The sequence below is a fragment of the Anguilla anguilla genome, chromosome 1 (assembly GCF_013347855.1).
Source record: "Anguilla anguilla isolate fAngAng1 chromosome 1, fAngAng1.pri, whole genome shotgun sequence".
Lineage (NCBI taxonomy): Eukaryota > Metazoa > Chordata > Actinopteri > Anguilliformes > Anguillidae > Anguilla > Anguilla anguilla.
In genome coordinates this window covers 28880789-29024967 of record NC_049201.1, presented here as the reverse complement: position 1 = coordinate 29024967, position 144179 = coordinate 28880789, and the positions used below count along the sequence as shown (strand labels likewise).

Genomic DNA, 144179 nt, shown 5'->3' with positions numbered 1-144179 from the left:
CCACACTCCTTTTGCTCACCCTCCCAAAGGTCAATAATGTCAATACTGTAAATGAGGTAATTTTGCTGGGGGAAAAAAATAAACATCCGCAGGAGCCCGGTTCCAATTTTCCCAAACTTTACATGCGTGCCGGACAATTGCGGCCAGGCGTCAAGCTGTCATGCTCAGGTGGCAGGAAGAGAAGATTACACTCGGAGCCAGCCAATTAGATTTATTAAAATGTGGGGCTGGCCAGAGAATAAACAAGCGGCCCGCTGTCAGGTCCGGTTGTAAATCGTGGGCTCGTCGACAGAGGATTAGTGCCGCTTAACCCTTTCTTTCCCGGTGAACAAACAGCTACTGGACACTGGAAACCAGCGTCTTTGAAGGAGCCATTGCGTTTCTCACTGTTGCATCCATTTCATATGAAAACAGGAGTACCCTTACAGCTTGATTGTTACCCTGTTCCTTTTTAAATTTGACATTATCTTCACATTTCACTGCTCACTGGACAGTAGTCTTGCATATGAAGTTTGAAGGGAGTATGTGTGATAGGCTTTCTTTCATTTAGCAGCTGTTGAAATTGTTGTGTGGTCCACTCTACAGTGCTGACTCTGCGGTTATGTAGATATTGAAGTATGGGCGAGAATGAGCACGGGACCTCTGACCCAATCAATGAAAAGCCAGCAGCTTATGAAAAGTACACAAAGAGACACTTCAAACGGTACGGTTCGAAAGTCCGGTCAAATTTCACATTGAGTAGAGCCAATACCTGTGTAATTAGGTGTGCCTCAAGGGTAGCACGTTGCTTTACTACTTTTAGTGGTGAATGTTATGACAGTTTTATGTAATTTCACCGAAGCTGACATCATCTGTTATGCCATCTTGGGACAACTGTTATGTCATGTGTATGACAGTGTTATGTCAGCTTTATGTCGGTAGGTTCAATTAAAGTGTTACTTCAACTATTGGGTCTGTCCACATTGCTACTTGCACCGTACTTACAACTGTATCTGTACTGTACTCATAAATACATCTGTGGCTGCATTCTCTGCTGCAGTCAACACTGACAGTCACAAGTCTTGCTGTTGACTTTTCCCCCACATGATATTCAAACTTCAGCATTTGTATGTTAAAAGTAAAGTCACTTTATAGAATAATAACTATTATGTACAGTACTGTGGAGAAGTCAGAGACCGCCCTTTGATTTATTCAGTTTCCCACTCAATTCAGCCACTGACTGCAATTTTTTTCAGTGTCAGACAATAATGTAGGAAACATACATTGAACTTAAAAGAAAAAAGAAAAGCCTCTACTACTACACATTATATAAAATCTCAATACTTTCTTTTCTGCACCCTACTACCTCTTTTAGTGTTCTATCCTTCCTGTCAACACACAAAACAGAAGTCACAGCTGTGTACTCCCAACAAAAGTTGTAACCAAAATTGTCAATGAAGTTATGTTAGAACCCTTTGCCTTCAAATGTGACTCTAACATTCAAACTACCTGAGCTGCTTTGCAGATTTCATCATCATGTGCATTCAAAATGCCTAAGGGAGATATTTCTTATGATATGATAATTCAACAGCATAAGAAAGGTGAAGGTCAAAGGAAAATAAGTGAAAAAATAGTAGTTTCCAAAAGAGTTCAAAAGACTGTTGCAAGATACAAAGAAAATGATACTAACAACCGTGGAAGAAATGTTAGACAACCGAAATTATCATGACAAAGAAAGCAATTATATTTTATCTTTGAGACATAAAAAATGAAGCTCAACTCTTGCTTCAGGTCTGAAGAAATCCAGAAGGTGTTTCTGTCAATCCATCCACAGTGAGAAGACAACTCAATGCTATTGGTCAGATAGTATGAGTAACTGTCAATAAGCCACTACTGAGGAAAGTAAATTTGGAAAAGAGAAGAAACTTTGCATGTGTAAATGAAAACCGAACACCTGAGATGAAGAAAAAGGTTTTATGGACTGATGAGTCTAAATTTGAGATTTTCAGAAGAATGAGAAGGCTATTGTGTTTGCCACCAAAGCCATGAAGACTCCGGGAACCATGTCCTACAACCATCAGTCATGCATTATGGAGGATCTGTGCAAGTTTGCGGTTATGTAACAACATCTGGAGTCAGTGACTTGGTTTCGATCAAAGTTATCATGAATGCTGATAAACACAAGCAAATCATAACATATCAGGCAATACCTTCTGGACAATGTTTGATCGGGAGCAAATTCAGTCTACAGCAGGATAATGGCCCCAAGCACACTGCTAAGCAGATCAAGCTGCTGTTGCCAGAACAATGGACTGGCCACCCCAGACTCCAGACCTCATTGAATGTGTGTGGGATTACTTGGATCGAGAGAAGCATAAAATGCAACCAACTACTAAAACTGAACTTCGGATTTGTGTTTAAAAAATTTCCCTGTAGATTGTTTTTAAAAACTCGAAGCAGGTCTCCCGACAAGAATGGAAGCTGTAATAAAGGCAAAGAACGGACACACTAAATACTGAAAGAATTGATATAGTACATAGTTGTGGGCGTTTTTGTATGATTTTATGTTAATATATGATTTCAGACACTGAAAAATAAGTTTTTTTCCACTGGAAATTGAAGAAAGAATGGTCTGACTTTTGCACTTTTACTGTATAACAATTGTTCCCTAGTTACACTGTAACTATCTCTGTAGTTACAGTGTATTTAAAGTTGAAAATGGAGCTGAAACTACAGGAAAGTGCCTGATGGATACATCCAGTGTTCATATATCCATCAGGTACTGATGACATGGTGTGTATCCTGCTAAAATATTACCCTGGGGTTCAATCCTGAATCTTTCAATGTCTACCGTATATATAGACATGTATATGTCACCCCAATTAGACACTCGTCTGACATGATAATTGTGAAGTCTTTTTCCGGAGAACAGCCTGAAGCTGCCGACTGACACATCGGCACCACGCAGCGCTCTGAGTTTACTTTATATCAGTAGCCCAGTTCTGGGCTCCCTAGCGGCTCGCCCGGTGAAGACACTCACGATGAGCACAGGCTGAGGCAAAAAAAGAGTTCCACCGCAGAGCCGGAGAACCGCGTCTTTCGGCTCGTGTTCGTGGACCACTATCTGTGCGGTCGCAGGAACCTGGTTCACTTCTGTTTTTCTCACAGAACATCTGCAAAACCCTGTCAGCCTGCAAATTTGGAAAAGGGGTAGAGAGACCATGGACAGGAGAGTTGCGCTCAGCTGAAATGCAGACGGTTTTCCTGGGTGGTGGGGGGGAAGGGGGCGGGGGGGGTCGCTCAGACACAGCTCAGCAAGTAGACCTCTGACACCACCTGGGAAATAAACATCTGAAACACACGGGCATAAGGAGGGGGGGGGGGTGGATTTTATTGAAGACTTAATCAAGGGGAGGGTTTTTTTTTACTTTTTTCGAGCCGGGCACAATTTAGATTTGGATTGGATTCTGTCTGACACAGGGGTTATCAATGTTCCTCACATGAGGGAATAAAATTGGATGTTTGTTGTCCACATTCCCAGTCAGATCCATCTCTGGCGGGGCAGCCCGCACTTGCCCTAGCATGCTAGTACTAAGGGACAACGATTGGGCCTTCCAAGAAAAGTGAGGAAGTACACAGATATGCTACGACATGTAGTTTATCTGTGTGCTAGCCCCATCGTGTTAGTGTGTTCAATGAAGGAAATCATTATATCAATCAATAAAATCAATCAATAGAGTCATGTGATATTAGACGAAAACATATGACATATCGCTCTTAGCAAGAGATCACTGAATGCTTCAAAGGTCGCATTTTAAGAAAACATTCCAAGTAACTAAATTGAGTAGTAGTAATGTGAGAAGATTGTTAGAATAAGAAATGCATGAAACAAATTTCAGTTACAATGAAACTTTAAAAGCAAGAGTTTATGAACAGTTTACCATGTAAAGTAGGGTTTCAAACTCCATGCCTGGAGGGTCACAGTGTCTGCAAAGCTGGGCAAAGCATACCAAGAAACAGTTTGGCCACGGACAGGTAAGCCAGCTCTGTGCACGTCAAAAATTATTATATTACTAAGTTTATATGTTCATAGATGTCAAAAGGCACTCCCAATAACACACATACATGTTCCATCATAGAAATAGTTGGTTTGGAATGCTTATTGGGTATGAATGAATTCAGAATGCACAAATGCGCAGTGAGCATGCTAGCACAGTCACATAGACATCAAAAGACGGAAAAACAGAATGAATTATGGACTTACAAACAACAAAATCAATACACAGAGCACATATTACATGCTTTACATATGAATTCCCCCCCTCCAAAGGGGTGCGTGTCTTCATAAACATGTCCGATGTAAGAAACAAGACGCACCTGTGCTGATTATCAATCACCCTCAGCAGTGCGTTCTTGTAGATGAGGCTGGGGCGGCCTCAGGATTCAGTCCTGGGGGGTGCCAATACACCAAGAAAAATATTCCCACTCAGGAGTCCCTAATCTGATTATTTCCCAACGCAAGTGAAAGGAAGAGTAATCGGATAATTAACTTCTGTGGAGAACAGGTCCAGATATATCAGCTCGAAGGCTTTTGCAAATGTACCGGTAGGATTTATCGATACAGCACTGATACCGCCCAGTGGGCACTCTGCTCTTTGTTACCGTATGACAGTCAGAGCACGGCAAAACTATGGTTAACTGCTAACGGTCTAAAACAACACATTTATGAACTACGCGCACAACTTTGTTCAAAGCATTTCAAAGTAAAGTGCCTAAAATATGGACCAAACATGCTTGAAACAAAATGAACTTCATCATTTAACGGGTCTGATGAGCTTCCACCCCACGTTTTTCAAGTTGCCCAGGGGAAGACATTATGTATTGGTCATGGCCTCGGCTGCGCAATCTATAAATTGATTCCATAAATGGAAATGAGATAAAGGAATGGGTAACTTGAAATCAGAAAGCAGTGTGAAAGAGTAAATACAAGTATAGTTTTCATTGATTTTGAGAATTTGAGAATTGTGCCACATGGCACGTTTGTTTTATTAGGGCCTGGTGTGGCTTGCTATTGTGCTAGCAAGAAAAAGGTAGCACGCATTGGAATTTTAGCCCTTTTTCTTGGGTTGACTTGTCATTACATTGGTACGTGCACAGATAAAAACAAGAAAGAATGTTCTGGAAAAGGCCATGGACGATTCATAAAATTTGTCTTAATGCAAATAATATTGGTTGCAAAATATGTCATTTTAATATGATCTGTTAACATCTGAACAACTGTTGAGAGAACATCTTTTGGTTTTTCATTAGCTTAAAGTAAGCACTGGAAAAACCTGCTGCTGATTAACGTGCAATGTTCAGTTTGGCAAAAGAAACATTTGGAGTTTGCTTTGAAGTGGACAAAGCTGTGAATATTGCGTCAAAGGCTTCCTCGTTTGATATCAGGAGCTTTTTTTTCAGACCTCGATTTTTTAATGAGCGCAAAGATTTTAATTTCATTTATGATCCAGCCAACATATCCCCATGCCAAATACAATTCCAATGAGTCTTTTATGGAAAAGCCAGGATATTAAATATTGTTGGAATGTGGTAGCGAGTGCAAGAGCCAGGTGTATATCTCCCTATAATTAGGCCTGAATTGAGTTAAACCTGAGTATAAAAAAATAGTGTCACGGTAGGTTAATGTTTTTTTGCCGACATCAATATACTCAAGTCAAGCTGCCTGCCAGCCCTGTCTCTGAATTGCGTTAAGTGGTACCAAATGCATCAGTTTATGATCAGGTGTAAATCATTGCCTTTCAATTTATCCTCTGACATCAAAGGCGTTTTTTGGAGCACGTCGATCCTCGCAGTGGCGTCCAAATAAGAGACACATTTTCTTCCCGAGTGCATGTGTTCACGAGGACGTGGCTCCAAGCCGCCTAATGAATTTGAAGGGGTCACCATGCGTCATGCTTTGGATCACCTTGAGATGTCCAAACACCGAGCCGCGTTACACAGCTCACCTGCTTTCGGTCCCGAGGAACAGGTGGAGAGTTCAGCCGGTCTGTTTTCTTGTTTTTAAAATCGGCCTGGTAACACTTTAGAATACCGTTACATGAATTAACACAAACTTGCTTTAATTTACAGGAACAAATCACTTGCTAATGTATTTACAAACCATTAGCAACGATAATGTGCATTATGTAAACCATAAATGTGAATTAGTTAGACCCTCACAGCTCAAAACAGCAGGGGAAAATAAGATGATCAGCTCATTAATTTCTGCATTATCGAAACATTAAAGCAATCAAAATATGTTCCTGTGCATTATAATCATTATATACAGGATTAAAATGGCTTCCTTAATGAAGATTACTTTAGTTTATACAAATGGAAGTACTTTTTTAATGATTTGTTTATGTCAATGTTCATGTTAATTAAGAAAAATGGCCTGTATTTTTCTGCCTTACAAAGGTGTTTATATTCTAATATTTCTTTTTTGTTTGTTAGCCCACTGCTAAAACCTTGCATAACATTGTGGCCCAGCACATTATATACAATACAGCATAACCATTTGGTTCAGCTCAACAACACTACACAAATTATATTTGATTTTTTAATATTTTTCATGTTGACAGCAGGGGACTCATTGTCTCTGCTAGTTTGAACCAGTCAGACATGCCATTTGATGGGGTTTAATAAAGTGTTAATCGTCTGAATAATTACGATGCTGGAGCCAAAGTTGTTTTAATCGGTCTCTGGATGCAATTATTGCCTTCGTTCATGTATTATACATCGATGTTTAATAGCGAGGCCCCCACTAATAATGACAATAATGACAGTGACAATACAATTAAAATGGAGGCTAAGTGGAATTCAATATAGAAAGCAGACTGAAATCATGCAGCAAGTCTGTAACCAAGTCGTGCTATGTCTGTAAAATCAATTTGCATGCTTATTATGCCAGATAATTACTTTAAGGTGGCATTAAAGTCTATGTTATAATCATCGTGTCTTCTTAGAAAAGCCACTTAAACCTGTCTCCCCAACACCCCCACCACCCCCACCACCCCCCCAACTGAGCCATCACCACCATCCTCTACAGATTATGAGATCCGTCAACAAATAAAAACATTTGGAAAAAGAGCTTCCGCTGCAAGCTCTATCCATAGCCTATTGTTGTGGAAGCATTTGCAGTTGTGTACGGTGATGAAGACCACCAACTGTTTCCGTCGGATTCTGCTAGTGACAATGAATACCGTCAGCCCAGTCACGATTATGAGTGACTAACGCATGGGTAGACAAAATGTCTAGTGTCTGTGGCTGCTTACTGCATGAAAAAAAGTAAGTCTTACTATCCTACATGCTCTACAAACATTGTCCATTTTACAATTCTGAGAGAAATGTGGTCTTCCTCAAGTGCAGTGCTGACAAGAACACCTAGTTTAAACACTGAAGTATTACACTCTCTCGACACAGAACTACTCAGCTCACACTCTAATCCAAATTTAGCAAAGTCAGGGATATGTTCACTGCATGCATATCATGTGATTGGAGTTTTCTTTCCGGGTTCCTACAAACATGTTCAAAGAACCAATGGTATCATGGATTCTCTTAAGAAATGGTTTCATGAAGTGCAACAAGATGCAGCCAAGTAATGAAACATACACAAGTTCTGATGCAACAAACAAGAAAAAAAAAACCTGAACATTCATGAAAGAAGCCAAACCCAGGAAGCCTTGTAAAGACAATGACTAACATTCACAGCTGGGATCTCAAGGACCTCAGAATGATCTTTGCTCCCTATATAGTTTGCCAAATACTTTTAAAAGACTGCACTGCAGTGCTATAACAGCAGCCAGAAATACTGAGGATGCAGGTAATTGCCTCTACAGTGAATACACAGCACTAGCAGTAAATTGCTCAATATAAAATTCCCAGAATACTAAAGCTGTAAATCTGACCGCAGCTGTCATTAGTTGTTTAGAAAATGGACAGAACAACTACCCTTTTGGGAAAATACTGGTATTTACCTCGGATCTTTAATGCTAGCCCAATCTGAAAGTGTATCAAGGTGATTGAAAGGCTCTTTCTGGTGATTTGACAGTTTGTCCAGCACCAAGTGTTATTGGCTAAATACATTGAATAAGTGGCCTGATAAATAAAGTTCACACATCTGAATGGGGCTGCCATACAAAAAATGAATATAGTCAGGTGTGTGAGCGAAACAAAAAATTCTATTCAGTATTGGACATCTATAAACATTAACTGGTTTAGTTTGACTGCATGTGCTGGGAAGTTTGATTTACTGCAGGATTCACTTGTGCAGTACTTTAAAAGGGAAGCACACGGTAATGGATCCTGTATGATAAAATTGCAGGGGTGCAGGTAATATTCACTAAAATTAAAAAATCTCCCAAATTCATTAAGTATCTCAGTTTCTCAACTAGAGTTCTGCTGCTTCTCATATGAATGTTCAACGCAATGCTGAAATAAAACTAGTCTGTACAACACCCATTGCCTCTATTGATAGGTACTGCATAGTCCTGTCCAGATTGCTTACACAGACTTCAAACAGACACTCCACACTGCAAAATGTTAATTCGACTTTAACAGAGTTCATATTAGTCCAACAGGAACCATGTGTACACTGTAAGTTAATTTAACAGGCAACATTTTACTGTACACTAACTTGGACATATTTATATTATTATACATTACATCTGCTCCTTTCCAGAGAAGGAGCAGATGTAACGTATGCTTTTTCAGAGCAACAAAAAACCGTCCATCATTGCTGCCACTCAATGGCGAACATGCGCCATGCACTGTTCCCGAGTGCAAGGCAAGGACATCACATACGTTGCTCACCCTAGGTCCTGGCTGGTGTTGCTTTAAGGAAGTCTTCAGCTGCATAGACTAAATCAAAACATCCACAGCAAGTCACCTTGAGAATTGCAAGGTTGATGCCTGCTCACATAAGGCAAACACAAAAACAAGCATGTAGCAGGATCCCGTCATCATTATGCAAAAGGGATATCAAACGTAAGATCTGGAAATGTTCTTGTGGTATTAGATTAATTATCAATAAACTGTGTACAGGTATTAAGTTATTCATGCAATATAGTCTCATAATGCAGTGTGCTATGGTGGAGGAGACAACTCATCATCTGTCCTAATTAAGTGCAAGTGTTTTTTTTACAGTGTACCAAGTCAGTTTTTGTCATGACTGAAATTGCAGACTGTTTGTGGAGAAAACAGTGAACACAAGCACTTAATTGTGAGTCAATGTATGACGGTTTATTGAATCTACCTGTTTCAGCACAGACCCTAAGAAGTACCAATGATTGGTCGAAACATTGGAATTCAATGTTAAGTTGTCAAACCAGGTTTCACTGAGGTGTGCGGTGCGAGACGTGCAGTGCCTCACACGAAAGGAAGAATGATACTCCTGAATGATCAAAAGTGCTAATTCTATTTTTTCCTCTGCATTATTGAAGAGGAAATAAATGAAACATTCATGAGATCATGGGCCGCTTTAATATTCATAGAAATTAACTTTATATTAGTGAAACGTGTCAGATGCACGACAGTGTAGAGGCCAAGTTGTGTTGATTAAATTTCATTGTTTGATTTATTTGGAGTGGGGGGTGGGGAGAATGAGGAAAAACCATGGAAAACTTGGGACACCCATAATATAATTGTGTGTATCTGTATCTATGTACAGTGCAGTATCTATCTATCTATATACGCACACACACATGCACACGCACGCGCGCACACACACCTAAATGAAGTCAGTACTACATCCAAGGCTTAAAATACACACATTTATATCAAGACCATCTTCTGAGCTTCTGAGATAATGACTTGAAAGAAGGAACAAATTGTTATATTATTTATCTGCTTCGCAGACACCATTACCCTGGGTGACTTATACCCCTTTTCCACTAACGCGAACCTAGTTCTGGTGCTGGGCTGGTGCTAGTGCCGGTTAGCAGTTGGTTCAACTTGTGAACCTTCTAAGAACCAGTTTGCTTTTCCACAGGCTAGAGAGCCACGTCATTACGTCACTGTATACGTCTGTATACGTCTCCGCTTTCCCAGCAACATCGTTACCTATTAAAATGTATGTCCTGTAAAAATAAACTGTCTAATTGTAAAAAACCAACTTCATACATATACATGTAGCTGTATTATTACAGCCTTATTTACTATATCAACTTTAAGACAAGCAACACGCTCGGAATTATCTCATGGCGACCCATTAAATCCAATGGCGCAGACGTTGCTTCATAATTTCAAACTGCTTTCCTAACGGCTATTTTGCATCCTGCGACTTTGGTTACAACCGTGAGTATGTACGGATTCCTAGACGTGCTGATAGCGACCAGGCTTTCTCATATTAACCTCAAATACGCAAGACAGGAAACTTAAACAGTATGCCAGCAAATTTATGTCAAGTTCCATTCATTTATATGGGGTGGTCGATACACGTCCCCTTAGCAACCAAAAGCTAGCGCTGGACCACCTCTGATCTATTTGCTGGCACAGAAAAAAATTGCGAAAGTACTGAAAAAATAACCACTGGAGGATAACAAGGACATTTTATCCTACATAACCAGGTACAGGTTGTTACGATATTTCGCCTATTTCGTATAGTTGCAAATAAGTTTACGTTTTCCTGTCTGCTGAAAGAAGGTGGTCAAAAATAGGTGCTCTACCTGGCGGTCACAAAGTTTTAGTTGGTCTTGGTCGGTCACGATAATCCCGCCCCCAGCCCCTGACGTAAGCGGTTCTCGGTTCTAGACCGGCCAAGTGTTGGTGCCGCTTAGGAACCAGTTTTCCTGGCCGAGAGCCGGTTCTTTTGCTGTCGAAAAGCAAATAACTGGTTCGCGATTAGGCACCGGCTCCAAACCAGCCCTCGAAATGCCTTGGTGGAAAAGGGGCATTACATAGCCAACATTTTTACATACCGTCCATTTATACAGCTAGGCACTCAAGGACGCCATTGCCAAGTTCAAGGAAAGGGTGATTGTGTGCCATCTAAGGTTTGGTCCCACAATATTCTAGATACAGTGGAAGTATCTGACCCACCATAGTACTCCTAATTGAGGGTTTATGTTATAATCACTGTTGTACATTTTAATGCCTTTCATTGTAAGACATCAGCTATGAAAATCTGATGATGCTTTTAATCAGGTGCATCCAAACGTAGCTTTTTTGGCTTATGGCTTCAGTGGTAACTTCTCACCCAATGGAGAACACAGTTCAAACCAAAGCAATTTCAAAGCATACAAAAACTTGTACCCAAAACCACCTGATCTTGATTATGCATATTTAGGGAAACTCTACACACAATGCCATGAATTACATTACATTACATTACATTACAGGCATTTAGCAGACGCTCTTATCCAGAGCGACTTACACAACTTTTACTTAGCACTTTACATTGTATCCATTTATACAGCTGGATATATACTGAAGAAATGCAGGTTAAGTACCTTGTTCAAGGGTACAACGGCAGTGTCCTTACCCGGGATTCGAACCTGCGACCTTTCGGTTACAAGCGCAGTTCCTTACCCACTGTGCCACACTCCGAATGAATTTCATTCTCAATCTCTAATCAGATTTTGACTCACCAGATGAGGGGAAACTTTGAGACAGTAATAAATAAGCTAACTGTCAGGTAGAAAATATAACCAGCAGTATTACTGTTCTTGAGGGGCATATTTGAGTAACCCATATAATGTTTAACAAAAAATGCTCTGTGATGCCGTCTCTGTGCACAGGCCAGCATGGTCCTGAAATTGTTCGTTTTTGTCTTTACTCTGTAATTATTAATACTGGAGATGACTTCCTGTCATGCTTTCAATAATAGCCTATCAATATTTTTGTGTATGCAATAAAACAGCGATTCACAGGGCACATAAATGCTTCAACAGCATTAAATTACATTTTGATCGCAAATGATTGATTGAGTGATCAATAAATTGACTGGGTTGTATTTGTTGATGTTTCTATGGTTTTCAACGTGGGTAGCAACCCTCCTATTGGTCTATAGTGTATCCACCCAATAGTGATTTTGATTGGCATGTGGGTCCTAAATCACATTCATGCTTGCCTTGAAAAAAAGGAGTCCCTACAAAATTGAATGCCCCGCCATGCAGACGTGCGCTAATTAAATATGCAGCGCAGATGAAGGCGGAGAGAGAAAAGAAAAAAGACCAAACGCTTGAAAATGGGCCTCTGTGTTTCTGCTCGGTGGCTAATTTTGCTCTGGCTTAGGGGCAACCTTCTTTCATTATTTTCTTGTTAGGCGACGACTCCCTGGTGGACTGGAAGACGGCCCCTCGCTGCTCCTCGAAACAGACACCCGTAGAGGGGCGCGGGCCACCGTCTTACCTGGCCAATAGAACTAATTAACCACGGCTTCCTGTTGCCGACCCCCACCCCCATCCTCCACCACTTCCCATCCCCTGCAGGGCATGCTGGGATGCGTGAAGCATCCTAAAACCGCTTCATATAAAGGGAGAGGGTGTGGAACTAGTGGCACACTTTCTAACGTTAAAAATCTTGCAATAAATGTTTTACAATTAAATAATTAAGGATGCCATATTTATTCAAAACAGTTAATGAACTGTTTTACAGTGTAACAGAGCATCTTTGCAAACGCAGACAGACCAGAATGCCTGATTTTTCCTCTCCAATAATCAATAAACTCACATTTTCTCTTTCTGTGGCTGTGGTCGGCCATGTCAGAGTCACTGAGAGTCGCACCGAATGAGTGCCTGACTCACATTCACATAAGATTTTCAAAACCAGGCCTAGACTAGTAGTTAAAATGGACCTGCTCGATCAGTGAAATGCAATCACTTACTGAAGTGGTGCCGGCAGGATTCTCTCCCAAGGTACGCACCTGTTTGCGGAGTACGAGCCGCACATACCTCGGCAGCCTCAAGGTTTTTATCAAATAAAAAATACAAGTTTCAGACTTGAAAGACACAAAAAATGTAACAGAATTTGAAGGCCCAGACATCTTCATTTAATTGTTAACTCTTCTATTTCGAACAATTTCACATTATCTGACTTATTGGTCAATGGCTTGCCATATACTATGGCTTTCCCGCCTTTGTTCACTTTGTTTTCCCCTGTAGCACTGCAGCATCCAGCTTTTGTGAGCAAACATAGTACAGCATCAGTGAGCAGCACCTACGCAACCCTAGTGGCCCACTACTCAGTTCTTCATCCGATGAAATATTTAAACAAATCTTAATGTGTGCCCTCATACCATAGACCTCTCATGAAAAGCCAATGGACTGACAATCCAGAGCACTATAGCTGGGTAACAGCATGTCAGCTAATCGCTAATGAATGTTTCTTGTCAATTGTTTATATTAGCCTCGCTCGCAAACCATACTGTGATGCCATGTATAATTTAATTCAGTTTGTTGGAAGGCAGCTATGTAGTTAATATCGCATTGAACATAACCTCGTGGTTCTTCTTTAGTCAGTAGTTCCTTAGAACAGTGGATCCCATCCTTGGTCCTGGGGCCCCACTGTATATGCTGGTCTTCTTTTGTTGACATTTGCTTTGTATTTGAATTCTTCATTATCAACCAAATGGTTAGTTTTTGTGGCCATGTGTCCACACTCTCACCAGTTAGGAGTCTATTGATTCACCATTCACCTTAAAACATTTTACCACTATTTTTATGTATTTGTTTGTGATATATCACAATACGCACAATGGCCACATGGTGCTTTTATTCTTCATGGCATGCATAGCTATTTCTAGCATAATGTGGCTTAAACCACAAGAAGAGCAATTAAGAATAATTGACAGCTTGTTAAAATTCAGGTATTGCAATTGTGATTGGGACAAAACCCAGGATGCACAGGGGTGGGGATGTGGGGGTGGGGTTGGGCGCAGAACTGAAGTTGGAACCTTAGAGAGCTTAGAGAGCACATGGCTGCTGCACAGTTCATGCTGATTTAATTCTCACAGCTCACAAACTGTACCCCCCCCCCCCCCCCCAAAAAAAAAAAAAAACTTCATAACTATACACAGGGGTTATGCCCTTGGGCATAGTTCATTAAATGACTGCAGTGTATTTATAAACTGTTCCTACCAGAATGCTATGGCAACAGACTAATGTAAAATAAACTGTGACCTCACCATTATAAGCATGACATGATTTGGGCTCACCATATCCATCACTATTTTTTTTTCTTTGATTTTTTCAGCCGCTGGAGTTACTTCTTTGCCACCTACGCGGTTATAACATCCGGTAGTCCATCTGTGAGGAACTAATGTAGCAGGGACCTCTGCTGACTTCGACCCACCCACCCTACCCCTGGCAAGACAAGACCAATTACTTTCATTCAAGGATGTCATGGCCAAGGCTGAGACTTAAACCTGTAACTATAGGGTCTGACCTATGATTGTGATGAGCCAGAATTTTTTTCTTGCTTTTTTTCAATTCTTGTGCTCTCCACAAATGGAAAAATTCACAAAAACAAAAAATAAATTCAAAGAAATGCAGTATAGATATTACATTTTGGAATATAGTAGACACTCTTACCTAGAGCAACTTAAATAGATAACATTTTTTTTTTACATGCAATCCACTTATACAGCTGGGTATTTTACTGAAGGCATTCAGATTAAATATGTTGCTCAAGGGTGCACCAGCAGCAGCAAAACTGGCAATCCAACCTGCAACCTTTGAGTTACAGACGCAGTCCCTAACCATTATTAGCATTATAGTGCAATGCAGACCTCTTATCCAGAGTGACTTACGATGTAGACCAAATCCCAGACTGATTTTCAGGGTTCGATTCCCATCCAAGCCAGTCACTTAACCTGAATTGTAATTTGGAATGCAAAGATACATAAATCAGTTGTGTGTGTCTTCGAAGTCACCGAAGAAATCTGCCACACTTAAAGTCTGTATACAGATATGCCAGTGAACTGATATGCCTGCATTTTTCAGTTTTATTTAATATACTTTAAAAATATTAAAACAGTGCTCATACACTGCAGACAGTTAAATAATCTGTCCACATTTTTTTTTGCAGTACAATTAAACTAAGCTGTATGTTTTTATGCAAAGAAACGGATAGCATTTCTGTCATTGACAGAGCGTACTCATCAGACTCAGAAATATCATGGTACTGCATTTAGAAATAGTGAAGACCTGAATGAGGTTCAGTTCCTGAGGGGGGGAAAAAAACAGAACAAACACGATGCTATCGTGAAACATTCATTAATATTTATGTTTTTTATTTCGCTTCACAACTTAATCACCGAAGGCAATTCTCATCGCGTATAGAAAATGGTTTATCGATAAACAGAGCTCGCACCAACTCCCAAGGCAACCTTAAGCTCCGCGCCGAGCCGATATAGCTACGGGGCTCTCTGTTTATGTGTTGTGTCTGCTGTCTGCTTTCCTAAGCCGTTATTAAAAGGGTCGTTAATTGCACCTAATTGAAAACAAACATAAATCTACAGGATGCGAAGTGAAGTCAGCTCCGCCTGGCAGGGTGTAACTTAAAGCGCCCCGCGCGAGGCAAAGCAGGCAGCACGCTGGCTCTGTTTATTTAATAATTTAATTTAATGATTTATTTATATTGCACCTTACACACAGATATGCACCCTGAAGCGCTTATTAATACGTAAAATGTGATCAAGCCATTAACACATAAAACGAATGCAGCATCGTTAGAATCTCATACAGGAAAGCAATATTATATAGCGGCGCATTCAAAAAAATCCAGACATTTAACACCGCACATTGTATTACTTACTTGGAATGACAGACGGAGCAATCTGCACGACAATGCAGTCTGCACAGGTTTTTCACCAATATTGGACTTTTAGGCTGATGCCTGAAGAGCAGATATCAGTGGTTTATCTGATAATCATCATTGCACATGTATGCCATAGCTCATCTGCATGTGTTTCACAGTATTTGTCCTAAAAAGCAATTTGATTAAAAATTAATCTGACCCAAAACATTTAGTTGGACATGCAGTATCAAGCATATTGGAGCAGGTGGAAGTGTTCATTTGTTTAAAATGAATTTTACATGAATTGAAAATCATCTCTCTCTCTCTCTCTCCCTCTCTCTCTACAGTTAAGCCCAAAATTATTCATACCCATGCCAATTTTGAGTTATACTGAATTTTTATTTGACAAATAGGTTTCTTCTGGCTGGAAATGGCCTAAGAAGGTGAAAAAAGACAGTAAGATATTGTATTAGAGATATTAATGAAATATATATATATATTTTTTTTTTTTTTAACATTTTGACAAAATATTCCATGTCCAAAATTATTCATATCCTTTCTCAGTAATCAATGGCAAAGCCTTTATTTGCCATCACAGCAGTCAAACGGCCAACAAGCTTTTTGCACATCTCCACTGGGATTTTGGACCACTCCTCTTTTGCAAAGATCTCCAGGTCCTGGAGGTTGGAAGGCTCCTTGAGGTTCCCTCCACAGATTCTCGATGGGATTCAGGTCTGGACTCTGGCTGGGCCACTCCAAAACGTTGATATTGTTTTCCGTTAACCATTTCTTGACCACTTTGGCTGTATGTTTTGGATCATTGTCTTGTTGGAAGGTCCAGTGCTGCCCCAAGGCCAAGTTTTTCTGCAGACTGCCTGATGTTTTCCTCCAGAATCTTAATTGTAGTCCTCTTCTTATGATGCCATTTGCTTGGTTGACTGGCCCATTGGTTGAAGAACACCCCCAAAACTTTACATTCCCACCACCATACTTGACCGTGGGGATGGTGTTCTTGGGGTTGAATGCTTCGCCTTTCTTTCGCCAAACGAAAGCCATGTCCCTGTGTCCAAACAACTCTATTTTGTCTCGTCCGACCACAAACCAAAAGCTTTCTTCTTTGTCCAGGTGTGCTTTTGCGAAGGCTAGGCGAGTGTGCCTGTCTCGGAGAAGTGGAGTCCTCCTTAGTCAGTGTCCATGGAGGAAAGGCTTGTGCAGTGTCTGCTGGAATGTCTGCCTTGAGATGTTGGTACTAGAATTGCTCAGATTCTTCAGGATGGCCATGGTGGTGATCCTTGGATTCTTATTAGCCTCTCGTACTACCATTCTTGCCAGCGCAGGGATCACTTTTGGCTTCCTACCACGCCCTTTGAGATTTTTCACAGTGTGGAACTCCTTGTACTTTTTGATGATGTATTGCAGTGGTCACTGGCACTTGAAAACACTTGGATATGGCTTTGTAGCCTTTCCCCTTCTTGTGAGCAGCCACAATGCGCAACTGGAGGTCCTCACTAAGTTATTTGGTTTTAATGAAAGCAATTTAAAACATTGCACACCTATTTCAGGGCATCATAATGTTTGGGACAAATGGCTTCACAGGTGTTTCAGGTGTGTTCAATTGCTTCCTTAGTACAAGTATAATAGCTTGCAGTATCTAGTTTTGATTCTAGCCTTGTTTGCCTTTGGAGTCTGTTATTGGCATTTGTCACCATGAAGATCAGAGTTGTGCCAATAAAATTCAAGGAAGCCATTATGAGGCTGAGCAATAAGGGAAAAAGTAATCCTTAGGCTGATCAAAATCAAATGTTTGGAACATTATTAAAAAGAAAGGGAGCACTGGTGAGCTCAGAAATCAAAAAGGGCCTGGTAGGCCAAGGATGACCTCTACAGTTGATGACAGACGAATTTGCACCATAATAAAAAAATTTCCCAAACACCTGTTCGACAGATCCAAAACACTCTTCAGGAGATAAGTTGTGTCAGTGACTACTGTCCACAGAAGCCTTCATGAACAGAATGACAGTGGCTACACTGCAAGATGCAAACCACTAGTTAGCCACAAACACAGCATGTCCAGGTTACAGTTTGCTAAGAAGCACCTAAAAGATCCTGTAGAGTTCTGGAAAAAGGTCTTGTGGACATATGAGACCAAGATTCACTTGTATCATTGTGTTGGCCAGAACAAAGTGTGAAGGCCAAAAGGAACTGCCCAAGATCCAAAGCACTCCCCGTCATCTGCAAAACATGGAGGTGGGAGGCTGTTATGGTCTGGGTATGTATGGCTTGCACAGATACGGGCTCACTTGTCCTCATGGATTATGTAACTGCTGATAGCAGCACCAGAACAAATTCTGAAGTGCACAGAAGCATCTTATGAAATATCTGATCTTCACAAATGCATCCAAATTAATTGACCTGAGGTATAAAAAGTTATATCATTTCTGCATAGTGAAACCAGTGTATAAAAAATACCCTTCCATAAAAGCTGAGAATGACAATGTGCACCTTAACAACATGTGAATCGTTTGATTACAAATCTAAAATTGTGGAGTACAGAGCAAAATCAGGAAAAAAAAAATGTTTTTGTCCCAAACATTATGGAGCTCACTGTGTACATATATATACTGAACAAAAATATAAACGCAACACATCAATTTCAAAGATTTTATTGTGTTCAAAGGTAATAAACGTAAATCAGTCAACTGGAATAGATTCATAGGTATCTTGTGTGACCACCATTTGCCTCATGCAACGCAGCACATCTCCATTGCATTGAATTGATCAAATTGTTGATTGTAGCCTGTGGAATATTGTCCCACTCCTCTTCAACAGTGGTACGAAGTTGTTGGATATTAGTGGGAACTGGAACACGCCGTCGTATGCGCCGGTCCAGAGCATCCCAAACATGCTCAATGGGTGACATGTCTGGTGAGTTTGCAGGCCATGGAAGAAGTGGCCATCGAAGGTGAGCTCTTGCCCACTCACGTCTATTTTGTGACGCCAAACTGCAAACAAATCAAGACCTCGGTGAGGACGTTAAGCACAAAGATGAGCTTCCCTGAGGTGATTTCTCACAGTTTGTGCAGAAATTCTACAGTTGTGTAAACCAACTGTTTCATCAGCTGTCCGTGTGGCTGGCCTCAGACGATCCCGCAGGTGAAGAAGTCAGATGTGGCAGTCCTGGGTTGGCATGGTCACACGTGGTCTGCAGTTGTGAGGCCTGTTGGACGAACTTCCAAAATCTCTGAAACAACGTTGGAGGTGGCTTATGGTGGAGAAATGAACACCCATTACTCTGGCAACAGCTCTACAGGACATTCCTGCAGTCAGCATGCCAACTGCATGATCTCTTAACTCTTGAGGCATCTGTGACATGGTGTTGAACAACAAAAAACTCAACATTTTAGGATGGCCTTTTATTGACCCCATCATATGGAACACCTGTGTAGGGATCATGGCTTTTACTCAGCATCTTGATATGCCACACCTGTGCAGGAGATGGATTATCTTGACAAAGGAGAAATGCTACCTAACAGTGATATAAACAAATCTGTGGGGAACATTTCAGAGAAATAAGATCTTTGTGAACAAATCTTTGAGGTAGTATTTAAACGCATTAAAAATGGCTACAAAAATAAACATCCCATCATGCTCTGCGGCATGTATAAAAATGCTTAACAGGCCCAGTTGACCTCGATTTTAGATCAAGATGGCAAGAGGAAAAGATGTAAGTGACTTTGAAAGAGGGTTCATAATTGGGGCACGGATGGCAGGAGCTTCAGTAACAAAGACTGCTCAACTAGCTAGTGTTTCAATAGGAACAGTGACTAAAGTGATATCTGCATTTAGATCTATGGGAAAGACATCAGTAAATAGGGTCGGAAATTGTGGTCAAAAGCACACATTTGATGACCGTGACGCTCATGCATTAGTGTGATATGTAAGGAAAAACAGAGGAGCAATTCTTCCTCAGGTGACTGAGAATATAAATGCAGGACGTGATCAGACTACATAGAGAGCGACATTATAGTAGGGCTGCAGTGGATCAACCCCTGATTACAAAGACCAATGCACATTTCAGAGTTCAGTAGGCACTGGTCTTCAAAGATGTGGAAAAAAGTGATATGGTCAGATGAGTCATCCTTCACCATATTCTCGACAAGTGGACGAGTGCATGTTTGGTGTACAGAGAATGGTGCAGGCCTGAAGACAACCCCTATGCTGTGGGAGGCATTTTCCTGGCATGGTTTGGGTCCACTTGTTCCCTTACAGGGAAGGGTCACTGCAAATCATTACAAAGTTACTCTGATCACCTTTATCCAATGATGAAACATTTCTATCCCGATGGGAATGGTCTCTTCCAGGATGACAATGCCTCCATCCACAGCACATGAGGGGTCATTGAATGGTTTGATGAGAATGAAAATGATGTGAATCATATGCTATGACCTTTCCAGTCAACAGATCTCAACACAATTGAACACCTATGGGAGATTTTGGCGATGTTAGTGCTGTCCACCACCATCATCAAAATACCACATGAGGGAATATCTTACAGAATAATGGTGTTCCATCCCTCCAGTAGAGTTACAGAGACTTGTAAAATTTATGGTAAGGCACACTGAAGGTGTTCTGGTGGCTCATGGTGGACCAATACCATACTAAGACACTTTGTTGGTTTTAATTTCTTTAATTTGTCACCCGTCTATATATATATATATATATATATACATATATATATATATATATATATATATATATATGTGTGTGTGTATATGTGTGTGTGTGCATGTGTGTTTAGTCATGTAAAAACTTCTGATCTAGTTTAATCTTATACTCTGCCTTGTGTCATTATTTAATTTTTTGCTGACTTTCTGGATCCTTGTAAAAGAGATGATTTCATTCCAGTAAAAAAAACCTTGTTAAACAACTACACCCATAAAGAATATGCAGGCAGTACTTCCAGTTAAGCGAGGGTAACGATTCAAATGTTTCCAGAATACTATGATGGAAATCTCATATATCAAAGTATAAAACATCATTAGAGGTATTATGGTTAATTCCAGAGGAAATGGACGTCAGAACCCCTGTTCTCATGAAGGCAGAATCTGGTTAAGTGAAGGTAAATGACATAAGCCGGCTGGGGACTCCGCCAGACTGCAAACAAGCCTGCCTTCCCCATGGGCCCCTCAGGAGCACTAAGTTCAGGCCATGAAGTTGCGTCTGAGGTATCAAACCCCTTTGTAATGGGATTAGATTTCAGGGTGAGGCCTCCTCATTTCCTCCTTCTATGCCCCCCCCTCCCCACAACATAACCACAGATTCTCCCTCCAGCAAAGAGTTAATCTCTCTCACCTGGAATTGGGTGTCCGAGGGAAAGAGAACACCCCCCACCGCTGCCCCCATGAAGAAAATGAAGTGGTATTCGTGGTGACAGCTTGGCAGTTAAAGAAAAAGTTCTCTCAGAGCCCTGACCTCTCTCAGGGATCAGAAAGAAAGGGTGAAATGTGAACTGTTGCTATAAAAATAAGAAATAATAATGATCATATAATAATAAAACATAACAATTACCATCATCATCAGCTGCAGAAACAGCAGCATCCTCTAAGGAAATATGTATATTATAATCACATATAGCTAAATATCAATGCTGCCAACCAGTATGCGCATACTTACCAGGATTTTTATGCACAGTGGTCTCTTGGTGTTCAGCAGGTATTGCAGGTGTATATGAGGGGGACAAACATGCCGTCATACACAGTTGTTTAGATGAAGTTGCCTCCAACTCGGTATGTATGCTCTGTATGTATAAGTGGGCCCTCACATTGCTAGCTATCTTGTGATATCTAAGCTCCATTTTGCAAACTGCAGGCTCTTTGGCCGAACCTTCCCATGAGCTAAACAGCATGTTTTCCAACCATTATTTTCTTTATGTTCAGGTGAGGTCATCTCTTCAGACAGTTGGTCCTGTGTTTTTGGGCTCAACATTGTTGCTTTTGTGATGCTTGGCTCAACTGGAAAAAATAAGAATAAGAAGAATAGAGAAAGTTTTAAGGACATTTTGGGAAAGAACATTTGTCCTGACAACCCTAATCCACACCTCTGTTTTTGAAAAGACCATGCAGCATGTTGTTGTATGGATGCTGAGCATGCACAGTACTCTGTATATATTTCTGTACTGAAAGAATCTCCCCATCAAATCCCTTAGACATGACACTCCAATCAGTGTGACCAAACTTTGGCTCTGTCATTCACATCAGAAGTAAATTGTTGTTTGCAATCAGCTACAGTATAGTATACAGTATATATCTTCTCCTATAAATCCCAAAAGTCAACACACAATACATGCTCACCAACAAATACTGCTCCACACAACCCCTACGAATGCACAGTGCTGCATGAAGCACCCACACAAATACGCACTACTGCACAAACCTCCTAGAAATGCACACTACCGCCCTACACACTGACCAACACACCCTACTGCCCAACACACCCCTACAAATGCACACTACTGCCATACACACTGACCAGCACTCTCTATTGCCAACATACCCCTACAAATGTACACTGCTGCCCTGTACCCCTACCAACACACTCTACTGCCCCACACACCACTACAAATACGCACTACTGCCCTAAAACCCTACCAACACATGCTATTGCCCCACACACCCCTACAAAAGCACACTACTGCCCCTCACACCCCTAGCAACACAGTGCTCTGCCACAGACGCACCCAACAAATGCACAGAACTGCCCTGAACACTCCACAGCGTCATAATGGCCTGACCAGCTCAGACGTACCAGCAATAATGTTGTTATTAAAGCTGAAATATTTTTTCATTCAAATCAAAATTGCTTCTATTTTCATTCGATTTTTGCCTTCTCCTAATTTTACTTTCAGTGCAACAGTGTGTCCAATGATCCTTCTCCCTCTCGATAAAGTGCTGGAGATTCCACCACAGGAGCCTCCCGTTCGACTTGCAAAGCATTACCTGCCATATTATTGCATAAATGTAAACATTGATCTATGGTTTAATATTTGCGCTCCGGCAGCAATGACAAAGTGTTATTAGCTTGATAGAGGGCTAGAACGCGCACACACGTGAAAGCAATTATTTAAACAAGCCGTGACGGTAAATATATGTACACGTCCCAGGAAAATAGGCTTAAGCAAGCAGAGATGAATAGCTGAATTAGGTATCTCAATCGAAAAGGGGGGGTGGGGGGGGGGGTGGGGGGGGGGGGGGTGAGTAATGCCAATATTTTATTAGAAGATGCACCCATTAAAGTTGTTATGAGGTTACGTAAAGCAGGTGATTTACAACAACAGTAGACCGGGAGATGAATACATTACAACCACCTATAAATGATGCGCTCCCGAAGGCTTAAGAGCTGATGTATCTGCTTGGAAGGAATAAAATAATTGCACCCTGCTGTTTTATGTCGGAAGTGAAAAATCTGTCATACAACAGCAGTGCTTTGAGGAGTCTAAGAAACCTATGCATGGGTCTAACTAAGAGCAATGAGACAACAAGCACAGTTTGTGGTAAATTATAGCTGGAACAAGGGTATTACACATACACACACACCCGCAATCACGCACACACACACACATGCACGCACATAACAAGGCAATGTGTCCATTCCAGAATGGACCAGAAGGTGGGAATGGTGGAACCCTTGCGTACTCACACACGCACGCACACATGTACACACACAATGTGCAAAATGCAAACATTCACACACGTTGAAACAGGTACGTGCACACACAAGCACAAATGTGCGTACATCTAAACAAGCACACACATTCACACATACTGTACATATTACACATGTGCAAATGCATACAAGTGCAAAATCGTGTACACGGATATACCACACAAGCACGCTACACGCAGTGTATATATTCTCTTTCCTCACTTCCCACTGTCTTCAGGGAACAGTATTTGGTAGAGTGTGAAAAATGCATAACTTGGAAATGATGTACAAGTGCAGGGGTATTCCGGCGTGTCGTCCCACTATAGAATGGCACACAGAATGTGCTATGCAGTACCTTTCCCCGTGCCGTTTCCTGCAGCCGGCTATTGTTCCTAAGCTGCGCCGTCTTGCCACAGGCTCACTAATGAGATAAGATGGTCCGCTAATGAGCGCTACAGCAGGGGGAGACAGCTGTGTTGCGAAGGTCAGCCGTTTCATCACCAAACATGCTGCTGGACTTCAGGAGTCATTAACGAATAACAAACAGATGACTTACAGGAATGCTGCTCGTTTTTACGGGCCTCCGAAGGATTTTGGCTCTCCCGTACGCGTTAATGAAGGCTGCGGCGTGGGAGCGATATTCCAGTCCGTTCAGAAACAACAATCCGTATGCTATTTATTTTTTTTAAATGTGTATTGCAGTTCTGAAACGTGTATTTAATTTAATGTTTCATTAAATGTTTGTTTTGAAAAGCATTTGTAATTGAAGTGTAACCTATTGCTTTTGAAGGGAAGTTTTAATGCGCAGAACTAACTTTCCCGGAACAAACATTCGACCGGCGATTAATAAAACAAAAGTTCCCCCGGTGGCTATTTATGCTAAAGTGATTCCAATGGACAGAGGAGCTGCTTTTACACCAGCCGAGCTTGTGGGCCTGTTAGTCAGGCCCCTGTATTAAATCCAGCGCCACAGTCTTAGACGACTACCCCCTTTCATTGCAACAATTAGCAATCCTTTTTCAAGTGCGCCAGTCCTTTTTGTGTTGAGGTTCAATGCGTCGCTTCAGGTTAAGGTTTGCAGGCTACACGCAGCTCCTCAATAATCACAGTGTGCCTTTTTTTCCCACCCAAATAAGAGCCTTGTGTAAAATAATGACCCGCGTTTGTCTTTTAGACACAATATTAATCTCTGGCATCACTCTGCCTTTCTCTCTGTCATTTTGTTATGCTCAGGTTAAAACAGATTGACCTTCCTTCAGGAGAAATTAATTAATTGTCGGTACACATTTTATTTGTCGCATGAAAACCTGCCTCGTTGGTGAAATGTTTGCGTAAGTGTCAGCGTTTTCCTTTATTGGCGCGGACCCTAAATGCTCGCATTTTTTATTCCAGAAGGGCTTTGCATTACGTGTAACGCCCTGTTAACCGGTGATAAAGTGAATTTCATTTCAGCAATATCCAGAAGATGTAATCAACCTGCAATTTGCTAAGTGCACAAAACTATCATTTTTGTTAACATTGCATATTTGCTTGAAAAAAAAAAATATTGCATGCCAGAGTGTATTAACACCGGGACCCCTAATAAATCTTACCATCAGGCCTCTGAAAACCTTGTCACCGGTATCTGCCCTAATCTGTTTAATACTGTTTATATCCTCTGAAACTGCATATGTGGTGGGGAATAACTAATGTAATTCCTGTAATTTGGTCATAACAAGGCAATTTGTCCATTCCAGAATGGACCAGAAGGTGGGAATGGTAGAACCCTTGTGTACTCATGCACACAAACACACACACACACAGACACACACACGCACACACCTATCCTCTCCACCTCTGTATTGACGTGTCATTGGAGATGCAAGCTTCAACCCCACGTCTTGTGGGCATGGCAAACCCCATAACTCCTGTCCATTGGATATCTCATTGACCCCAGGGGCCAGGGGCTTGGGGAGCGGACCCTCGGGAAGCGGTCTGGCTTTTTACTCACTTAAAGGAATTTTGACATATGAGGTTTGCCGTATTTAGTCAAGTTAATGAAAGTGAGGGCCGAGTCATTAACCCCAGGGAGGCAGGGGAAGGGGCTTGATGCATTCAGATTGGCAAAGGGGCAATATTTCAACATGACAGGCATTACAAATGAATAATTAAGTGTTTAATAGAATGTTCTAGGGGAAGAGTATTCGACCAAGAGAAAGAGAGAGAAAGACTATGTAAAAATGATCATTCTCCAACCCGACTGCTCAGAAAACCTTCATCAGCTAAAACTGTGGAGCGCCGGCGAAAAAATCTCTTCCAACCTAGTGAATGCGTTTTTTGGTGGCCTAAGTGCCACAGCTACAGCTATCGCGCCTTAAAAAAGTGTTTTCGTGACAGACGCGCAAGAGTGGATCATGAAAATTTCAGCGGAGGATTTTTAAGCGTAGCAAGGCCGCCGGGAGCGCTGGGGGCCCGCGCGTGTTTTCATCGCGCTTAATGCTCCGCTAACGCCTCCAAAATAAATAGTTAACCGTATTAGCGCAAAGAATCCGGAGAGAGAGGCCCGCGACACTCGGGGCGCGATGCGTCAGCCGCTCAGACCGCACAGAAGGGAGACGAGAGCTAAATGAAACGTGCGTCTCCATGGCGGTTTGTGCTCCGGCTAACGCGGCTTTAAAAATAGCGCAACGGGTAAAAGTAAACACTGTCTTATTATCGAAGAGTCACCCTGAGTGCCTCTAAGTTCCGACACTGTCAAGTCTGACAACTTCCTTCCTGCGAAAAGCTACATTTTTCTTTTGTTCTGCACTTTTCTGTATTCCTTTTTACACTTTTATTATTGTGCCAAGCGTTCAGGCAGGATATCTAGCAAAAGCCGTTTTTCTTTTTTAGTATGGAAGCCCACTTCAACGTAAAAACTGACACACATGCACTACGGAAAGTAGGAAAAATGGCAAACCTGATAATGAAAATGGTGATTATTATTATTATTACTGTTATTATTATTATTATTATTATTATTATACTTCCTAAATCACAATCATTGTACTAATCTGCTTTTATTTTGAAGAAAGAATGTTTCAGTTTTATAGCATCAAACTCAAAACACACTCAACTGTTTAGACTGTTTTCCACAACTGTCCTAAGGGATCATACAAGGAACTGTGAAAAAACTTTTGTTTTTAAAAAAAATTCTTTTAAAATAAAATGCTGGAACTGAAAATAGTGTCACAACGGTTATGTGTTCATTCACATTCAAAAAATATGTTCTAACACTATGCCCTCAAATGAAATGCAACAGCTTCAAGCTGAAAAACATATTTGGGCTTAATGTATTGATTTTGATGAATTGCCTTGCTAATGCTGTACAAATGATTAAAACATATAATGTATCCGCCTCATAATTCTTCAAAGTAACAATAGCAGCAATTCTGAATAAAATTAAAGCCGCAAGCAGCGCTGGGAGGGGTCCAAGCATTGGCACTATTGCGCCCCCTATGGAGCAATTTTAAAATGGTTTTGTCCTCATGATCATATACCTTCACCCAACATATCTACTGAATATCATGATGATTGTATAAAATATTGATGACTTTTAACCAATTTTGTGCTAAGAGACGCTGTCGGATCACTTAGTTGCGTTGCCATGGATGTGTCCTGGTCGCTTGCCGTAAAGGCCTTTACTACGTCGTAACTCTTAGATGGCATGTCGTAGGTGGCCTGGCGTGTATGTAGAGCTGCACCGCTTCTGCACCGCAACTAAAAATGGCATGAGACTAGTGTTGTGACAATACCAAAGTCGTTTAGTATCACGATACTCAATACTGAAATGATACTTGAAACTTAAATGATACTGATTCGATATTCGGTACCTAACAAAACTGAAATTACTTTAAGAGAACAGAAACGTAATGTCCATAAGGGTTGACCTCATTTTCGAATTTCGAGGTTTATTAACAACCTGGGTTATTAACAACCTTTAAGTTGAAGCCTGTTCAACATATTAATAAGCATAGTAGTAGTAATAGCCTATAGTGTTACAACACTAAACAATAACCAAATGGCTGAAGCTATGCAGGTGTGGGCTTGGTTAGTACTTGGATGGGAGACCACCAGGGAATACTGAGTTGCTGCTGGAAGTGGTGTTGGTGGGCCTGCAGGGGGGCAATCTTCCCTCTGGTACAAATAAACCCCAATGCCCCAGTGCAGTGACGGGGACAAACAATATGGCAGACATAGGTGGTCCCAATAGCAAAGTTGTAGAGCACGTTCAGATGCATCGTTCTATGAAGTTTTGAGTTGATCTGACTTATGGTGTGGGAGCTATGACCTTTTAAACATTACCCTTTGTTATAGCGCCACCATCTGGCCGACATCGGTTTAGTGCCTGAGTAGTGGGGGGCCATAGGAACCCACCTACCAAATTTGGTTGCTATAGGACTTATGGTTGCTTAGCCTCAGACACTTTTAGCAGAGAAAAAAAATTAATAAATAAATAAAAAATAATAATTATAATAATCCTAACAGATACAATGGGGTTCCACCAGCTTCACTGCTTGGACCCCTAAAAATACCTATTCCATTGCATCTGATTTCTTCAAAAACAATTCCCTGGACTGATCTATGTTAGCTCATAATCCTCCATCCAGCAGTGGGCAGTACAGTGCAGATTTCAGGACTAGTGATCAGTCATCTATTACTACTTGAATGTCCAGCTGTATAAATATGAATTGGCATTAGATTCCAAATCATACAGTAAATTATTCCTGGATAGTCAGTGCCACCTATATTTCATGTTTGCTGTACACCAACATTTGGCCAGTGAGAAATGGTATGTCTGCTAAAGGGGCTCTAGATAAGGTTGTTGTCTTTTAAGTTGAGAAAATAAATAAATAACAACACATATATTTTAATAACGTGTGTTCTTTACATAATAATTGTGTGTTCTAGAGCAGCTGACTTTGAAATATGTGCAGAAGTAGGCTAATTTAACTTTCCCAGCAAACTGACCTATGGTGTCTATATATTTCTTGTTTCTGTGTGAGCATGAGCCAGGTTTTCATGCATATTCATACATGCATATGGCCAGGCAGCATGATGTCTGTCTCATTTCTGCACACCAACACAGCCCAATGCAAATATGCATCCAGTCAAAGCAATAATGGATGTATCACAGAAGCAGAGCCAAATCCTTGCAGATTTGTGTGTGTGTGTGTGTGTGTGTGTGTGTGTGAGCACACGTGTGTGTGCATATCTGTAAGTGTAACACAATGTCTGTATGTGTATATATATGCATTCAAGTGTGTGTGTATATCTGTATGTGTCTACATGCTGTGTGTGAATGTGATTGTATGTACATATTGCATGTATGTATGTGTGTGAGCTTGTGTGTGTGTATGTGTGTGTTTGTGTGTGTGTTCATGTGTGTGTGTGTGTGTGTGTTTGTGTGTGTGTTCATGTGTGTGAGTTTGTGTGAGCGTGTGTACCTGTGTGTTCATGTGTATGTTTGTGTCTGTGTGTGTTTGTGTGTGTTCATGTGTGTGAGTTTGCCTGTGTTTGTGTGTGCGTGTGTGCGCGCGCGCGTGCGTGCGTGTGTGCAGTTGTCTGTGGGTGACAGCTGAATTGGCACAGAGGAAACTGCAGTCTCGTAGCAGGCCTCTGTCTCCACCTGACTGCGTCTGCCCGCTCTGCTTTGGGCCGTCCATAAATTAGACGCCAGTACATCTGCTTTGCAGCGCGACGCTAGCTTGTGTGTGTTCAGTGGTTTTGGCGTTTGTGAAAAATTGAGTTCAGTTTGCTGAGTTGAATTCTTTACACCCCCAAACCCCACCCTCCAGCCCTTTTATCACCAGCACCTCCCTATACAGATTATATGACAAGGGCTTATACAATGCCCCTCCACTAAGGCCATTCACCTACTGAGGAAACTGGAGAGGAGAGAGTATGGCCCCTTATATAAAAAAAGAACAGATGTTCGGCTGAATAGAAAGCACATGTGTTCTGCTTTTCAGTGCCAGTGAAGCCGGGCATGATGCTGTGTTTCCAAAGAACTAATCAGCCTCTGTGTGTAAACACTGGCAAAGAAAGGAAGGAACTAATCGCATTTCGGTTCCAGGGGGAGGAGGGAGGTTCAAGCAGTAGGACCCCATTAAAGCTTTGTGACAGCCAATCAGAATCAGATGCTGCTGTCGAGTTTCGAAGGGACAGGTATTTTAGCAACAGATTCTTGTTTGGATTCGAAACAAGCTAAGGGCCGAAGGACTAAATTGTCATCTACAAGAGACAGAACTTGTTCCTGTGAGCGATGTATATTCATCATCAAATTAGACGGTCTGAAGGATTTTGAAGGACATTTGGAACCTGCCTTTTATGCTCTAATTAACACAAGTGATTCTTCAAGTTAATTAGATTGTGAAGATCTGTTGAGGATCTTAGCAGACATTTCCTGCCCGTAGGGTGTAAATTGCTCATACATACACACACCCCACCTATCCATCATACCATATATACCTTACCCTTTTATTTCTTGCAATAAAGACACATTTTCAGATAATTATGCAGATAATACATGATAATTAAGTATACATTTTTCTTTAAAGGTAGCAACTAAGGCAGTAAAAGGTAGTAAATAATACACTGTTATCAGACACGTAATATGATTTCAATGTTTGCTGTCATCATGCTACTTTTCGGTCAGAGAGCTGTAATGAACCGTTCATGTAATGTTTATAACTGTCACTTAAATCACTGAAGAGGAATACATTCTATATAATTTCACCATTCATTTGCCAGTTTATTACCTATTTATTTCCTGCGCCCTATCTGTTTGCCAACTCCTTTTCAAATAAGTCATTCTTATTTAATGAATATTCATTTATTCAAGAGATTTTTTTTTCCTAGTGTTATAATCCAGTAATAATAAAGTGTGAGCACAAGGCTTTAAAGGCAAGGCCTTTTCACCAAAATATAAATGATAGATGAATAAATGCATGAAAATACCAGGAATGTAAGAAACAAGTGTACAGCTTTTTCAAGAATCTAACAGAAATGGAAATGAATGGGAGAAGGGAGATATTTTGTCCATGTATTGATACTCGGCTTCCAGTAAGTATTTTTTGTCGTATGATTGACCAAGCAAAAATCAAGTTTTAAAAAATTCACTTACGGTGAGCTGTGTATGAACGTGTTCACCGTCTTCTGAAAGAAAAGGCCTCTTATTGGGGTCAAACCAGACGTGTAAACTCACAGATTAGACAGACTCTTAATACTCAGCTTTAGTAGTTTATTTCCCCAGGATTTGAACTTTTTGATTTATTTATTTTTGTCAGACAGGACCTGGAGTTCACTTTCACGAAAGGCACTTGTGTAATTCATGTAAAAGATTTGGCTCTGCCTTCCCACCCAGTATTTCTTAATTAAGCATTCCTCCCCTAAAGCAAGGAAGCAGGCAGAGGTAGGTTTTAAAGGTTTTACAGAACTGCATGAGCAATGGAATACAAATAAAATGTATGTGTCTTTAAACAAAGGTACATTAAAGCATTAGGCTACATCTGTAACATGCACAAGCAGAGTTAACCTTGTCCTGGTGATTTTCTATGTAATCAAAGTAACCAATGAAACAAAATTAACTCCTTCATTTTTATTAGATTTCCGGACAGTAGGAAGTAATTGTGAAGTAGCAACAGTCTCTTTTCCCTCAGTGTTGCAGGGAACACAGAACTGAACTCAGCATGCTTGAAAAACTGCAAAAAAAAACTTTTAACATTAAAAGGCGAGCATTGTAAAAGTGTTCTGACCAATGAAATACAAGCTGGAGTGTCAACCGTTTGATAAAAACTCATTTTCATTTGCAGGAACATCTTACATCTGTTTGTCATAACTCAATAAGACAAGCAAAGTAGACTTTATTGAGATGTGGTGCCAGATTAATCTGGAGGGTTTAAATTGTAATTGCAAATGCCTTTCAACAGTCTATGTGCGTTTGATTAAATCTGGGCCATGGTCCCCCAAAAAAACCCTCCCCTCTTGCTGAGATGCAGTAAGTCAGAAGTTTTAGGGGCACGAATTCTGGTCGTGACTGGAGTAATGACTAATCAGCTACAGAAAATGATTTAACACTGATTGTTCTCTGTGAAATTGTAGTGAACAATACGTGTAGGTAAAATCACTGTTTTGATGTGTCTTAAAAATGTGTAATATCAGTATTTGTTTTAACATGTCTTAAAATGTGTAATATCAGTACTTATACTGCTTAACCAACTACTGTGTTCATTACATGGCTGGCTAAAAAGTTTGATGCAGTTTTTAAAGAGAATTAAAGCCAGAGGCTACAGCTGAACCACATTGAATTGAGTATGGAAGTATGTGAGTATGCATGACAAGAAGACAGCAAGGCAGTCCGCTGACATCAAAGATACCTGACCTTCCTACAATGAATAGGATGGAAATTTGGGTGGTCGTGCCTGTGCTAGTCCTCCTCCATGCTTGTTTCTTCTTCAGTTTTCTCAGATATTTCTGGTATTTCACTGCAGTTCTAGTTTCCATTTCTCATCATCCATCCATCATCTATACCCGTCACGGGGGGTGCTGGAGCCTATCCCAGCGTGCATTGGGTGAGAGGCAAGATTACACCCTGGACAGGCAGCCATTCACTCACACATTCATACCTATGGGCAATTTAGAGTATCCAATTAGCCTACCTGCATGTCTTTATACTGTGGGAGGAAACCGGAGTACCCGGAGGAAACCCACACAGACACAGGGAAAACATGCAAACTCCACATCAAGAAAGTCAAAATTCGAACCCACGCCCTTCTTGCTGTGAGACGACAGTGCTACCCACTGCACCACCGTGCCGCCCCCATTTCTCATCAGCTTCCTCAAAATGTAGCACAACCAAATGATAAACACATCTGCAGAGGCCATCTTGAAGAAAATGACCCACAATCCAATGTTACAGCAGTGGGGTCTGAGTTCTAAAGGAACAGTAGTGTGAACAAGTGGTCTGAGATCTCATCAATGCTTAAGTGGACCAGAATACCTGAGTCCACCTACAATGTAAATGGAAAAAAGGGCATCATTTGCAGCTGGTTCACTTTTTGGTTCAAATTTTTATTTATTTATTTGAGTTTAGTTCATTTGAAAACACCATTAAGAACCATCTTTTGCTAAGGCCACAGTTCTGTGTATCCTGCTACCTGAGGCTTTATTGGTCAACCTTTCACACAATTTTTTATTTATTTTTTGCCCATAACCCCTTAATTGGCTGTAATGTCTAAATCGGATGGCCAAGATGGCCGTGTCTCAGCAGTGACCACTGCATGTCACTTGGACACATAAAGCCTGCCTGCTCAAGCTACACGTTAAGTGCCTTTTCTGATTCATTTCAACTTCAAAAGGAAGCAGCGGCTTCATATGGTGTTTCGGAGGAGCGCAAGTGCTTGTCTGCATTCTGCTAAACTGATTGCAGAGGATGCAGCGATGAGTAAATACAACAAAATTCTAAATTCATTCAAAATTGGGAGATAACAGAAAAATTAATTCAAAAACCATAATTAAGCATGAAAGCCCAAAAAAATATACTTTTTTATTATTTAAATTGAATAATTGAAATAATTAAATTATAACTGAATAATTAAAAAAATGTATATAATATGAATAAATTATCAACAGAATAGATTATATTCCAATTGTACATGTTTAGGAGCAAAGATCATGTTAATTAGTAATGATCAAGTTTGGAGCTGGTATGGTGAGTTTCCCATTGAGTCTTGTGTGAATCAGAGCTTGCTGCCGGCATCAGACCACAGCTCGCACTCTGAGAACCCCGAGGAGAGATAAGCGTGCGTCTCTGCCACAAGCTCCAAGCTGCTCAGGTGTTTCCGGGCAGATTTCCCGATAGCCAGGCTCAGCAGGGGCCCAGGTTAATTATCCTCAGGTGAGCCTTTAAACAGCACAAAAATGAGCCGCCAGTTTGGAGGATTTTTTTGCCAGATTTTTCCTGCGATCACACAGAATCTGGATGCTTAATTTACGGAAATGTTTTTTTTAAAAAAGAGCATCGTGTGTAGGCCGAAAGTGACAAAGGTAGAAAACGGTCAGATAAAGGAGTGTCTTTCATCTACAAAAAGTGACAGTTTTTGCCCAAAGAGCTGGAAGCATTATGCAGAGTGAGTGATGACCCTTGCCACGAGTGAGCCAGGTCATGAGAACTGATGGCTCACTGGGGCTAAGAACGTGACTTACAGAAAGCCATTTGTAAGGAAGCCCATTGATTAACATAATTGTATTTAGAATAAACCTGTGTAACTCACTTATTGAGCTATATCGTTGAAAGAAGGCATTATCCGTCTCCTTCTGCATAATCAATCCCCCGACTGGGCAAATGGCAAATACCACAGAGGTTTTTTTTTTTTCTTTCTTTCTTTAATGCGCTTAACATATTAATTGATGTTACATTTGGAAATCATATAGACTAAATTGTTCCCGGGTAGCTGGTGCGGCCTGACCTATTCTAAATTTGACACGGTGCTTCACAGCTCCATTCATCCCGCTGATGCGCCCATGAATATTTCAGACGCGCGGTGCGGTGAGCTCCACGGCGCTCGCTTCAGCGGCGGCCGACGAGCGCTCCGAACGGTCGCGCGGGCCTTCCCGAACTGACTACCCGCGCGCGCTTCCCCTGATTGAAGTTCGCTCGCGGTCGGCGAGCGTTTGCCATCTGCCCGGTCGGCCTACCCAACGCACGTGCGCTTTCGGTCAGGCACATGTCTGCGGATATCAAAGGGGTAGTTTCAACAGGCCTTGCGTGGAAAATAATCAGTGATTTAAACCTCACTCCTACACTCCATGTGTATGGCATTTCGATGAACGGATGACCGAGTGGCTCATTCAGTACGGTAAGCATGGATTTGTGCTTACCGTACTGAATTCGTTAACATACTATGTGCGTGTGCAGCAGCTCACCACAAGTGGTTTTGTACCACAAGGTGGATGGTGGGATTCATTTGGCCAAGGTTTGTGTCAGACACCCATGGACTACCAGCGAGAGATACAGTACACCTCCACTCCAATCAGCATTCGCTCTGTCCTGTAATTCTGAGTGGTAGGTAGTGTGTTGTAGTGTTGACTCACAGACTAGCACACTGGAAGAGCACACAGTGCTGCAGTGCTCTATACACTTGGTTCTTAACTTAGCTGCCAATTTTATGGGAAAAAAAAACAATGCAAACAAGCATCACATCCCAGGAAATGGATGTGATGCACTTGTTATGTCCCTGGCACTCACAAAGCGTATTGTCAAATAATTAAACCATTTCCCATGTCCTATTGTCCAACCCCCAAAAACATAACTGGTTAGTGACTGCATTGCCGTTATATGTATTTGGCCATCACTGTAAGTATAGAATGTAAAAAAACAAACTTTTCTGTGCAGTTTGAAGAAATTAAAAACACCAGGAACTAGTATATTTTATTACTTCTGAAGAAGTCTATCTTAAGATATCTAATGCATTCTGCTCAAGGAATGTCACTGCCCTCTTAAATATATATGTGATTTGACGTGATTCTACTCTGAAAGCACGCCATTTTATTTGATATATACACACAACGTGTGTGTAATATGAATCGCATTAAACAAAAATGACAGAGCTGATCTGAGCATTTGCCTGCACAGTGGCCTGACTTTCATTTAAAGCTCTTATTTATGTAAATATTCATCAAGTATGTTAATATTTAATGCACGTATATATATATATATATTTTTCTTTTTTTTTTTTTTCGCTATAAATGTTGGCTTACGTTTACTGAAAAGGCTGAACACAGCCAGGAATGCCACAACTGAGAACTGCTATGAATTACAAGTCAAATAACACACAACAGAGGGCAAGCAGGTGCAGCCAGGAGCACCACTGAGTTCTTTTTATGGTCCTAAACAAACTGGTATTTGGGTCCCTTCCCTTTTTCTTCGATGATATTGTGAATTTGGCTTGGGGGGGGGGGGGGGGGGCGCTAACAGTGGCTATAAGCTAAGAAGGGGCCCTTTCGCAGGAAGCAGGGTTCTACACGTACTGTGTATGTTACGTACACGACGGCAAGGCACAGGGTACAGTAATATGGCAAAGATATGGATGCACCAAGCGTTCTCCCTTTTCCAGTGAATAATATAATATCTAATTACCATCACGTATTCACACTTTAAAGCTTTTTTCAGGCTATGACATGTTTTCATACGGCTGGAATAGATGAGGTGATGATAAATGTTTCAAAAAACTGCTGTGAGATGCAAGAATACTCTGACATATTTACGTACGATGCAGAATAAGATATTTTTAAAGAAAAGAACTTAAATTGATATATGTTTTTTTTTTTTTTAAATAAACAGATTTGTGAGAAAGTAGGCACCATCGACATAGACCAAGACTTTGATGGTGGGGGATTTTTACTTTCCTGATACTGGATCCATGTGTTCAGAAGCCGTGCATTACAGAGAACTCCATCGCTTTCTCCGGCGATCCCAACGTGCCCCTCGGGGTAATTTGATGGAAACATTATTCACAAATTACCTGGTGCACTGTGTATAGTTTGTTTTTTTCTTTTTCAAACCTGAAATGAATCCAAGTTTCTGCTTATGAGACATGTCTCTGTGGGAGGGGGGTCTATCATTACTGCAATCATTCCTAGCCGCTGTATCCATTTTTCTTAAATGTGCACCCCCCCCCCCCCAAAGCCCGCACTACTATTTCTAAACCATTATCATCTAGTGCCGACTGTGATCTCCACATGCAATCTGCATCTAGTTGTAACTGTTTGCTCTGGGAATAGACGGCAGACACCTGCCCATGAGATTTCAGGGTACGCTACTCCCAAACTAGCCAGGCATATCAAAGCTGCATAGCGGAGAGGGGAAAATACATATTATAATGAGAAAGTTGGAAGGAGAGAAAAAAAATAAGAGGAGGGAGTATTTCCCACCTGGCTCTGAGGCCTAATAATCTACACGTTCATCCTTATCATCTCCGTCATTACGGTCATCTGGGAACGGTAAGCGCAGTGTAAATGAATGGGATTGGTTCGTGAGATGACTGCTTTTTGATATAATTTCACAGGAGAGAAGGTTACCACGGTTTCAGAGCGATGGAACCTGGAGGGAGGCGGTGGTGGAAATGAGCGCCTTGAGGAGGGCCGGGGGAAGCGGGCTGTGTTTTCATGGTTCTGACTTGGTCTCCATCACAACTGCGAGCGTTACAGCAGATTCAGCCCTAGGTCCTGCTTGCCAAATTTCTCATGCGGGGGCCGTTCATCGCACGGTGCGAGCCCAGGGGGAAATATTCGTGCTCCCCCCGACCGCATAGGAGTTAATATCCACTGGAGAGACACATCATGCGATCAAGGGCCACCAGTTTCCCATCATACCATGCTAAAACGTCCCTCATCAATCCTTTCAGCTAACCCAAATAAAAGGGGGCATCGGGGGGTTTTTACGATTGCTGGTTCCAGTATTTGCCTTACAGCGCAGTCTTGTGATTCGGGACAAAGCCTGGAAATGAGAGGGCCCAGGGCATTGCTTCTAGAACTTTCTGGAGCAGTTGGGCCTTTGGCTCTGCAGCGATGGCAACATTTTGTTATGAACAACACAACTGGGAATGAAGCCTGCAACCTACGGGTTGTAATTTCAGTTAGAACTGCCCCTGTCTCATGCCTTTGGATTTAGCTACCTGTGGAGGTGCTTGCACGTCATACAGTCTCAGGGCCACTGTTATGACTCATCCCATGATTATGGAGTGACTCACACTGTATGAGAACCTATATATAAAATATATCAATGATAAATATTAACATTATGCAAGTGGACTCCATCCATTACCAAGCTGGGCCGAGTCGAGAGATTGGCTTGATCACTCGGATCTCTCATACCCAGATCTGTCATACTCTAACCAGGATGGCTGCAGTATCCACATGTATAAATAGATAATATGAAAGCTGTGAAGCTCTTTGCATTAGCTTTACCTGGATATAGAGATGATGTAATCAAATTTGGTTCACTACATGCATTATTGTCAGCCCCCACACTGACCTCTCAATTTCTCAAAAACAAGGTCAGCAACTGAGTGAATCACATGAGTGATTGTCCAACAGGTTTCATGGAGGCAGTGCTTTCTGAATGTTTCATTGTGCAGAAAATTAACACGACTTGTTACCAGAGTAGTGTGTTTGTATCTTTAATCAGCCACCCATGTCTTTGAGTATGGTTCTTAACATGAAGGTTTTTTCAAGCTTTGACAACTGGGCAAACTGCAAGTCCTTCTGACTTCATCAAAGCAAATGTTTCCACGGCACTTAACTGAGTTGCCTGAAATAACTCGGAGAGGTGATTCCCGACCTCTCAGCATTAAAAATTAGCCTGTGTGTTCTTATTTTATTTTTAATGAAGAAAAGCGACCCAAAAATCCACCCCAACGCCTGAAGGGGAAAAGTGGCGTAGCTATCAATAGGTTCGGCTTGCTTTTCCGACTGGTCCTTACACAGAGATCACCGATAAACAATAAAGCAGTGGACGTATGTAATTGGTATTCGTGTAAAATCATGCGACATAGACACATAGGGGTTTTCAAATAATTCCGCGCGGCAGTAGAAACATTGTTCCATTAATTCATGGAGAGGGTCCCAGAGGCGCGCGCGGCGCACCTTTCAGATAGTATTTCATTAATCTGAGGTTTACAAGGAAAGGTAGCAGCCATCTGGGCCTATTTCGCAGACTGTCTTTCAACGTGGAAAAATATTCGTGCTCTCTCACCAAAAAAGGGGAATTCATTAAGAAACACCCATCTCGAGCCCGTTGCAGATGTCGCGCATTTGCTCTGTCTCTGACCGTCTTTCAGAAGCCGACGCGCTGTTAATTGGCTCCGGTGTTTACCTCAAACTCTAGGGAACACATGCGTTGTAGTGTGTACAATATACGCCTATGTTTTTGCGAAAATTATTTTTTAGCAGTACACTGCATAGGCTGTGCCCTAGGCAAAATTGCTTTGTAACCAAAGTTTTTAGGCTGTGGTGAAAGAAAGAAAAAAAAACTCACATAACCACCTCTCTCACAGAAAAAATAAAGCCAGTACCAGGAATGATACTCTCAAAAATGTTTTCAATAGCTCTAATCTAACTTAAGATATTGCATTCACATCTCTGTAAAATTCTGGCCAATTTCGTGAGGGAGACTAGAGAGCACTTGTTCCCCCCTCGAGTGCAACCTGGCTGTGTTTGAGTAATGTGGAGCTTTGATCAGGATCCTTATTACATATAAAAGCCTATCACGCGAAATTGGAAAGAGCCTTTTCCATCTGTAGGAGTCTATTTCTATGGCAGAATCTTAAGGAAGCATCCAAAAATATCCAGATAATCAGAAAGCATTGAAATGAACGGCGGTGCACTGTATTGCGGGTTCTAAATATACACGCTTTATTTATTTATTTATTTAAATTAAGGAATAGACCAACTATCCACTGTGTCGCTACCACCCTCTTGTGGTCACACCGGAAAACCACCGCATTCAACAACATAATTTTAGCTGAGGTCTGCATGATGCATGCTGATAAAACGCATCAACACGAGTTAATTAACTCGTGCATCGTCCCCTAAATGTTGCGGGGCAACCTTTTTCTTGGATACTGAAATCCAACGCAGGCGGCTTCCACCTAACGGCACTTACTGGAGGATCTGGCAGACAGCCCCAGAAGTTCAGTCATTCAGTTCAGTCTTCAGCCTTAACATATAGGAGCTGTATTTAAATCTCATTCCCTTCCTCATCCGTTTGAAAGAGGTATGTGGCGGAGAAAAGAAAATGCCACCCGCTTGCAGTCTGATAGAGCTAAATTTGATAATTTTAGCTGAATGCCCCGGTAAACAGTTGCTTGAAGCATAGCGACTCTTTGTAATAATAGGGAAGTGAGAGTTTAATTTCCTGAAGCATGTGTTCCATCTTTATTAAAGCCCGGGACCAGAGCTACTCAATCGAATTCATGCTCCTTGTTCGTTCACTTGGTATGCGAGCCGAAGGACAAAGACCGGGTGCGCTTGAGGTTACAGTTTTTAAATGAGCTGCTTCCAAATGCGCTGGCGTTAATTTAGAGAAAATACAAATTCAATAATATAACAAAAACATGCTTAAAGGGAAAAGGGCGAATACAATAAATGAAATTTAATACAAAACGCTTCTTGTTCGAATACATTATTTTTTCAATAATATAATTTGATCGAGATATGTCAAATTGAAAAATGGTTTTGACAGATCATTGGACGAATAACGAAGCTGACCAATCACAGCGTGCACACTACTATGACTGTTTAATGTCTCCATAAAAGAAAAATGTTGTGCAGTTTAGCCTAGCCTACTGATATTTAGGACATATTTCGAATATGTATATATTCTCCAGGATAACCCTGTGGTTACTGACCTTTGACCCATCATGTTGTTGCAGTGGTGCAGTGGTCCTCTGGTCAGATTTACCTGCAGAGATTCAACGAAACACTGAGCAAATTCTTGAACACCCCCAAGCAGACAATATAAACAATGTTCTTCCAAGAACTAGAACCAGAATGGCAGGGGAGTCCAATCTTATCCAGAAAAGGGCCGGTGTGGGAGAAAAACACTTTTGTGATGTGATGAATTAAGACGTCAATAAGTAGAATCGGGTGTCTTAGCGCTGGGCTAAAGCAAAAAACCTGCACCCATACCGGCCCCTCTGCTGTATGGGTTAACTTTTTTTATGTAAGGGTGTGATGTGACTGTTTAACCTGCACCCAAGGAGGCAAAACACGTGGTATAAGCACTACGTTTTTTCACCATGATGCCATCTCTACGATGTCACAATCAACAAAGGACAGAATGTCCACAGTGAACCTGGCATAATCACATAGATATGGAGCTATGCTTGAAGGAAGGAACACGGAGGCAAATATTGGCTGACTAAATATAATATCTACAGCTGACATTTCAAGCTTTACATTGCTGTTCGTAAAGTGTCTCAGAGTAGGTGATCGAGGACCAGTTTTGCCTTTCAGATTATAATGAATAAGTTTGTCGTGTGGACAAGGGAACCCGAGCGCTCCTGTTTGCAGACGCTCTAAGAACGCGGTCCCTGGTCTTCAGCAGAGGTCTCCGAGCACCTGGCAAAGTGTCCGCTCAGCAGTTCTCCATCTTGCATTGCGGTGCAGTTCTGCGCTCTGCGGCTCCCTGCAACGTGACTGAGCCGAGGACTTGGGAGACTTCCACCTACAGCGTGTGATCGTTAACATGCTAAATTCACGCTGATCGTTGCTGGTTAAGGGCTAAGCGCGAGCGGCTCCCGGGACAGAGTCTCGGAACGCAGACGATTCGCTGCGGCTTCCCCTTCCTGCCGAGCAGTTTCGCCGGCGCACGTGAGCCTTGTTCCGCCAACTGCCCGCACAGAGCGTAGCGCAGCTATCAGGGGTCAGGTGGAGGAAAATCAAACACGCCCCTCTGGGCTCACCCTGTGATTTGACTGAATTTGTTACTACCTAGGCAGACTTTCAGAAGTAGGTTAGATATTGGCAGTGGTAGAGCTGCAGGTTATCATCAGTGAGACTTATCACTCTCGTCTTGCCAGCACTAGCTCTACTGTAGTACTGTGCGGGTTTGTCACGACTCATGTAGGCTTCCAAAACTGGTCAAAGATAATGGAGGAAGCAACCTAAAACACTGAACACTGCCCAAAGAAGGTTGAGATTGAATCACGAATACCAATAATGTTCCCTTTGAATTCAACATCTGCTCTTTTTTGCTTCTGTTTAATATTTGACATTTGGGCGTCTTTAATTTGGGCTCTTTTTTTTTTTTCTTCCACTGCCCATTATTTTTATTTCTTTTCAGTAACATATTCCTTTTCGACATGTTCCCAAAATAACTCTCCTTTCTACGTAACGCTACGTAGCATTGCCTGCACGCTTATTTTAAATTTTTAATTTAGTGGTGGCTGAAAGGAACACAGCGGTGAGCAGAAACAGTGGGGGAAAAGTTGGCCGAGAGCAAGCCCAACTCATCTGTGTACAGGCGAAAGAGGAGGGCCCACGGAGTGACCCCTGGGGCACAGCAGTCATTAAAAGAGTGATTAAATTATGGAGTGACAGAGACAAAGTGAAAAAGGCAGCCGCTCCAGTCTGGTGAGTTAAGGATTGTGTGAGAATAATGACCCCGATCGTTCCTGCAACATTGGTTTCCACTATACCCTGGTTACTACACTCCTCGAGAAAACCTAGCTTCGATGCCGCATTTTCTCACTCAGTGGCTCTAACTGCGCTTAGGGATTACAACGTATTTGAATCAGGAAATCCCCAGAATGAAAATCATTATATCCAATTATAAATAAATTCAGAAAGCAAAATAGTTTTTTTTCTCTCTCGCTCTCCACTGATTCAGTTAGGCTTATTAAAATGAGCATAATTGGAGTGTAATCACTGTTCATGTGTTTGAGTTTTTGTGTGCTAGCTTGCAACTATTTACAATTTAGAGAAAGGCAAAAAGAGCAACAGCACCTGTTTAATGCTTGTGAAAAACCTTGCCCCAGTCACTGTGGAATCGCATATCCAGCATCAGAAAAATACCAAGAAAAAATGCATTTGTTGGGGGAAAAAAATGGTAACATTCTACCGCTGACATTGATTTTTGCAATGAGTCCAAGACGTAAGATTTTTCCCCTTATCCACAGTGTGTGCCGGTTATGTGCCTGGTATGGATTATTCTTTATCTATCAACCAGGCCCAGAGCTCAGGAAAATAAGTACTGAAGACCCAGTTAGGAATCCTTGAAGTCCTCAGGTGGTAAAAAAAGAGCCTTACATTAATTGTGTTATACGAATTCAAATGGCTACATATAGAGATGGATTATAGTACTGCTTCAGAGCGAGAGCTGCCCGTTGCGGGAACAACTCGGAGGCGACAGATATTGATCATGTGTTCAGTGGCCGGGAGGTTTTCTAAAAGGTTGGCCTCCAGACAGCTGGAGAATGGATCGCGGCCAAGAGCGAAAGCCCAGAGTACAGATTTGCATAAGCGACGAGGATCCGCTAGCTTTTGCTTCATTTTTTCATATTGATTATTTACTTTCTAAAATGATTTTTTTTTAGTTAGGTTGTAAATTCACTGCTTTTGGTTTTATTCTGAAATCCACCCGCTGGGCAGTGAACTGTTGCTAGCGGAGTTAGGGCAGCTGGCACGGCTGAATCACCAGCATCTGATCAAACGGAGGAGTCATTATTGTTCAAAGATGCCAGGGATATCCTGATGACCGAATCCCTCCCTGCTTCGGCAATGGTATTATTAATCATCATCTGGATTCAATAAACATCCGTATGTAGTTTTGACTCACAATTACGTGTTCAATTGTGTGTGTGTTTTCAAACAGTTTGGCTAGTTAATTTTGTTGTTGAAAAGAAAAACACGAATGCTTTCATTTAATATTGAGACAAAGCTAAAGATTGAACTGAACTGATGGAGTCCAGGCTCATGTGTCCTTTGATACCAGTGCCAGCTCTGGCACAGTCAGTATTCCATCCACACATCAATGCACCGAGAGGATGTGATTTGGCTGGATACATCATATGGGAGCCTTCTCCTCAGCTCTTAAAAATTAGATACTTTGTTCCCACATAAAATTTTTGCACAACATAAATTTACTTTTCTCGTGCTCATAATCACAACATATAGACAATTGTATATAAACATGTTTGCATTGTCACAAAATGTAGGTCTCTACTACTGAAGAGCTGTTATTTTATTGTACTATTATATATATACATATATATATGTGTGTGTGTGTGTGTGTGTGTGTGTGTGTGTGTGTATATAGCTGCTAGGACTGTGACTATGATTACATGTTAATACAGTAATTTGTATCAGTGCATTGTGATTACGCATGACTACAATTGCTCTTTGCCGCAATATGATTGCACATCACTGCTATGATTGCATATTGACATTATGAGTACACATTACTTCTAAGGCTTAGGGTAGTTTTGCTCATCACATTAAAAGAGTCTTATTGTGCGAACCCACAGGCATACTGAAGAGGAGAAGGAACAAGAAGAAAAAGAAGGGGTAGAAGAAGAAGAAATTGAACTGAAACGGTGAAAAGCATCCAAATTCTCAGAGCGCTGCCTCTACCTCGCTGGGGTATTACAGCCCTGATCTCAAAGGAAGGCTTTATAAATCCCCACGCAGGCCCGCCTGATGAAAAGCAGCCCTAAACGCTTCATAAAGCTTTCATAAATATGCAATCGGCAGGCTAAAAGCTATCGCTAAAACCTGGCTCAGCTCTCATTATCTTAACATCCACAGGGAGACTCTCACACAAAGGATACAAGGGAATAAGTAAATCCCTACATTTCCCTCTGCAGACTTTGGATCATATGTGAGGATTCCCTTTCATCTAACCGTTCCCACTAAGCAGAGAGATACGCACCGTTGTCATCCAGCGTTCTTCAAGTGACACTTGACACGAACTTCAGGGGGAAGCACTGCTTGTGATCCTCAGTGCAGAGCCTGATATTTTTTTCTGTATTTATTTATTTATTTTTTTATTTGTTTATTTATAAAGGTGACTTATGCATAGTTGCTTAGGTATTGCACCTGACTATAGGGACTGAAGAGTCATTTTGACAATAGGTTTTCATATAAATATATACATTTCCAAATGTTATTCAGTATTAAAACATAATTAATATAACCTGATGCATTCATTGACACATTATTATCTCATGGTAACATATATTCCATTTGTGTGATAGTACTTAAGTACATACTCTGAACTACTGAAGTAGTTTAATATACACAATGACCTTCCCTTTCAGTTTTCTCCTTAATGTACTGATTCATCTAGTGTTCGTATGGGGAATGTTGTATGTAAGCCATCATGGGTACAGTGCATCTCAGATGTTGTAAAACAAAAAAAGTACTGTCCATGGTAAATGAAATATAAACAAATAAATAAATAGAGAGCGAATCAAACCCCAGGTCAACTAACTAGTAGCCGACTGTACTCGACAGTCAGGTGGTAGCATCGCTCCTGGGGGCTGATGTCATAGCGGACTCCCGTACTGAACTACATCAGCAGCTGTACTGTCGGGAATAGCAGGAGACAGTCTGACTGGGGAGCTGTCGGGAAGCATCAGCATCAGTGTATCACATTTTGCTTTTTGCCGTTCGGCAGGTAATGCACTTTCCACAGTAAATATAGCTATTGCGTACCTCGACAGTTTACCTTCTGTATTTGCCTAAGACCGAGGGTTTTTGAGTAACAGTGCACGTACATATAAGTACACTTAAGAAAATTGCATAGTCTACTTATCCTTCCTGTAACGAAACAGAACACAGATTGTAAATCATATCACAAATAAATCCCTCATTATGACTTTAATCTCCCACAGGGCAAGCGGTTCATGATTGGAGACACAAGAGGAAGATGTCTTACATTTACAACTGGCAAACATCTGGTCGTCATGAACCACTTTTTTTTTCTCAAAGGCACAATGCCAAGTCCGGAGCTGTTTGCTTCAACATAAAGTTTACCTCAGGATTGTCATGTTGCCCGGTTACGAGGTAGCATCAGGTCATGTTTGAGAACTTAATAATAGAAATCTGTTTGAATAGCACACATGCACACCTACTGTAGCACATTTATGTGCTTATTTAGTGTTACCTTTGTCCAAAAGTGACTTACCAGCCCGTTATGGCAAAAACACCGGGCGCGAATAACAAGGGTACATACATAAAGCACCTGAACAGAAACATTGACACACACTAAAACCAACAAGTCCCTCCATTACAGACACAGACGGTGATGCCGTCCACAGGTTCATGTGTGTGCATTCAGTTCGCTACAGCATTGGCCAGGCATGCAGGACACACGGTGCACTCCTTCTTATATTTACATTTTAAGCACCTAGCAGCCTATATAATCCAGAGCGACTTACACAGCTTACTTTCTTCGTATATACAATCCAATTACACAGCTGGATATTTACTGGAGCAATTCAGGTGAAGCACCTTGCTCAGTGGCACAATGGCGGAGCGCCGACCGGCAATCACATCAATCTGGCAACCCTGGCATTGCAAGCCCGGTTTCCTAACCACTGCACTACACCGCTTCTCGTTGCTGACATTCGTTTAGCCTGTCCTTGTCACGTTACAGGGTGTCTCAATTGCACCCCAGCACCGGCGTGCATCATTTGCCGTTCATTCTGCATGGAGGGCTAAACTCCAATGAACGCCGCCGCTCAGGTTGGTCGCATTCCTTGCCACATCTTCATCCTGTAAAACGCGGCTCTACGTCAGCAGGGGCCCTGTTATCGGCAGCTAATGTGCATCGCAACGGCCGCGTGCGTTTCTCCATAAAGCCCAGGTCCCGCGTACATTGAGCAATGCCCAGATAAGACGGCGGAAGACCATTCCTTTTGACATTCACAGCGGCAGACTCATCAGTCATGCTGTCAATGGCTGAGCCTAAGCCTGGCTTTGGATATATGAGAAATAATGATGGGGTGAAAATTGCTGTAAGGCTTTAGCCTTAGCCTCGGTTCATGGGAATTGTGTACGGAGGCACGCTCTGCATTAAAAAATGGTTTTCTTTTTTTTTCTTTTTTTTTGTTTTTTGGTACCCCAACCTATGGCATTTATTTCTCCTTCTGTGTGCTTACGGTACTGTACTTTTGTTCTCTATCTGAAACTCTGTTGCTTTACAAAATGTGGCCTCACAGTTCAAACCAGGGGATATTTCAGAAGCAGATGTGTCTCTTGGGTAGTTTTAAGTTTCCAAACAAATGCTAAATCAGTCCATAGTGTGACTATTAATATTTACATATACAGCTAATCTGGACACATGGATATTGAATAAAAACAAAATTCCATTTCACTGACTATAAACAACAACCACAGTGTAGGGTCATGGTTAGGGAACTGGACCTGTAGGTAGCAGGTTGATTCCCAGGTTGGCTTCTGCCTTTACCATATCGTTCAGGGCACTCAAGCTGAAGTGCTTATATATCCAGCTGTGTAAATGTTCTATGAAAAAAATTTTAAAAGTATGCTGCTCTGTTATGTATAAATGCAGTCCATGTACAGTAAGTGTAAACATGTTTTGTGAATAAGCTTTAAAATGCTATTCATCTGGCTCCAAGAATTGCTTCATACTCAGGAAAAATGAACAGTTCGCTCGACGGATGACTGCATACGATGCCGATTCCCTGCACGACAACATATACAGCAGTGACACGTTGTCTCATTTCTCCCAAGAGGTTCGACAGGTTATGATGGATCATCCTGGGGAGGCTTTCATAGAGGAGACGGACTCTGTGACACACAAGCAGTCTGGTGGAGGTAAACCGCCACTAGCCATCGATACCTCTGCAGGAGCCAGAGAAACAGACCTCGGTCACATGAATACAAATGGTCAGAAAACATCTGTAACCCTGAATATTATTTATTTTTTATTTAATTTAATTAAATTTTTTTTTTTTTTTGGGGCGGGGGGTACTCTCATTGCAACACGGTTTCTAATGAGTTCCGTTTCCATTCCGCACTGCTTACTACTGGTTACTGACCGGGAGCTGAACCTGTGATCAGGAGTCCGTAGACTTGAATCCCTCCATTGCTCCACTAGGCACAAGATCCAACCCGAGGTGCTTCTGTTCGTTCCCGGCTGTGAGCATGCTCAGCAGGGGACGATGCGCTTCGGCAGCAACCTCAGCGGTATCGTCTGAGCCGCGTCACCGCGGTAACGAGGGAAGGAGCGCGGCGGGTTTCGACCGTGGCCCTCGCCGGAAGCAAGTCAAAACCAAGAGATACGACTATCTCGCTGAATCAAAGGCCAAAGGTCTCCAGCCGGGGAAACTAATCAAACTCTCACTCAAACACCACGACGGTGATGTCAACTTCTGTAGTAGATGGTTAAAGCTCTACCACCTATTTTGGGCTTTGTGTGGGTAAAATCTTTCCATGTATAGGGCTGTACTGTAAAAGAGCGTTTTTAAACACAAATTGCTCCACTGTGGAAGTACAAAGAGCCTGTGCGTACATGTTGCCTAAGCTATGAAGTTTTTTTTTTTTTCAATTCCACTTCAAACAAACAAATATGGACGATTCAAATGCCAAGGGAACTTGAAACATTGAAGCCCGTTAGTTGTGGATTTAATGAGTTTTTCATAGAACGTTCCAGGGTCGACAGTGGATGGTTGGCAGGCATCTTATTAATACCGAATTACCTCACTCAGCACAGAAGGCCTACAGAAGAGGATGGAAGAACAGCAGAGAGCTGCTTTTAGCGTCCCTGAGGAAAAATGTGACATTTTCAAACCAACGTGTGGGTGGGCAGACATCAAGTGTCTCGGTTCCTTTATATCTACATTCAAGGTTTTGATCACTGAGGACACACAGCAGTTCTGTGATCATCTGTTATGCCTGAGAGCTACATGCAGTGAGGACAGGCCTGACTGGAACTAGCATGGGTACATGGCTTTTCAATGCTGCTTTAATAACGGCATGGCCTATTTTCAGTATTACAAATAATCAAGTATAGCAATAATATTTGTTCATCATAAAAGCAGCAATAACATATGCTGCTGTGTTTTTTAAGTTTGGTTGATCCCCTCATTAGTACATGATTAGCACCATCTAGTGGTAAAATATAGATATTGTCATTACTTTGAGGGTGCCCAAAAAATAGAATAACATATTTCACAATTATTGAGAAAAATATATAATTGTACAGCAATTTTTAATAGCATTTACACTACTATAACTGTATATACATTGCATCTTTAATGGGCTATCTAGTTGTTGTGGTAATGAATACATTTCATTTCTCTTCATTCATATAGTTTCCTCTCTGGGCTGTTTCGGCAAAACTCACTGACTATAACAACAAAACGTTGTATTTTCATAGCAGCAACAATCATTCCTACTTTCTTTATATAGGAAGGACATTGGCTTCACGTCCCATAGTACCCTGCAAGTTTTCTTAAAAGCAATGTTCTTTTGGGAGAAAATAAAACTTTTTTTTTTTTAAAGTTGAGCCATAGATTTAAAAAATCGGCTTGGTAAATTGTTACCTTGCTGAAAGCTAACCTTTGGGCAGGGAGAGCCAACCAGGCAAAAGTGTTCAGCTTCTGTGCCAGGAAGTGGATGGGAGAGCAAAGTGTTTTCAATGCATATAGATGAGACCCCAGAGAAAAGGTCCCTCACATAGATATCAATGATCTCTCACTGTAGCTATCAGGGAGATATCGGCTGACAGGGAGGAATGTCAAGGTGGCTATAAAAATGATGGATACAATTTGTAAACTTGGTTTCCCTCTTGTCCTTTGTTTCGTATTCAAGGTTTGTAGGGGAGGTCATTAAAAGAGGAAGAGAAAAATAACTTTGCCTGGACAAAATAATGGCTGAGCCAGGTAAATTGCCACATTTCCTGGCGACTGTCCCATTTGATAGACAGGCGACACAGACAGCACTTCAAGGTTTCAATGATGACAGCTCAAAGTGAAAATTTCAGAAAATAGTAATAGACTTCGGCTTTCATCCAGCGCTCATGCATTTTACTCCCCCAAAGGTACGGGAACCCATAAATCCATTACCTTTAATATTTAGGAAGATGTCCACGAGCAAATGGCCCTGTACAGCACTGTATTAGGCAACATGAAAACATCTTTATAAAAATGTTGATTTATGTATGAGGTGCTGAGCTGAGTTTCTTTCAGAAACCATTCAGTTCTGCAGAAACATGGTCTTCGGGGTCTTCTAAACCAGTATTCCCACAGGCAAATTCTCTGTGCAATAACATCCAACAGCAGCCAACCTAAACACCACCCAAATGTGTCCTTAAACTTTGTTGTATTTTTGACGTTGTAATTTTTAAAAAACCATTGTTCTGCTGGCGTACATTTCGAGGCAGATTAGAGATGAGTGGAAGAGGTTTATTTTCCAAGTTGATAAAACGAGACAAATTACATTTTAATTTGTCAGGTGGGACTGTAATATAGAAAATCTGCATGTATTAAATGCTTCAGCACTCAGGGAGAGTGAAAGCCTGAAGATGTCCTACCAGGAGTCGTGTCTAGAGCATGCATTATATTCCTCATTGAAAGTCACTAAATTGCCTCATTCAAATCCACACAGAATTTTTTCATTTTTTGGGAGTGTTGGAGCGTTTTTCGAGAAAGATCCCAGACTCCCCTGACACAGACGGGGGGAAAAAAAAATAAAGTCACATTTTCCACATAAACACCTCCGCAGTCTGCGTCCGTGGATATTGATCAATTAATGAAACGGTGCTCCTCTGTCATCCTTTTAAAAGCTCGGCTGACAGCGAGCGTCCGTGGACTTATTATAGCGCGTATTCAAGGCGCGGGAGCACGCCCCAGACTGAGATAATAAGGACTGTATCTTTGTCTATGCGCTGTCAGGGGACTGCGCTGCGTTAAATGCTGGAGGCACTTGTCGGATGGCCTAATAATTTATCTGGAATAGCTTCCCGGGGAGAAATCCATAAGAGCTCAACATCTGGAATTCTGGAGATGTAGTCCACCGTGTAGTGCACAAATGGTGGTGGTGGTGGTGGGGAGGGGTGGGGGGGGGGGGGGGAGGGGAGGGGGGTTGAGAGGGTGCAGGGTGGGAACCATTAGCTGTAATGTAGGATCTGTTATGTTCCCTCAATAAAGGCCCCTCAGTACATGGTCAACGAAGTCATATTTTTAAAGATAGCCAACCAGACTCGTAAGAGTAGATTGCTGAATGGCTGCTCCTTTCGCCAAAATCAACACATCCATAGACAGCACTCTAGGCAACGAGGAAGCCGTGCTTTCCGAATAAAAAACCAGGATAGAGATTGGGTGCTAGGAACACAGTTTTAAAACACAGCTGCTCTCAGTGTCTTAGAGGTTGTTTTTTAAGGAATAGAGCTTCCAGCCAAGAGGTTGCAGTCTCGTTGACCTACTTGCAGTTATACCCTTGAGCAAGGTTCTTCTCTTTAATTGCTTCAGTAAATATCTGGCTATATAAATGGATGGTGTGCAAAATGTGAGCTATATTTCTTCAGCAGAAGCTCCCTGATAAAAGATTTTAGGGCCGCTGTCTCCTTTCATTAAGATTAATTAGTTGTTCAATTAATTGTTCTAGGCACTAAAACAATTAATCAATTGACCATCTAATTAATCTTAATTAAGCAATATACTTATCCGTGTTCAGAAAATAGTTAGGGGAACAATTAACAAAAATAAGGTGAAAAAAACACACCTGATTCAAAGGCTTGTAAAGGCTAGCCACTGTGCAATATTTGACTGGTGTGAATGTTTGTGAAACCATTTTCTCTTGTAGGTTTTTATTCACCTACAATTTCCATCTCCCATTATTTGTGAGGTAGTGGTTTGGACCCCGTGTATGTGATTCGTGTGAATGCCTTCAATGTGTCAGAAACATGCTAATAATACCATGCTTGCATTAGATTTACATCAGATGAATAAAATTGACACACAATCTAAACTAACGAACGATTAACAGTTCAAAATACCTTTTACATATTTTCCGTATTTACTGGAACTACACCAGCATAAACAGTGAGTTAGCAACAGCACAGACGGAAAACATTGCCTGAACGAGATGTCTGGGGACACTGTGAAATGTTTTGTAGGGCCTAAACGTCACCATAATTTACTCATAATCCGTCAGTATCCTTTGAAATGACCTCACTAGGCACGCTCCAGTCGCGACCCAAGAGATCACGCTCACAGTTTCCTCATTAACCCGGGTGAAATAACGCAGGCTGTGTCTTTGATGTTTCCAGACAGCTACGAAATAAAATATTATGGTTATTAATCAATTACAGCGTTCACCTTCGGGAACGTAATTTTTCACTAGACCTGACTGGAACGGACAAAGGACAATACTAACGATTCAAGAGACTGAGATCAAGATGTTAGTTCAACCATAAAACTGAGGCCAGTTATTTCACAGCGCATGTCGCGCAGCCACCAAACCGCACGCGCCGAGGCAGACCTTGTCTGAAACCGTGCTATAAATAATGTATGTCCTCAAATTGTCTTTCAAATCTCACAGACGTCTGGAAAAGAATCCTATTTATGTTGCGAATAAACTGAACTGATTATAAAACTTTATCACAGCCAGTGAAATGAAATGAGCCTTCATAAAGATATCGGTTGCCAATGCCATGAGGTGCAATGGAATTGCTTCAGGTGTCAGTTTTGGTGGATTTAAACGAGAATGATTGCGTGAATGCTTAAAGAGGCAATAGAAACGCCACAGTGAACAATATATATGAAGACATCGCGTGAACCACATTAACATTCGTGAAAAAGCTCTCCGTGGAAACGCATTTTACAACACTCTAGGTCAGACGACATCAGCAGTTCATCACCGCTAAATACATTTCTTCAATGGGGAATTATGTACATGCATGTGCTCATCCAGTGTGTGTTATCCATCCTGCTTTTGTTCAATTAGGGCAATAACACTGAGTGTTTTGGAAATAACGATGGATGACGCAATATCTTCTGACCTTTCGGCCAAGAATATTTAAAATCTAAAGTGGAACTATACTGCATGTCTTTGAGAAAATCTGACTAATCCTCAATCTGTCTCAAAGGACGGTTTGACATTCTGTTCTTCGAATGATTTGTACTTTAGGTACTATGGGCCACTAGGGGGAGGTCCTGAGTAGTTCTCTGTGTTTGCTATTACCACATGGAGATGCAAGAGCTACCCTATGCCGACTGCATAAGGCTGAGCAGGTCAGGCTGGGTCACAGCCACCTAAACAGGATCCTTGCCCACCCATTAATCTTGGCTGAACTGACCACACCCAGTTGTGAACGCCCACCTAGGTAGGTCTGGCCCAATTAGTTCTATGCAGGCCCAACTATATGAATATTTCTGTCTACCCTGCTGTCATGTGGGGATTCCCTTTTCCCTGTGGGAAGCTGATCAGAGACAAACAGGGCTGCTGCATTAATATACACAAGGAGATCAGGTCTCCAGTGCTTGAGCACAAACATGTCCATCTTACTGAGTAGACCATAGAACAGCAAGCAGTGAAAATGTGACTGCTTCCTAAACGCACGAGAGGTCTGCATGCACTGCTTCCAACTGCCGGGGAACACTGCTTGTAACCGCTTGTCCCCTGCATAATGAGAAATGGCCATCTGCATTCTGAATGACTGAGCAGGCGGAGACTACGCATACATTACCTCAGCGCAGGGCACGGTTGTCACTACACGTGCTGTGAGGTAAATCAAGATAACGGACCACGCTGCGATTCTCCCCGCAGGTGTGCATTGTAACACTGTGTGGTCAGACTTGTAGCGTGAAGTTGGCAGGTTCACCTCCCAGGCAGGGCACTGCAAGCACAGGAATTACCTGCTTCACTTGAACTTGATGTAATATGTGCAATATGTCTGCTCTGGATAAAGGTAGCCTATGCATGGCAGTTAAATAAAAACACTTACAGGCATGTTTTCTTCTATTAATGAACAAAGAACAATCTTCCTGCTCATTCTACAAGGTCAATAACACTTTATACCCTTTTTAAACCCAAATTCTCTAGAGAAGATCAATCAACTTTGACTGAATAGCACACCCGATTCATAAATAATGGTTCACAAATAAAGAACATTTTTATACCAGCATTATTAGTGCCAGAAAAACAAATTATGAGTCAGTTCCTTGAGTTTTACAAATTTGAGATTTTTAAATGGCTATTATAGCCACACACACACAGACAAATCAAATGTTAATCCTCAATGTACAGACACACCGAATGGGCTAAAATGCAGACAAATTAGCCCATGTGTTTCTCCCTTATAGCCTTATCCACTGTTTTTGACTGACTGTTTTCAATCCAGAGAAATGTACCACTTTAGAATAACAAAAAATTAAAAAGAAGTGATTTAAAGAGGCATCCAGTTGTTTGTTTTCACATTCCTTGACATTTTTCTGCAAGGTGCCTTTAATAACCGGCCCCGGTCTACTCTAGGCCTCTTAGGACCGAGCAGCAATTGGCTGATGCACGGGAACAGGCGTCTAAGAAATCCCCATGCAGTCAGTCTAACCAGCAGGGGTCAGCGTGTATGGCCTCACATTCAAATTAATACAATTTTAAGTCAATTTCATCGAGCTGAAATAACTGCAAGTCTGCACTTGCTAATGAGGTCATGACAGCTCGGGGGTAGGAAAAAAAAAAAACTATAAATGGATCCCTGGCCATTACCACACCTTGAAACCATTGGTCTAATTGAAGGAAAAGCATTCCAGGGACACAAAATTAGTGTGACATGAAATGCAATTTAGTTGCAGGTATAAGTATACAGATACTATATATCAATTCGGGAGGGGGTTTGGGCAGGGTGTGAATAGTTATAAATACATATATGAAAAAAACATATATGAAAAATTACCATACATAGATACTAGAAATACACTTTCCCCCCCAGTTTTTTTAAAATGTATTTTGCTTCATGGTATACACTGCAGTGCAAACAGGAAAATTCAAGAACTTCTGCAATGACAACGAGAACAAATTCCAGAAGAAGCTCAATAAAAAGAGGTACTTGGAGGAGTCTGGTTCATAAACTTGTCTTAAGGTTGTTTTGTGTTCACAACCCATGTTTTTACAGCCATTTCAACTGCTACCATTTGTAGTTATGTTCTGTTATGTATTTCCTTTAAGTGTGCTTTTGTGAGTTTTTTAAAAAGTTTTTTTTTTAACATTATGTCCAACAAATCAACATATCCAGATTGTGAGACACACATTTCCTTCAGAATAATATGAGGCAGAACAAATTTTGATACAAATAGGGCAAATGTCATTGAGCATGAATTATTCAGGTCCCTGTTAATATTTTTATTTGCCTGTGAAATTTATTACCAGATTGTTACATCCCACAAAGAAATCATGAGTGAATCGTCAGTGACCTCAAATCACCAATTTGTCCTCTGCCTCCTCAGCTGTCATTAAAAACACATCATTTACTTTTATAAGAAAAGAAATAAAAATAAAAATGCACAAAAAAAAGGATGCTGATACAAATTTTTGTAAGCATTTTATTAGCTACAAGAATCCTTTGGGCAGTTATATTCATTACTCGTGTCTCTGGCTAATGAGCAGGGGTGGAAGAAAGGTGCAGCCCCTCATTTGCATAATTTAATAAGGTAGCAAGCGTGTCTTTGCACATTTCGCTGTGAGATTATAGGAGCTAATGACGCTCAGGAGCATATGCATGGCCTGTCATACACAAATGTGACATTCTACATGCAGTAGTTTCAGTGATCTTTTTAATGGGCCATAATGAGCAGGAATGTTCGCTACCATTTACTTATTTTTCTATATGCAGGTATTGCTTAAAATGGATGAACACACATGCACACACACGCATACACACACACACACACACACACACACGTATATTTGGCACATTATCAAAGTAATATCTCAAGCTTGGTTGGTTGCTCGCCTCTTATCCATAACTGCTTATTGAGGACAGGGGAAACCCCTGCATGAATTTTGCCAAAGAAAAACACACTGCCTGCAATGACAATTTTAAACAGTCAGTGTTCACTCTATAACACTCATTTTAGACTTTTTTTCTTTTTTAAATATAGAAGATTATACATATAATCATATTTAATTAAGTTCTTTGACCAGGTCTTACACAGTTGCCACTGCAGAATGTTGAATGTAATTTTGTCACTCCTAATACAGAGTCCAAGCTGTATCACTGATGTAGCACAATGTTCATACAATGGACTCTACAAAGCAAAGCGCTGACTAAAACTCCAGTTTCAGACCTCTTAGTGGTGGAAATAACTGTGGGTCAACCTCATACTATCGCTGCAGAGCTTGATAACTTTTCTGCCTCTCTACTTCCTGGTTCTACTTTACTCTACTTCCTGGTTCATTTTAAAAGAAACACTGAACACAGTTTAAAAACATTTTTTTTTTTTTGAAACACGTAAAACAGCTTTGTAAAAAATGGTGACCCTAGTCCATGACATGTTGACATAAAAATACATGTCTCATGCTCAAGTATGCTGCATATGACAAGTGTTTGTTGTCACCTCCCATGACATGTGTGCCATAAAATGTCACACTGTTGAAATGCAGGAAGATGTAACCTGACACAACTGACATGCAACAGTAATCCGACCTTCAAATATTAATATATATTAATATATAAATAAATTATATATATATATATATATATATATATATATTTTTTTTTTATTTTTTTTTTTTTTATTATTTATTTATAATAACACAGCAATGGGTAATACTGGTCATTATGCCATGCACATGACAGCTTTACATAGAGTACAATATTTAGTATACAGTAATAAGCAAAGTGACTTGTTTTACCTGCAATAACAAATACATTCATGACCACTGTATTACAGCAGCATTAACAACTATATTAGATAACAAGGGGAACTATAACTACTTTTTAGATGTTTGCATTTATTGGAGCCAGAGACAGCCGACAAATGGCACAAATTAGGCCAAGACAACATTTCAAAAACTGTACATTGATACAGTTTTCAAGCATTTCAATTGTAAATAAGAGTTAAAAGTTCAATAATGACTTCTTTTTTTTTTGAAAATCCAAAATCTCAAAGTCTGTTTACAAGTCAATCTACATAATCTGGACAGCAGTACATCATAAAAATCAAAACAGGCTGAATTTATACTTTACAGGTTAGTAAAATGTAAAAAAAAAAAATGTATAGGGATTTTTGACATTATTTCAATCTAATTTCATTTGTATAGCGTATTTTACAGCAGTTGTCACAATACGCTTCACAGACAACCCTGGCCTAAACCTCCACAGGAGCAAGCCTAAGGCAACAGTGGGAAGGAAAAACTCCCTGTGGCAGATGGGTAGAAACCTCGGAAGGAACCAGGCTCAAGGGGGAAACCCATCCGCCTCTGGTCGGCTCAGGGTGCCGACTGGTAACCAACATGTCAGTCAGATTTATAGGGTTTATGATGTATTTATTCTGCATACATACTGCACTGTATGTATTCAGATGTATGACCGTATTTAATGACCAGCTGGCTTTACAATAGCTGGTATAGGGGTGTTCAGGGGTTCATGGCTTAAAGTAAGAAAGTACACTCTAATGTATTTCAAATGCATTGTTTTGATGTCCTGCTTATGAATCTGTACTGTGGCAGTGCACCACGGCATACCAGTGCACCCAGCGTCATGCTCAATTGTCACTATTGTCTCTCCCAGTGAGGAAGGCTTTTCGACAGACTGGGATGACAGCGTCTAGTCACATACTAGCAACCGGCAATGGTAGATTGGAAGCCTTGCTTGCCTGTACTCTCATGGATCAATAGTGGAGGTTGAAACAATGAGTGCTGTTAAATTTGGCTGGAAATTAAAAATTGGGAGATAAAGGGGGGGAAATGGTGGGATCTTGAGACAACTATCCCTGATCACTTACCTGATTATATTTTTCATAAGCCCCCGTCCTGCACATTTCACAAAAGGCCTTAAAGGACTCAGAAAGGGAAAATCTTGATTTGAAGTGTTTCAAAGAACATGGCAATGGACACTGTTTATTACACCTTATTTTGCTTCTCAGAAATACAGAAGAATAGGCACAATTGCTTGAGCATAGTATTGTCTGACAGCACTGTTATTCTCAAGATGATATTAAAGAAAATAAGGGACAGCTCCTGGGTCACTGACAACAGCTCTCATTTTACACATCATTTATTCTCTAACTTTTTAATATCCACAGCCAAGGAGCTAATATATATATATATATATATATAAATATATATATATATGATCCACTCCAATATCATTATGTTATTAGTTGATTCCACTGCCTTTAATCAGCAGAGTAATTCATCTCCCGGGACAGTAAGCTTCTCTCATGCGCAATTACGCCGCGCACTACGCTTGCTGATTAGGCAGAAACACCAAAATAATTCATCAGAAAAATTGCAAAAAGAGTTCATCAAGCGTGCGACTCTGAAATCCCACTCTGGACCTCTGCTTCTTAATAATTAAACCTCGCAATTAAGCCAGCTTACCATACGGATGAGGGTGAGGGGGTCCATGCACTATTCATGAGAATACATAATTATGCGATATATTCCCGGAATTAAAAAAAGGCGAAGGAAATTCACAACGGGGCTGTCAAAATGCAGACGTTTTTATTTGGTTCACAGCGCTTTTTATCTTGCGTGTGAGAAGCTTTCGGGAGAAGTGGGCCGCGTCCCTTCGCTGGTTTCCGCGGCGCAAGCTTGCAGGTCGGTCAATGGATTCTATGGGAGGGGGAAAAAAACACACAGATGACACGTTTGTAGCCGTGTGGGGCACCAGTATCACAGAACAGAAAATGCAGCAAATGTATTCCGATTAAAGACAGGTCTGTCCACTGACTGAGCATGTGAAAGGTGAAGAACTTAAACTGAAAAGGAAGTCGACTATTGAACGGCACGACGAATTATAGGTTAGTGTTTGGTGGGCCGAATTGCCCTTGTTGGTGCCTCAGGCCTATACACGATACTGGCAGCTGCAGACAAGGTGGCCAAAGTCTTGTTTTAATCTGTAGCCGTGGCTTGCAGTCTCACAGGCTGCCTGTGAATAGACGGAACTGGCAGTCGAAAGGAACGTGTGCAGCGCTTCACAGAAGCGTCTGTCAAGAACTAAACGTGTGATGATCACAGGGTGCTGGGCCAGCACCCCACACGTACCGACTGCTTGAACACTGGAGCCTCTACTTCTCATAGTTTTTCTTTTTTGATCATAGAGGTCATGGAGAGGGCTTCAGATCAGGGACACCAGAAGGCGTTGAAAATAACAAGCATACACCAGATTGGTCTGTATGGTAGGCTATTTGCTTAGTAAAAGGTTATCTGGGTGTCGAGAAACAAACAAAAGCAGCTTTCCTCATCAATTTGGACGTTACCACAACTGGGACATTACCAATCACTTAATGGTAAGGTACAAAGTTGCTTGCACATCAATGTGTATTTCATGAATAAAGCCCCATGCTTCATAATCTGAGGATGTGGCTGGTCTCACGTTACCATTGGAAATATGTTCCTTGATTAACATTAATATGTGCAGAAAAACCTGCATATGCACATTAAAGGGCATTTTTATTTACAGTTACGATTATTCCACACCTCTGTTACAATCATACTGACTAGGTGGTATGAATGTACCATTGGACTGCATGTACTTTGGTTTAAATTGTATCCGAGTCAATTAATTATGAATGTAATCGAAACGGCTAATGACATGTCACTGCTGTTTGAAGTAAAATTTCATAGTGCTAGGCAAAATATTTCCAGAGCAAAATCCAAAAATTGCTACATTTATCTCTCCCCTACATTAAGACAAATGTTTAAAAAACAGAATGTGAAAGGAAACGTATAGCTTTACTCGATTTCTCACCATTAAGTTACACGTAAAATGCGCCAGAATGGTTCAAGAAAAATACATAGACAATAGACAACATTTTTCTCATTAAAAAACAAAAAAGGCCCTTGCAACTTAATGGCGGCAGTGTCTATGACAGAAACAATGGGAAGCAGGCACACAAATTGAGTTCAGAGCGGAAAATAATAAGCATGAATTTGATTAACTTTTCCGCCCAGTACAAGCTGGTGTTTCAAAACTGATGCAGGCCACATGTACCTACCTGTGAATCACGGCGCGCTGGAGAATTGCTCGAAGGGACTGCCCCGTTTTCTTCATTTGTCTAAAATAAATAAATAAAAGAGGAGTCGGGTGGTGAAGTCTTGCAGTGAGATCGGTTTTCAAAGCAACACAAGCGACTCGTTAAGACCAAGACAAAAGATTCGAGCATTCAGGCAACATTTTAAATATTAAGTGCATGTGCGAATATTGGGAAGTGCTGACTGCCTTAAACAAATTAATACAACATTTTGATTCATGATGATGTAATTACTCTCAGCAAATGAAAATTCTTCATCCCTGATAAATCACACAAAGGAAATCTGAATTTCTAGAGAGGGATGTGAATATTCATCTTTGCACAGGCTGTTCAATTATTTCTTGCAGCAAAAGTGTTTGTCTCAAATATATTATGCAGAGGGGAAAAAAACACAAGTAGCGTATTTAGAGTTACTTATTTATGAGGTGAGAGTATTGGAGGGCACAACGGTTAATATGGGAACCATATAAAGCAAATTAACAAAGTTGTCTGGGGAATAGGATTTTGGCTCGCACTGCAGTGCATTATCACATCAGCAAACAAAAGCTGAAAACTTCCCAGGAATTTGTCATCAGACCTAATTAGGCGCAATCCGCGGGTTCACTGAGTGCTTTATGCTTTCAAGGAAGCTCAGCAATATAAAAAAAGAAATTGCAGCACTGAATGCGTTGTTGGAATGACCGAGTCCACACACGGCTTTCCTGGTTTCTTGCTGGGTGGAATACTTCAAGAAATACCTTTAAATAAATAAATACCAGACACAAAACAGCCTTTCTATCAATGTCATGTTCATGATTTACATGGATAAACTTCAAACTGACATAAAGGTTGTCATTCAGGACTAGTCACTCCTGACTGAATTTGATATAACATTCTTTAAATTGGCACATGGAATAATTTAACCATAAAATATTATAGAAGAGTGCTCACAAGCGTGTAGCGTGTTTATGAGAGAGAGAGAGAGAGAGAGAGAGAGAGAGGGAGGGAGAGAGAGAGAGACCTTTCATCTTTGATTCCCTTTTATTTAACAGTTAAAGGAGACATACTGTTATCCAAATATTTCAAACATAAAAATAAGAAGAAACAAAATCAAAACAAGAAAATAAAAACAACGAAAAACCTATTACTAACCACAGAAAAAAACAAAAGCCAATACAAGCCAAAAACAGACTAACCCATTCAAACAGTCCACTAATGACCAGACTTTATGGAAGGCACTCATTAGGCACTCAAATGGCCCCCTCCGTACACACCACTGCCCATACTCTTCTGAAACCCCCATAGTCCTTTGTCATTTCTGCATGAGTATGGCTCCATTAGACTTGAAAGAACAAAGTGTCTAAAGAGCAGTCTTGCACAAAATGAGGCCAACCATATAGCCAACTTTTAAAATTCACTAAGCAACTGTCTATACGAGTACCCAGGGCCAAACACAAACACCTCTTCCAATACAAAAAACAAGTCCACCAGTCAATTACACTCCGGGAAAATATGAGCTGTTGTCTCACCCTCGGAACAGAAAGGATACACTGTTCCCCCAACTTCTGCTGATACTTGCAAACCAGGGAATACCTGCCAGCCACTCCCGTCCCGGGAAGCGAACCCGTTCTCAAACTCTTCCCGAACCGCAACAGGCAAAGCCCACCATAGCCCACCCAGTTTTCCCCCAGTGATTCGCCCTGAATGAGAACCTATTTGCTCTGCCATAGTGCATGCTGTCCTCTGACCTATCGGGCCCTGCAGGTGAGCCAACTTACATAGATCAGCTCTGGGAAAAGATAATGCAGAGCATTGGAAAAAAATGGCTCCAGCAGTATTAATGGGTTACAGAAAATGGGCTCGTCCAGGACCCACTATCATGGGACCCGACCCCAATCCAGAGGCCCCTCCACGGACTTTGTACAGCCGTCTGTACAGCCGTCAGTGCTCATGTTGCCTGGGTTCAGGAGGAACCAGCGAATGTCCAGCCCCAATCCCCCCATCCATCTCTACAAGCTCTACAGACTACAAGCTGGATCCCTCCAGCAAGACATCTTCATGATACAGCCACCTCTGTACTGCCCGCAACCGGAAAGTTGCCACTCTGCTTTCGAGATCGATAAGGCCCTGCCCCCCTTGCTGGAGTTGCTGATATAATACCCCTGCCTTCAGCCAGCGCTGTCCTGACCAAAGAGAGAGAGAGAGAGAGAGAGAGAGAGACAGAGAGAGAGAGAGAGAGAAATTATATACCATGACTGAACACATTTCACACCTCCAATGAATCACGATGCTTTACTACCAATATCAGCGGATTCTAACAGCCCCTGTAAATAACTGGGCCGTTGTTTGTGTTGCCAATAACCTTTTCAAGGAGAGTCATTATAGACCCCGTGCAGTCTGAACAAGTGCTGAGTAAAACATCATCAATTTAAGGAAAATTCCTTTGACATTGTTAGAATTTGCGTATTGGTGATATACTGTAATACGCGCTCAGGGTCCTGTTTTCTTGTTTTGTGCAGTATCTCGCTTTTCAGTGGCTAAACTCGAGTTCTCTAGACGACGGGACATTACGTGGTGACATTCCAAAGCAGACACAGTGCAGTTTAATGTGATTGAATCAACTCCTATATGCTCCTACTGAGAGACATCGATCAATTTATCAAGGAGACATACTGATTTTTGCCATGCTAACAGCCTCAATAGTCCAGAATGCAACAGCATGGCTTTGCAGCGGATTGGGGGCATCGCCACTTGCGTGGCCACTTTCTGATTTTTCTAGCTAATGTGAATCTAGCTGCCTGTGCACGCCGCACCCATCTATGTTACGAATAGCGATAGCATAAAATATACTTTATCCAAAGTCATGCAGGTTAGGTTAATATAGGGAGGCATTAACAGGGTGTAGGTGTGAAAAAGCACACATGCTCAATAAAATTACACTTAATAAATGCATTTTATTATTATTATTATTATTATTATTATTATATTATTATTAATATCTCATAATAGGCCCTGAATTAATTGCACATTGCTTAAACATGTTTACTAATGATGTAAGTGTTCTAGCCTGGAATTTTCCTTTAAAACCAACACAAACCAGGAGAATGAGAGGTTTCCTATTTACACCCAATGGAAATGGCCATCAACAAAGTTTATTAAGATATGTGGGTTAGCATTCTGAAAAAATGTGTAAATAATTCACATACTTCGTCAGAAGGATAATCATTACTGATGTGATGATGGTCTGACTCTCTCTCTCCCTCTCCCTCTCTCTCTCTCTCTCATCGCTTCCTCTCTGTCATCAGTGAGGCCTGTACAATTAAGGCTAATAAAATCAAGGCTGTCCTACATTAAGAGCCTGGGTGTAATGTACTGAAACATGCTGAAATGTACCGGAATAGTCATAATTCCAATCTCAGCACCCCTGCTGGTTTTCTCTTTCCTCGGGAGCAAAGATTTTCCTCCAGTTTCTCCTTCTCGAGTTCCCTCTAGCTCCAGTTACCACAAACCCCAGCCTCAGGGGCTCAAGCGCTGCGCAGCTGAACAGGAGAGCGGAGCCAATGGCTCAATGCCACAGGGAGGCCTGTGTGGACCTTCCTTCAGCTCTTATGCAAATCCAGTTCAAATCAGCCAAGGTTACTGGAGAGCTGCTGAGCCCAGTTATGTACGAAAGTAGTGTTCTATAGTGCTGTAAGACATGTGGGGGGGTGACCAAGTCAAAATAACACAGAGGCTGCTTGTCACCAGAATGCCCTGTAGAACTGAAGCTAATTAAGGTGTGTGTGTGTGTGTGTGTGCCCACATGTGCGTGTACGTGCGTATTTCTGTGTGTGCGCACGCATGTGCATGTGCATGTCTGTGTGTGCATGTGTGTGAGAGAGAGTCTATGTGTGTGTATGCATATGTACAGCTAAAACATTTTGAACCTTGATGACCAGGTCTCTCTCATTTAAGTCACCCTTTGACAGATACACTCTGACAGCAACAATAGATAGGTGCAGCACACAGTGCATTTTGAGGCCTGATAGAGCACATCTCTCCAGTCAGAATACCCTCACCGCCCCAGCAGGAAGGTTTTCAGTTATTGTCGTGTTCCAGACAGCAGAGTATACTACGCCCGACCAGAAGCCTGTAAAGATCTTCCAAAATCAATTGCTAAAATTTAAACATGTCATAGAAAAAGTCACTGTTTAATAAAAGTTTCCTCAGTAGTTCAAAGGGAAGCATTTCAGTGTAGCGCTGAAAATGCTGAATAGGGACAAGTTTAAGGACAGCATGTTTATTTGCGTCAGTTCTAGCACACTGAGCAAGAGTGATGTTCAATATTAAGCCCCAGTCTTGGAATCCCTAGAAAGATTAATATCTTGTAGCTACTTGGTAGAGATGAATACAAACACAGATCCTCCACGCAGTCTATTTTTTCCCAATTCCGGAGTGTCGGAGGATAGATGAATCATAATAAAAACACATTTTCACCTGGCCACCATATCTAGACGCGCAGGGGCATTTACTGCAGGAATGAGCCGTCTGGAGATTAATAGAGAATCTTCCCAACCGTACTGTGTTTGCAAGTTCCGGAAGCTTCTGCCCCTTGCTCCCTTGCAGACAACGACCCTGTAATGTGAAGGACACCCATGGCTCTCCTCCTGAGCGGGTTGTTTCCCATTGGTTTTCCAGGATGCGAGGCAGACCAATTTCAGCGCTTTGCTAAACTTGCAAGCGTATTCCCCGCAGCTTTGAGGAGTACATCCATTCCGCTGTCGATTCCCGCAACATAAATGGGTTTCTCGTGTTGCCCTCTATGCAGATGCGTTTCATAACGTCCCTCTGTCTGCCAAACGTCACGTCTCGTTTCTGTATCGCCTGCAGGAAGAACAGTCTCCGCAGAGGGCGAAAACATTCTTCATTCCGAGTCGTGCAAACGCCTGTCAAAACAACGCACTTCACGGCGGTGAGGGTTCCTGCCCCCCCCCCCCCATGTTTTGGGAATCTCTGAAGGTAAATTGTGTGTGTGCGTGTGTGTTGTTTTTTGTTTTTTTTCCCGTTTTTTCTGTTTTTCATTTTCAGATCAGTTCTGCTGTCGTTTTCTCACACCTGGAGTTACTGCAAAGGGGGGTGACACCACAGCCCGCAGAGCTTCAGAAATCATTTGTCGTTGATAGAAATTAAAACGAACGACCTTACTGCCAAACATCAGCATTCCGCTCAGGGACTGGCACTTCCTGTGCTGAGGGAGTGGTGGTGGGGGGTGGGTGGTTATGGGGATGCACATGGTCTGCCTTTTTCCTTGGGCAAACCATTTTCAGTTGGGGAGAAAAAATTTTTCACTCGTCTCCCAATTTAAAATGCCATACAGCAATCAAAGGCTTGTCCTATTGCTTGTCCCAATGTCCTTCACCCTTCTGGGAGGGCAAAACATCCTCCAAAACTTCTGAAACCCCCCTGCTCCTTTTCTATTTAAATGACGCATTGCCCTGCCGGACATTTGTCCATGCTCAGCATCGGCACAGCCAGGAACTTAATATGGACCACATCACCACACCTAAAAAAAAACAGTTCGGTAGCTGGCTATTTTAACGCAGTGTCCATTCTCAATCACCTGCGTAATCTACGCAGACAAAAGACAGAGGAGCGACTCTGAATTCCACAAATTGTTTCGGGGGTTTTGGGAGTCCCCAGACTGGCCATGAAAAAATGCTCGATTTGTCATTGGACGCTCTCATAAAAAAAGCTGTTTTAGTTGTGTTTGAGGTTGGTAAAGTTACCGTGTTAATTGTTCGAGGGAGAAGAGTAAACCCTCTAGACAAGATATCCCTCCAGAACCAGGGTTCAGTGACTGTGTTTAATTTCACAAACTGCTCCCAGCAGCCAAAAAATGCCTAATGCTCCAAACACAGGGAAAGTTTGATTTAAAAAAAATAATAGTGAAAATTTTGTCATTATCAGCAACAGAAAAAAAAAAAATCTTGGCAAGAGCCAAGGTATACAGCATTATGAAGACCTCTTGGGTTCAGGATTTTGGAACACACTTCCATTTTTCATAAAATGGCCATTTTTATGATAATAATTACTGTAACATTACGATAACATTCAGTTAATAACAGTGGGCTAGCTGTTAAATTTTTTAAAGCCTTTAATTTGTTACAGGCTGTTTTTGCTGTTTTATTCAGAGAGCATATGTACTGCTTGCCACGATGCAGCTGCAGCTTCTGAAATAAACAGAGTCAATTAATTATTCAGACTTAATCAAGTTCGAATAAGACAGAAAGCTTCGATTTTGCGAGGCATTCCAAAAGCGGAGACCCAACTTTCTATCTGTGCGTGAAGCAGAGACAAACAGCAACGTTTCCTTTTGCTCTCAAGTGGTTCAATAGCCTCGCGAAGGAAAACAGAGCGCCTTGCTCTGATTAATGAGCGTACACTGTCTAATGAACAGTAATCTAATGATATAACGCAGTCGCCCCCGAGCGCCCCCGGCAACACTCGCTACGGAAACCGGCGACTGTGGCTGGGGTTGATTAGAGTTGACCCTGAGTGTGAGGGAAGCTTTGAAACGCTGAACCTAACGTGGGAGGGGCGGCGGGAGGGGGGCGGCTCTCGTTGTAAAACTGATCGCGGACAAACGGGAGGAAAGAATCGCGCGGGTGGGGAGAAGAATGGGGGGGGGGGGATCGATGGAGCGATCGATGGGCGTTAGATTTTATCACAAAATTCCAAGGGAGAGGAAAGCAACTGATCAAATGTCCCCCCCCACTCGTATCGGCGCATCCAGCCATATTAATTAAGAGGAAGCGCTTAGCCGACGGACCAATAAATCAGCCGATATCGTTAATTAAAACAAACGGTCGCGATAAACAGAAAATGTTGTGGGCTCGTATGGATATACTTCCTCTTCGAGTTAGGCCTAAATCTTTTCCACAGGGCATTGACTTCAGTGCGTTGTCCATTGTCCGTTGCTCGCCTTGGGCCCAAATACAAGTACCCTGAAATGATTCCTTTCCAACAACAAATACATTATGCAAGTTGCAAATGTTAAAACTAGCCAGATTGTGTCTAACCCACTGTTTGAATGCACTCATTTAAACAAAATTGCCTCCAGCTCCTTTACGCAACAACATTTGATTCCTTTATGCAACATTGATTGCATTTTTTATGAGAGCACAACACCCCAAGTTGGACATCAAAATCATCCCAAAAGAAACTATACTGTGCCTACCTCCCCACACACATTTCCTGAGTCCTGCCACACCTCTCCAAAAAAAAAAAAAATCTAATCAAATCAAATCCCATTCCCCGAATCAAACGCCCCTACCTCTTCGCCCTCCTGCCCCCAGAGAAGAAAATAAGTGGCAGCCATTGTTGTTCAGCCCAGTGATAATGATCCTGCCAATTAGCAGAGTCTAGGCTGAGGAAAATAATTCAGCTCTTTTGTGTCTTGGCTATTCTCTGGGTCTATGTTAATTCTGAATCAGCAACGTTCCCATCCAAGTAAATGTGGCAATTAATGAAAAATCTTATTGATGTGGCCTTTACCAAGGCAATAACTGCCCCGTGGAGTCAATAATTATTTAGATAAGAATTACCTTTATTACAAAAGAGCACACTTCAGCAATATTGTCATTGTGCTTAAACATCTCCCTTTGTTGTAACTGCTCTTGCTTGGAATGATGGTTTGCATTAAAAAGAAATGCTTGCTTGCTGATTGGGTCAAAGGGAGTTGATGGCTTTGGGTTTCGGAACAGAATGAAATTGCTCGGCATTACAAAGAGCCAGCCAGGGAATGGGCTCATTACTGAGTTGGACAATGCACATGTAATGATTTGCTGAAATGTATCGGGACGGAATAAATGTATTTAAATGACACCTCATTACTGTAAACCATAAGTCCTTGGGCCTCTAATGTTAAACTGAAAATGAATTTGGAAAAAGATAGCCTGAGATATTGCTTATGGGTACACTATATGCAAAGAGTGGAAGAGGAAGCTGTAAACAGACACTTGGCTGAGCAAGACTGATTCATCAAAGATATTCTAGTCCAGGTAGATGAGCAACTTCGGCGAGTTTACTGTCTGTGATAGAGCAGTGCATTCTAGAATGCGAAAAGTGTTGTGTCTCCAAACCCGTTAATATGCACAAAGTGAGGCCTATATCCTGTTTGATTCTACGAGTTTTAAAGACACTGCTCATATTTTAGACAGCAATTAGAATCAGATCTAAGCCTGCTGATAAATATTCACGAGAGCTGTAGTTCAGTGCAGAACTGATTGGCCATTTCAAAGCCACGTCACGCTTCTTCTAAAGTGACTCGGACGGAAAGCGCCGCTCTTGCGATGATTGGAAGTTCTGTCACAGACTATCCCATGAAATCCCATTAATAAATCTATAGTCAGTTTAGGATGAAGATATAAGGCCTTTAATAATCCATTACGGTTTCATCATTGGCGCATGTATGAAATTTGACTTTTAAATGCCCGTTCAGCTTCCCCCAGCAGTTAATGGTGAGCATTTTAAGAGACTGGGTCTACTCAGGATAACTGCTGAATGGTAGACTGCAAAACCTCTTTGGGAGCATTTCGTTTTAATGAAAGGCATGATTCAGTCAGTCGAGCTGTAGAACACTATGCACTGAGTGGTAGCTCTGCTCTAATAAACAACTACGCACCTCTCTCTCCGTTCCAGCTGGGGGCAGTGGCAGCGTGTCGGCACCGGGGCTGAGGCAAAGGACTCCTCCAGACTCACTCGGGCTCGGCGAAGTACTGCCAGAGATCTGCCGGTGGAAAGGAAACCGAATGAGGCCAGGGCGGCATTTTGCAGTCGCTAAAATGTGCTAAAAGGAGCTAAGTCAAGCTGGTGCTAGTTTCACCGACCTTCCTGGAGCCCACTGAAACAGGCCTCAGAGTGCCTGATGTCTCGGGCTGTTTTGGGACAGCTTCACTGGGGGTCTGCTGCCCACTTCTGGTGTGAATCTTGCTGTGATTGCATTGCTCCTCTTCAATGACCTTGGCTTCAGTCTGTCAATGGAATAAGTACTCACAGAACTCACAAGACAGGCAACATGATCCAGCTTATGAGTACTTGTACTTCACTTGTAACCCTCACTTGTAACCCCAGCCTACAGTTAAATCAAGTTACTTGATGCAACTCTTTTCTATGCAGGATGCATATTGCATGCGACAAGCATTTGCATTTGGTGCTTTTACAATGGACTGATAAAACAGCATTACCACGAGCCTGAACTCAATCAACATTTGTTCTAAGCAATGACTCACAACCAAAAAAATTTAGTTCTTTACGTTAGCTTTGTTTCTTTACAAACACACTTTGAGGAGGGAAGGGAATGGACTGATCAACCAACTTGCGACACTTGCATTTCAGCATAATCGCGAGTCAAAGCTAAGGACAAATGCCAATGAGTTTGTTCTGGTGATTGCTGAACTTGCCAGATACCTGTGTCTATTTGCAAGGGAAATTTAAGGACGAACGTTGATTGAATCGGGGGCCATTTTGTTTCACCTTGCTGGCTGTAGGTTTCATTTACCGCCAGCGGTCTCTACCTGATCAATGGGCAAGTCGGCCTTCATCCCTCTGTCTTCTTGTACTTCTGTCGCTCCCGCCATTTCCTTCCTCCTGCCTTTGGCTCTGAACACACCGCCCTCTGAGGAAAGCCATTAATCACTGTTACTCCCGGCGCGTTGCAGTCAGTCAGACGCCCGCGCGCCATCGTCTTTTTTATTCCTCCGTTTTTTCCTTCAGCTTCAGAGGTGATCAATAATTCCTTCAATCAATTCATTTATATAGAGTGCACGGTGGGACTGAAGGTTATTGCAAGTCTAGACGTTTACTTTTTTTTCTGTTTTACAAGTCAACCCCCGGAAAGTTGCGCTGAATAAAGTATGGTTCTGACTTCTTAAAAGAGGATTACATTTTTACAATAACATTATATTATTTTACATAAAGAAATATATTATATAAGTGTAGTAAATTATTATTATTATTATTATTACTACATAGGCTGTGGAGGGGCCTGGATACTCTGACTTATTGAAAAACAAATACAGCTGTTTCACATACACTGTTTGGAGGGGCTCCTAAGTGATGCATGCATCTAACAGACTTGTGTAGGATCAGCCACACCTGGTCCAGAAGAGCCACATGTTCAGCTGACGTCTCTTATTACTGGACACTTCATTGATCAATTAAAGCAGCTGATTACACAGTAAACTCACCTCAACAAAAACAAGTGCTCCCCGAAACTCTCCAGGGCCGGCCGCCCCTGCACGTGCGCACAATGCAGTGAGGGGTCCGATGACCCAGCTTGGGTTCAGGTTACACAGCGCCAAAAGTGACCAAGGCCCTCATATTGAACCTCCAGCACAGGCCACTCCTGCAACAGTCACTACTCCTGCGAGCTCTCCTGACTGACTACAGCAACCTCCTACTGTTGGTTTTATGACTATAAAACTCTCTTTCATGTGTAAAACACAATGCCCCAAGAGTGTGACGTTGGGGGGGTTCGGAACCAGAGAGGACCACCATACAGCCTGCCATAAGTATAGCTTAGCCTTGGCCAGACCTGGACAGTGTCCCTATGCAGACTGCTACATCCAGTGCATTTTTCAAGCAAAACGAACAGCCTGCAGCCTTCAGCATTCCCCCCATTGACTCCCTTCATTGAGGAGCTGCAGAGATGTTGTGCAGACCCAAAATCGCTGTTCCACCACACAAGTGATAGCAGACATTTGGCTGCTATACAGCATGCAGGTAACTATGGGGTGAGCAGAGCCCCCCTACAGATCCAAATATCACCTCATAATTTCCCCTGATGAAACCCTCAAAGCAAATTCCCACTGTCCCTGACCATAGTGCCCTATGACAGATAATCTGCTCATAAGTGGTTATGACATAGCAGCCTACATGGATCACATTGGCAACTCTATGCCCCACCTTATTCTGGCCTTATCTCACACTGCATGAATCAGGTGATGTGATGGCTCAGACTCTGGGTGATGCATCACTCCAGGCTTTTGCTTTTATGTCAAGGAACAGTGGTATGTCGCCAGGTCAGGCTGTCTCAGTCCCTCTTATCAGAGAGAGGGTGAAGGATTCTTTGTTTGGTTCCAGTAGTGCCAAGTCAGGTGTTCAGACCAGCTGCACAGCAGACTCTGGAATGCAACATGCGAGTAGGCCAAGTTAGCCAGAAGTTTGCTGACTTGGGGAGAGGGTCGGTACCTGTATCCTGGCAAGGTGGTCCTTCTGGGCAATGCTTTAGACATTCTTAAGCGTTTCACTCCCTTCCTCCAGCTGCTGGAAGTGCTGACTGCAGCATCAGCAATATTACCATTGGGCCTTGTCCCCTTGCATCCCATGCAAATGTGGCTAAACGGTCCTGGAGTCCTGGTCCTGGTCACGCATATTCTTATGCAGACAGGCAGCACCTCTGCTGTCTATCAGCTCAACCACCAAGGGGGAACCAGGTCAGCAGCAGCTTTGTGGGTGGCACAGTAATTTCACACCTGGGCCTTTTGTCATCTGTTACTCCTCAGAGCTGTGAATATGCCTGGCACATTCAATCAAGTGACAGACTTTCTGTCCCACCAGAAGCCTTCCCTGGGGGAGTGGAGACTCCACCCAGATGTGGTGGACCAGATCTGCAAAATTCCATGGGTGAGACCCAATTGAAGTGGCTATCTATTAGGATGCATTTCTTTGGACCATTGCATCTGTGAAATATGATGGAGAGCTTCACACCCTGTTAGCTGCATGCAAGTTGCATGCGGTGGAACCTTGATGGCTCAGGGGTCATACTGAGGCAGAACCCATCTTTTCTCCCAAAATGTCTATCTCCTTTTCAGATAAATCAGAGGATTGTGTAGGGAACCTTAACCCCCCAAGCCTAGTATGGAAAAGGGGTTGTAATGGGAGTAACAGTGCCTAGTGTGTGTACTTCAAGGCATATGTTTGGGCAACAGCCAGCCTTTGTAGGACTGCCATGATGGCCACATGATGGCTATTCCACCCGGTACAGGTCTACCTCCTGGAATGCCTTGAATGGCATACCATTAAAGAATATATGCGCTGCACCAACCTGCACTTCACTATGTATTGTTGACGTTTCTATAGATCACCGTAGCCACTCAGCATGCTGTTTCAGCAGCCTTCTTTCCAGCACCCTTGCAGTCATGAGATGGTTAAGTTTCCTCATGACTATGCTGGTTTGAGCCATCTAGTGCTATAAGCACAATCTCTGATGGTCAGGAGGAATGATATATAATGAGAGTTACGCATGTAACTACGGTTCTATGAATTCCGGATGACCACCAGAGTTCCCTGTCACTCAGAATCTTGTGAGCGTCTGCTAAATGCCTGTAATGAAACCTGTAATGCAATGAAATGAGATGTGCAGATGATATGTAGATGATTTATGGGGGGCATGCTGCGTAAAGTCATCTACGTCACCCGTGACTTTGTTTTTACATGGTCTAGTGATGAAGATCCAGTGCTTTCAGCGCCGTTTCTCACGGTCAGGAGGAATGAAATACAACCTGAGGTTTTAACTTCAGCTAAGCATGCTGCAATTGACCAAGTGTGTTCAAAGACGGGCCTCAAACTGCACCTATCACTAGGATTCCCCTTGACGGTCATCCGGAATTCACAGAACCACGGTTACATGCGTAACTCTAAACACCTAAACACAAGTGTTTAAACACCTAGACCACAGAACCAGCAGTTCTGTGGTCTTGGGGTTTAAACATGAGGTTTAAATTCCAGCTAAGCACATTGCAATCGCCCAATTCGGTCTAATTTACGATTTGATAGATTTATGATCTTTGAGAACCTACCTCTTTACCAAGCATGCCAGTTGTGTCCCATGTCACAATATATTCCATGCCAGTCACACATGTAGTCATAAAGGCAAATCTCATGTTTAAGAAAGTGATGTTTATACAGTAATGTATTGGGACAGTGACACAATTTTTGTTGCTTTGGCTCTGTACTCCAGCACACTGGATGTGAAATATAATAATGAATATGAAGTTAAAGTGCATGTTGTCATTTTTAATTTGAGGCCATTTACATCCACATTGGGTGACCCGTTTCGGAATTACAGTCATTTTTATACATAGCTCCCTCATTTTAGGGAAGCAAAATTAATTGGACAGTTGGCCGCCTAGTTGTTTCTCGGCCATCAGTGTGTTTGTATCATTAGTTCATGCACAAGAAAGCTAAGGCTGTAATTCCTAACTCATATTCATTATTTTATTTCATATCCAATGTGCTGTAGAATCAACCAACAAGAAATGTTTCACTATCCAAATTGACTTTTACATTTAACTATACAGTACTGTGCAAAAGTCTTAGGCACCCTAGCTTTTTAAATATAATATATAATATATATTTGGTCTTATACTGACACACTAATGCAGAAAACAATATGTTTTCTGCATTAGTATGTCAGTAGAAAAGAGCAAATTTGAGATTTCCAAACATGAATTTTCCAAAAAATGAAATTGTATTTTGTTAAATAAATAATAATTTAAGTAATAGACTACTTTTCAGATAAAAACTTGATCAAGGGTCTCTGGGATTACCTGGAGAGCCAGAAGCAAGCAAAACAGCCAAAATATGCAGAAGAACTGTGGCAAGTTCTCCAAAATGCTTGGAACAACCTACCAGCTGATATAAAACTGCAGGACAGCGTACCTAAGAGAATTGATGTAGTTTTAAAGGCAAAGGGTGGTCACACCAAACATTGATTTTATTTAGTTTTTAACTATTTACTGCTCTTTATATTATTTTTTCGATATTTATAACCTTTCATTTCATTATTTTTGAAAGCATCTTAGCTGTACAGCATTTTTTTACAGGTGCCTAAGACTTTTGCACAGTACTGTGTATCTGCAAATTATTCTCTTTTCCAAACTGCACAAACATGTATTTTGAGGCTTTAATTATAGGGCTTTATGTGCAACAAACCAAGACACCACCCCAACATAAATGCATGTCAAAAAGATGTACATTAAAAATAATAATAATATTTTAAAAAAGATTGCTTTTGTTAAAATATATATTTTTTTTTAATGGGCATCATTCCCTGCTTTTACGGATCCTTTTATTGGTGCTTTCCTGTCACCTATTGGTAAAATAAAGGTACTACAGCATCTTTGGGGGAACCACTCGTTGAATCATTGAGTAACGGGGTAATGCCATTTATGAAGCTGCCTCCTTAGGTCAGAGCCACAGCCTACCCATAAAGTCTACAGTCCACAGAATTAGCAGTGCACTTTTCAGTTAAATAAAAGTATTCCTCTTCTGTAAATATTTCCAGAAGAAGGAGTTCCTCATTACAAGTAAATATCATCTTTATGATATACATGAGAATCAGGCTGTTGTGGTTACAAAAGCCCCAGCAAGCATCTGAAGTAAGTGTGCGAAGGATGGAGACGGCAACCTTTTGGTATGCTACGGGTTACAGCTCCCTGTATCTCAGGACAAATTGGATTAGCTTTATTGCTTTTAGCTGCCACGGGCTAATTCCGTTCTCCAGGGTAGCTGGGACCGAACCCATCAGTGATCACGACAGCGGGGCTCTTGTGAACGTTTCCAGACAATTGGCTGGGCTGCCTCAGCCCCGAAACGTTAGAGACGCGATGTCCAAAACGCACGCAACACATACACACATGTGCGCGTGAGCACCGAGCTCCCCCAACGGCATCTGCTGGAAACTGAGAAAGGATTAGCTTTTTAGCATTTGCAGGCCTCCTGAGTTAATGAGCCATTTTCCTCAGCGCTTTTACATTTTAATGGCGAACCCCAGCCCATCCCGACACGCAGACGTACGCGCGCACACACTGGCCGACATTAATGATTCTGACACGGTGTCACCCTGCGCTTGCCCGTCCCTCAGCGGTGGCTTAATGCAGTTAAAAGGAAGCCCATGGCTCACTTTTCTAACAGTTATAATGAGTTTATAGCCCAGCTTTGGTTTGCAGGGCAATCCGGTGTCCAAGGGCCAGCCAGGGAGGCTCTAGTGAGCTGCCTTTATAAAAAGGGCCCACAGGCATAAAGTGACTGAGGCGATGAGGTCGTCACCATGGTGGTTATGTGTCAAACTATGGCATCATCGCTGTCAGCTTGTAATTACTGTACTTAGCGGGTATCTCCACATAGCAAGGTCATGACACTGGTCACTGTTTTTTTTTACTTATTTTTTTAGTTCCCCCCGCCTCATCATTCAAGAGCATCTCATCTGGTCTACTGAGCATGTGCAGTCTGTTTGCACCAGTTTTGCTAGCAGCTAGCAGTTCAGTAAGTGGACTGCAGTGTGAAAAGAAACGGGCTGGTTGCAGGAACTTTGGAGCAAGTGCGTTACTGTGCGCGTAACTAAGCCTGGCCTGCCTGCCCTCAACGAATGCCCCGATTGAGTGCGTTTACGGTATGATTCGTATCCTTGAACCCTTGTACCCTGTCTGAAGCCTCAAAAGGGGCCGTGCTCTTTCTAAAGGTGGCAAACATGCTTCCCTGATGTAGGTCCATCTCAGAAGGGTGAGTTAAAAAGTCTGCACACACATACGCACACACAAACGCACACACATACATACACACATAGACAAACACAGACCTAAGGTGATTTGTGAAGTCAAAGGAATATGTATCCAAAGCCTCTCCTATATCCAGCACACACACATACACACATACACAAAGACATAACTCTCTCTCACTCTCATGCAAACACACATACAGTACATGCACATGCTCACACATGCATATACACTATATATAGACAGACTTGCAGACATGCTTCTCAATCTTCAAAAGGCCCAGGTTGTGGGGAGAGAGAGCGTATACCTGCAACCTGCTGAGAAGACGGATGTGGGGAGATGAGACACCTACCCCCCGCTGTCAGCAGATGTGGGACTGCGGAGGCCTGTTTGTGTGGTCTCTCTCTTTCCGGCTTGGCATGGAAGTAGGAATCCGCGTGTTTTTTCAGGTTCCCCCTGGCAGGGTTCTCCACCTCATCTCCCAGAGACCGCACTCTGAACTCTGGAGACTGAGGGGAAGCACAAAAACACAATATCGCACACAGACACACGCGCTCAAACATCACCTTCACTTATATACACAAGCACACGCGCGCACATTACACGACTTTGGCTACCCTCGCCTTTGTACATCCGAACACGCGTGCGTGTGGCCGCTCGCACCCGAGCTGGTGTGTGTCTCTGTGCCTACGTGGGTGCGCGCGCACACGTTTCGCGCTCGCGGTTAACGCACACAAAATAAAAACCCCCCAAACTTGTTCTCTGCTCCCCGTTCTTCCGTCTCGCTCTCGCGTTTTTCATTGACCTCAATTTTTTTCGTCAGCCGACACGCTCCGAAGCGCGGCGGACTCCCGCCGGTATTGAATTCATGTGTTTCCAATAGATCCTACGCGCAGTCAATCAATCACCCGGGAGCGCGGCTCGCTAATCATTTATTGATGGAACGGGCCGGCCGCGCATATCTAAGCGCATTCGTCTTATTTATCAAGCCAGATCAAACAATGGGGGATCCAAACGGGCTTAAAGGGGGGAAGCGGCTTCCAGGGGATAGCTTATTCTTCGGGGCAGACGGCAGACGCGTATTGATGAGAGCGGGGGGCTCGGGAGCCGGATTGGGGAAGGGGAGAGAGGGAGAGAGAGAGAGAGAGAGAGAGAGAGAGAGAGAGAGAGAGAGAGAGAGAGAGAGAGAGAGAGAGAGAGAGAGAGAGAGAGAGAGAGAGAGAGAGACAGAGAGAGAGAGAGAGAGAGAGAGAGAGGAGAGAGAGAGAGAGAGAGAGAGAGAGAGAGAGAGAGAGAGAGAGAGAGAGAGAGAGAGAGAGAGAGAGAGAGAGAGAGAGAGAGAGAGAGAGAGAGAGAGAGAGAGAGAGAGAGAGAGAGAGAGAGAGAGAGAGAGAGAGAGAGAGAGAGAGAGAGAGAGAGAGAGAGAGAGAGAGAGAGAGAGAGAGAGAGAGCGCACGCAAAAGAGAAAGAAAGAGGGAAGGAGAAAAAAACTGTTGTAAGAGTTTGCGGGCCTTCGCAGATTGCAACATGCACAGCTGAATGAATTCTTTGTCGTAGTGCGCTTTGGTTCTTTTTTTTTTGGGGGGGGGGGGGGGGGTTCTACACAATCATTAGGCAGCAAGGGTGAGATCTGGGCCTCAGAGGGGACGGAGGGGGGGTTTTTGGCTCAGTGCTTTTTTCCAGTTAGCCGCTGCGCTACTGGTCGACCCGCAGCTGGGTCGCGGAAGATTCAGCTTTCTTCTACAAGAATTAACTTCAGGCTAATGCTGACTGCTCACCTGCTAGCACAGGGGGCTCGGGAGGGGCACAATACTAACTCATACGTTTCTTCACTTTTAAACGTACAGGCGATGCCAGTTGACATTCCTTTGAATTTCACAGGCCTTCTGTGGGTTTCCGTACAAACTGGGGGCGGGCTCGCTCGATGACTGCAGCCCGGAGAGAAATGAGCGTTCAGTAACGCTTTAATATTCTCTCAGTGCATCCCACCTGCTCACTTTCTTGCGTGAGCTGCGAGATGAGAGCTCCGAAGCGTACATTCCTAACAAACCACTTTCCTGTGGCATCAGAGCACTGAGTGGCACAGAGCAAGGAGACCAATTGGGAGCAACCTGAAATTATATTTCCTCTCTTTTTGGTAGTTAATGAAACAATAAACTGCAATTCACAACAAGAGCAAAGTTCACACAATCAAAACCAAATGCATTTGAACAGGTTGAACAATAAACCGACTGGAACGTAACACGATTCTCTACCGATACAATACGAACAGAATTTTAAAAAACATTAAAGATAAAAAGTCAATGTTGGGGTAAAATGTCTAATGCAGGGTTGTCCAACCCTGTTCCTGGAGATCTACAATCCTGTAGGTTTTCACTGAAACCCTAACAAAGTGCACCTTGTTCCACAACTAGAAATCTAATTGAGCTGCTAATTCGTACAATCAAGGGGTGCCGAGTTAGGGTTGAAATGAAAACAAAATTGCAATGGGTTGAAATGAAAGGACGGTAAATCTCCAGGAACAGGATTGGGCAGCCCTGGTCTAATGTCTAAATGTTGTTTGCAAATACATTGGTCAGAGAGAATAGAATGCCCCCTAATGAAGTCATCTGGGACAAGCTGTCAGTGATACCAGCACATGAGCAGAGCAGTTAAGGGGCAGCATGTGTAGCCAGAAGGTTGCAGGTTTGAACTGCTGTGGGGACCCTGTCGTGACATCACTTAGCTGAGCCTGCCTCAGTAAATACCCTCAAGCATAAATTGATAATGAATAAAATGCAAGCTCTACAGGTCGCTCGGTGTATCATAAATAAGTAATGCCATCTAATGTAATGTCCGATGCATGGCATTGTTCTCAGTGCACCTGGCAGGGTAGTGTAATCACATCTTGTGCTGCAGCGATGAGCACACTGGATACATGTCCTTTCCACCACCGTGCTCCATTATTAACCACTGTTACCAAGCTAAGCTACAGTACACCCGTTAGCATCAGGAACCTAAACATCACTGTGCTGTACTGACCTCAGAAACCAGTACTGACCTCATTGTGCTGTAGTGACCTCATCACCCTGTACTTATTTCATCATGTTGTGTTGACATCACATTGCTCCATACCAGTATCACCCTGCTCTAATGACCTCACTGTCCTTTTGTGACCTCATAATGCTGTTCTGACCGCATCAACCTGTCCTGACCTCGTTCTGCTGTATTGACCTCATCAGCCTGTACTACCAAGTGTGCACCATGTGCAAGTATGCATCTGTGAACATGGTCCAGGTCACTGACTCAGCTATTGCTGATATATGAGTCGCCGGTACATTGAATCAGAACACTTCCTGAGGTTTTATGGCCTAAACGTGCTGCCCCACACTTCTTTTAAGGGTGAGAGGGAGATGTGCTGACTGGGCTGGTTTGTAATCAGTGACACTTATTAGCTGACATATGTTTTAAGAAATGTACGTAATAAAACATATTTTAATTCATATTCCTACAAAAGGGCAGAGAGATGCTAAGATGCATTTATGTCCAATGAGGTTACCCTGTTAGGGAATGCTGACTTAGAAAGAAATTCAAAATGCTGAAACAAATGGGAAAAGCCATGTACAGGGAGGGAAAACACTCTAGGAGTATAACAAACTCCAAGATAAGGCAAATCAGGTACTAAAGTTAGTTTGTGCACTTATTTACATAAAAAAAGTAATATTAGGACACATGTCCTAACACGGTCCATGACAGAAATAGGGAAGATCACGCTTTTAGGTCTGCGTACAGTGCCGCAGTATTGAATGAGCAATACTGGATTACCTGAAGGAGAGATTGCCTGATAGCTGTCTCTCTGCCTCCACCTTCTGGTGCAAAATGGGAAGACAACATAAATCTCAAAACAGAGGTCTACATCAGAGGTGGGAAACGAGGGCCATATCTGTTTCTGGTTTTCATGCCAACTTCTGGCCTTAATTACTTAATTAGCGCTAACATTTATGCCATCTGACATTTTAGCTACATTTCCTGATAAGCACATGAATGACAGCCAAAGACTGTCACATAGTAGAGGTAGAAACTCAGGGGATTTTCAAGACCGGGCTTGGTACAGTGTTAGGTACTATGTAGTCTGTAGGTAATCAGAGCACAAGGTACAATTTAGTCAAAAAATGGGCTGAATGGCCTGTTCTTGGTCATTATGTTATGTTATGTTGTGTTCTACTGTCCTCATATGAAAAATTATATGTGTGACATAAACAAGTGTTGGTATATACAGCTAGTTAGCTCATTTAGCCTGGGTGATTTGGCAAAACAAAAGCCTGCATACACACCGGTTCTCCAGGATTGGAATTGTCTTCATTATAGCCTTACGGAGACCAAAAAACTGAATCATAAAAACTACACAAAGACAAATACTCTCTCAATAATACATTAAAGAACAGTAAAGATCCACAATGATTTACATTTTAGATAAAATGTGTCAATGCATAGATATAATGCTAAGAGTGATTATGTGTATGATATTATGTATGTTACTGGCAGCAAAAAACAATTAAGTTATGAGTTTTAAAATGTCTCCATAATAAAAATGCAATAAACCCAGATATACCCACACACATGTTCACTTGCACAAACACACACACACACGTGCGCATGCATGCATGTACGTACACACACACACACACACACACCCACAAACATAAATATTGCATTCAGCAATTACTGTCTGAGTCCATTATCCGTTTGAAGTTATCCTGCTTTTAGTGATTAAAGGTCCTTACATTTAAATAGTGCTTATTGTGCACAATCAATTCATCCTAAAGCAACACCTGCAAGTCATTTTCCCACTAGATAAATTGGCAAAGGTGAAGCTGTCATTTTTCTTGTTTATTCTGAACAGGCATCCAATATTTCATGCTGAACTTCTCTCAATACAAACAGCTGAATGTGCAGGTTGTTTGTGCATGTGTGTGTGTGGGGGGAGGAGGGGGGGCGCTTCCGTGTGTGTGTTTCCATAAAAATTTCATTGTGTGTAGAAGTTACACATCTTTTTCTTCACCATCCTTAAATGGCCACAATACTTCAGATGTGTACCCATGTGAGGGAAACCTAATCACAAGAACAAATTGTCCCCGTTTGAGAGAGTGAAAGACGTGTTTATGGTCACGGTCTGTGTCGTTCCGGTCTAAGAAAGTAGACGTCTTGCCCTTTGCAGTCCCGGTCTAAGAAAGTAAATGTCACAATCTGAAAAAATTAAGGACTAGGTGGTTGTGGACCTAGTCCAAGAGCGAAAGCCTTGTTTATCGGGTACTCCTGCACGTTTTCAGCCTGAAAGATACAATTCCAGTCTAAGAGAATGAGGCTTGATATTTACGGTCCCTTTCTAAGAGAGTGAACAGCTTCCACAAAAAGTAGTCAATTACGGGTCTAACCTAACACTTCTCTTTGTTTTCACTTCCTTATTGCAGTACACTAAAGGCCTTTTAAATGCAAAAAAATTAGCAAGTCAATTACACACAAACTATTAAACAAATAATAAAACATACATTAGTAATCACAGTAATCCAGACTGCCTGAGAATTTCTCTGCCGTTTGCAGAGCTAAAAAATTAAAATTGTCGGAGCGTACTCACCATTTCTTTCGCATGTTTGCTCTTCCTTAATGGCGGGAGAGAATCACTCAGGACTCTAATTTGAAAAAAGACATACAACCATTTCATAAAATGATAATAATTAAGTCGGTTCACACTACATGCTGTAAGTATAGAGAAAAAAGATAGCTATTTCCCCGCAGAGAGCACAACCCAGCAGGCATTACAATGTTTATGATTCCAGATTATCAAAAACAGTATTTCTGTAGCCTTTAAAGCCTTGTGTACACTCCCTGAATAGAGTGTATTTTCTTAGCCATCCTGAGCATTATTTTTGTCAATTTTGAGTAGGGCTGCTATCACAGGACTTGAGTCTCCCTGTCGCACTAAAAAGCACTGGTCTATTTCCTCTAATACATTTGAGTTTGAGATATTCTTATCTGCTCCTCGCTATTTTCCAGGAATTCAGCTTGGTCACACTTTTTCAAGGAATAGTGCTCCAGTTTTGCCACAATGGTGAAAATAATTATTTATTTTCTATTCCCACCAGAAAAAAAAAATTCCATTATGTATGGAGATGACAAATGTGTATGTCATGATCCATAAATAAGAGACAAAACTGTCAAACTGTGTTTTACTATGTACAAACAAATATCTTTCAACTTGTAAATTGTCGTTTAACTGAAGGTGCACTGATTTGTACAAATGCATACATATTTGTGAATACATATTTTCCCTTTTTCAATCAAGCATTCCCAAATGTAAACTTGGCTTGTGAAGTGTTGAATGTGCATTTGCGGATCAAGTGACATTGTGTATTCAGTGATGCAAGTTTGTGAGTTTCCTTTTTTATCATTTTTTTTTAATTTGAGACTTTTCTCTCGCTGTTCCTCCACATGCAAATAGCTGGCTGTCTTCTTCTGTGGTGGCGGTGCTCAACCAGGAATAATATTGCCAATATTATTGAGGCTAATCTCCCTCCATAATTCTGGAGCATTGTGTGATAACCTTTTTATAAGTGGCACTAATTAGGCATAAAGATGAAGTAGCTGATTGATTGATTGATCGTTGCATTATTTATGTGCTTGGCTTGGTCCCATTCCAGGGTGTCTCAGCTTACGTTTAACCCATTCTCCATTCAGCACACCCATTTAGATCAGGTACCTTGCTGAAAGTTAGAACAGCAATGCAGCACATGTGATGCTACCTATGTCCACCTGTGTGGACCTACTGTCCACAGCAAAATGCAATGAATGGTACAAATCAAGTCACTGGTAACTAGAGACACCAGTTTATCTAGGGCACAGGACCCAAAATGATTTCAACTTGCATTACCATCTAAATCATCATGGGGCACTGTTGGAATTGGACTGCTTCAATCACCTGGCTAATACTATCAGTGATCAACTGCGCTCCTCATGAAGGCAATTAGTTGACATAATACACCAGGTAGAGGAAGGAATGCGACATGGACAGAATGTTAAACATAGCCGGTCCTTGAGCAACCGATTGCAATGGCACCCTTCTGGTACACTTCACACTGACTGAGTTCATAGAATTTTCACAGTTTGCAATGAATCCATACAGGTGCAAAAAAAAACAGCAATAAGCCAGACAGAAACATCAACTGCAGTCTGAAATAAACAAGGAGAATCCTCTGTCTGTGGAAAAAAAAAACAACTGATGAGTTGACTGATCTGAAATTTGACAGAGGCGTTCATGAGTGAGAACTCCCTTGAAGACATTCGAAAAAGTTGACGAATCCTAAATTACGTGCATTGTAAACACGCACGTAAGAAATGCCATGAGAACCGGTTGTGCCAGCTGATGCATATCTGTGGTCACTTGCCAGTCGCAGATGGCACGGACAATTGTGCAATTGTGCAAAACAAGATGGAGCAGGTGGCATTCTGCTGTACTGCCCGGTTCCCATTACTTCCATTTCTACTGCTGATTTGTGTACCTGGATACGGGCATCACACTGAATACTGCCGTGCTGGCACAGATGCAGGACCTGCTGTGACTAAGACAAGGGTTCAGGGACACCGGTCAAACTATTTGTGGAGCGTGAAACAATTTTGTTTGAAATAATCCACTGGTTTGAGAGTAAAGAGATCGGAATGCATGAAACAGATAGACAGCACGGTCACGTTAGACATTCATAACAGCAAACCACTCAAAGAAGTTGCCAAGAAACTGACAAGGCAATTGCTGGCACACAAAAAAGGCACTCTATTGATATTTGGGACAGAGACGAAAATTGTTTTCCAAATATTGTGCAGAAGGCAAAACGATATTTTCTTGTTCCAACCAACACCGATTACAGAAAAATAGATTTTTAAGCCGACACAACTGCTAACTATATAATTGTTTTGATTATTTCATTTTTGACCCGGTACTATAATTGCACTTTTTATGTGTAGTTCCCATCGCTCGAAAAGAAAAACAAAGTGATCACTCAACTCTACAAAGCTATCAACTACAGGTCTGGATTTCTACGCTGTGAAAGCAGCATATGAAAGGTCACTGCAGCCAATCATTGACTGTGCTTAATTACCACCAATTGACGTACATTATTGGAGAGGGGCAATGCGATAATTGACTGACTAGAAGGCTCTATTGACCTCTTGTTGAGGGATGACTGAATTGCAGGTGAGAAAACCGCCCTAGATAAACTGGTGCCCCTACTGCTAACAAAGGACTGCCAATTTTGGAGGGGAAAGCCTGACTCTCCTATTGCTGTAGTGCACTTGATTTAAAATGTTATTTGGTCATTGCAGCTCAATCGATTAATTTAAAAAAAGCACTTACCCCTGCCTGTTGTCACGGATAACCTCCCTGGTGGGAACCCAGTGGAAGTACGGCAGGAAACGGAATCTCTCCGTACCCACGGCGACATAATACTGGCCATTTTCCAGCTCGGCGGAGCCCAGTAGGGGAGTCCCTTTCAATGTGCAGATCCTGGCACAGCGAAAGCAATGTGAGCAAGACTCTCCAGCCGTGGGGCAGGGATGCCTTTTATGAGAGAAAAGCCATTTACCTTTACCAGTGAAAGACCATTGGTCTTGGGGTCGCTACGGTTACAGAATCAAATATAAAATTTATGGCTGTTTAACTGAAGCTGTCACTAAACTGTCACTAAATTCTCACTTCATTTTTTATGGGAATAAACCAAAAATTGCAATGATCCATTCTACCAGAACCAATTAAACAGTGCTGAATATGTCAGTTCATCAATATATGGATCCTAATTTAAAAACTACGCAAGCTATCCTGAGTAAGATTCATCAAATTAATCATTTCATAAAGCAGGGCTAGGTAATCCTATTAGCAGAGTGTCACACCCTGAAGATTATATCTCAGTAATCTGTAAATCAGGGGTATCAAACTCTAGTCCTAGGCCACAGCATCCACCATTTTTTGTCTGTATCAGCACTTAAGTGCTTAATTGAGCCATTTATTGACTGAAGAGTCGATGAGCCTCACTCCCAAGGTTGAAAGTGGCTGTTAATTGAAAGGAAACCACACACTGCAACACCCCAGGCCTGGAGTTTTGGATCACTGGTCCAAACCAAAGAACCCCTACCTTGTTCAGGCTGGTATGAGTACTCCTGCAGCTGGCAGCTGCTGGGGGTTTAAATTTGGTGCATACGTCTCCATTAAACTTAATTAGCTGGTCAATTAGCTCTTTCAGGTCCTATCGAACAACTAATTTGTTTTAATCAATTGAATCAAATACCTGTCTGTATTAGTCATTCTTTTGATGGACACAAATGAGAGACAGCAAATTTACTTGTGCCTTTCTGGAAGAATGTTCCAGATCAGCATTAAGGAGTGGGGAAGGAGGACCCTATTTGTTTCTGGATTTCCTCCCAATTTACTCTCATAATTATTTACATAGCCCAATCATTTACAGGTCTGAAATTTTAGCTACACTGACTGATAAGCACAAATGATAGCTACAGACTATTCTTGGGTTTACAGAAAGATCTGTTATAGTTACAGAACATTCAGTAAGTTCAATCTGAATGGTCTGCATTACTCCTAGGGAGACATTTCACAGGGGTGGTGTGCCAGAGGGAGTGTTGTTTTTAACTTTATTGTTGGTGGGTATTTCACAGTTTGGCTGTCTTTGTTCTATAGATTTTTTATGTACGTTTTTTATGAAATGAGATCTCAGATATAAGGAAGAAGCACATTTGTTCAGATTTGTGGTCTGAGAATTGACCTCCCACCTCTCGGGTTACTGATGCTCTTAACCCCAATTAATACACTAGTCTTCTCATTGTAAGTCGCTCAGGGTGAAAACCTCAGACAAATGCCAGCAATGTAATGTAATGTAACCAGCAAGCATAGCATAGGGTGCTCCGTTTTTCGCCGTCCTACCTGTACACAGCCCCGGTGCGCAGGTGAACCTTCTGAGTCACCAGGGCCAGAATGCCATCCCAGCTTCTCAGAGTGTACCTGGGAATCAGTACGCGAGCTGGGGGAACCAGCACGTCCCCGTTGGTGAAGACGCTGCAAAACAGGGCAGAGCGTCCCGTGAGCACCGCGGCGTCCGCTCGGCTCCCCGTTCCCCGGCCATCTGCCGCCGCCGCCACCACGCGCTATCAATCACAGACACTTCTGAACTAATCGGAGGACTTCTGCTCTCGATCGCAAAACATTATCGGTCCCGGATAACACATGGAGGCTCCAGCTGTTCCGGGGTTCCTGGAGAGTCGGTCTCCCTTGACTACCCGTTGAAGCGTTAACAGTAACATAACCAGAGTTTTAACGCCAAGGTCATTTGGTTTTATTGAGGTCGTTCCATAAAAAGACAACCACGGTAGAATGTCAATGTTTCTGCCTTTTAAACTTTTTTCTCTTACTGGCCTTTACACCACGAAACAAAACATTACTGTCGTCCATCATCCTCCTGGGCCCTCGCTCAACTTTATAGAGGAGCTGGATGTCCTGCTGAACTCCTTCTCAGAGAATGACACCTGGGCTACGTTCTAATCGAAGTTAAAATGCTCCCCTCACTGAGCCCTCCAGTGACTTATGATATGACACGAGAGAGCCCTTATTGAATGAGGGGAGGGGTCAGAGCTGTTTAAATTTGGAACACCCTCACGCTTATTCTTCACTTCAACATTCATCAGCAGCGAAAAGGAAGTTTCTATGGTTGGCCTTTGAGGACATCTGTTAGGCGTTCTGTATAATTATTTACACATGCTACAATGCATATAAACATGTGTTATTTATTACAAACTGGTATGTTATAAATAATTGCGAATAACTTGCAAAAGACATTGATAAACTGGCATATAATATATCGTTAATAAACGTGTTATCAAACTTTATGAACAAGCTTTATTATTAGTGAGGTGACCTAGAGGAATTTTTTTGTCATCATTTTTTTACATCTTACATTTCACCTCAGCCATATATATTGATTCATTTTTTCATCTTACAATCTCTTAATGGCTACAAGGCTTTAGAGGGGCTTAGTCCACTTTGTGGACGACAGCATCAGATTAATGTTTATATTTAATGAAACACAAGCAGCAGATTGGTGTATCCAGTCAAAAGGGTTTCCTCTGGTCTAGATCATCCCACCAATAATAAACTTGTTCACAAAATGTCCTCGGAACAAACACAAACCTGTTTTCTCCAAAAAACAACACATATAGTTTCCATACATTTCATGGTGACAAACTACTGTTAACGTTACTACACTTCTTACAATTGTAAGTTCGATTATCTGACATTCTACCGAGAAAGAAAGATAGCGTCAATTAAAATGAACTCTTCGAACCGAAGGGAGCATCACAATGCATTCTGGGCAATTTTGCTGCTCGAAGGAATGTTTTGTTGGAGAGAGGAAAACCGAGGGCTTGAGGGAGTGTAAATCCTCCCTCCATTTGCTTAAATTGAAAGGCAAACACCCTTTCTGTGGCGGCCATCTTACATCTGGGACATTTTGGTGATATCCCCCCAATCGAGGAGGAGCCCCCTCCAATCAAGGGGGAGTGAGCATAAAAAAGCCAGCATTTTTGGGAACTGGAACGCAGCCCTGGTCCTCACATTTCTCTACTCGCTCAATATTTCCCTCTGCCGGTCACCTCCCACCCACCCTTGACTACAGCGACCCGCCCTGGCCAGAACCCCCCGCCTCTGCCTTAAGACCCCTGCAGCTCATCTAGCACTCTGCAGCTCGCTTGCCGTTCAAACTCCCCAGGTCCTCACACATGATGCCTCCTCTCCGCCCCCTCCACTGGCTCCCTGCCGTAGCTTGCATTATGTTCAAGACCCCAGCGCTGACCTCCACCGAGAACTGATTTACTCCCTCCTACACCTAGCCCGTGGTCAAGCTCTACCCCCGGCTCAGCCAATCTGTTCAGCCAACACGGGTCGCCACGTAACTTTATCTCTGTGAGGATCCAGTGCTTGCTCGAGATCACAATTCCTTTCTGCCCTGGCACCCGTGAGGTAGAATGACCTCCCCACCACCGGCGGAAGAGCAGAGACACTTTCCATATTCTGGAATAGGAACACCTGGAATTCAACACTTACCTTCCCTGCACTTACCCTCAGTAAATTTAAAACTGAAAACTTGCTCTTACTTACCTTACCCTGATTGTGTGGACAGTAATTATTTGATAGTTTTTACTTGCTAATACATGCATGTGAACCATGTCAGGGTAAGGTTCAACACAGATAAGAATTGTGTGTTAACTGACCATTAAAGTAGAAACAGTGAACTACTAACACAAGATGCACATACACTTATATTTAGCAGACTGAATACATGTTTAGTTTTTTTAACCAAACCATTTAAACTCAATAAATTTAAAGTGAATCTTTGTGTAATGGAATACACAGCAGCCATCCATCTACTGGCTATTAAAGCAAAATTTTTTTGCCTCTAAATGGAATGTTTGCTGGTGTACAATAACTGCGGGGCATTTGGGATAAAATCCATACTCACTGGATAGTGCATGACTCATGAATAATTTTTCTCCAGCGCGCAGAAACAATTATTCTGCTGTGAACCACGGGTCGTATCTGAAATATAACAGGACCAGGTGATTACAAAGAAGCCAGCAGGACTAAGCTATTGCTTCCTGACTCCACTTTATACGGAAGACAGAAATATTTTTTTAAAGAGAAAGTCAGGCTCTCCCAAATCGATCAGTGTCATACCATGCAGGGGCGGAATATCGTGTTGCTATTAATGGAATTTCTGTTTGAACACTGAAATTACAGGGGGGAAAATGAACTATGTATCTAAATGTAAAGTGTTTCTCAGTAAGCAAACATTTCTGTATTCAGAATATTGTGTGGGATGTTAAAAATTGACAATGATGAAAAAAACTGAACATTTTATTCAATCTAAATTTTCATGTGCCAATGCTGTGAAAACAACTGCTCAAAGTGATCCAGTGCATGAATAAAGGATAAAAGTACATGGAACAGCCAATCTATTATGTTAAGCCACAAAGTGAACTACCTCATTAAAGTATAATTATTATTATAAGTCAAATCTTGAGAGAAATCTGAAGGAATCAAGTAAATCATTATCCTAATTATTAACACCCCCACTCCACAAAGACAGAAGATACTCTGGAAAAGGAAAAGCCAGTAAGGCACACCAGCTTTAATGAATGTTTCAACAGCTACTTTAATGAAGGTAACAAACTCCACTTTGAGGTAGCAGTAGTCAGAAAGAAAGAAAGTGTTGTTATTTTACATAGCAGGCAATCCATAAGCAATATTAACTGGTTTGTACATAGAATAGCTGTTGAATTTAATAAGGCTGATTACTGTAATTCCACTTTCTGACTAATGGTGGGAGTGTTGCACAGGGCATCGAGAGACATGTTCTTGTGTTACATATTGTAGTTTTTTTGGGTTAGTACTATACAAAATCCCTGACTTTAATAGGCTCATATGGCAAGCTCTGTAAACAGGATGAGCCATCCAGATTGTTTATAAATGATCTAAATAATCTGACTATTCCACACTAATCACACAAAATTAGACAAACACTAGTAAAGGCATTTATAGTAAAGGTATTTATAACTACTGGTTTTAATTATTTTAAGTGGTTGTTGGGGGATGCATAGGAAAACCACCCAAGGGTATTTTATGACTTACACTTCTGATAACTCATTTTCAAGTGATTTAACTTGCTAATACATGCATGTGAACCTTGTCATAATGAACTTAAAAGCATTCTAGAAGGCATTTATATTTCAGCCCCATAGAGCCAATACATTCAACACATTCCCTAGCGATTCATAATTAATAACTTACTAATATCTATGAGAATGCAAACTAGTGAGTTAACACAGATAAGAATTATGTGTTAAATAACCATTAAATTATAAACAGTTAAAGACTAACACAAGATGCACATACACTTATATTTAGCTGACTGAATACGTTTACTTTTTTATCTAAATAATCTAACTATTCCACACTAATCACACAAAATTAGACAAACACTAGTAAAGGCATTTATAGTAAAGGTATTTATAACTACTGGTTTTAATTATTTTAAGTGGTTGTTTGGGGATACATAGGAAAAACACCCCAAGGGTATTTTATGACTTAAACTTCTGATAACTAATTTTCAAGTGATCATACATTTTCCATATGCTTAATGTGGGTAATGTCAAGAGATGACCTTCCTGAAAAGCTATGTAAATCCAATAGACTTTTAACATATTTTAATGTTTCATAATACACTCCTCAATTATACATATAGATACAATACTGCATATGAATAATAGAACGATACATATATAATACATTAAAATATTCACAGCGTATGTACAATTGAGTGCATAAGGGGAGAGGGAGGTCAATAAAGGCCTAATTCAATTACCCCTTTCTTTAAGGAATTCTTAACAAGCAGTGAAGGTAAATTAAGTGTTCTGTGTTAACTGAATGGATGTAAGAGCGAAGGAACAGTACAAAGAAAACATTGAGATATTCAAAGATTGAGTAAAGTGCACTGCACAGTGTTTTTATTGCTGCAGCCCATAACTAGCCTAACCCGAGTGTCAGACATACAGCGGCCACTGGCCACTGTATGTTTGACTAAATCTTTAACAGAATCTTTAACAGAAACTTGGATTTGGTGAACTCTGGGCAGCACATATTGCCACACAGCATGCATAATCTGCCTGTTGAATACATCTACCGATCCAGTTAGCACATTATGATGAACTGTATGTCTGTCTGTGAAAATCTAAATGGAACTCACTTAAAAGTCAAGATTTATCGGAGACTAACACTAGGCTGATTACTGTACACAGCTCAATAGATTAAATATTTTTGCTTGGATAACACACTAAAAAGAATCAATGTGAAACATTGATCAGATCTATGAAGCAGTCAGAAGACTGGAGTTTTGAAATAAGCTACATACTGATAAACAATGTAGAAATACTATTTGTGACCCGTGAAAGCAATGACATCCTTAGCTTTAAAAGTTAAAAATTGTTTCAGTCATGTTTCTACTTCAGAATATCATTTCAGAACTCAAATAGCTCCATTAGACAACAGTGTGAGTGCATGCAGACAAACCACCATTAGACATCCTCATGACTAAAATATGAGAAATGTTCAAAATCACGTGGAAGGTACAGTACACATGCATCACCGCAGAACTATCCTGCTCTTAAACGGAACCAGAAATGCATTTCAAATTAAACTTAAATTGCATCATTACTTAATAATTTTTTGCATGTAATAAGACAATAAAGTAATGTCATGCTCCAAAGCAAATTGTCCACAGTAACAGTTAAGATCTGTAATATTCTACTACTCTGAATTGTACCAAATGGGTAGATTCAACCAGAGTTGGATGGGATGTAGAGCTAAATAGATTATTGGAATAAACTGCACGTGGTTTTATGGTGGACTTGCCGGTTTTTGGGTTGATTGTAGAACTGGGTGTTACTGCTGAGATCTAAGATGTACATGCATGTAGGTAGGCTATAATAATGACTCACACTCGCAGTTTGACAGCTGTAAGCACTTGGAATATACGTTTTAGTTCAAATCAGTATCGACCTGTTTTTTGTGTTTTGGACCATTATGTGTTTTGGACCATTATAAATGCCCGGATTATTATCTGCTGTATCATTTGCTCATGCCCATTGTTATGAAGCAGAGAAAGGTGAATAGTTGTTGAATTATTTCTGGGCGAAAATCGGCCAGATCAAATGTGACACAAAAAGATGCATCTATGCTCTGAAATTAGTAAAATAATATTGGTCTGACATAGCAGTAGGAGAACACGCTGACCTCCAAGAGAGAATATCTAGGCTATGTGGAGTGGGCGCTCGTGTAGGCTACGTGAAGGGACACTGTATAAATGAGGGGCATTTCGACACAACACCTGGGTGCCTGCAAGTAGAGTATATTTTGTGCACGCGCACTATTTCTTACCATCAGATTCTTCTTTCGTTGTGGTTTCTTCGTTGTAATCTGAAAATAACTTTCAAAAAATAGTGGAATTCTGTTAATCAAATTATTCCGTTTACATAGGCCTACATGCAAGGTTGGTATTTTTTGTCATTGTGCCAAACAGGATCACTCCACTATCATCAGTAGAAATTTCTCGAGCTAGAAGGATGCACAACTAAGACACTCCATCAGGTACGCTAAACCAACAGCGTTAATGTTCAAATTATGTTAACGTTATCAAAACTGTAGTCTACCTACTCGAGTTTTTTGAAACGCTCTGCTCCGGCTGCAACATATCTCTCCCCATGCTGCAGATTCTGTAAATCAAGAATTTTGTGCCCCTCCCGAGGGGTGTACACGTTTCTCACCGCTCCGAAAGGAGCCTCGACGCCGTTAGTGACTAAGCTCAGAAAGCTGTCGAAGGTTGACATCTGGCGCTGGTTGAGTACAAACTTCCTCCCTGGAAAGAAAGCGTCCCCATTCCGGTAAACAACAATAGTTTTCGCTGGAGGTGGCTGTGAAAGGGACGTTCTACCCGATGTCCCTGACATAGTTTGCGTCCAGTGCAATGCCGCGATCACAACAACCTAGCGCCGAGGTCAAGTGGCAAACGTTATTAAATTAGCCGCTGGTAATACGAGACCAGGATGTATGTGACTTAGGCACAGGCGTTCACTAGAGTGTGGCGCGTCTTATCAGGTATCACCGGGGGCGCGCGGCCGTCCACTGCGTTTGTAACAGTGCTGGCCCGGCTGAAGATTCTGCTAGTGAAGTGCCACGTGCGGTTGACCAGTGTTTGATGTGTCTCCAAGGAAACCATCTGATGTAGGAAAAGACCGTTTAAATCGTGTGTGGCGCTGGTTTTCCCATCACTACTCCTTAATAGATAATTCATGATCAAAAACAGCATCTACTCCAACTCCAGGTGCTAGGAGAGAGTAACTGCATCTGGCATAGGCTATTTGTTTTCTGGGACATCCTTCATCTCATATTAATATATCAAAATAAATCACAATGTAGAATAAATAAGCAACACATATTTGCATACTAAAATAAGAAAATAAAATTCAGTTCTCAGTTCTGTATCATATGGGGCTGTAATGTTACGAAGTAGTATCTCACGAGAAAATAGCTTTAAATTATTGCATGCTTCTTCATTTTTTTTTTTTTTTTACTACAAATTTGAGGTATTGCTACACAGTACATAGCAACCCTAAGACTAAATATCACTTGCATTTCATATGCAGAGTTATCCCGCTGTGATGGTGCTCTCACTGAACATATGCACAAAGTGAAAGTAGCAAAGCATACTGTAGCACACAATATTTCTTAGCTGGGCATGAGAATATTATGTTACATTTAACATTTACAGGCATATCTCTGAAAAACATGTAGAGAACAAGTCCTCCTGCCCCTGAGGATTCAATTTTTAGGTTATTGTGCAACTCTGACTATCAGTTTTGTTTTTTGTTTTTTAAAGAACAGACATCTGGACCAGGGGGAAGAGGAGTGAGTTGGTGTGACTGAGAAACCCTGTGCAATGCATCTCAAGAAAGTTGTTGAGACAGAAGAGAAGGACAATGTCCAATATGTGGTAAGGGATTGAATAAACATCCTGGAATTAGCAGTAGATATATTGTATTTAGTGTCTTTTTTACTTATTCAAGAAAAAAAAATGATGCACCCATCTTGTCACTTATAAGAAAAGAAAATACATGTCCTGGATGTTAATATTATCTCAGTGAGCGAAAGATGTCATGATAAATGTTAAGCTGTCTAGACAAACTGGCAGACTCTCTACTTTCCACAAACTTGATACATTTGGAGCTTTAAAACAGGTTGCAATGCTGAATGGTGGAAAAGCCCCATTAAATAATAACATATAACTGATCTAGGATAATCTCTTTCATGCTCTGTTGAATGCTGTCTGCACACCATGGTGTGTTTGTTGTTTACTGCAGAAGTAACCAGAGATTTCTCCCCCATGACAACTGGTTTCAGCCAGACAATTCCTGATCAATGGAATGCATAATTTATCACTCAATTTAATTATTAATGCCCATGGGCATGATTTAAATTCTGCCTTTCCTTAAGAAAATAATCCTCTTGTGCACATTCAAGCCCCATTTTCAAAGTGTCACACTTAAATAGACCAGTTAGACTGAGGTGCCTGTCACATCTTAAAAGAATATATCAACACTCATAATTACAAATGAATGTGTAAGTCAGTATTTGCATTCACATTCTTGGAACAGGTGAGCATAGAGTGAGACTGGAGACTTGCAGCGGACAAACAAAATTTTCTGAACAATTTTATTTCATACAGGGTATTGCAATAAAGCAATCATTTGGATCACACTTGATAATCCCAATTAAAAAGTATGTAATAATAATAATAATAATAATAATTTTTTAAAAACCGAAAAGATTTTAGTTGATTTTTCAAATCAAACCCAAGAGCTGAATTTTAAAATCACATCAAGCCAAATTTCATCAGGTCAAACCACACAGAAACTAAACTGGATCTTCTGTGGTAGTTGCTAGAGGCCCATGTTACTTGCTTATTATATTTGTGTGAATAACTCAAAATCCTTGCAATCCCCTGACGTTCCACTGTTCCTGCAAAGGATTAGCTAATTGCTGAGGAACAATATAAGTCAGCACATCCAATGGCTCCGTAGAACCAGAGTCGGGGAATCCTTGATCCACAGTTTAAAATTATTCAAGACCAGGAATGGAAGCTGCTACTATTTTTTGGGAAACATTTAAATGAAAAACACACACAATCTGCTACTATTTATATGAAACTTATTTCAATTACAAACACACATTTTACATTTGTCTATGTACAAAACACAAATATGTGTTTTGGAAACAATCTGGAAACAATCACATATTTGTGTTTGTACATAGACAAATGTAAAATGTGTGTTTGTAATTGAAATAAGTTTCATATAAATAGTAGCAGATTGTGTGTGTTTTTCATTTAAATGTTTCCCAAAAAATAGTAGCAGCTTCCACTCCTGGTCTTGAATAATTTTAAACTGTGGATCAAGGATTCCCCGCTGCTTTATGAAATTATTTTGCAAGCCTGTAAGAAGCAATCAATGGCTCTCATCCACTCAGTTATTCAGGCTGACCTCCACAGAATTTAAGATGATGTCTACCAGGTTTAATGAAGAAGCTTGCATTACATGACTTCCAGTCACTTTAACTGTTGGAACTTCTCTGAACTTTGGCATCCATGCAGTATAATCCATGTTTGATTTTACAAATCCTTGTTATTTGGATGGGGATCAATTACTTATGACAGACACTGGGGACAGAGCCTTCTGGAAAATCCAAGTCATGGGGATCTTTGAGCAATTGTCCTTGTACTGGTTACAAATTCATAATTACATGTTGTGTGAATGTTTGTCTTACGCTCAGCCTGTAGAACTCATGTTGTTGGAAGATCAACACAAAGGGAAAATATTTGGAGTGCTCCTGCATTTCAGTAAAACATTTGGCTAGAAACCCACAGGGTGAGTAAATAAGTTGCATTCAATAGGAAACCATCCTAAAAAATCAGTTGGAAGTTCCTAAAATACTTTGTTGGAATCGATCATTTCCAAGAAATGCACCCATGCTGAAAACCATTCATCATTCCCATTGTACAAAGCTCTGCTTCCTGACGGATTGGTGGTGCTATATCTATTATTAATCCCACATGAGGGGGTCAGTGCTCTTTACCATGGTTGGCTGTATGATGACTAACAGCATTTGGCCTGAATTCAATCAACATTCCGTCTTTCCAAACATCTTTTTGATGAATTCAGCTGTGATCAACATGGACACTTTCACTTATTATTAAGTCAAATATATGGGAAAAGGTTGATTTAACCCTGGCCTTTGTGTAAATGTTTTTATGGAGCAAAATATTTTTGTGAAGCATTGAAGGGAGACAGAGAAATTAAATTGTAATGAAAGAAACAGTGAAAGTGACAGTCACTATGCATTTCGATACAAAAACAAATGTAAAGACTACCAGAAATTTGTACCAAATTCCTTTTTAATCGTTGTCACATTTGTTATAAACATGATCCTGCAACTGACAGTACACCCAGAGGAAAGAAAGAACTGCAATTTGTTATCAAAGTGAAAAGGTAGAAAAAGACAGCAAGAATTAACAGAGAAGAGAGAAATGAAGATATTCAGTGCATTAAAGTTTGATTTCTGTGAAAATTTTTGGTTCCACTTCGTTTATGGTTCCACTTTTTTCGGTTCCATTTCTTGCAACATTTCTGTATCTTGAAAGCTTAAACATTGGTACACCAATAAATAAATGAATAAAAGGGTTTTAAAGAAATTGTACATGTATATGGCCTTCTAAAAAACAAAGCAATTATATTAAACAACAGGCTTGATTTTTGTTCAAAAAAAACAAACATATATACTGACAACAGAATCACCCAAACCATTGCTGACACTGGCCTCTAACAGAACTGTGTATCTCTGCTTGCATTCCATGATGTCATTACTGTTCATCATGCATATCCAACACCCCTGGCTAGGGTCACATATATGGCTTGCATTTTAAATGTTACTGAATATACAACTGAATATTTAGATTCAGATTAAAACCACCCTTGGCTCAAATTGTCCAAACCAGCGTCTACACCTGAGATTTGAACCTCCGTTACCAAGCTTAACTCCAAACCAAAAGCGTTGAAGTCCATGAATTCACGACCAAACTCACCCCCACCCTGCAACCCCTATCCTGTCCTCATAAAAACAAATGGAAAAAATATATCTGAAGTGAGTGAATGAGCACGACTGTCCTTGACTGGGCAAGGGACGTGGGAATGGGGTATCAGACGCTGTCCTTATCGAACTCGCAGACAAAGTACATTGTGAGGTGGCAGGCCACATCCACCCAGTCCCCAGCCGCCACCAGCTCAACACAGTCCTCGTCCTCATAGGCGTTGTTGGGCTCCCCCTCCCGCCACTTGCTGAAGGTGGTCATGGGGGAGTGGTTGACGTAGGCGAAGTGGCCCTCCTGCTCCAGGTCGTTGATGCCGATATAGACCCGGCTCAGGCCGGCCTGGGTGATGTAGGCAGCCACTGCGGCGTTGGCACCTTCGTCCTTTGGCATGGCCAGGTGCCCGCCCCTGCCCTGGCAGTAGAGCTCGGCGTCCGGGTAGCGCTTCTCCTCTTTGACCAGCAGGTAGAGCTTGCTGTCCGTCTCCTTGAGGCCGGCGACAGCTGCAGGGGAGGGCAGTGCTGAAAAATGAGCACTTGTGTTTCTGTAATCATGCTGCTGCATTGCCCCATCGCACAGCGACACACAACACACAAAGCTGAAAACAGGAGGGTGTCAGTTTAAATGTGCACCACAGGGACAAAAATAATAGTCCCAATGCATAGTTGCTTGAACCAAATGGCTAGGACTCAATTCTTAGCCATTTCTGGAATGTTTGTGTTACATTTAGTTTATTTACAGAAAGCACACAGTGATTTGACATATATGTTATGTGTTAAATTATTAAATTATTAGAGACATACCATTTTTTATGAACTTCAGGTCATTTGTCAGCTGAGTCACAAGGATATCCATTTCGCCAATCATCCTCCTTATTGGTGCACACTCACACGGTACGCCTGGGAACACATTTGGTGCAGCGTCCACAGTCAGTACGTCAGAAGTAAAACTCACCTGGATGCAACTCTAACATTATACCACAGGATCCATTTACTCACAGGGATAATTCCCCTGGATTCAGTTCTAATAATGTAGCCCAGGGCTGCCCAACCCTGTTTCTGGAGATCTACTGCCCTGTAGGTTTTCATTTCAACCCTAATTTGGCATACCTGTTTCTACTAATGAGCAGCTCAATGAGATCTCTAGCTGTTGAATGAAGTGTGCTCTTTTAGGGCTGGAGTGAAAACCTAGATCTCCAGGCCCTGGGCTGTGCAGCCCTGATATATTCTACTTCAGTGCACATTTCATCCTAACTGTATTAAAGTTGTTTTACAAAGAATCCATGATCCCAAAGCCAGCAGCAGGAAGAAAAATTATACCTGGGTCTCCATCTGGCCCTTGTGGTCCAGGATCTCCCATATCTCCCTTTGCACCTGTTGAGGTAACACTTATCAATTTTAATATGAACAATAGAGGGGGAAAAAGTGTCACAAACACTACCGCACTAAAACAAGAGGTGGAAGAGTGAGGCCTTGCGACCCCACCCCACAGTGGGTGGAGCTACAGTTGGCTGTCAATCACTCACCCATAACCAACACTGTTCTTCATATCAAAAGACTGTGATTGGATTATGGTGCTTTCTGGAATGGCAAACTGAAAGGGCTTTACCTTTGATACCACTGGGTCCCATTTTGCCATAACGTCCCATCAGACCTTTCTGCCCTTTGAGTCCAGGAAGCCCTACAAGAGCAAATAGCAGAGCATATAAAACAGGAAAGTGCATATGTGTCTAGGCAGTGCTGGTAGCATGATGACATGTGGACATATTAATCTGAAGACAGAAGTATTTGTTCCTAGTTGAGCCACTGTTATTAAAGTTATTTAACTTGAATTGCTTCCGTAAATACCGAGCTGTTTAAAGTGGTTAATTTGATTTAAAAAATGTATAATAATCTCAGGAACATCATGACATATGCCAGTTTGGATCCCATTTTATTATAAGACAATGTTAAGATGAGAAAGCTCCTGAAGAACTTTGTTGTTCCAAAGAACTTCTGTCCAAGTTACAGAAAAGTTAAAATAACTTTCCTGAAATGTGGTAACAGGGCTAGTTGAAATGCCAGTAACTTGACTGTCCCCCATAGTATGTGCATCCTCATACAGAAAAAACAAAGAGAAAACAAATTTTACTCTGAATGTTTACTGTACCAGAGCTGTTGCGTAAAGTGCAATCTGAAGTGCGACAACAAGGAAATGAGTCCACATTTCACCAAATACAGACTGCCTACTGAAACTGTGACAAAACTGGCATTGCTGACAGATTTTATGACCGCATGCAGTTATTGGCCAAGTATCTCCTCAGTAACAGACGGGCTGTTCTGCCTGGGTGGCAGCATGCGAGTTCAGCTGTCCCACCATCCCTCTCCCCCTCGTTATAAACAACCGCCATCATTAGCAGTAACTGTGCATATAGCCGCTCGGCTCGCACGACCTCCAACCCCTGCCGAGTAAACATTCTGGAGCTCTGGACTTCCTTATAGCGAGGTAACCGGACGACCAGAGGTCAGAGGTCACAATTTCACTGGTTATGACCTAAGAGATGAAACCCAGGGAAAGTGTATGGCTCGATGTAACGAGTGTTTACAATTAAGCCTTGTAAAGGCCATTGACTTGGTGTGTGTTTCACATGTCAACACAGTTACTCCAGGAATCATTTTCAAATTTAATGACTTCTCATTAAATGCACTATTTGTTTCAATCTTCAGTCAAATGCGGGAATTTTTTTTTTTTTTTAATGTTGTTTTAGTCCAGAATAACTTCTGAAAAAGACCACATGGTCAGTCTCCTTAGTAAAAAGTTCCCTTTTTCCTCCGCTTTTTCGGATGGTTCACTTTGTAAGTGACAGTTTTGGGTTTTGTTTATCTGGGCTTGTCAGTGACCACACTCATCCAGCACAGCACCGGAGTTCACAGAGTACTCAATTTTTACTCCTAGTCAAAGTTGCGTGCGTCACTGAAAGGCGTACCTGTCTCACCGGGGGGTCCCACTCTACCTGGCCTCCCAGGTGCTCCTTTCACTCCCTTCTCCCCTGGCTCACCTGTGGAAGGGGCACAATGTTAGGAGTAGGTGGTATGGGGTAACAGTTAAGGAGCTGTAGCCAGAATATCACAGGTTTCAATCCCGGGTTGGGAACTGCCATTGCACCCTGGTCAAAGGCTCTGAACTTCAGTAAATATTCAGCCGTTTGAATATTATTATTAATAAAATGTAATAATAATGGAATAATGCATTTTAATATTGAAAAGCAGCTGCTCTAGCAATCAATACTGCTAAACTACCAATGACAACATTACTGTTGTTTGGCAGAAATAAAAAAAAAAAACAAACAAAAAAATTGTTTTGTAACCCCTTTGTCAATATGCAGTCTGTTGTAAGTCAATATTATTGTAAATGTGTATTTGTTGAGGTTACATGAATGTTTGTCGTGTTAACTCTCCCACCTGTGGAAAGAATGTGGTATTCATCTATATTTGTCTCTCTGTAGCTGAAGGCATTCCAAATATTTAACAAAAATTGCTAAAAATTTAGTGCACCAAAAAAACAAAACAAAAAAAGAAATGCTACACAGTATGCAAATTCAACCCACTTAAACAGGTAGATTGACACACTACTTTTATATACAAGTCAGTTGGATATGAAATAATGCTATTTTTAAGGAAGCTATACAGTCCATTTTACAACATTTACCTTCAAAACATGTAAATATATATTTTTTTAATAAATCCTAGATACCAAAGATGGAAACACCATTCCAAACACATATCAGAGCTGGTTTAGTTTTACAACTGTTGGTGGTACACTAACCTTTCATAGGGAACAATGGCTCAAATTACAATGTATTAGGAGAGTTATGTTCATGTCTGAAACACCCTTTAACTTTGGTGTGGATACCTTTGAGACCAGGAACTAGGATCTGGACCGAGCAGGGCTCCTCGGGCAGGTGCTGGCAGGACGTCGACTCCAGCAGCGTCAGACCCAGCAAAGAAACCAGACTGCACAATGCTAACCCCTCCACTCTCATCCTGATGTCTGCAGAGAGGGGCACAGGTACAAACAAACACACACACATACACACACCCTGAAGACACTTTGAACACTTAGCCTAATACTAAGGACACACTAACAAACACTGCCACTGAAATGTGAAAGCATGCCCACACAATACATAATTACATGAGACCTCTCTCACACAAACACACACATCAAACACAGACATTGTAATGTCAGCCGTACAACGAAGGCACAAAGGCAGGCAGTGACACACGGGTGCTACCATGACCTTGAGATGATTGATGTTGTGTCTTAAAACACACAAGATATCGAAAAGCAATTTGTCAACGTGGTCAGAGTAAGGTCTTTGTAAACAGGTATTCACAGAGCATGACACTCTGTTTAACTACATCACTCACACAACCAACTGACACAAAACTCAGCTCAGACCACACTCCTAGCAAGTGATAACTTAAAACTTAGAAGCATATTTTGAAACGTAAAATTTTACTTAAAACAGTAAATAAATAAATACAAATTTTTCCAAATATTTATAATGATTCTACTTTCCGATAGTCAGCAAAAACACCATACCGGACGATCGCTGACGACAGCCACTTCTTCAGTTGTATCTAATAGGTTTACCAATTGTGGTTAAATATATAGAAGATTTCAGATAAAAATCTAACTAAGCAATACAACCTATAAGAAAGAATCAGCGTGCCAATATCTGGACGGGTTGGCTCTTGAACCTCAACAATTGCATACAGTTTATACAGCTTTAAAAACAGTAGGCAATAATTGTCTTGCGTAGGCACGATACACTTGCCACACAATAATGTAATACTGAAAGTTATCCGTTTCCTAACTTTACAACAAACGCGAACGATGTCGCGTAACACGTTCGCGTCTCAAAGAATATAAATCATACCTTTGGCCGTAAACTTCCAAGCCGCTGGAGCAACGCGCGCCTCTTGACGTGTGGCAGAACGCAAATGAGAATCATGACATGGCCGTTTTCGGAACTGTGCGTGCAGGAGGTCTGCGCGAGGGCTCGCGTTTTTCTTGACTGCACCCCCGAAATCGGGGGCCCAGAATGCAAGCATCCATAAACATTCGAACTGATAGAGCAACGACATCTGGGCCACCGGCAGATACAACTGCGTGGGAAAGCGCTGTGCCGTTGATAAGCTGGGGCCCACTGATAAAAACGACTAAAAATTTACCTTGAGGATTATGCTGTGGGTTCAATCAAGATGTTAGTATTTTACTTATGTAAGGCTGCTCCAGAACAGGAAACCGACCTCTGATAATCATCTTATGGAAAAATCAACCCTGTGTCCTAACAATGGGATGAATGTGAGGCATGTAGGGCTAAGTTAATGCAAACGCAGGTAAGACACTAAATCAAATATTCACAATGTTCTTTTAAATTATTATCGCAACAAAATTAGTAGTGACAGTTTTGTTTATATACCTTTTAAATGTATACATATTTAAAAGGTTAATGCCCCAAACCATAAGGACACGCTACACTCACTGAACTCTCCGTCTCCATTGCATTACTGCCCCGTAGTGGCAGAATAAGCTAACTGCACCCATCAAAACTCGAATCAAAAGACACAACATTTTTCCTTAACACTCAATAACAAAAAATAAATAAATACATAAACATTGTTCAGCATCACAAAAACCACTCAGTTTGGTGAGTTCACAGATAACCAAAACTAACTGAAACATTAAAGAAAAGTGTTGAGTGTGGTGCAGCCCATAGAGTAGTGGACTATCAGTCAGGGGTTCATTCTCCTGCCATGGCACCTTCTGAGCTGTCATGCCAACTGTTACCCCCAACACTTTCTGCCAATCTGAATAACGCAATTTTTAAAGAATAACAGTAAAGAACAGTTTAGATTGAATCCAGACCAATGTCTGCACCTCAGGTGAGGACTCATAAGCCACCTTCATTTTTCAATACTCAGACCAGGATGTGGCTTTTACCAAGCACCCGACAATGCAGAACTGTGTTCCCTTTCCCAGAACTTGTTAGTGTTGTAGCTCTATGTCTAGCACAGTTTCCATGATCGAGAGATGCATTTACTATCTGTGTTGTGATCTCAGATTAGGTTGTGCAGTTAGGTAGACACACATTAGTTTGGTGATTTCTCAAAGATCATTTTCCAATCTCAATGTCACCTTTATACATACTCTTGCACCATATCTTGCCATATATCTCTTCCCACAATGGTCTTAGAGGTCACTCTGGGTAAGAGCATTTAAAATATAAATGCATGCAATCATTATAGCTTAGCCTCATCGTGGTGCTGTTTAAAGAGGGAACAAACAAGGTTAAGAGTCATTCAAAGGAACAGCAGCTTTTCTCAACACATGCTATTCTCAACAACAAGGTAGTGACATCAAGTAGAGACTTTTTTTTTTTTAACCTTCACTCACTGAAGAACCCAGCAACGATTCCCATGTGAAGGTGATATTGACAATACCATCAAATTAAGTTTAACAAAGTAACCTTGAGAGGAAGGACTCCTCCTCATTATCAATTAGTGCAATGCCAACTCTTCAGTTACCATCCTGAGGAGTCAAATATTTATATAGCTCCTTATTGATATTAGATATTATTACAACTGTCTTTGGAGCGATAAGCTAATTACAGTTTTACTAGTCTGCATGTGGGGTGGCAAAATCTTTAGAAAACTGGGAAATCTTTAGAAACTTGTAACCATGGGGTTGTAGGTTCGATTCCCCAGTGAGGGTACTGCGAATGTACCAGTGAACAGGGTAATATCCAGCAGCATCAATGGACAGTATGTACATAAACAAACTGTGCAAGTTTGTTTATAGGTTTAGAGTGTCTGCAAAATTCCCAAATACAACAAATACATCCCTCACTCAACATCGGTTAGCATCTCCATACTGTAGATGCTGGGAGGAGCAGCCGAAATAAGCACCAGCAACAGGAAGAGCACCATTAAGCATGGTGTATTTAAAGAAAAACCAAAGCATTAGGTCAAACCAGACATTTGGAACACATTACAAATTTGTTTGGTCCAGCAGGAAACTTTGTTGTGACAATGCTCCAAAGTTAGTTTCACAGTACCGTTTCACATGAGTAAACAATGGCCGCCAATTTAAAATGAAAGGCTGTAATTCTATTTGGATAATTGCTATTTCCGCCACACAACACATTTTGTATAAACGCTTTCGTTCGGTAAAGCCTTGCTGAAACAATCGGGAGCTGGATTAAGAAGTCCTGTCTAGACCCCTTGTCTGTAGCTGTAGATTGCTTGAGAACAAAACAGGAACAAAAACAATGTGGTGACAGAACACAAATTTATTTTGCCCTCTGTCCTTTACAACTGGAATTCTGGGAATTCAAACACAACGTCTTTGCCCGTGAGCTTCTTGTAGACACCAGAGAAGGTCTCCACCTGTTAGAAAGAATTGCGCATATTTTAACAGTGAAGGATTACAGTTTGTGCAAAAACCAAAAAAGTGCAATTTGTCAGGACATTAAAGCGTATATATCATGGCAATTTGTTTTATCTGCTTTGCGACAATACATTCAAAAACGAATATACTTTGAAACATCACAAGCATTTTGATATAATTTTAAAAACCATGAAAATAAGATAGAGATCATTTAATCACAGGTCAAAGGTAATGCAAAACCTACCAGTAAGATATACAGAAATGTCTGTAGATTTATTTATTCTGTATCATGCGGTTCACTTCTCTTTTATCAGTCCAAGTGATCATAGATATAGTAATATAGCCCAGTGGTTCCCTCGCATTCCCAGCCCATGAATCACTTAGTGAACGAATACAATTTGTCTGTGTCCCACCCCATATAAAAACACCGTCTAATGTGTTCAGATATGGACTTGCATCAAAACAACTGTACACTGTAACGCAGTGCATGCGTAGCTATGTAAATGGTAAATGGGGTAATGGTAAATGGACTGCATTTATATAGCGCTTTTATCCAAAGCGCTTTACAATTGATGCCTCTCATTCGCCAGAGCAGTTAGGGGTTAGGGGTTAGGTGTCTTGCTCAAGGACACTTCGACATGCCCAGGGCGGGGTTTGAACCGGCAACCCTCCGACTGCCAGACAATCGGTCTTACCTCCTGAGCTATGTCGCCCCTTTGTTGTTTAGTTTGGCTGCTGTCTACGGACAGTTTATAACAGGGCTGCCCAACCCTGTTCCTGGAGATCTCCCGTCCAGCAGGTTTTCATTTCAGCCCCAATTGGGCACACCTGATTTCATTAATTAGCCACTCAATGAGATCTCTCGCTGTTGAATGAGGTGTGCCTTTGTTATGGCTGGAATGAAAGCCTACAGGAAGCTGATCTCCAGGAACAGGGTTTGACAGCCCTATTTTATAAATACGGAAAAAGTAAATCTTTTCTTGCACGTGTATCCGACAGCCCAGCTAAACCCCCTTCGACGGTCAGGTCAGGAACTTGCCTTGTGCTCGATGTTGTTTTGTTGCGCCTTGTCCAGGTGAACCCTGATGAGCCGGCCGCTGTCCAGCTTCACGCGGATCCTCTTGCCCACAATTTCGCTGGGGAAGACCAGGTCCTCGAGGATAGCGTCGTGTACAGCAGTCAGAGTGCGGCTGGGAGAGGTTTAAAAACAGAAATAAAATCAAGAGCAGACCTTACGCTCCACTGGGACACCAATATGATACAGTGAGTTTCACACTTCTGGCATGAGCATTTAGTCCTTTAACAGGTACCATTAAAAACGCTGAATTCAACAGCTTCCCTTTAAAACTGCACAACACCTGCTACTTAATGTTGACTAAATTCAGCAAAAACCGCAAACAAAATACACTTGGATCTAGCCTACAGTGCTCCAGCATATAAGTGATTTGCTAGTACCGAACACAACATTTAAGGAACAAGCCCCATTTTCTTTCAAAAATTACTATAATAAATTTGACACCAAATATGTGGTTTTAAATAACCTGCTTTGATGCCATTTTCAGAGCATTACAGCTGTAGAACATCAGCGCTTCTTTTAAGCAGCAATTGGCAGAGGTGCACATGACGAGCCGCCAGCGAGCTCGCAGACACAGTCCGCTTACCTCCTGGGGCGTTTCTGCTTGTTTTTCGTCCGACTCTTCCTGGTTGGCTTGGGTAGAATCCTCCTCTGCAAAACAACATTTCCCTCCATTACCTCAATGGCTTGTTACTGGGGAGCCAAATCCGACTGATCTCAAGGCTCAACCGTAAAAGGCCAATGCCCAGACTCAGCCTTTGGTCTCACCGAAGCCTCTTTCATTTAAGTGCCCCAGACATCGGCACTGTCCTCACCTGGGTAATGAACCAAAAACCATCCGGTTAACAGACCACCTCCCCAGCCACTACACCACACTGTTGCCAAACTTCCCATCAACTACATTTACAGTAACAATAGTATTATGATTTTAACCCAGATATGCAACGATTCAGACTATGACATGAGATACGTAAACACCTTAATTCAATTAAATGGGATACTGTTTCCTGTAAACACCTTATTTCAGATACACCTCCTACCCGGGAATCTAGATGTTCCAGCATGTTCTATTTTTCATGGAATCTTGCTCACACATCTCTCTAGTTTACCATGTCAAACCCAACAAGCTTGCATTTTTGGAGCAATGGCGAGTCACTTTTATCTTTTGGATATGAAAGACATTAATAGAATGTGGTTTTCTGGGCATACAAAAGCATTGCAACAGCACTGTTAAATAAAAAATGTTTACTGAGAAGATACTGAATAAGGATGGAAATGATCTGTTCAGCTATTCTGCAGAAGTGGGGGGGGGGGGGGGGGGGGGAACATAAGATATTGCAAAAGTGAGCACCTCTCCCAGACAATGTAGCTAGTGGGAAATTTCAGGCACGTCTTTTACAGACTTTATTTGGGGTACCCTGATTAATGGCTGTCTTATCTAATGGTACAAGTAAACAATTAATTTGGAATATTATTGTAACTTGGCTAAGAATATTCCAGAGAATACTGTGTGCATGCAAATGTAGCCAGTGACAAAAGAGGGTTTTCACAGTGGCCTAAAAAAAATGTATTGCCGATTTACCCAACCGCTCGATCACGGACCACGGACCCACCGCCAAAATCATGCTGCCTTTCATGCAGTGGAAATGATCGCAGGGAACAATCGCAGCAAAAACAGTCGCACGAGACCTTAAGTTCATATGCCGTGCCCACCACATCACTTTCTCTGCCTTCTCAATTTTTACAACAATGTTGAAAGAAGGGAGGACGTCCACAGCTTAAATGCAAATTCTAAACTGGAGCTATATGACGCTAATATTACCTGTGCGATGAAGACCACGTGCTTGCCACTGAATTTCTTCTCCATCTCTCGCACGAGCCGCACCTGTATCTTCTGGAAGGACTTTAGCTGGGGCACAGGCACGAAGATGATGATGGCCTTCTTCCCACTGCTGACCTCAATTTCCTGAAGAGCGCACATACGACCGCCATGTTACATCACAAGCTTGCTTTGCATTGGGCACTCAAACCTTTCCAATTGCCCCAAACTTAAGGGCCAATTAAATGTGTGCAGTAGATTGTATCACATGTAGCACTATAACACAAATGGCCTCAATATCAATGAAAATGAATGCTGAACCAATGCCAGCTGTTTCAACGACAATTGAAATCACAGCCAGTTTAAATATAAATAATTCTGATCCAGGATCGGATTCTAAGGTAAAAATTTATTAAAATAAAACGTAGCCATGGAACCATCCCACATGCCTAATATCTCAGCAAAAAACTCAACTTTTTCACAATTCCTAGGCTACTGATCAAAGACAATTTTCATTTTCTAAGGACATTTCTTGTAAATTACTTGAATTATAGCAGACTTCAGGAACATTTTTAAAATTCAAAATCCAAATCTAGTCCTGTTACCAGCTCATCAGTTATATCCTGTGTTTAAAAAAAAAATAGAATTCCAGTCTTTGAATGACAACCTTTTTAAAATTCCATGATTGAGATATAGGCCTACAGTGAAACAGAATGTTTCGGAAAACCAATATGCAAACATCAAGCACCTTCAGAAACTCATGACATATGAGAAAATACAAGAACCTTCAAGTGTTCACGTGCAAAACAAAAGCAATTTCACAATCTTAAATTCATTGTGCAAAGTAAAGTACGCCCAAGACTCCACAGTGCCCGTGGTAAACCTGCATTTAACACATTATCCACCTACACTGTTAAATACTAGAGTTAATCAACTTTCCTTGAGTAAATCACCAGCACCAAGCAGAGGATTCAGACCTACTAACTGCAAGTCCAGTTCAATTAAGAAAAATGGTAAAACAATGGTATATTTGCACGGAGTGAAAAGTCACACTGTCTTGACAAATGAGCCTGACAGCAACCAGCTCTCAGCATCACGATTTTACATCTAAAGGTCTGTACTGAGGGCAAGCAAGCAGTAAATTATATTGGGAGAAAGAAATGTAATGCTAATGTTTAATGTGCAAATTACTGATTGCACAACATAGTTTACCTTCCCGGTCCCAGCTTTCAAGACCATTAGGGGACAACAGGACACTGTCCTCACAGCAACAAAACAATATGTCTAACTCTCTATACTATGAGCTGTCTGATTTTTTATCTTGTGAGATGACTTTCAATAAGTCACCTTATATTCTGTCACAATTAGCCGATCGACATACCAAAACACATATACTAATGTGGACACTATACCAAATGACCCATGCAATATATCATCATATGGAGAGGATAAAAATAACGTAAGAACTTTAACATTACACATTCAGCCAGACAAACCCAGCAATTGATCCTCAATAAACCATTCAGATCACAAAGCTAGAAGGCAAATAATCTACGATAACAGCTGATCTACTCACCTTAGCAGCAGTGATATTGAGCTCCCTTAGTTGAGCCTTCAAGTCAGAGTTCATCTCCAACTCCAGAAGTGCCTGAAAAAGTAAAGACCTGCATTACATTACAGGCATTTGGCAGACGCTCTTATCCAGCATGAGCGCTCTAGCTCAGCTACAGGAGATAACTACAGGAGATAACTAGATGTGGTTAAAAGGTAACTTAGATTTTCTCGGAGACAAACACGTGTCTGTTTGACAGACACTCACCTGGGAAATTCCAGATTCGAATTCATCAGGCTTTTCGCCGTTAGGCTTCACGATTTTGGCGCTGGTGCTGAACATGGCCTATCTGTAAACAGAAAAAAAATATGGTACACAGAAATGCGATTGCCAACTGCATGATTTACACACCATGCAATCCATGCTTGAGGCAACGGCTAGTCAATCGCAAATGTCAAGGCTTCTATCTCACCAAACGTCTGTCTATGCTTCAGTGAAAAGATGCTCATCATAAAAGGCTACGTTCAGAACAATTAAATTAACACAGTGCCGTTAACTGTGCAACATAAACTGGCCAAGAGTTTATTTGTGCAGTCAACAGATTAGAGGTTTAGCTGTCATGCCAACACAAATATGTAGTTTTAGATTGATTGTACATAACAACACATAAAGCGAACTCTGCAGTAATTTCGCAGACATTTGCTGTAGGACGTTATAAATTACACTTGAACACTTCTGTAAACCGCGGCTATCCATCATCAGCTACCACCACATTTGCTAACTAGTAACTGTGTATAACAATACATCATGGGTCATCCTATTCTTTGCTAATGTAATTCATTTTGCCAGATTATCATTCGTGAATTACCTAGCTAACGCCAGAGACTTCGAGTGTGGATTAAACACATATGGAGGATCATCCGCTGTCAAGCAGACATTAATCTAAGGTATCCAATCAATTATATTGTATAAGGAAAGCAATAAACAACATTTGTGCATTTTCAATATGTTCAAATTACAATCCAAATCAATTGAAGCGAATCCGGTTAACTACCGACCTTATACATTGACGGCCTGGGTAGAAGAACGAAACCACGCGAGAGGCTGCTAAAATCACGTTATACTCAAGAACCCTGGGAAGACTTCAGTAAGGTATAAGGAAAATAATTTTAGCTGTAACACGTCACTTATTATTTAAATGAAATTATAACATAATTGTGTTACATAGCTGTGCTGCGTGTGTTCGTTCATTCGTACAATAGCACTTGTGCTTTCTTTTTTCAGAGTAACGTAGATCTATGGAAAATCTGCACGCATATACATTCGTTGGCATGCAATTAAATATTTAAGAGTTAACATATGTCGCTGCTGAACTGTACTACTCTGTTGGGAGTGTCCCATGATTTTGAAGAGAGAAATGTAGGCACTTTATATTTTGAAATGTGACCATGTTGAGACTCAGAAAGGGGCATATATCTTTGTCTAGACTGCCCACTGCTCATATTTTAATAAATCAGAATACTTCACTCTCAAAGCTCAGCTACAGTTACCATTAACTAAGCCTCAATTAATGTGGGTGACAAATGACTGTTAAACCAGGCATTCATACAAATGAAGGACTGATAACAGTCTCTTCATTTTAAATAGCAGCATTGTGATGGTGGCTGCTTAAGCCATGTATGTACAGGCCTAATTCATTGATACAGTATCTGCATATAGGGATTGATACCACCACTGGTGTCTGAATGTCTGAAGCTTGTATACAGTGGTATGCAACATATATACTTACAATAGCATGGATGTTTTGTTGATGTTCTAAGTTAAATAAGTTAACATAACCTCTGTGGGTAACAAACATAAACATGGCATTACATAATGGGCATTTAGCACTTTTATCCAGGCAGACTTACACACCCTTTTTTTTTTTTTGCATTTTTACACAGCAGCCCATTCATTTTTACAGCTGGATTTTATTTTATACTTGATGCAATTCAAGTCATTAAGTACCTTGCTCAAAAGCAGGTCAGCAATGCCTTACCTGGGAATCAGGCATGCAACCTTTAGGTTACATGGCCTGTTCCCCAAACCATTAAACCACACAGCCACCATATATACTTCTGTGAATTTTAATGCACAATTACAATTTACTGAATTTAACAAATTAAAAAACTAAAAATAAAATAAAACGACAAATATGCCATGTGCAAAAGTTTGAGTACCCTGTCAGTCAGTAGTTATCAACTGTCTTTGGGAGAAATCACAACTTCCAAATGTTTCTTGTAGCCAGCTAACAGTCTTTATATTCTTGCTTTTGGATTTTTTCAGACTCTTCCTTGTAGAATCCTTCTTGTTCAGTAATATTCTTATATCTTCTTGAATGCACTTAGTGTAATATTTGAGATCTCAAAGATTTTCAATAATATTCAAGTCTGGGGACTGTGAAGGCCTTACCAAAACCTTTATCTTTTTTTTAATTAATGGTAGTTCATGGTTGATTTTGACTTCTGTTTCGAATCAGTCTTGTTGAAATCCAGCCTCTTTTCAATTTCTTCACTTGACTCTGAGACTTTATTTTCAAGGATTTTTAAATATTTACTTTAATCCGTTCTTTCTTCCACACACACACACCATTCCCTGTGCCACTGACAGACTGCAGTCACTCAGCATAGATCAACTCGCATGCTTAACAGTTGGCCACGGCATTTTTTTCTTTCTGTAGTTAACTACACATCAAAATGACAAAAAGTAATGTACTACAACCACTACACAAATTTGAATGTTTTGAACTACCAGCAAATGTAATCAAACTACTAGTTAAACGACATATGTACATGTACTTAAAGTACTCCTCAACGCTGCTCTGGTGTCAGCTAAACCATTCTGTAAGTCATTTGCAGTGATATGTGATATTTTGGAAAATTGTGCATTGTAAGAGTGTTAAAGGCGTGACTTCAAAGGAATTTTGCATTGGCTTCACACATGGCTTCTTCAGGATTCAAATGATGTTGCTTTGTCTTTCCACTTTGAAAAGATTGACAAGGATGCTTCCACCTCAGCATATTGTTTATGTTCTGGTTGGCTTCTTCTGAACTGAGTCACATGCAACAAATGTCAAGTATCAACGTGGGTAATACCAGAAAACAGTCATATTCTGATTAATTTACCAAATGAATGATCCACCCCACACAGCTATCTGTACCTAAAGATCACCCCTTCATCCAGATATTTCACTTCCTGGCAATGAATGCAGTGTATGAAGCGCCTATTTTTCAGTGGTAGGAGAGTGAAGTTTGATTAACCCCATAATGGGTGGAGTTACACTGTATCGTTAATCACTAGCTTGAATGAAGAGATACTTGCTTTCATGTTGAAACAATGAGCAGTTTCAAGGGTTCATTGCTGACTACACGGAACAATATTTTCTATTAATTGAATTTTGTGAATACAAATGCTTCAGCTTTTATCAAGACGACTGCTATGACAGACACGATATGACAGTTTATGTAGCTAAATATTTGAGACTGCTTAGTGAAAATGTGCAGGATGTCAACCTTTCAGTTTGCGCTGTACCAATGTAACTAGTTAACTTGCATTTGTTTCAGTAATTTATTGTATCCAGCTAGTTGTTTTATTATTACCCATTATTCATATTAATTAAAGTGATATATTTAAATGTTAACAACTGCATGTCTTAGTAGACAAGTGAGCAATACTTCATGCTAAACACTGGTACTCAATGTATATTCATTGTTCGTCTCCGGACTGCACTCTCATCACAATGCGGCCTTTGCTTAAAACATCCGGGGATTTTATTTGAAACTTATCCAAACAGTGGGGAGCTAGGCGTCCGGACATCATTAGTAGCTACACATATAAAGGTTCTGAACTCCAGCGTCACGTTAAAACGAAAACTTTACCTGTTTTTAACAATACGCCTACACCTCTTCTTAAGTTTAATTCGTATGGTATTTTAGGTTTTGCTTGTTTTTGTGTGTGCCTTTTTTCATTTTTGGCTAGAGCGAGTTAATCACCCTGACCAATACGCAGTTGCGAAGAAAAGATAAAGGAATAATATGAATCGCTGGCTAGCTAACGTTACACAAACACAACTCCAGATACATCTAGCTACCCTTTTGTAAGGGGGTTCATTTTAAGGTAAATGCGTTCAAGATAGCGAAGACATACAAAAATCCAAAGACCGAATATAGCAAAAACTCAGCAATCATAACTTTGGTGAAAAGAAAAAACACTGTCCATTGTAACGTTAGCAAGTCGACCACCTAAGTAAGACGCGAACAACACCAACCAGTACGAGTCGGCGCGAGACAGCAACGATAGGTTTGGCAGAAGAGAAGCGCGCATCTTTTTTACGTGTGGAATGAACATGGTCCACATGAGTGTTTTTATCCACGGTAAGTGTTTCAACCATTGTTTAATTAGTATTGGTCACTCTTTGAATCCTTGATAGTTAGCGTACAAAGCTCTTCAGTCAGTCCAAGGAGATGTCTACAGTTCGGTAGCTCGGTGCGCATTTTGGTTTTATTGTGACGCCAGCTAACGGTAGCCAGCTCGCTAATGTTTGCTATTTAGACAGTTTGCTACCACTAGGCAGGACATAGTGTAACGACGGCTGGTCAGCGAGGTTAAAACGTTATCGGGTGTTTCATCCGACTTTACCTCGGAATTAACATTAGAAATGTGTATCCATGAACTATGGTCGTCAGTTTTGACTGATTGGCGTACGGCTATTGCTATTTGTAGCTAGCTTAGCTTGCACTAGCTACAGCCAACAAAGCTTTATACCAAGATTGCTAACCAAACAGATACACTGTGCTAGCATTATATTAACTAGCAAAAAACCGGTTCATGTGTAAAAATTGTAATGTTCATTTGGGAACCCTTTAGTTTCCAATATTGTCACGATGCGACATTCAGAAAAGACGTATTGGCTAAATGACAACGATGTGACCCAACCGCCAGCATGTCTCGTTCTGAGGTTAATTTAATAGGTAGTTTGCTAACTAGCTATCATAGCGCCTACGTTAGCTTTATGTGGCCTAGAAACCTGAATAAAGATGCATTTACACGTAGTTACTACGTGTCTTTGTGCACAGACAAAACAATCGCTTTCGTTAACGTAATATATTGACAAATTTTGTTCCAGCTTCTGACGAGTACTTCACGTCAAGATTGCTTGTTTTTAATCTCATCAATTAAACAGACCAACCCAGATGTACGGTTGAAGTTTAGTGGTATTCGTGTTATACATAATCTTAAGAATTTAATGTCATGCAGACTAGATCGTGTCTTTCACAGTTGGATAAACCATAGCTGTGTGATAGCGTAAGGTTTTTAACATTCATTTGTCACAAATCAAACGCGACCTAAATAAAGATTCTTCATTTGGAAGCCTCTGTGCGGTACGTTTATGAAATATTTCACAAGGCAAAGTCTGTACATTTTTAATTAGGTCGCCAACATGGGTATAAACATTCAGCTCGTTAAACACAATATTCTGTGCCTCTATATTGAGTATTTGAATGATCACACGGTGCATTCTTTGCACGAGTTATCATATAAGAAAGGCAGTAATGTTCATGGCTGCAGCATTGTCGTTCCATTTGAGGGAGTGCAGACAGCCACATGCCTTCTCCCAGCTGCCGTTTCTTTTCACTCCACAGTCCACAGCGGAGCAGTATGTTCATTGCGTTTGAGGAGTTATCCATTCCATGCCTAGTCGCCACAGGTAGACCGCAAGTGTCACATTCACTGCAGTCATGCAGTGGTAAGCCTGCTGACACCCTTTTTTAAAAATATATATTACGCTTAGAGATCAAAGGGTCGATAGTATATATGTGGCAGCTGCATTGACCGCCAGTTGAATAGATCTGTAAAGCCTGTCACTGACAAATTTGTACTGACAGAAGAACACAGTTGACAGCTCCTGTCAAACGCTTTAAAAATGACTTCAGTCAAAATATTTTGTAGCTTCTTTAAAGAAGTACATATTTCTTGGAAGCACAATTTCCCCCCAACCTCACTGTCAAGTTCTAAAGCTTCATAAGTGTAGCATCAGATGTGCTTGTCGGCATAAGTAGCTTAACTTGAGTGTACTTACACCAGGGGTGCACAACTGTGGTCCTGGAGGGCTGGTCTCCATGCTGGTTTTTGTTATTACCAATTACCTCAGTTTTCTGAAAGCTCTATAAACTGCACTGGTTCACTCCTGTACTTGAACACAGTAAAAGCTGTAGAATTCACTTGCAGTCTGTGGCTGTAGCTGATGCTCATGCAAATTTTAGGTCAAGATATGATTGAGCTAATTAAATTATTGAGCAGAAAGCTGAAAAAGTATCAGCCATTGTGCTTGTTGTGCACCACTGATTTATACCATCTTTGTTGTAAAGTAGTCCCTTTCCTATTTCTAATCTACTTGTGTAATTTTCCTTTTCCTATTACAGTGTTGGAAAAAGCTGTTGACTTTGAAGATAATCTGTAGCATTTTGTTTCTCCGAGAACCCTTAGGCCAGTGCTGCCCAGCCCTGTTCCCAGAGATCTACTGTCCAGTAGGTTTTCTCTCCACGCGTAACAAAGCGCACCTCGTTCCACAGCTAGAGATCTCGCTGAGTTGCTAATTAGTAGAATCAGGTGTGCCAAATTAGGGTTGAAATGAAAATCTACAGAAGGGTAGATCTCCAGGAACAGGTTGGGCCGTCCTGCTTTTGGCCGTACCCGTTTCATTGTTCAGCATTGGACTGGCCCACATTTTACGGTTTCTTGACCTGCCAGTACCGCTGGAAAGCCCTGCCGAACGGCGCCTACTTTGACATGCAGTGCTCTAGAGCAGGAGTGCACGAGGAGGGCCCTTTCCGTTTCTGCTTTTCATGCCAGCTTCGGCTCTTAATTATTTAATTGGCCCAGTCATTTAGTAATTTTAGCTGCTGACAATTGAAGTCAGCTGACAGACTGTTCCTGTGTCCCAGTATGAACCATCGCATCGTGGTTCATCCTATTGTGATCTATAGTTAAACCAGCATAAGTGTATTCCGCTAATTTGTGGGGCGTGGGGGCGACATAGCTCAGGAGGTAAGACCGATTGTCTGGCAGTCGGAGGGTTGCCGGTTCAAACCCCGCCCTGGGCATGTCGAAGTGTCCTTGAGCAAGACACCTAACCCCTAACCACTAACTGCTCTGGCGAATGAGAGGCATCAATTGTAAAGCGCTTTGGATAAAAGCGCTATATAAATGCAGTCCATTTACCATTTACCAATTTGTCCAGTGTAATTGGTGGCAGCAAAAACCTGCATACACGCTGGAATGGCTCAGCCCTGCTCTAGAGAATTATTTCCACGAGTGGGGCACTGCCATTTTATTTTTCCTCCTCCACAGGGCATCACTTATAAAAGCAATTAGCTGACATGATAGGTTACATTAGGTGAGAGGAAGGAACGGGACTTTGACAGAATGTTAAACACAAAAGTCTTTGAATGCCCTGGTGCCAACAGTAGACTGCCCTCCTGGCACACAGCACACTAATGCAGTCAATTTCGACTATTTTGCAGAGATAGCAACAATTAATGCAGGCACAATAAGACAGCCATTTACAGGATAAAAACATCAATGGTCAAACAGTCTGGAGTAAACAACTAGAGAGAATCCTCTGTCAGTGTAAAAACAGAATTGAGCAGAAATGTTTGACGGATGCATTTTGAGTGCTAGCATTTCGCTTGGAAAAAGTTGACACTCCTAAAATTACGTGCATTTTGGCATGGGCATGTAGAAAATGGTGGGGATGATTCCCCTGGAAACAGCTTTGGCTGAAGTACGTGCCACAGGCTGCAGATTCGCGTAAAGAGAATATGGTCATAGATGAGTCAGATGGCTCAGACAATTATGATGTTTTGCTCTTTTATTTGTTCAGCAAAAGAAATGTGAATCACTTGGATCTGATTTAAGAGGTTCTAGCTGACGCTCTGCCTGTCCTGGGTGTATTCCTGCCTCTCGCCCAATGCACGCTGGGATAGGCTTCAGAACCCCCTGTGACCCTGCCCAGTATAAGCAGGTATAGACAGTGGATTGATGGATAGCTGACACTCTACCTTGATGCTGTAAGTTACAGCTCATTCACATGTAGCATGTTGATTTCAACAGCACAACTGTATTTGCCACAGATAATGCCAGTTACATGTTGAAACCACACACTGAAACCCTCAAAGGCTTTATGCAAAATGCAGTTCATTTAACATGTAATTTGAGGGTACATTGTGACACTCGTGAGTGGCGTTTGGGGTAGCAATTTCCAGAAGCTGACACGTTCATGAGAGCGGTCGAAAAGATCTTGAACGTTGAAGCAGAAATTTGCACTACTTAGCGCTTTAAGGAAGCAGGTTCAGGCAAATGTTGCACAGAGCGAAACGGTACTTGTTCTTGCCAACCAACTCTGATGATACAACAACAAAAAAACCCTTCATCCTACGGGCAAGTTTATGCCTACACTGAGCACCACCAAAGAATGACCGAGAACAAATTGAACACAAAGTTTATTTTTTTGTAATTTCAGTCCATCCATTTTAGTCTGTCATTTTTTATAAGCCTACACAGCTGCGAACTATTTTATCGTTATGATTAGTCATTTAATTCCTATACCGTTTCTGTCAAAGACTTGCCACCGAACACTAAAAATGTCTGCAGTGTGGCAACATGGCTCTCAGTCATTGCCTGTGCTTAATTTGTGGCAATTGATGTAGATTACTGGGGAGGGGCAATGCCATAATTGGCCAGTTAGATAGCTGTATTGACCACTTGCTGAGGGATGACTGAATTGCAGGTGACAGCTGCCCTAGATACACCAATGTCCCAAATTGTAAGGGAAGGCACAAGTCGGCATGCTGATAGTTATTTTTAAATAGCCATTTACGCCAAAATGCAGGGCATCCATGGCAACGGCTGTATGACAGTGGTTTAATTCCAGCTCTGTCATAGATTTCTCTCATGTGCCTTTATAAGCACACACTGCTCCATATATGGAGTCCTCCTACCTAATACACCTAACCCTGATCAGGAAAAAAGTGAAATTGAGTGTGTTAGATGACATGTGGCAAGTCTTCACTCTAGGACCTGATGGCCGCAAGTGCAGGAAGTGGCATCATGTGAAGCCAATGAATAAAGAGCCTGTCTTGTGGCAGTGAGGACTCAAGCCTGCTAACAAGGGGCTGTGAAGGTACCAGTCGGTTATTAGGGAGAGCGGAATAATGAACCCGTCTAACCGCGGCGATGGTGATCATTCACTGTTACTGCCTTTCAGTTGGGTTCTGTCCAAGACCAAGGTCTGGCAAATTGGGGCATGGAGCCAGATACAATTCAGCTTATGCCGAAACCGACGTTACAAACGAGCCCAGGCGATTTGCTGCCTTTTGACAAATTGAGATCGCTCGAGAGCTTCTGTTCATATTCTGGCTTTCTGCGGCGACTGTTCCTTTCCAGTCGCGAGGAGTATTATTCAGACTCGTCCAAATCATTTTTTTTTTTGTTGGCAGCAGCTCCGGCGATTTAGCTCTGTTTGAAGCGCTCCGCAATTTTCTCTCCCCTGCAGAAATTTCATTGTGTACGGCGCGTCACGGTTTCCGCGGCGGCAGAGCGCCGGCTGGCGGTCCCGGTGCCAGCTGGGCACGGTTTTAACCGCCGCGGAGCGCCGTTTCGTAAAAAGCGGGCATTTGCATGAGAAACCGGGGCCTGGCCACGTTCACGCCGCGCTTCCCGCTTTTGTCGCTGCCCGGTTTTATTCATACGGCCTCTCGGGCAGAATTTCGTCACGCTTTCCGAATGGATATCTCGTGACCTCTCGTGAGATTATCTGGCCGGCCCGCCTGCCCGTCCGTGTCACATCCAGTTAAACCCGGGGAGCCGAACGCGGAAAGAATCCAGATCGGCCGGTCAGGCTGCCTGCGGACTGAGCGAGAACAATTTTAACGAGGCTGCAGAGGAGCGCGGTCGAAAAGGCCGTTAAGCCGGAGTCTCGGGCGACCGGCGTCGAGCACGTCAGAACCCGCCCGTAGCGCCGTGACCTGATTCTGCATCCCTTCTGTCTTCTGTGTCCCGCAGAACTCGCCCTGCAGCCATGATCGAGTGGGACAGACTGCGGACAGCAGAGGGAAAGGAGGTACGGAACCACCGACCGCCCCTTCTCGTGTAAAAGAGGAGCATATCATGGGGCAGAGGGAATTTGGCCCATGCCTCCTGTAAGAATGATAGGATTTTGTTTGCTTCCCCCTCTTTCTTGATTGTGAGTCATGCATGCGGTCAAACATGTCTTGGTGAGTCGGAGACAAAATGTGCTTATGTGTGACCCCCTAGTCCCTTTCCCTGTTAGAACGCAGCTGGAGATTTATACACCGTGTCATACACATTACCCTGGAGCAAATCTGATAATGAAAACAATTGTTTTGTTAAAAAATGGAATATAATATTTTCAGTATAGTATTTACTAACCATGCGGAAGACAAATAACAGCTTATATATACAATATATTGGCGCGCACACACACACAGGGAGTGCCATAATGTTTGGGACAAAGCCATATATTTTTCTTGATTTACCTCTGTACTCCATAATTTTAGATTTGTAATCAAACTATTCATATATGGGTTATCTTCAGATTCTCAGCTTTTGTTTTAAAGTGTATTATAATACATTTTTGCTTCACCATGTGGAAATAACTGCACTTTTTATACTCACACACATGCACACACACACACACACACACCAAAATATGTAATACAATGAGGGCCAAAATTTTTTGGGACAAAGCCATGTTTTTTCTTTATTTAGCTCCATCTCCAAAAATAGGAACTGCTGTCATGTTACCATTCATCTGTGGATATGCCTCAGTTAAGCCTGGAGTTATTTCTCAGAAAAACGAATGTCCGCATTCTCGGCCGAGAAGGCTGTGGGTGTCCTGCGCTTTAACAATGTCCCCTGCTGTGGACTTTTTCCGATTAGCGGCCTTAGACAAACGAAGCCGGAGCTGCCAGCTCTTTCTCTGAGCTGGATGCTGCTGAGCTTCATTTGTCAAAAGATGATGTCATGCATTACTGCACCCACTGCACATTCTATTCCCAGTGCTCATGAGACGGACCTTGATTTAGGCTGACTTATTTACTGGCAAATTCAACTGATGTTGAAGACCGTGATGAACGTATTAATAAATGAATGAAGGAGTGAATTGAATGAGAAGTATCATTTGAAAAAGTACCCTGTGCTAGCAGCATAAGCCAGGGAAGGCTGCGGCCCTCCTTCCACATAGCGCCTCTCTCTCTCGTGGGGAGGGGCACCGGGGCAAAAGCCGGTTGCCTGGCAGTGCCTGCTCCCTAGGCAACTGTTACCGACAGCTCTCGCTCTGCCCCCTCTGTTCATTCACAATCGCTAAACTGCTTTATGTCTGACGGTCACTTTCGGGCAGTAAAGTCACTGGGGGGAGTGAGTCACTGAGCATAAATCAAGTCGGCAGCACTGAACGAATCCACTTCAGTTGAAGACTCGGAAGTTCTCGCCCGTTAACTTTTACCTCAGCGGACGGTTTGATCTTGATCGGGCCGATCCGAACAGTAGATCACGTCAGTGCTTTAGTTGCGCTGTAAACATTATCATTTGGCTTTCTTGCAAAGAAAGGTACAGGCCGTGCAAGCGGCCAGTTGGGTCACCTCTGCTTCTTACAGAGCTGCTGTTTGAAAGGGGCGCAAAGCGGCAGCAGCAGACTGCCGGTGACGTACCTTCTGCCCCAGCAGAACGCCGCTCCAGCGAGCAGGTCGACCTCGCAAGCGACCGTTTCTGGGTCGGCCTGCGTTTTTAACGGTCGAAGCAGAGGGCAGGTTCTCCCGAAGAGAAGGCCCGATCCAAAAAAAAAAAAAAAAAAAAGCCTTTAATTTCCCGCCTCTTCTCTCCTGAAAGTGAAAGCTCCCTCGCCACGCCACGACTCCACCGATGATGCCCAACACCACCAACTGTTTCATGGTCGGCCCGCCGCCCTCCCAGGCGCTGGCTTTCCAGGAGCGGCTCTTCCAGCACGCCAACGCGCCGGCCGTCGTGCGGAGGACCCCCCAAAGGCAAGGGGCCCCTCTTCTCCTCGTGCCGTTAGCGCTTGTGTTCGGATCGGTAAAACGCGGTCTGCTCCGTGTCTTGTGTGTGACGCACTTGGTTAACTTGGCGCAAAACCTCACCTTATGCAGAAAATAACCTGTAAATAATGTTATTGTTAGATGTTTTTTTAAGTTGAATAGAGAAGTGCGTTCTTGTGACACGCAGGAAATTAGTCGTTGTTACTTCTGGTCTTGTACCGGACAGCAGACCCAGGCACACGTGTAAATATTGCTATGTCTTACAGAGCTGCATGTTCCTTAGGGCGTTTTGGATAACAAGACACTGCTCTTGAGACTGGCTTACGTAAGGGTGGCCCTGTCTTTTAAAAAAAAAAATGTTATTCCATATGCTGTCATTATGTTTGCCTTTTCTATTTCATGTTTGTGTTTGCAATGACTGTATTAATGGAAAAAGATGACTCCAGGGTTCAAGTAACTGAATTAAATTGGACACGCCCTCTTTTGAGCAAGACTCCCCAGTCGCACATCTGTCAAATCCCCACTTAAGCTATCCGGAGGTCAGATGTGGGTAATAAAGCTCTTGTGCGGAATTTAGCTAAGCGCATCTCAGACCAGGATCGGACCCATAGCCAGTTTTGTTTAGGTTGTGTTTCTGAAGGGCATAATACAGGACAGAATGAGGAATGTGTACGATCTGTTTTCTCACACAGAAACTCAAAAATGCAGTAGTTTGCCATTGATGTTAACAGATGGGCATGGTCAAATTCATTCAAGCTCTTTGATTTTATCTCTTTGTCTTGAACTTTAAATTATGGCGTAGGCTTCAGCCAGCCAAATTAACTAGGCCCAGACTCCACCTGCTTAACTTGTCCCTGTCTTGTTGGGATTTGATATTTCAGTTTCCATATTAACTTGGACCCACCATTGTTTTCCCCTACAGAAAAGACTACACTCAAGAGATACAAAGAGTGGAATTGGACAGCATCATTCTCACCTGTCCTGAAACTTCAGGTAAACGGTTTTCCAAAAATCCTCCTGGGGTCTTGCACAGCGAGGCCTGCATGTGATGATGATGTGCCCCCCCCCCGACACACACACGCGCACACACACACACACACACACACATTCAGTGCAGTACCTACGTATTGGGACAGTAACAGTTTTTGTTTTGACTCTGTACTCCAGCACACTGGGTTTTAAATAAAATGTGAGGTCACAGTGCAGACTGTCAGCTTCAATTTCAGGGTATTTACATCCATATTGGGTGATTTGTGTAGGAAAAACAGCCCTTTTTGTACACTCAGTTATTTTCAGATCCAGTAAAGCCGGTGTACAGAGCCAGAACGACAAGGCTTGTGCACATGCTAGCGCACCGCACTGCGTGTGTTTATTAAGGTGCCCCGTTTGTAGTCTCTGCCCGTATGTCCTGAGGGAATGGAACGGTGTGACATGCTTGCGCTCCTGCGTTCCCCTCAGACACTGGCGGGCTGCTGCTCGGGGGGAACGTGCAGAGGCGGGTGCAGAGCCGGCGGAGGCAGGCGTGCAGCTCGGCGTGCGACGGAGCCCAGGTGAGCACCGAGCGCGTGCAGCAGGAGAGTCTGCTCAGGTCAGGCCGGGGCTTCCCTTCCTCTACAGCAGGGGCGGCCCGATCGCGTTCCAGGAGATCCGCCGTCCCGTTGGTTTTTATTTCAGCCCTAATTTGACACACCTGATTCGACTAATTGGCAGCTGAATGAGATGCCTAGCTGTTGAATGAGGTGTGATTTGTTATGGTTGGAGTGAAATTGAACAGACGTACATTGAAAATGAAAGGTAAAATGGACTTTTAAATTTAAAAATTGTCAGACAGTGTGTACGTTATTGAAAATGAGAGCACCATCCTGGAATACTCGTGCTATTTTCCAGTGAGCTGATTGGTAAGGGAGCGGTGTCTTCATATGGGTTGAACACGTTGCCTGAACAAGATCTGCTCTGGAAATGCGACATAAGTCACCGTGGCAATTGAGTCTGATCAAAAAAAAAAAAAATAGAGCCGCTTTTGTGATAGCAGGAACTCAGAATTAAGGCCAAAGTTTCCTGGTCCAAACTTAGCCACCTTCATGATACAGGCCCCTGATCTGCTGCCTCTGCCTTTCTGGCAGATATGACAGCACCATTCACGCTTCACACGCACTGCCATATACAGTAACTGTATGTCTCGCACCGTTGCAGTGTAGTGTATACACTGCAATGCAACTTAATCCCCACGGGGCATTCAGTGGAAACTGAGCCCAAGCATTGTGAAATGGACACTGAATCTTTCTTTATAATTTGGGCTTGCGTTTCAATCCTCCATCTCCAAAGGGGGCAGTGGTGCCTCTATTTCAAGCCATGTGTCAAACAAAGGTGGTGCAATTAGGGCCTCAACCAGGGGCAGAGCAAGCCTGTCTTACACGAGGCATGACGTGATGCATATCGGCATCAACTCTGATTTAAAAAATATATGTATATTATTTTTAATTTAAGAACACAAGCAATACACCGTGTTACTTGTCAACATTCATTAAACAACATTTTTTGTAAACTGTTTGGGTACTCAGGAGGCCCCCCCCATGGCTGCTCTCCCACGGCGGCACTACAATTAACGTAACTAATTGACAAATTACAAAATCATTTGAGCAGTGTGATTAATTGTTGTCTACGATAAGATCAAAGCGTCCATCAGTGAACGAGCGCTGCTGAACGCTTTGGGGGAATGACTGGAATCATGCGATTAAATTTTACAGATAAATGGGTTCCCTTTATTGAACTCAATTATTTGTTTTACTGGGGTGTGTGGGCATCTAATAGAATTTAATTAATAGTGAATGCAGTCTTAAGAGTTTGTGTGTGGAATGGTTATCAAGGGTATTTAATAGACAACAAAATAATCTATAGCTGCATGAGAAGACATGTAAATCCTTGAGTAGGTAATTACATAAATCATGAAAACTAAAGTACATTTTTTAAAAATTGTCCTCCTTGTGTAATCTTCTTCACTCACAATTTTTCTCGCAAAAAATATGTGCATGCTAAACTTTTTCAATACCATAATAAGCATGACAGCTTTTGAAATGAAAGGAATCAACAAGTAAATCATTAAATTGCTAAATCTCGTAATAAGTTGGACTTGGCACAAATGTTTCATCGAACTCCCACCATGTCATAAGAGCGGCGAATTTGGCTGAAGCTCCGTCTTGTTCCGGCAAGTTCCGTCTTTGCAGTGAATAAGGTGTGTGTTATACGGAACGGATGTGTTGAGAACGGTTCCCGGTACGCCCCGTCCGTCTGTCTGTCTGTCCACAGCCCCTGCAGCCGGGCGGGTACTTCACGGTGTGCGGGAAGTGCAGCGCGCCCAGCGAGAACCACGGCAGCTGCCGGAACTGCGGGAACCCCCTGGCGTTCGGGAACCCCCTGGCGTGTGGGAACCCCCTGGCGTGCGCCGCCCCCCTGACGGAGCCCTGCCACCCAGCGCTGGCCCGGCCGCCCATCCACCCGCCCCCCCCGGGACCGGACCCCCCACACTTCTTCCAACCTTTTTACAGCCCCCCGCCCACCGTCAGAGCGCCCCAGGCCAACGGCGTCGCCGGCAGGCCCTGCCTCCTGTCGTCCAATCCGCAGGGAGGGGGCGTGGCCAGCTTCGGCACGCCCGCGGACAAGGCCTCCAGGGTCAGGAGGCAGCCGGGGACCAGACAGGAAGCTGCCGACACCAGTAAGATTCCTCTTCCTCTGACATCAGCCAAGCTCATTTTATTAAGAACGGAAGACTGTACGATGAGGAAAACGAGCCAATCAGACTCACCATTTTGCATGCTCTAGAGAGAATCCTCCTGACTGGAATTAAACAACCTTAGGGTGTCTGCTTGCACTATGTTACCTTGACAGGCTGTTTAATGTACTGACAACAGTAAAAGCTAAAAGATTCATGTTATAATTGCTAAATGTGATTTGGTGGGATAATGATCAAATTACTGTAGAGTGGTTCATGTCACACCCCATTTAACCAGTGTATGAGATGCAATTTTGGAGCACCTTGTATGTATTGAGGTTTTATGAGCAACGTTTCCTCACTTAGTAAATTTTGGTCAAGGCCTGATCGTTTGTTTGTCTCTTATGTACGCCTGATGCCTTAGCCTGTTCCAGCAGAAACGGGTCGGATGTAGTCGCCACAGCCACGTCCCTCTGTCATACCCCTTCCCTCTTTCAGTCGTGCTCTCCAGTGATGAGGAGGAGGACGAGGAAGGCACATGCATCGCCAGCAGGATAGACAGCATCTCGCCGTGCCCGGCTGACTCCGCCCACTCCTCGCCGGTGCCCGCCGCGGGCCGCGTGGAGACGGCCATGAAGGACGGCTCGGAGTGGGAGGACGTCACCAGCGACTACTTCACCGACATCAACACGCGGATCACGGTGCCCAGGAAGACGCGCATGAAGGACCCGGTAAGTGATCTTGGTCAGTTATTCTCTCAGTCAGTGAGCCAGTCACTCAGTCAGTCTGTCACTCACTCTTAGTCACTCAGTCAGTGAGCCAGTCACTCTTAAGGCTAATTCATTCTTTCCGTGTCCGTGTGTCCGCGAGGGTCTGCTTTGGTCCGCGTGACGTAAATGTCGTCATCCGCCCATGTCCGCGAGGGTCCGTGCGGACCCCTATGCGGACGTCCACGCGCAGCCCAAAATTTGTGACCGCGCGGACTGTACGCATAGCAAGCGCACCTACTGCGCATGCTCCAAATAACAAAAATTTATGGATTCTTGTTTTGAAGAGAGTTGTGCGAGGAGATCCGCTATTACCCACATTTATATTGTCTAGCTGGGCATTCATAAAAATATTCTTTCACCGTTCAAAAATCGTATTCCGTCATAGCAACAAGATAAACCCAGCAATAGCCCTAAGATTTGCCTATACAGCAGTGAAAACGCTGCTGACTGAATAATGAAATAAACGAGACAAAGGTTTAAAAAATGATACCATGTCATTATACAGTCAATATCTGGGACTAAATATTGAATAAATATACAACCTTCCCATTGGTTTTACGCGTAGAGACTGAGTGGTCATATATTGTCTTAGACAATCCGTTTGTGAAATACACGCGCATTTGTGATGCCTGGGTACCTTCCAAAATAGCTGTGCGTAATACCACACCTGTTGGTTACGGCATTTTCACCCTTCTTAGTACAGTCTGGCTTGATTGACAATTAATTTATTCAGTAGGTGAGAGTATAAGCTTTCTAACAATGTATAACATGTCTAATTCTGCTTTAGGATTAGCGTTTTATAGGTCAGCGTAACTGAAAATTTTCTTATCGCATTCACTTACACATTCACTCTGAGGTAATGGAACTGGAATGGAGTGCAGATTGGGCGCTACGCGAACCCTCAATTGTAGTATGAATGGAACTGCGTGCGTGTCCACGCGACCAGTACAAGTCCGCAGCTGTCCGCGGAACGCGGAAAGTATGAAGAAGCCTTTAGTCACTCAGTCAGTCAGTCTGTCACTCACTCTTAGTCACTCAGTCTGTCACTCACTCTTAGTCACTCAGTCTGTCACTCACTCTTAGTTACTCAGTCTGTGAGCCAGTCACTCTTAGTCAGTCAGTCAGTCAGTCTGTCACTCACTCTTAGTCACTCAGTCAGTGAGCCAGTCACTCACTCAGTCAGTCAGTCTGTCACTCACTCTTAGTCACTCAGTCAGTCGGTCTGTCACTCACTCTTAGTCACTCAGTCAGTGAGCCAGTCACTTATCTTAGTCACTCAGTCAGTTGTTTGGTTTGTCACTCAGAGGCAGATTTACTGAAGGATTACGACTACTTTTCCAACGCAATTTGCCGGGATTACCCCACTCTGCAACTTTCCTTTTGATGCAGTTAAATGCGTTCATGCTTATGTGTACCTGGAGTGAACAGGGTGGAGATTATGTAAATTCCGCCAATCAAGTTTTCAGTCTAATTTGCTAAAGTGTGCATTAATTGTGACTCTACTCTTTACGTATGAATTTTTAGAACTCCTTAAAGCAGGCGGTTACTTGCACTGATACGTGTCTATTCCTTTGTTCATGTCTGTTCCTTCCACTGCCTGAACATGCTCATTTTGTGGGATTTTCATGTACTGTTCTATCGGTGTTTATATTTTTTCCTCAGTTGGACCATCGTGTCTTTTGCTCTCGCGAAGTTTTTCTTTTGGCACGCCGCATAACACCGTGCCATCTTTTCTTCACATCTTCTACTGTTCATTTTATTATACCTAGTGAATTAAATTTCTATGTGGAGTGATTTTTATCCTCTCCATTGGTATTGCATTCCTATGCTATAATTAGTGTTGTGTAGCTGTAACGTGTTGACCACTGCCTGTATTTCCTGATCTGTAAATTAAAGTATTTTTCTTGCGGTTCCCTCGCTACTGTGCCGTGTTGCTCCATATCCTTTTTTCAGCTCCTTGTAACCTGGGCGTGTAAACATCACATATCGTTTCCGACCCTTTTCATTGGTGTCTCCTACCGCAAAATTGTGAACGAGGGTGTTGAATTTATTTGATTGCGTAAATACAACGAATACAGCGAATGCTTTGCGCTACAACTATTTTCTTAGTAAATCTGGCCCTCAGTCTCTTATCTCTCACTCACTCACTCACTCAGTCAGACTTCCAGTCACTCCATCAGTCAGTCAGTCAGTTAGGTTAATTCTGCTGGTTTTCATTGTTACTCAGCACTTCACTGATCAGTTGGAGCAGCGATTGCACAGATTACCAGGGACTAAACTGGTCGTTTATTTTAAGGTAAAAACAAGTCTCTGCGGACCAGGGAAGGGGGACACCTGCTGGAGAGTAGGGGTAGTGCTCGACCAGGCTCAGCAAGCCAAGGCTTGCAGGTGGGCTGTATCAGTGGCCCAGATTACCATGCATTTATTCACTCGACAGATACATTCATGCAGACAGAAATGAGTCAAATAAGGGTCTGGCACCAGAACCCAACAGATGGTATGAAGACAGTCAAGATGATTGAGTTTCAGTCACCGCTGGTCTCCTCACGGTAAGCGCCTCTGCACTGGTGGGTCTGATGCGTTGTGGCTCCCCCCCCCCCCACAGTCCGGGAAGCACGTGCCGGAGAGCTGCAGCTTCAAGCGGAGGAAGGTGCTGCTGGTGAGCCCGGTCCACACCTGCGTGAGGAACCACGCGGTCAAGCCCGACAGCATAGTGCTGGACTGCCGGAGCGTGCGGCTGGGGACGCTGCGCCGCATGGTCACCAAACCCGTCATCGTAAGGGCCGCCTTCTGAGCGCGCCGCGTGTGCGCTTAAACATATCATTAACCAAGACACTTCTGTGCGGTCAATGCTAATCCTGAACTGCAGCTCCTAGAATTAGGGATCATAAGTATAATGCCTTGTTGACTGTCATTATAACTGTTGGCAAACACTTTGAGTTTATATGTAGCATATATGGTTTTGGGGGTCAATATATGGAGCCAAATTAAAATGGCGATTTAATGCCGTTGTGTCCAGCTGGCATCTCATTGATTCTTTTTTCCTTTGCAGTTTTCACCTGAATGCTTCCACATTGAAACTGAAGGTAAGGAAGTTCAAATCGATAGTGTAAACGTTACTTTGGGAACCTGTCTCAAACAGGCTGAATGTTTCAAATGTCTCAAACAGGCTGAACCAAAGCTGAGCTAAACCAAAGCTGCACTGAAAGGGTATTGTTATTCGACGAGCCGTGTAAACCCCCTTTCTTTTTCCTTTCCCTCCATCCCTTTCTCCATTCCTCCCATCCCCCGCCCCGGAAGCTCCCAAAGTGGACGTGCTGGAGAAGGTGGAGCTGAGGGCGTCGGAGCTGACGGGCTGCGAGTGGTGCTGCGTCCGCAAGCTCCCCACCCTCTTCCTCCAGACCACCCCCGCCGAGTGCCTCCGCCTCCGCACCCAGCTCAACATGTCCCGCGACAACGGGGGCGTGTGGTACGACTGCAAGAGCACAGGTGAGCGTGTGGGACATGTTCCGGAACATTCCGTGGTTGAAAAAGGGAGGGAAGCAGCCCTGAGCTTGACCGACGCGCCGTTAACTCGTAACTCCTCCCACCAGATCCAGACGAGACGCACATCGTCCTGATATTCGAAAAGGGGCTGTCCATACAGGAGGAGGTCCTGCTGGAAGAAATACTGAAGGAAATCGGAAAGGCCAACAAGCTTAAAGGTTTTCCTACCAGGCTCCCCTTCCAGGAGGCCAATGCCAGGCTTGTGCGCTACAATAACCAGGCTAGAGAGAAGGTAAGGAGAATCTGAGTGATCCAAAGTGTATGCTGGGTCTGGTACTTTGTAGACAATATTTTGAGGCTACCATGGGTTAGAAAATTTGTTGTGATGATTTGTGCAATTGTGAAATAACAGGTCTTGATAAGTATCTCATACACTGCAATACCAGGAAGGGGGGCTGCTTATGAATTTATAATGAAAATGGCCCAAAACTTTGGCTTAATGTCGCTTGAGTTGATATTGAAATGAAAAAATCTTGAAAAGAAACAAGCTGTTCAGAAATAGCTACTTGGGTAGATAGTCTTTCAGTCACAGATAAAGACCTTCTCATACTCTCCCTTTCTCCTGCTCCTATTTTTCCCTCTTTGTGTCTGTTTCTCTCCCTCCTTCCCATTCTCCCTGTATCCTCCCATGGCCTCTCTTCCTCTCCCCTCCCCTCTGTTTCGCTGTCCACTTTGCCCTTTCTCACTCTCAGAAGACAGGTCAGAAGTCCGTTCAGAAGACGGTCCAGAAGACCGCTCCTTCTAACGACCAGCACTGCGTCCGCGCCCCCCCTCCACCCTGCCCTCCGTCCCCCGTGCCTCAGCCAGCCGCCGAGCCCGCCACGCACGCGCTCACGCACACGCACACGCGCACGTCCACGCGCCTCGCCCCCGCCACACACTGCTGCCTTGACGACCAGGACGAGGACTCGACGGAGCTCCCCCCTGCCTTCACCGGGCCGGTGGAAAAGTGCGTAACCGTAACCGCAAGGGCCGTCTCGCACGCTCGCCTCAGTGCCACGGTTCTCAGGGTTCAAAGTTCAAAGGGCTTGAATTTTTCCGGATGAGTTGGAAAGTTCTGGATTGTCTGTTTATTTACACATTTCACTTAGCCCATGCATATCTCTAATGAATTAACTGTTAAAAATTCAATGACATCAGCATTCTGTTTTCCGAAGTACGCAGTCTCCTTGGTGATCTGGTTACATTCTGAGTGTCGGACAAAGAAAATGCTTTCTTAAACTCTTCTTATGACATCAGTCATTTTCAAATAAGGACCTTGGAAACGTCCTTGAATTTTGTATGTATAGTGCTGTAGGATCCCTGAGTTTCATCTTTATGCCACAGTGACCGTTTGTTCCATCGTGTTCCAGAATAATGGTGTACCCCCCACCTCCAGCCAAAGGGGGAATAGTTGTGACGAACGAAGACCTCCACTGCCTCAACACAGGAGAGTTCCTGAACGACGTCATCATCGACTTTTATTTAAAGTGAGCTGCCTCTTTTTGCTTGTCTTCTAAAATTCCCTGCAGAACGTTTGTAAATTGTTTTTTCCAGGAGACGGAATCGCTGACTTTTGTTTTGGAAGGATTTTGTCAAATGATTTGCACGTTTTCCCCTCTTCCGAAGGTATTTCGTTTTGGAGAAGTTGAGAAAAGAAGACGCTCATAGGATTCACGTGTTCAGTTCCTTCTTTTACAAGCGACTGAACCAGAGGGAGAGGAAGAGCGGATCGGACTGTAGCCATTTACCGTGAGTACTCTGCACCAACCGGAGAAACATTGCATCATTGCACATCAGAAAGCTGCATGCTGTCTTATTGCATAGTATGCATTGCGTTGACATCTCCCACTGTTTTTAATTCCACTGACCTTTGGCTGTTCAATGCATACTCTAGTTAAATGCATTATGCCTCAGGGGAAAAAAACAGTTTTTTGCAGTAATTTTGCAGCTATTTTAATATTTAGTGGTATTTGTGAACATTTTGGTTTCACCATGTAGAAATTACAGCCCTTTTTATAAATGGCCCCTCCTTGCTGGGCACCACACTTTAAATAAAAGCTGCGAATGTCCACTTTAGGCTGGTGGGAATTGGTAGTTTACAAATCTAAAATTGTGGGTTACAGAGCCAATTCAAGAAAAAAATTGTCCCAAATTTGATGGAGCTCGCTGTATGTTTAAATGATGAAGGGCTTGATTGTGAAGTTCTCAAGGTAAGATATGTATATGAAAATTAACCCTACTTTCCAGTGTTTTCATTGGCCGTACCATGTGTTTAAGTAACAGCCCTGTATGGCGCGTCCAATGAAACAATTCCTTTTCTCTGAAATCCATATCAGGTCATTTTATATCATTATTCTAATGAATGCTGATATTATGCCAATACTAATTAACATTAGTATTATGATGCTGTTATATAAGTGTTTTTGCAAATATCCTGATAGGTAAATTTTGTGCCTAATACTGAGAAGTGCTGACGTGTTGCCGTCCTGATATGCACTCTCTGTCTGTGTTGACCAGGATGCAGAAGAAGAAGCACAATAGGGTGAAAACGTGGACGCGTCACGTGGATCTCTTTCAGAAGGACTTCATTTTCGTTCCCATTAACGAGTCGTGAGTTCCTCCTAAGAATGAATGGCCTCTTTTTTACTTTTTGTCTTTTTTATATCCCAATTTATTTTTGGAAAACTGCAAACATCGAATTTTAGAATCCTGATGTAGAAAATATGCCGTTACACAACATGCTCACCTCGAAAAAAATTGAATCAGTCTGCTTTGAACGGTGGCTTTGTACCTAAAAGGCTACAGGTGGTTTTTACACTTTGTTTGAACAGTACATGAGAAAATGCATGAGCTCAAAAGTGTTCATTACAATGTATACTAAACAAACAATATTATCATTTTGAATAAATTGGCAAATAGTTAGAAAATGGGATACCTTCGGATACAACTAATGAGTACCGTTGTTCTTGGAGAAATTCCCAATGACTGCTTATTTCTCCAAAAACAATTGTACTTAATAGTCCTTTCCAGAGTTATCCTTTTTTCCAGAGTTTGCCACACCACTATGTCCAAATTGAATGTGGTCTGTACTTGAAGTGTAAAATGCGTCTAATTGGTCGCTGTGGGCCTGTTCTTCGCTTGGTTCTCAGGGCTCATTGGTTCCTGGCTGTTATCTGCTTTCCTGGTCTGGACGGGCCCCGGTTTGAGCCCAACCCCCTGTATCAGGTACCGGGGTCTGTCCCAGCACACTGCTCCCTGGCCCATCAGCAGCTGAGCGGGATGGGGTGGGGGCAGTCGACAGGGTATTCGGAGAGGCCCTACCCCGGCATGCCCACCCCCCACTGCCTCAGGGCACCCTGCTTCAACCCCATGGGCGCCTACGCTGAGCCGGCCATGTCCTGGGACTGTGGCAGGGAGGACATGGTGCCTATCGGAAGCCACATGGGTAAGCTGGGAAGATGGAGAAAGAAGAAATATAAACTTGGATATTGTGCATTGAAGCTTTGTTTCTATTTGTTTTGACTTGCTTTTACACCATTTCAGCCATTCTGCTAGAACCAGGCTAGCATGATTGAGGGTGTGTTTTTTATTGAAGTAATTTGATGCCCAGTACAGGACTGTGTATATGGAACTGTACTTCTCCATCACGTAAGCTCCAACAACGTGACATCTAACTCACTGTTGGAATCTGTCAGCATCAAGATGGCTGTCCAGATTTGTTTGCGGTTTTGCAGAAAACCAGAGTCGAAAACCATTGGAGCACTTTCCCATTCCAGTTCCAGTTCTATGTATGCTAAGCTACACACAATTCCTGTATTGTATTAGCTGAGGCTCTTTTATGGGTATTGATACATGTAATAATGCTGTGATGACAGCAATTTTTTGCTTTGTAATCAGGTCAAAAATAACCACGATGAGATGCGTTTAATACGTTTTGGTAGCGTTGACTTTCCATGTTCTTTAGAGTTTGACCAAATATCGTGAATTGCTGTGTTTAGCCGGATTGGCTCCCAATAATTTCTGCGCCTCAGAGAGGGCAGTTGAACTATATAGGTTCTTATAGTTAAGAGCTCAACTTAAGTTGTTCTCCAAGAGTGGCAGACATTCTTACATATCCAGTTCTTCATCACGTGTATCTGTAGAACGTGACAGCAGAATTTTGTTGGCTTTCAGATGGTTTGCACAGACTCGCAATGTGTGAGGGCAGCGCTCACGATGCGTACCAGTTCCCTGATGACCAAAGCTCGTGCGAGGTAAGGCGCCATTTTCTCTAGGTGCCGGTGAGGGATTTATCGTTCGTTGTGTCCTTTATCGGGGCCTCGTTTAAGCTCCCGTTTCTTCGATCTGCATGTAAAAACACCTCTCCCTGTGCTCACCTTTGTGTCGTATCGGTAAGATCTCAGAGGTCGACTGCCATGTTAATAGTGTCCAACAGCAGCAGGGTTCTTCAGTGCTCCCATTTTAGGAGCATTTGCTCCTGAAACTCTGTGCTACCTGGAAAGATCATTTTTAAAAGAATTGGGATGCATTCACGAGCTCCTAAATTTTTCAACTTTTTCAAGCACATGTGCTCCTTGGAAAAAAATGTTATCATAGAGCCCTGAGAAATATTGCAAAATTCCAGAATTTTACTAAGGGGAAAACTCAAGGATTGCTGTTAACTATTTAGGTGTTGAACCAACTGGAACAGTCTGGAACCTGTATTGGTTTCTAGCATACGCGGTTATCTCTATTTCTCCCTCCATCTCTGAAGGACGACAGCAGTGAGGATGGAATGCTGGACATCGGTGGCCCGGATGGTTCCAGAAACGCGGAATGGACCTCGAGACCCACCATCTGTAAACAGTGAGTTCAGTCAGCCACGCTACCCATCTGGAAGGCCTGAACAAAACGATTTAGCGACGTTGCGTCCATTTTAAAAATAAAGCTTTCAAAGACATTCAGTCCATCATTCAACGTAACCTGCTTATATATAGCAAAAGTAATACTCTCTGAAGGGTGACTGTAAACGGTGGTATTTTGTGACTGGCTGCTTGTAGGCCGAGACACTCCCTGCATCTCTGCATTTGAGACGTTTCCACTAGTGTTTGAAAGCTACGAACGTGTGCTTGTGCAGGGAGCACCACTCCGCTCTGCTGCAGCGGGGCGACTCGCACTTCCTGCCCTCCGTGTGAGCGGTTCTTGCCCGTCCCAACTGCGGAGCTTCTCCAGCCTAGTGGTAGAACAAACTCTCCATTACTCTCCGGACCGCTCAGTCACTGCCTGTTTTCTGTTGTGGTCTGAAGACTTGTCTCTTCAGACTCTGCCTTGACTAATTCACGTTGGCAGGGCTGCCATGGAGGGAGGGGAGGGGGGGGGAAGGTCTGGGACCTTGTGGTAAATATTATTGTCTGGGGAATTTCACCCAGCAGGCTCTGGGTTACAGGGCTACCCACCAATCAAGTAGTGCTTCCATGTAACATTGTATCTTTATCTTAATGTTGTAGTTGTGCCTCGCTTCCGTCTTAAGATGTAGCCACAGCTGTACTGATTTGGCCTTAGGACTTAGCCATAGCTTTACTGTGTGAACCAGACTTGATGTTCATGGCTGTGGATAACTCGTACTTTGTGGTAGAGTTGTACTTTATCTGACCTGTTTTTGTATTTGTTGCAATGACCGTATGCACTTACCGTATGTCACTTTGGATAAAATCGTCTGCTGAATGAATGCAATGTAATGCAATGTAGTACCTCCAGATGTCACTAGGTGGTGCAATAATACTTTGCGTTTTAAGGTTCGATACTAGATTGGAAATGCTTTTCCTGTGGAAGCAAAATCATCCTTAAATATCGAAGGTAGTTAAGGTGTGTTGGCAGAAAACGGTTTATGTCGCTTCATTAACTTGTTTACCCGCAGAATGTGTGTATAGAGGTGATTCTCCTGTGTGTCCTCAGGCCCTGCATTCTCATTATGGACTCATTGCGAGGACCTGGAAGGTCCACTGTGGTCAAGACGCTACGAGAGTAAGTCTGTCTCCTTGTTATTGTCTTCAGTGTAAACGCTGTGGAACTTCTGGTCACATGATTAGATTCTGATCACGTGTGTGTGTGGTCTGTGTGTGTGTGTGTCCACGCTCATGCGTGCACGAGTGTGTGAATTCAGATGCGTGTTCGTGTGAGCGGTTTGTGTGCGCGCACACGTATGCTTGTGTTTGTGCATGCACACGCATATTTGTGTGTGTGTGTGTGTGTGTGTGTGTGTGTGCATGCTTGAACACACGTTTCTGCCCACGCCTCTGTGTGTGCACTCAAGCTGTTTTGCGTCTCTCTCACGCGTGGCTGTGCGCAGGTACCTGGAGGTGGAGTGGGAGGTGAGGAAGGGGACCCGGAGGAGTTTTGGGAAGGAGGTGATGAGGGGCTCCAGCCCCCGTGTCCCGCAGCAGGACAATTTCAGCGACTGCGGGGTCTACGTCCTGCAGTACGTAGAGAGCTTCTTTGAGGTGAGCACACGCGACTGGAATACCCTGAACATGAGGTTTCCACATATTACCACTACTGAAAGATTTAGTGGCCCATAAGCTGTGTTTATTAATCTGTTCCTGCAATGTGAGGAATTCTCTCTCACACACACTCACACAAACGCACACACACACACCCTCTCTCTCTCTCTCTCTCTTACACACACACTCACACAAACGCACACACACACCCTCTCTCTCTCACATACACACCCACACACGCACACACACCCTCTCTCTCCTTCTGTCTCTCTCCATATATATTTGTGTGTGTGTGTGTGCGTGCGTGCTTGCGTGCGTGTGTGAGAGCAAAGTAGAATGTGCCACTCAGCCTGCCTGTATTTATTGCAGCTACTTAACACAATCAGTACTCTGATCAATTCACACATTCATATTTGTGATCTTCTCTCTGTGTCTTTATTTTCAAGAACCCCATCCCCAGCTTCCATCTGCCCATGAACCTGATGGAGTGGTTTCCACAGCAACGGATGAAGAGGAAGCGGGAAGACGTGAAAGAGCTGATCCTGCTGATCCAGAGCCTGCAGCAAACGGACCCGCTGTGTCAGGGACACTACCTGAGCGCTGATCCAGGATCAGTGGCCAACTATTCCACAGGACCGTGGGCCCCCTGGGGACTCTGATGATCCACCATCGGCTGGAGAGAGACCCACGGGGGGCGGGGGCGGGGGAGCGCGGGGAACACTGATCCGGGGTCAGCCGCCCGGCACCCGGTCTGCAGAACCTCAGCGCGGGCTGACGGGACTTTTACTCCCGCATCGCGTTCCTGAGCCGGCCACCAGTAGGCCCGGTCCGGTCCGGTCCGGTCCGGTCCGGTCCGGTCTGGTCCGGTCCGGTCCGGCCGCAGAACCGGCCGACGCCTACGAAGGTTCTTAACTGCTGGATTCATCTTGTTCTTTGTTTCTTTAAGTAAAAAAGGCAATGTTTTGTTTCCTCCCTGTGGCCTGGGAGAACATGTGAAGCTGTAGTTAATAAAGTATGTACATATGTTGGAGCCCGTACAGCCTTTGCCTTGTTTGTTCCTCTAAGTGTCACTGATAACTCATCGCTTGAGATCTCTCATAATATCAGTTAGACTTATAACACTGAGTTAGACAATGTTACCCTAAAATATCATGTTCTCCAGAAGCCAATCTGTCTGTTATTGTTCATGCTGTGTTTGTTGTTCTTTTGGGGGAGAAGATGATTGATGCCCTTTAAAATGTTATTTTTAGTATAGGAATATTTCATATAGCCTAGTATGCATATGATTTTCACTGTACATATGTAAAGGTTTAAATCTATGCAATACTGTGTGACTATTTGTTTAAAAGCAGCTGTTAAAGCGGCCATATGCGGGTAAATCTTGGGTTTTTGCAGTGCCACAAAAACAGAATAGGATAGAACTTTGATTATTGTAACAGGTCTGTTGTAAGTAGCTTTTTTGTTTTTTAATTTGACATAATGTTGGGTCTGACTTCTCAGACTTTCATGAATATTTTACTTGGAAGGGCGTCCAGATGTTTCAATTTTCCAGTTTGTCTGATAGTTGTATGCTTTTGCAATTGCTCATCTGCAGATAGAGATGTCTTTACAAAAGTTGCTGAGATTCAGTAAACATTTGTTACATTACTCATTAGCAGACACTGTTATCCAGATCGGTGGACAGCAGTGCAGGAGATTAGTGTTATGCTCAAGAATATAAAAATGTGCTATCACAAGAAGGCGTAGAGCCACATTTATATTCAATGATAATTTATAACAATTTGCGTTGTTACAAAGGAAAGTATCTCTAATCTCTACTAGACAGATAGCTGATCTTAATGCCTTAAGGGAAATCCAAAGAAAGGTAGGTAGGATATCTAAAGGGGGTTAGGAGAGCCATGGTCCAATCTGAAGAGGAGAGTCTTCAGTCTGTGCTAGAAGAGGGGTAGGGTTTCTGCTGTTCTGGTTGCAGTGGAAGCTCATTCCACCACCAGGGGGCCAGCTCACAAGAGATGCAACCTGGACCAGATGTGGTAGAATGGAGCGGTCTGGTTGGTGTGCTGGGCCTGATGACCTCCTTACGATATGACGGAGCTGCCCGATGGCTTGGCTAGCACCAAGGTTTTCAGTTTGATGCAAGTCGATATAGGTAGACAGTGGAGGGAGATGAGAAGGACCGTGACACGGTTCCGTCTGGGGGCGGTTGTAGGTCAGACTGGTTACAGCATACGTACAGTCTTTTATTCATTCATGAAAAAAGACTACGTAAACACTGACGCACAAGCAACTTCACCACTTATAACCGGAGTTGTGATAACGTTCAAATTAATGAAGAAAGCTGCTTTTGTTTCTTAACACTCAGGTAAGTTTTTACAAAGGGAATAGCCAACTAAACAGACCAATCTGGTGTGTGCTTTATAAATGCGACACGGTCGCTGTTTCTTTTTTTCTGGTATGCAGAAAATGAGGCTGTCAACACCAAGCAAGTCAGCTGAACTCGTTTAACATTAAGCACTAAACTAACTTAAAAAGTCAAACACGCTGATGAGTAAAATTATTTAATACATATTAAACGATATTTAAAATGCCGAAAGTCTCCCTGAGGGGGCACTACATGTAGATGATTTTCAGCACCATCTAGTGTCCCTAATCTTCGAATCGGAAGCCTTCTCCATGACTTCCCTGGGTACCAACCACCTCTCTTATTATCTTTAGATGGCCTTCTGTAAACATGTAAGGGAAAACAAATCACGTTGTTTGTTATAACAACTCGCAGATGGCATAACTGTAACAGCTGTTACATTTATACAGACAGGGACATCGTGTTTTTTTTTTTTTTTTTGGTCTAGACACTCCGAAAACTAAACTAACTTTTCAAGAACAGATAACTACTTTAAAAGATGTTTTGATTTATTGTTTATTAAAAATATACCCGGAAATTACTTCTGCGACTGTTTTTAGACGACTTTTAGCTCGCTCAAAAACAGTTTTTTTTTTTTTTTTTTTTTAATATTTCCTCTAAAGGTTATCATATTGACACGTTCCTTTATGATGAGTGATGTGGTGGTAGAGCACTGAATTGCACAAACCTGAAATTTCTGCGGTAGCTGCATTGCACATTTGGCACATATTGATTGTGTTGCATAAAGTGCTACGCTATGGCGACTCTACCCTATATAACTGAGCAAGCCAGAGAAGAAAGAGCACACAGCTTTAAACTTTCAGTAGATCTATATTGTGTGGGTCTAAGGGAACGAAACTCGGGATATTACAATTGCATTATCAGTTTAGTCGATCTATACATGCATACTAAAAGGGATTAAAGTTGGCTTCAGTACAAAGGGCTGTTTTGGGATTGTATTTTTCAGTCTACATTAATTAGCTGAATGGTTTATTTCACAGTTCAGCAGTGATGCAGTGATTTTCCCATTACATACTCATTGGAACAGGGTTGTTACGCCCGACTGTGACAGATAAACGCATTTTCCCAAATCGCATACCTACTTTCTTCAGTATTGCACCAAAAAGTGAACAGCCTTTTTTATGGACGCCTGTCTTAAGTCTATTTAATAAGCCTGTTTTCATCATGGAAGCGATTGGGTCGTAAAGTGAGTCGACATGACGCCAAGCAATCCGGAAAAGAAACCGCTGAGAATTATGCAGGTAGTCTTCTCGCCTTTACGAAATAGATTCCTTTGATGCATCGTGGTCTTAAAGCGTAGAATTCTGGGTGACATTTTTGTCAACCAAAAAAATAAAATAAAAAAATAATGCTTTTCGTCGAATTACCTTTGAAGCCCAATGATCTAGTGGCTGACAATAAACCCCAGGCAACAGGCTTTGAAGGACACAAACCACACAAATCTGTCCTCTTGGTTGCGGATGGTCATATTGCTTTAGGTTGATAAATGTTTTGTAGATCGAAACAAACATCTTCCCCAGTGGTTATTATTTTCTCATCGGTTGCCCATGCCGTTTTTTTATTTCACTAATAGAATTTTTAACAGAGAAAGTGATAGTCATGTAGAAATAAATAGTCACGAATATCTTCATAGCCACTGTTTTTATGATTCTGGTAAATAAGCATGTTGCTGAAATAGGTATTCTGAGCATGAATCAAATATTAAAACTATATATAAAAAACTATTTTTAAAAATCATTGCAAATCAATGAGCATTTATTTGGTGACTTCTGTTGCAGTAGTAGGCTACATTCTCTTGTTTAGCTATTTTATGCTTCTCAATTTGGCAGTGATTGCCACGCCCAACAATGACAGTTTCAATAATTTAATCAGGACATTGTTATGCCTGCAGTCTGCACGCCTCTGTTCTTTCCATTCAAATCACCATGCAAATTGCGCCTTCAGCGTGAAAGACCTGCAGAGTCATGAATTACTCATTTTCCGTCAGGCCTACAGCCATTAAATTTTGTCTGGCGCAGATGGCATGCTAAAGTTACAGTAGGCTATGTGTCTGTTAAACTCCGAGCTAAGGTGCTGTCTGACCGTAAACCCATAGCAAGAGACATCTGTTTAAAACAATGACGTGTAAATATTTAAAAAGCCTTAACAGGATGCGTGCCCACCAGTTCAGCTGTGGGACCTAACGTGCCTTTTAGTCTCTAGTAACTAGAAGTTGGCTTTAGGTAATTACTCCGAAAATCGCCGTGTACTCGCAGTCATGCAGTAGTTAGAGGGGGACGCAAGTTAAACGCATTTTAAATTAAGACCCAGTAATTACATTACTATCTCGGTCTCAGTGTCCTCCTCTGTCATTGTGCATAAATGTAGTGTTGCATTAGTGCCCAGTAGATATATAGTCCGACAAACGGCTGACAGACATACCTCATTCCTACTGAATATGAATAAGCAACCAAATGATGACAGTAACTAGGTTTTAAAGCTAGAAGAGGAAAATACTGCCAGTCTAATCACAGCTGTTGAAGCCCTGTCCTTCCTTTTCTTGTACACTCTTAAAGTAATCTTTCACAACGTTTTTTTTTTTTTTCTGTCAGAAGTTTGATGACGAGGTTCTGGTGCTTTGGTCTTTCCTGTCAGGATCTATGTTGCTGGTTGTTTATAGCACTGCAAAACTCGAGGGACACACAACTAATATGCACTGTTTTTCTAAAGCTAATTTATGATCCGTTGAATGACAAGGTTATTTAAACTTTGAGACTCTGTCACGGAACAGGTCTTCAAAAGAAAAGTGTATTCGTTTCACTGTTTTTCTAATCAGACGGTGTCTTTGTTCTGACAACACACCCACAACAGCATGTTATACCACATAGTTTTGCCTAAATCTTAGTTCCTGACTGGACTTTTATTGTGCCCTTCTTGACCTCAGAGTCAGCTTTTTGGTACTTGATTCTCAAAGAGTGGCTTACATTAGGAGAATGATTGCATCAAAGAAGTAAAACTGCTTGACTGCACATTTCAGTGGATATCAGGCAGTTACTTCATACTAGCTTTTGTAATTATTTGATAAACTTACAGCTTGAACTGAAGATATTTTGTCCATGTGATAAAAGTAACAACTGTATATTGTATAATGAATACTATGCTTAAAAACAAAGCAAATTGCTTTGTGCTCTCATTTAATCCTTCCTCATTTTGAGTTGTAGAAAGGGCAGCTTCCTTTTTAACATTCTGTTACCCCATTCCATTCACTGATCAGTTTATTCAGTAATTTAGGTTGTGTTCATTTTTGTTTTCCAGTAATCATATGTGATCAGTTCTATAAATATTATCAGCCTTTTAAATTCAGTGTGTTGTGTTAAAATGTATGTAGGCCTACATGTAATATGATGCTTTCATAATATGACAGTGTGGTAGTATGATAATCACTGTTTGATAATAGGTGTTTTACCAGTTCTAATATTTTCTTATCATTTTCTATATTTAAATTATTTTAGTGTCATTTCAATGAACACCAATTCATCATTACACATCATCATTACGCCCGTGGATGGTGATTGATGTCGCATTGAGTGCATAAGTGTGAATTGACATGGATTATGAAACATAAAGAAATGAAAAGACATGTAAACATTTGGAGAGACACGTTTATACATCATTGTCCCCCTGTGCAGAAATGCGATATAGCTTCAGCCACGGGCACTTTGGCTGTCTTTCTAATTAGATTTCCTCACCTAGTATTGGCTTTCAGTCCGAGATAGAATGTCCTCTTAAAAATGCGTTCAAAGTTTTGAGTTACTGACCCTCTCAAAAATTCATGACTGCCATGCTGGCATTCGTTTCTTCATGGTGGAAACCATGGTGATGTTTCAAGTTACCTTACAACAGTGGAATTGGAAAGGTGCCATTGCAGGGTTTATGTGTGTTTTTTTAGTCACGCAATTTTGAATAACAGTATTAACATTGGTTGCTGATTACTTCCAATATAAGAAAATATATAGCCCTACATATTTCTTAAGTGCGGAAATGAACCGCATGTATATTTGCCTGTCTCCAATTTATACTTTTCTGTGTCTTATGAACTCCTCTGAGCAAAGTAAATGTTTTAGAGATTAGAATTGAATTTGTTTAACTTTTTAATGTTTCTTGTATTACATAATGCAGACATTGCAACCAGATTGTGGTGGTCAAATGTTGTATATACTTCACAATTAATGAATATTATAACATGGTAAATACATAATATTATATTTAAAATGATGGTTTAACAAGGTATTCGTGGACATCATGGTGGACATACTGAGAAAGCATGCTGTGACATTCATAACATGCAGTGGTGAAGTAGCTTCCCTGTGGATCCCTGGGTAGGTTTGAAAAAACATTTAAGGGGATACACACAAATAGAACTCCTAGTATGCCGGTCCGGCAATTCACCGGAGTATAATTTTAATTATCTTTATTCATTCATCGGGTATTTCATGTGTCATGTTAAAATCTGGACATGAACCTATGAGAGTTACATAGCCAATTAAAATTGTTTCATTACATCACAGCACAATTTCTTGACAGACTGAAAGGCTGAGATATCAAGCCATTGGCATATTTTTGGCACATTACTGTTACCAAGATGGACAGGATTACATAGAATAGATTTTGTATGGGTGTATGTGAATCTAAGATAACATGAGTTAAAATACTGTTAGATCAAGCCAGGACAGGCCCTTGTCATGTATTATTATTATTATTATTATTATTATTATTATTATTATTATCTATTTTAATGGTACCAGTTGCCAGAATGATAAAGCAAACTGTCTACAAAGGAGGACAAGTCACAGAAAAAAAAATAATAATAATAATATTGGTCGCTGTGATAATTATATTGTCCACACAGACAAAAGACGAACAGTTAAAAACGGGGGAAGAAAATATTCGCAATTCGTAGTAGAAGTCGATGATTTATATTTATCCAGCGCTCCATTCGGCCGATGCTTGCTATTGCTTCCATCCCCGTGACGTCACTACGTTTCCCTGGACCTCTTCGGACAGAGGGAGTCCGGGATCTGGCAGGAAGGAAGAGGAGAGATCAGAGCGTGAGTCTACAGTCGGGGATCCTAAGAGGGGACAACTAATTCACTTTTTAAAATACAAGAACTCGTGGACTGCACCGTTTGAACAACACTCGTAAGTGGCACAGTCAGAAAGTAGCCTTTATCATTTCAATTAGTTTGCTAGCTAGCATGATAATTGTACTTGACTGTAGTTGAAAGCTAGATTGCCTGTTAAATTGATTGTGAATATAATTCCATTCTATAAATCGTTGCAAAATTATTGATACATGTTTCTGGACTAGTGTCATTTGGTATTTTCTGCGAGATCAGGGCGACAAACCTAGTTACCAGCCAGTAACTGTAGCCCTGTGCCCGCAAGCTAGCTTGCTAGCCTGTTAAAGGAAGCGGTGATCTTGCAGTCTGTTTCTTGCTTACGATGCTACACCATGTAGATAACTATCTATCATCATTGGGTAATCGCGATGTTGTAGGAGGCTTGCAATACTATGCAGTTGATAGATTTGCCTGTAGCTTGTCAAACTGAGGTAGGCTACTGTCAATACCGCCAGATATCGTTATTGGAACCCTAGCACATCGTGGATAGTGGGAGTTCCATCCGGTGCACTTGGCTAGTTGTCTGTAGACAGCCTGTGAGTTTAAACTCAGGTGCACTTTTGCATTAGCGTTTGTGTAATTCACCTACCTGCTAGCATTCAATTGACTTTCTACCCGATGATAATGACAATGTGGGAGAGTGCGTTTAGAGTAAATATTATTAGCAAGCTAGAATGGAAATGGTGCTGACGTTGGAAGTTAATTCTGCGGTTAATGTGCACGAGAAGAGGATTTAGGTGAAATATTATAGGAAACGGGACAGGTTGCTAACTAGGACTAAAACTTAGTCTGTTGTGATAGCGGGGTACGGACCCAAAAGCGGAGCAAACTTGTCGCTATACATGAACAGTGGGATATTATTTACTTGTTTTAGAGTGGTCTTAAAGTTAAAAATGGCGTAGCACAGTTTTTTTATCTGAAGAAAGCGAGCATACATTCTAGCTTGGAGACAAAGAAAGGACTTGTCGGGGTCGTGTTTCTTTCGACATGGAAGAAGAAAATCTGCTCCATTGCCTTAGTGAACAGCTGGTTTTCCATGCCATTGTAATTAGTGGAATGGGAGATTAATTAGTCATGTTCCACAGGACAGAGCACATTTCTCTGTGGACAGTGTGATGTAGCATGTCACTCTATACTGGTCTTAAAATGCTCCATTCAGCCATCCCCTGTGATCTTATTAAAATACGGCAGTGGCACCACAGATCCGAAGACATTCCTGATTGTTATCTAATGGTCAGATCATACAATTACTTTATTTTGTTGTTCTTGAAGATTTTTAGCAGTTCCAGATCATCAGGGAAACAGGTTATATCACTGTGAGCGTTATTGCCATACGATTAAGGGATCTCACCTTCTGTGGATTTGAGGTTGCATGTTTGAATTCCAATCTGCCATGTTGTTGCACAAAAAGAATATTTTTTAGGTGTAGAAGACCACACTTGACATAGTGTTATATGCCCTTGGAAATCGGGAAAATGATGAATCTAGATGGGAGCTGAATGACTTGTCATCAGACATTTTTATGTTCTCTCATGCACAACCTTGATTTCCTTAATAATTCATAAGTTAAGTAGGTACTTCATGTATGAAGTTTTTTCTAAATTATGCAAGTTTGACAGAGTACAGTTGTCTGCAACATGAATAAATTACTGCAGGGTAGAGGTTGGCACAATAGTGTATGAAGTTGAGTGGGAGGGGGACTGGCTATGTCAGAGGTTGTGGAGCATCAAATCATTGTTAATTAGAGGCTAGAGGGATGTAGACCTTGCTGGTGATATGGTTAGCTCTTGCCTGCCACTGCACCGAAACCCGACTCTGCCTCTGGCTTTATGCCGTCATCGGTGTGAGGGCGGCGGGAGTATGTGGATACCGGTGATCGCATGGCGGAGAGGTCGAGATCGACGCGTCTCGGAGTCAGAGCGGGCCCAAAGAAAGGCGACCTTGGTTCAACTCCCGCCTTTCAGCCACAACACTTTCTGCGGTTGCATGGACTGTCCACCAGGATTGTAATAAAAGAACACATATTAAATTTATAAAGCCACAGATGCACAGGGAGATTATGTGCATCTTTCTCAGCATTGCATTGAAGGCTTACAGCTGAACTGCTCTGTTTTTTTTTTTTTTCACACTAAGGACCTTTTTTGCTTCCATTTAATCTCAGGGTTGCATGAAAATTTTCATCCAGAGTGACTGAGATGAAGCATGTGTTTGCATCCATTGAGTATCGGTGTACTGAGTGGCTGAATTTGAAGTTCCTGTTAGATAAATGAGCCCCTCACTGAAAGTGCTTTGGTTCTGAAGGGCCATTGATTTTTTCCAAGTATCACTTCAGAAGATAAATCAGCTGCTCTGTATTAGTTGTGGATGGGCTAAATGACGGTTGACTCTGATGGTTATATGACCCGATGCCTGAACTGTACATGTGAGTTCATGTTTGAAAAGCCCCAAACTGATTTGCTTGACCAAATAGCCTAATTCAAATAAAATGACTTATGATTCAGCTGTGTTTTTGAATTGCTGCTGTACAGATTTACTGATCTACACCCTAGACAACTCAACCCATTCACTGTTCTAGTGTCTTCTGGTCCATGTTCCATAAAGATCATCTTGGCATCATCTAGGCCTA

The 144179-nt window shown here is 42.0% G+C and overlaps 5 protein-coding genes across 12 annotated transcripts in view; 2 read left to right on the top strand and 3 right to left on the bottom strand.

Moving 5' to 3' along the window:
- Positions 1 to 57647: 57647 nt before the first annotated feature.
- On the bottom strand, positions 57648 to 91472 carry LOC118211545 (doublecortin domain-containing protein 2). The gene is made up of 12 exons (XM_035388846.1): positions 91011 to 91472; positions 90735 to 90783; positions 87262 to 87338; positions 84675 to 84806; positions 83100 to 83249; positions 80331 to 80385; positions 75069 to 75225; positions 68732 to 68832; positions 68045 to 68188; positions 67840 to 67944; positions 59163 to 59222; positions 57648 to 57777 (listed from the first exon to the last, which is right to left on the bottom strand). The coding sequence occupies exons 1-12, from the start codon at positions 91301 to 91303 to the stop codon at positions 57688 to 57690; spliced, it is 1413 nt and encodes a 470-aa protein (XP_035244737.1). The 5' UTR covers positions 91304 to 91472; the 3' UTR covers positions 57648 to 57687.
- Positions 91473 to 94784: 3312 nt separating this feature from the next.
- On the bottom strand, positions 94785 to 102674 carry colec11 (collectin sub-family member 11). 2 transcript variants are annotated; one of them, XM_035435632.1, is made up of 7 exons: positions 100415 to 102674; positions 99385 to 99522; positions 98459 to 98530; positions 97102 to 97173; positions 96813 to 96866; positions 96297 to 96392; positions 94785 to 96014 (listed from the first exon to the last, which is right to left on the bottom strand). In XM_035435632.1, the coding sequence occupies exons 1-7, from the start codon at positions 100620 to 100622 to the stop codon at positions 95605 to 95607; spliced, it is 1050 nt and encodes a 349-aa protein (XP_035291523.1). In that variant the 5' UTR covers positions 100623 to 102674; the 3' UTR covers positions 94785 to 95604. The 2 variants fall into 2 exon arrangements, with proteins under 2 accessions (XP_035291523.1, XP_035291606.1); XM_035435715.1 differs by having other exon boundaries at positions 95605 to 95996.
- Positions 102675 to 102811: 137 nt separating this feature from the next.
- LOC118237268 (40S ribosomal protein S7-like) lies at positions 102812 to 108504 on the bottom strand. 2 transcript variants are annotated; one of them, XM_035435840.1, is made up of 7 exons: positions 108432 to 108504; positions 107641 to 107722; positions 107398 to 107469; positions 105825 to 105968; positions 104589 to 104653; positions 103967 to 104117; positions 102812 to 102926 (listed from the first exon to the last, which is right to left on the bottom strand). In XM_035435840.1, the coding sequence occupies exons 2-7, from the start codon at positions 107713 to 107715 to the stop codon at positions 102849 to 102851; spliced, it is 585 nt and encodes a 194-aa protein (XP_035291731.1). In that variant the 5' UTR covers positions 107716 to 107722; positions 108432 to 108504; the 3' UTR covers positions 102812 to 102848. The 2 variants fall into 2 exon arrangements, with proteins under 2 accessions (XP_035291731.1, XP_035291814.1); XM_035435923.1 differs by having other exon boundaries at positions 108242 to 108465.
- A 2693-nt stretch (positions 108505 to 111197) lies between these two features.
- On the top strand, positions 111198 to 135009 carry senp6b (SUMO specific peptidase 6b). Of its 4 annotated transcripts, none has more exons than XM_035386832.1 (21): positions 111198 to 111785; positions 117475 to 117532; positions 119320 to 119474; positions 120409 to 120479; positions 120945 to 121036; positions 122793 to 123198; positions 123694 to 123926; positions 126571 to 126741; positions 127018 to 127051; positions 127266 to 127454; positions 127559 to 127743; positions 128207 to 128460; positions 128864 to 128980; positions 129120 to 129242; positions 130011 to 130103; positions 130643 to 130938; positions 131667 to 131746; positions 132247 to 132338; positions 133428 to 133496; positions 133822 to 133972; positions 134419 to 135009. In XM_035386832.1, the coding sequence occupies exons 3-21, from the start codon at positions 119353 to 119355 to the stop codon at positions 134629 to 134631; spliced, it is 2991 nt and encodes a 996-aa protein (XP_035242723.1). In that variant the 5' UTR covers positions 111198 to 111785; positions 117475 to 117532; positions 119320 to 119352; the 3' UTR covers positions 134632 to 135009. The 4 variants fall into 4 exon arrangements, with proteins under 4 accessions (XP_035242723.1, XP_035242708.1, XP_035242702.1 ...); XM_035386817.1 differs by having other exon boundaries at positions 111199 to 111785; positions 117475 to 117611; positions 128204 to 128460; XM_035386811.1 differs by having other exon boundaries at positions 111200 to 111785; positions 128204 to 128460.
- A 6337-nt stretch (positions 135010 to 141346) lies between these two features.
- The window catches only part of myo6b (myosin VIb), a 67654-nt gene continuing 64821 nt past the window's right edge, over positions 141347 to 144179 (top strand). For 2 of the 3 annotated variants that reach the window (XM_035386959.1, XM_035386950.1), the window contains exon 1: positions 141359 to 141572. The gene's annotated coding sequence lies outside the window, so the exon portion shown is untranslated. Of the gene's footprint in view, positions 141573 to 144179 lie in introns of all 3 variants that reach the window. The other variant, XR_004761888.1, reaches the window with a different exon arrangement.

Bases quoted from the DNA above. Each gene is read 5' to 3' on its own strand.
- LOC118211545 (XM_035388846.1), bottom strand. From the start codon at position 91,303: ATGTCAGGGACATCGGGTAGAACGTCCCTTTCACAGCCACCTCCAGCG. The intron at 87,339-90,734 runs GTAAGAAATAGT...GTTATATTTCAG, and splicing joins AACGAAAGAAGAATCTGATG to ATACGACCCGTGGTTCACAG. The intron at 84,807-87,261 runs GTGAGTATGGAT...CCTGTTTTGCAG, and splicing joins CATGAGTCATGCACTATCCA to CGTCTTCACCAACGGGGACG.
- LOC118237268 (XM_035435840.1), bottom strand. From the start codon at position 107,715: ATGTTCAGCACCAGCGCCAAAATCGTGAAGCCTAACGGCGAAAAGCCT. The intron at 107,470-107,640 runs GTGAGTGTCTGT...TTACTTTTTCAG, and splicing joins TCGAATCTGGAATTTCCCAG to GCACTTCTGGAGTTGGAGAT. The intron at 105,969-107,397 runs GTGAGTAGATCA...TGCGCTCTTCAG, and splicing joins TCAATATCACTGCTGCTAAG to GAAATTGAGGTCAGCAGTGG.
- senp6b (XM_035386817.1), top strand. From the start codon at position 119,353: ATGATGCCCAACACCACCAACTGTTTCATGGTCGGCCCGCCGCCCTCC. The intron at 123,199-123,693 runs GTAAGATTCCTC...TCCCTCTTTCAG, and splicing joins ACAGGAAGCTGCCGACACCA to TCGTGCTCTCCAGTGATGAG. The intron at 127,744-128,203 runs GTAAGGAGAATC...TCTCACTCTCAG, and splicing joins ATAACCAGGCTAGAGAGAAG to AAGACAGGTCAGAAGTCCGT.
- colec11 (XM_035435632.1), bottom strand. From the start codon at position 100,622: ATGTCGTTGCTCTATCAGTTCGAATGTTTATGGATGCTTGCATTCTGG. The intron at 97,174-98,458 runs GTACGCCTTTCA...TTGCTCTTGTAG, and splicing joins GGGACCCCCCGGTGAGACAG to GGCTTCCTGGACTCAAAGGG. The intron at 96,867-97,101 runs GTAAAGCCCTTT...TTACCTCAACAG, and splicing joins GGGACCCAGTGGTATCAAAG to GTGCAAAGGGAGATATGGGA.